Source organism: Juglans regia, chromosome 16, assembly GCF_001411555.2.
Source record: "Juglans regia cultivar Chandler chromosome 16, Walnut 2.0, whole genome shotgun sequence".
In the NCBI taxonomy this organism is placed as follows: Eukaryota; Viridiplantae; Streptophyta; class Magnoliopsida; order Fagales; family Juglandaceae; genus Juglans; species Juglans regia.
In genome coordinates, this window is record NC_049916.1 from 27,837,779 (window position 1) to 27,961,916 (window position 124,138).

The 124,138-nt window shown below is 36.4% G+C and overlaps 16 protein-coding genes and 1 pseudogene across 23 annotated transcripts; 7 read left to right on the forward strand and 10 right to left on the reverse strand.

Moving 5' to 3' along the window:
* Nucleotides 1-2,905: 2,905 nt before the first annotated feature.
* On the reverse strand, nt 2,906-5,972 carry LOC109014194. The gene is made up of 3 exons (XM_018996555.2): nt 5,235-5,972; nt 4,187-4,534; nt 2,906-4,104 (listed from the first exon to the last, which is right to left on the reverse strand). The coding sequence occupies exons 1-3, from the start codon at nt 5,697-5,699 to the stop codon at nt 3,481-3,483; spliced, it is 1,437 nt and encodes a 478-aa protein (XP_018852100.1). The 5' UTR covers nt 5,700-5,972; the 3' UTR covers nt 2,906-3,480.
* A 5,810-nt stretch (nt 5,973-11,782) lies between these two features.
* On the reverse strand, nt 11,783-15,642 carry LOC109014193 (pumilio homolog 15-like). Its single transcript, XM_018996554.2, has 5 exons — nt 14,630-15,642; nt 14,297-14,459; nt 13,634-13,797; nt 12,927-13,194; nt 11,783-12,465 (listed from the first exon to the last, which is right to left on the reverse strand). The coding sequence occupies exons 1-5, from the start codon at nt 15,436-15,438 to the stop codon at nt 12,319-12,321; spliced, it is 1,551 nt and encodes a 516-aa protein (XP_018852099.2). The 5' UTR covers nt 15,439-15,642; the 3' UTR covers nt 11,783-12,318.
* A 3,429-nt stretch (nt 15,643-19,071) lies between these two features.
* LOC109014192 (pentatricopeptide repeat-containing protein At1g08070, chloroplastic-like) lies at nt 19,072-21,619 on the reverse strand. Its single transcript, XM_018996553.2, has one exon. It carries the CDS (start codon nt 21,421-21,423, stop codon nt 19,540-19,542), a length of 1,884 nt encoding a protein of 627 aa, XP_018852098.2. The 5' UTR covers nt 21,424-21,619; the 3' UTR covers nt 19,072-19,539.
* A 268-nt stretch (nt 21,620-21,887) lies between these two features.
* On the reverse strand, nt 21,888-26,806 carry LOC109014195. Its single transcript, XM_018996556.2, has 6 exons — nt 26,370-26,806; nt 25,644-25,849; nt 25,098-25,389; nt 23,927-24,034; nt 22,419-22,663; nt 21,888-22,198 (listed from the first exon to the last, which is right to left on the reverse strand). The coding sequence occupies exons 1-6, from the start codon at nt 26,595-26,597 to the stop codon at nt 22,081-22,083; spliced, it is 1,197 nt and encodes a 398-aa protein (XP_018852101.1). The 5' UTR covers nt 26,598-26,806; the 3' UTR covers nt 21,888-22,080.
* A 5,261-nt stretch (nt 26,807-32,067) lies between these two features.
* On the forward strand, nt 32,068-41,250 carry LOC108982469 (homeobox protein HAT3.1). Of its 2 annotated transcripts, XR_001994714.2 has the most exons (10): nt 32,068-32,150; nt 32,743-34,834; nt 36,837-37,002; nt 37,154-37,277; nt 37,390-37,502; nt 37,590-38,153; nt 39,368-39,679; nt 40,214-40,303; nt 40,420-40,890; nt 40,981-41,250. XR_001994714.2 is itself a non-coding variant. In XM_018953858.2 (9 exons), exons 2-9 carry the CDS (start codon nt 33,096-33,098, stop codon nt 40,804-40,806), a joined length of 3,495 nt encoding a protein of 1,164 aa, XP_018809403.2. In that variant the 5' UTR covers nt 32,068-32,150; nt 32,743-33,095; the 3' UTR covers nt 40,807-41,250. The 2 variants fall into 2 exon arrangements, 1 of the variants encoding a protein (XP_018809403.2); XM_018953858.2 differs by having other exon boundaries at nt 40,420-41,250.
* Nucleotides 41,251-41,873: 623 nt separating this feature from the next.
* LOC108982471 (TIP41-like protein) lies at nt 41,874-50,850 on the forward strand. The gene is made up of 9 exons (XM_018953860.2): nt 41,874-42,077; nt 42,733-42,918; nt 43,441-43,528; nt 43,726-43,830; nt 43,919-43,978; nt 44,072-44,113; nt 44,523-44,651; nt 46,457-46,568; nt 50,292-50,850. The coding sequence occupies exons 1-8, from the start codon at nt 41,938-41,940 to the stop codon at nt 46,565-46,567; spliced, it is 861 nt and encodes a 286-aa protein (XP_018809405.1). The 5' UTR covers nt 41,874-41,937; the 3' UTR covers nt 46,568; nt 50,292-50,850.
* On the reverse strand, nt 48,499-50,284 carry LOC108982472 (zinc finger protein 4-like). Its single transcript, XM_018953863.2, has one exon. The coding sequence runs from the start codon at nt 49,428-49,430 to the stop codon at nt 48,852-48,854; it is 579 nt and encodes a 192-aa protein (XP_018809408.1). The 5' UTR covers nt 49,431-50,284; the 3' UTR covers nt 48,499-48,851.
* A 1,933-nt stretch (nt 50,851-52,783) lies between the features above and the next one.
* Nucleotides 52,784-55,325, reverse strand: LOC108982466. 6 transcript variants are annotated; one of them, XM_018953855.2, is made up of 3 exons: nt 54,972-55,325; nt 54,006-54,124; nt 52,784-53,271 (listed from the first exon to the last, which is right to left on the reverse strand). In XM_018953855.2, the coding sequence occupies exons 1-3, from the start codon at nt 55,127-55,129 to the stop codon at nt 53,183-53,185; spliced, it is 366 nt and encodes a 121-aa protein (XP_018809400.2). In that variant the 5' UTR covers nt 55,130-55,325; the 3' UTR covers nt 52,784-53,182. The 6 variants fall into 6 exon arrangements, with proteins under 6 accessions (XP_018809400.2, XP_018809396.2, XP_035542202.1 ...); XM_018953851.2 differs by having other exon boundaries at nt 52,784-53,275; XM_035686309.1 differs by having other exon boundaries at nt 53,222-53,271; nt 53,964-54,124.
* Nucleotides 55,326-56,072: 747 nt separating this feature from the next.
* On the forward strand, nt 56,073-56,808 carry LOC118344881 (LYR motif-containing protein At3g19508-like). Its single transcript, XM_035686720.1, has 2 exons — nt 56,073-56,405; nt 56,482-56,808. Exons 1-2 carry the CDS (start codon nt 56,211-56,213, stop codon nt 56,533-56,535), a joined length of 249 nt encoding a protein of 82 aa, XP_035542613.1. The 5' UTR covers nt 56,073-56,210; the 3' UTR covers nt 56,536-56,808.
* Nucleotides 56,809-58,433: 1,625 nt separating this feature from the next.
* On the forward strand, nt 58,434-61,072 carry LOC108982467 (transcription factor bHLH113). The gene is made up of 5 exons (XM_018953857.2): nt 58,434-59,238; nt 59,351-59,479; nt 59,675-59,737; nt 59,910-60,035; nt 60,278-61,072. Exons 1-5 carry the CDS (start codon nt 58,927-58,929, stop codon nt 60,437-60,439), a joined length of 792 nt encoding a protein of 263 aa, XP_018809402.1. The 5' UTR covers nt 58,434-58,926; the 3' UTR covers nt 60,440-61,072.
* Nucleotides 61,073-61,386: 314 nt separating this feature from the next.
* Nucleotides 61,387-62,911, reverse strand: LOC108982468 (annotated as a pseudogene).
* Nucleotides 62,912-65,845: 2,934 nt separating this feature from the next.
* Nucleotides 65,846-67,729, reverse strand: LOC108997218 (gallate 1-beta-glucosyltransferase). Its single transcript, XM_018973390.2, has one exon. It carries the CDS (start codon nt 67,598-67,600, stop codon nt 66,068-66,070), a length of 1,533 nt encoding a protein of 510 aa, XP_018828935.2. The 5' UTR covers nt 67,601-67,729; the 3' UTR covers nt 65,846-66,067.
* Nucleotides 67,730-86,445: 18,716 nt separating this feature from the next.
* On the forward strand, nt 86,446-89,396 carry LOC109019241 (cinnamyl alcohol dehydrogenase 1-like). The gene is made up of 6 exons (XM_035686811.1): nt 86,446-86,943; nt 87,047-87,177; nt 87,280-87,393; nt 87,530-87,757; nt 88,085-88,524; nt 88,911-89,396. The coding sequence occupies exons 2-6, from the start codon at nt 87,092-87,094 to the stop codon at nt 89,111-89,113; spliced, it is 1,071 nt and encodes a 356-aa protein (XP_035542704.1). The 5' UTR covers nt 86,446-86,943; nt 87,047-87,091; the 3' UTR covers nt 89,114-89,396.
* A 1,959-nt stretch (nt 89,397-91,355) lies between these two features.
* Nucleotides 91,356-98,788, reverse strand: LOC109020363 (protein unc-50 homolog). Of its 2 annotated transcripts, XM_035686739.1 has the most exons (10): nt 98,589-98,788; nt 97,695-97,762; nt 97,424-97,449; nt 96,550-96,640; nt 95,720-95,815; nt 93,928-93,999; nt 93,613-93,671; nt 93,405-93,527; nt 92,024-92,095; nt 91,356-91,941 (listed from the first exon to the last, which is right to left on the reverse strand). In XM_035686739.1, exons 1-10 carry the CDS (start codon nt 98,676-98,678, stop codon nt 91,868-91,870), a joined length of 771 nt encoding a protein of 256 aa, XP_035542632.1. In that variant the 5' UTR covers nt 98,679-98,788; the 3' UTR covers nt 91,356-91,867. The 2 variants fall into 2 exon arrangements, with proteins under 2 accessions (XP_035542632.1, XP_035542633.1); XM_035686740.1 differs by lacking the exons at nt 93,405-93,527; nt 93,613-93,671.
* Nucleotides 98,789-107,139: 8,351 nt separating this feature from the next.
* On the forward strand, nt 107,140-110,200 carry LOC109013571 (reticulon-like protein B11). The gene is made up of 6 exons (XM_018995717.2): nt 107,140-107,417; nt 107,775-107,955; nt 108,423-108,564; nt 108,658-108,727; nt 108,826-108,992; nt 109,995-110,200. The coding sequence occupies exons 1-5, from the start codon at nt 107,381-107,383 to the stop codon at nt 108,990-108,992; spliced, it is 597 nt and encodes a 198-aa protein (XP_018851262.1). The 5' UTR covers nt 107,140-107,380; the 3' UTR covers nt 109,995-110,200.
* Nucleotides 110,201-110,845: 645 nt separating this feature from the next.
* On the reverse strand, nt 110,846-113,307 carry LOC109013569 (protein TIC 21, chloroplastic-like). Its single transcript, XM_018995715.2, has 4 exons — nt 112,942-113,307; nt 112,369-112,626; nt 111,650-111,853; nt 110,846-111,182 (listed from the first exon to the last, which is right to left on the reverse strand). The coding sequence occupies exons 1-4, from the start codon at nt 113,233-113,235 to the stop codon at nt 111,069-111,071; spliced, it is 870 nt and encodes a 289-aa protein (XP_018851260.1). The 5' UTR covers nt 113,236-113,307; the 3' UTR covers nt 110,846-111,068.
* Nucleotides 113,308-115,969: 2,662 nt separating this feature from the next.
* Nucleotides 115,970-119,462, forward strand: LOC109013563 (probable LRR receptor-like serine/threonine-protein kinase At4g37250). The gene is made up of 2 exons (XM_018995708.2): nt 115,970-117,979; nt 118,592-119,462. The coding sequence occupies exons 1-2, from the start codon at nt 116,365-116,367 to the stop codon at nt 119,272-119,274; spliced, it is 2,298 nt and encodes a 765-aa protein (XP_018851253.1). The 5' UTR covers nt 115,970-116,364; the 3' UTR covers nt 119,275-119,462.
* Nucleotides 119,463-124,138: the final 4,676 nt, after the last annotated feature.

Here is a 124,138-nt window from a genome sequence, read left to right on the forward strand (position 1 = left end):
TTCAACGCCCATCAATCATGATTGTTTATTTGGCGAGTGTGACATAAGAGTGCGATCATAATCGGGTAGAAGCACATAAGTTAGCATGAAAATATGTATTTGAAGTAGAGATATGGGATTTAATTATCAGAATTGGTCGGTCATGGGTCTTAAAATTAACAAAAAAAATAAGATGCTATCCTACAGCTTGCTTTTATTATGTATAGGTTGAAACTTACAGTACCGTACGCCAATACAAACACAGTTAATTGGACTGGGATACTCTCACTCGCAGGGTATGGGTCCTAGTAAAGTATCATAAATTTTTAGTTCAGTTCTATGGCAGAGGCAAACTATCAGGAATGTGTATCCATGCTTTAGCTATACCTAGCTAGTCACTGCAATAAATTAAATTTCTGAAAAGCACCCTTTTGCCGACAATGCTCTAATATTTATTTATTTATTTATTTTTTTAGTATGAGCATATTTTCATAGTTATGAGTTCCAACTTCGTTGCTTACCTTACATTTACTTGTTTTTGAAATGCTCAACATGTCAACCAAATCACCAACACCTCCTAAAACCCTGCTGTGCTGAATTTGTAGAATAAAATATATGAAAGAAAAATCATTTTATGGGAAATTATCGGTGATTTTATATTCACACGGTTAAGGCTACATGTCATTGTCCATGTTCATGAACTACTGAAGTTAATTTTAAGTGGGTCAGTAGATCCAAGTCCCAAGCAGGATGAGAATTAAATCCTCATGACTTCCTTATCCTGAACTGAAATGTCATGCTTGTACCAATATTTAATCCGTAGCTCACAGACCCTCGTGTGAATGTTCAAAAATCAGGAAAATAGGTAAAGCAGTGGAAATCGAAACCCTACATTATGGAAGGAGAGAAGGAAAATGAGATCTCTCTTCCCAAGAAATTTCTGTAAGGTTCTCAACCCAGGAAAGGAGAAGGAAAGTAGGCCCTTCAGTGCCTTCACCACGTGCACTCAATAAATTTTGTCATTCTTTGAGAAATTTCTCACAAAAACAACTGTAACTCTCGAATATTGGATATCATCTTCAATTATTCTAAACTGTTCCAAAAATAAGATCCGTTATTGTTTAAGAGAGTTCATTTATTGTTATTCTTGTATCTTTTACTGCAAGCGCGCACAGACTTCATGACTTGCTTTTTAGACGATGATGAACTAAAATACGTTTTTAAATGAGTATTGATATATTCACAAATAAATTATATAAAAATAATTGATTTTAAATATAAGGAAGCACAAAGTCTTGTGATTCCTCCTAATTTCCATGATCCCATGAATAGAGCCCGACTTCCAAGGCAGTCAAACACCAATCTGTCAACTCAAATTTTCGACATTCAGTTGCAGTTGCCCAGAAGTGGAGGTTACTGCAATTTTATTTTTTAAAAGGAATGGAAGCTGGACAGAGGTTAGCCAGGACACGGTTTGAACAGTGTCATTTTGGGTCCGACAACTTGGGTATAAACCCAGCAAGGTAGTCAAGGAGGTTCAAGTTTTGATGGTTCAATTGTCTAATATGAACCTAGTTTTAGGACACTAGCTGAAATACAAATCTAGTTCACGAAAACAATAATTCTCCAAGCCTAATCTTCAGGTTTAGATCCTCCTCCTCCTTGCTAATCACAGAAACGGACTCATGAATTATTGTCAGTTGCAATAAAAAGTTTGTTGGATGGTCTGCATCAATGAGTTAGCAAAGGACATCTTAATAATGACTTGTAATAGTTGAGAGATGAAAGATTTCATGCTAATTATTTGGCCGATGCGATAATGGAAGACAATTAAGAGTGTTCATTCAAAAGAGTGTTTGTTAATTATATAAGATGAGTTTAATCGATTTAAGTTTTTCAAATGAAAAATAAATAAATAAATAAAAACAATTCCCTTAAGGCCTCTCGGCTCTCAGTAACCCCAAACCCATTGGCTCCACCCACCAAAAAATAAAGTTAAGGACCCTCAGCAGTCTCTGATATTGACCACTCGGGAACATCATCATGGTGCGTAACATTCCCCCAAAGAAGAACTTCAACGAATAAAATCGGAAATTACCAGGCCGGAGTGGGATAAAGAATCGAAAGTTAATGCCTTGTAAAGGCAACTAGATCTCAAGATAAAACTAAAGCAACTTACATACAGACATACAGGGGAGGAAATCACATCTTGAGGTTGAGGGGCTTTTTAAAATTTTAACCCCGGTGTGCCTAGCTGTAATCATATATCACATGATGCAACCCCTTGGCCTCAATATTCAAAATCCTTTTCCAACCTTTTTTTTTTTTTTTTGATAAGTTCAAAATCCTTTTCCAACCTAACCCCCCACATTAGTTTATATGGATCGCATTGGGTCCAGTGATCAGAGAAGAGTTCAAAAAGTAATTATACTAAAAAAGTAGTAGAGACCCCACCATGATACCTTCTCAATTTCACAGTTCTCACCCCAACTGGGAGACAGATGAAAGAAAAGGTCCAGAGAGTCGGCAGAGACAGCTACCATGGACATACAGAAAATATATACACATCTCAGAAATGGAGCACTACCAGAATAACCTCATCTTTCATGATATCGTAATTCAAGGAGACTCCACAGATGGATATTAGGAAAAAGTTGAGCAAAAGTCAAAAAAGCAAAACAAAACATTAAAAAAATAAAAAAGTGAAAAAGAAAGATTCAGCACTAGAGGTTCTTTTTCTGGCAAGCCAATATTGTAGGCCTTCACAGTGCGATACAACATAAAGATGTTCAAGCATTAAACAAGGTTAAATGTACTCCTTCAAGATAAATAGGTGAAGGAAAGATGATGATCAATACATATTCATGAGTATTCAATCACTGGGGCAGGATGTTTTCGTTTACATTTTCCTTACGAAGAGACAAAATGACATGATACAACCAGAATCCCATATCCGATATATGTTGGTTTACAGCAGCTAAAAAAAGAAACTTGAGTTTCATTCCTTTTACCAAATCCTCCTTCCCAAACCAAGATACAACTTTATATCCATCAAACAACCACATAAAGATTAGCACACATATAAAAGGTAGAACTAACAAACTAGGCATCAACAAACCCATGTTGGTTGGTGGCAGTTTCCTTACTCACCACCGAATTCATTAGATTAAGAAAATTAGTAGAATTATACGAGGCTGGTGGCTCTAACATACTAGAGCTTCACCATCTTCATGCACTGAAGGCAAATTAAAAAGTAACCTCCACTTGCTCTATCCCTATATGGAAAAACGAGCTCCAACTCCATAGTTGGATTCTGCACTGAGTATAAAGATCCAAACAGGCCCCACCTGTGAATGATTATGCTCTATTTACAGATTAATAGAGGCATGAACCAACTTCCAAAAAACCTAACTGAACTCCTACTTTGTAACTTCAAAAACGTTAGTCAATTAAAGCCCGCTGCTAGTATAAACAATTGCCCTAATTTGATCCTACCCTTTGTTAGGCTTCCATCTTCCAACTCATGTTATCACCTGAGCTGTCATGTTCTTTCTCTAGTGCTGCAACTTTGGCTCGATGCCCAGCTAGTGCAATCGCTCCTTTACCCCTTTCATCCTGTGGCAGTTCACACGTCTCACTGATGGATCCCGACCTCAAGTCTGCAGGGGGAATGAAGCAGTCCACCGACAGGCCTGGAACATTAAATGCAACCTCTTCAATTGTCCAAGCTTCTTCCATCCTTGTTTTGGTATGGCTCATTGCTATCTCACCAAACCTAAAGAGGGTCACCACGGAATGCCCAGAGTGGGCAATCATGATCCCCTCAACAGGCCTGTAATCGTCAAGGAAAGAATTGATTGTGGTTTCCCAGTAAACTGCATCGCCGCCGATAGATTGGATGCGGGTCAGATGTGAATCCTCCAAGTGAACAAGAAGCCCAGTCTTCTGGCTGAAGTAGCCAAACAAGACATGCCTAATTATCTCAGCTGGGCCTTCGCTCCTGGCCTTCAGTGTCTGAGGGTCGGCACAATGCTTGAGGATGAAGCAATCCTCACCGTTGATCTTCTTCTCCCCTATGCATCTTGCATCTGCAAACATACTTGCAGTACTTCTGGGATCGAGTCCCTGAAATATATAAAAGAAAACCACATGTAAAAATGGCCCTGACCCTATAATAAACTTGTACAAAAAACCTCACAATTTTTACCTGAAGTGCACGTCGCAGAGGCCTCACAGGCCCTTTGGCAGTGTGGGCACCAAGCCAGGGGGTATGCCTCCAAACAAGCTTGCCATTGCAGCCAGCATGAACCTTGCTGCCCCCAACTGCGAGCTCCACGTACCACATATCTGGATTCATCTGCCAAAGCACAAAGCCACCCGACTCAGCACATCTTGAGGCATTCCGGTTCTTCATGACCTTAGTGGCAGTTTCAAACTCCGAAGCTACCATCCGGACCTTTCCCATTGCATACGCATTTTTAATAGAGTTCTGCAGCTTCTGCCCACCAGAAGCCGCTGTGTATTGCTGCAATATGTACTGGGCAGACGAAGTCTCCTACAATAACACCAGTCATAGAACACGAAAATCTTAAGAGTGCTTTTCTTCACCAAATTCACAGTAATTTTTAGTAAACTGACAGAGAGGAAAGACAAAAGTGATCAAATTAATCACATCAACCCTCCATACTTGGAGAGATGTTCAGGGACCACTGCTGTGGAAAATAATATAAACACCAAAAAGTCTAAAATGCAAATTATAGTGTGCTTTAAATTTTTATTCTACTTTAAAAAAGAAGCAGAAAGAGTCGTGCCTATTTCATTCTAGAATAATTCTAAATTAAGATTTTTTTTTTTTAAGTCCTTGTGTTTTACTGTCTTCTGAATTCTGATAAAACAATCGGGAGCTTAACGAAAAAGAAAGTAAATAATTATGCGTTTTTTCTTTTTCCACCGAAGAGGCTAAAACAAAATCTCAACTTTGAAAAAGAAAATCCAAAAATATTGACTAAGAAACACTCATCTCCCATTTCCCCGAGCGGAACCACCCCAACTCTTATGCGAACTTACCCCGACGAGCGATCAAAATATAAAAAATAACAAAAAAAAAGGGTCTCTGAAAGGCACTATACTTCACTTTTTGCGTTGATAAGGAGCTATTTCTGAAAGGCCAAAAATAACCGATTATTTTTTTTTTTATAAGAATCTATCAAATGAGTGTGTATGTCTGTGCGGGCGTGAGAGAGAGAGAGAGTTACAATGGGGGTGTCCTTGATGCTAAGGTGAGGCAGAGGGTCAGTGGCGCTAACGTGCACGGGGGCGAGAGGAGCACCCATCACACCAAGCAACAGCCTCAGATCAGACCTCTTGTAAGCTGCCATGGAAGACGTCACCGAAGGAGTCCTCGTTAGCTGTCCTTTCATCCACTGGCCGAGACTCGATCCGCTCCTTTTCGAATCACCGATTTCCCCTCCGTCAGGGTCCGGACCCTCCATGAGAGGCGCCAATGCCTCTCCGAGAGGCCTCAGACTGCCGGATCTCGCGATCAACGGCTCCGGATGCGCCAAGTGGTATTGGTGCTGGCTGGCCTTCTTTCTCCGGAGAAGACCCGAAATAATGGGCGACCTAGTTCGGGCGGGGCTGTTCGCCCGAGAACGAGAAGGCGAGAGGCCCCGCACAATCTCTTCCTTGAGGGCGGAGAAGAACCCCTGCTTTCTTTCCATTCTGGAATGTACTCCCCCAACCCTCCCCCTTACGAAAAGAAATGGTGAAAACTAAAAGCCAGTGGCTGTTTGGCTGGCTAGAGGATAGAGTAAAGCGGGTTTGTGAGCGAAAAGAGCGTAGGCGAGACCTTCATAGAGAGAGAGAGGTCAGTGAGCAGGAGGAGTGTGGTGGGAAACTGGTTAGTGAGAGAAAAGCTCGGTGACTGTGACTGTGAGTTTTACCAAAAGGTGGTAGTGTGTGGGACTCGGTCCGTCTACCGTTTGGAGCGAGGTCTATTATATATGATTCTAGGGATATAAAGTTAGTTATAAACAAAGTGGTTTGTTTGGAGAGAGAGAGGGGGGGGATGGAATGACGGTATATACATTGACAAAACCAATAAAATAAATAAATAAATAAATTCACGTACAAAATGGACTTAATTTAATTAGGACTCATAATCTGATGTGGATAGATTTCTCTCTTTCAAACTGTCAGATACATAAATTACTGTAGATTTTTTTTTGAATAAGGATGTATGTCTGTAATATATCTTAAAAGTATCATTTATTCTTAAATATTACTAGTATAATCCTTAAAATGAACTCAAAGAAATTATCTTTAAAATAAAGTTACAAAAAAAAAAAGGAGGAAAACGACCTTTCTTAGCGATTATTTCCTTTCATTTTCATTGTAATCAATTACGGCCTTCTTTTTGTGTGGGTGTGATTCCTGAAAACAACAAGTTAAGCTGAATAATATATTAATAAATAAAAAAGAAATAGAAAATGAAGGTTTGGTCGCAATCAATTCAAGATGGAGTTAAAAAATAGAGCTATGGCTGAAAAAGTGATTTAAAGATATTTTTTGAATAATATATATTTTTATTTTCTTTTTTTTTATATATTATTTTAATTATCATAAATATTTAAAAAAAAATTTACAACATCATTAAAAAAATATTTCTTTAATCACTTAATAAATAAATAAATAAAAAGAACATTCGAAACTCACATTCCGAATCCAAAACATTTCTGTAAAAAATAATAATCCTTGTCTGAGTTACATGTGATCGGTGCATAAATGGAGGTGGCCGATGGGCATTATTTCATACGTTGTGTGCCTTTTCAAACGTACGCTCGGTTAGTGGATAAAAAACAGAGTTACTGACAATATGCTGGCATTTTTAGGCATGGAGAATTTTGCTCATCATCTTTCACATATATGTAAATATATATATATATATATAAATAAAAATAACAAATTATATATTATTGATAAATAGCATTTTTCGAAATTTTCAAAAACCTTGTTTTCGTCCTTCAACAACCTTTGAATCTTAGACGTCGGAGATAGCAAAACAAACTCCTAACTGCCAAGCACAATAAGTTTTGGTTATGATCATTCTCTCTTTATAAAGAAAAATAATAATAAAAAAGGATGAGATTTTAGTTCTAATTTCCATAAAACATTCATTAAAATTAGAAATTATCCGGCCGCACATTAGGAGGAGCATCTCCTCCCTCCTCTTGGCTTGGCAAATTGCCACCCCATTAAAATTTTTAATACTTTTTTAAAAAATAAATTAATGATTATTTATTCTTTAATTAATAAAAAAAATGGTGCGACGGTTTTATTTATTTATCAAAGAGTAGTTTATAGGTTGAAGTATCTTGACAAATAAGATTGGGTGCACATTAAATTAATATATATATATACAAAAAATTTACATTACATAATTTTTTATTATTTATATAATTTTTACACATCATGTTTTTTTAATTAAATATTTAATATATGAATAATAAATAAAAAAATTATATTAATTTAAAAAAAAAAACTCAGAAGGCGACGAAAAGGACGGACAAATGAATTGTGAGTGTTCAATGGGGGAGAGGGAAGAGAAGGTGGCGGTCCTGATAAGGAAAAAAAGGTGACGATCATATCATGGATGCATTAATTTGATTGATTCTCCGTTTGTTTGTATATATTTTTAATTTTCCTGGAAAGCGAATAGAGTACGTACACATCAGGCTGGCTTTTAAGGTAATGAATTAACTACGTACACATACAATCGTGAAAAAGACTTTAAAAAATTCTACGCGTTTGGGTTGGGGCTAACACAAACGCGTTTTCAAAACTTTTTTGTTTCTATTGTGCGTACAGCTAGCCTAGCCTAGCCTAGCCTATCCTCGACTTGATAAATTTTATTCAACTAGTTTGGATTTGTTTACCTTTTAGATAATCAAGTTTCAGCGTGAGACCTTACATGAGTACTTCATGTACTTTTATTTTATTATCAAGTTATTTTTTTTTAATCTCGATTAAAAATTTCATAATATAACATTTTTGTATAATTAAAAAATAAATAAATTCAAATGATTATTAAGTTATAATAATAATAATAATAATAATATAATAATAAAATATTAAATAATAAAAAATATAAATAAAATATTAAATAATAGTAAAATGATCCAAACACAGCCTAGAATCCCATGCAAACATATCTTAAACTTCAAAATGGTCAACACGCTGCATGATCATCCATCCAACCACCATATATATGCTTTCCAGTAATATTCCACATATAATCAAACACAATATCTAAGAGGGGGCCCTTAATGGATCGGAATTACAAGTACTAATTAATCATAACCGATCCAATGGCCACATTTGATTGGCCCAATTATATCTTCAAATTCTATAGCTAGATAATCTGCATATCATCATGATGATCTCACGGTCAATATTATGACATATTTTTCGATTTGATTAAACCAATAAAACAAATTGCAAAAATAAATAAATAAATAAATTCACGTACAAAATGCACTTAATTTAGTTATGGGTGCTAAATATTTTTTACCCTTTAAATTATAAAAGTAGTCATGGGCTTGAAATTATTGTTCCTTGCAGACAAAGGCATATATATAGTACTCATCAATTCCTTGCCAATCTTGGTCCAACCTTAGACGTTTACAGTCAAAAAGTCTGTATTAATCAGAACAAGCTGTAACCTGACAATATTTATTCTTAATTTCTTTTTCTGAGCTGTAATTCGCAGAATTTAATACGATCGAACAGGTGCCAAATATGATTATTAAATACTTCATGCATACACATCTAGACAGGCAATAAACTAGTTAGCTACCTAGTGTATTAATATTTGGTGAAAGATTCGTGTATGTTTGATTTCATTACAGACTTAGTAGCCCTAAGATCATATGATGCCTGGCCTCATGCAGTACAAACGTCTATATTCATTAATGAACGTTTGAGTCCTCAACTCTGCACACTGTTTGTAATCCGACGTAATTTAATTTGAAATATAAATTAATTATAGAGAGATTAATTTAGTATTATTCTTTTACAAGTGATGGGGATGGCTTGAGAATATAAAGAGATTATATATTTTATGTTTCAGCATAAATGCATAACTTAATTAATATTGTACGTAACATATATATTTGCGGTTTATATTAATATAATTTATATCTCCAAGTACTATTGATGAGTTTGAGAAGTTGCATGCATCAATTCTTCAACTATATATATATATGATCCATACGGCCTGTCAATTAATATGGATAACCTAAAACTCCTATATATTAATAATCAAAACGAACATGGGTAAAGTACGCATGCCAACGGTGTTTTTCCCCCCCTAATATTGCTAACTAAAATAAGACATCCGCATGCAGCCACAATTTTCAAACTTGGTGTGTGATTCTATATATATATATATATATAATGTTATTCAACTGCCAACATAAATTAAATATTGCATGCAGCTTTGATCAGTTTGTAATTGCATATATACTTTATTTCTGACCGGAATAGGGAACACATTCGAGTTGTGATGCGTTTCAGATTAGGGTAATTAAGCATAATAAGTAAGCAATATAAAGGTAGGTAGGTAGGTAAGTAGCTAACATTGGACCCTTCCATGCATCTGGGTCCCCAGACCATGATAGCCTCTTTTGTCTCAAGACCAACAACCTTCCTCTTTACGTTCCAAAGCACGTGCAGTAGTACTACCGGCCACTCATCTAGCAAAATATATAAGACTTTTGTAATGAACGATTCAGAGAGATAGAGAGAGAGAGCAGCTTGGCCTTGGTGGAAAAGCTTGGCTATCATGAACCCAACTTTGACGGTACTGCATGAGCAGTAGTCGTGAGCCCAGCAATATATATTGCTACTTTTTTGTTGGAGAACAACAGTACAGATCAAGATCAGTCCGTTTGTTTTTAGAAAGAGATCAGTAGTGGGAGATGCATGCTGATCAGCTTTTTTCACGTTGGGGCTGGGCGGGGGCGGGGGCGGGGGCTCTCATGTTAAATCTGGGGACGACAAGATACTAAAGAAGCATCACCCATGTCATTAGTTTCTAAACTCGTCAGCCAGACATTAATTATAGATGGAGACTGGTATAACCTTTTAACTCTTTTCCCTGCTCTGGTCAGGTTACAACTCATGTATATATGTAACATGAATCGAGCAGACTCAAAGCTCGAGACCATTGTGATATTATATATGTTTAGAGTAGTGTTACTATATCTATTCAATTTGTCCACTTGGTGTGTCTTTAGTGTAAATTATACTTTTCTTTTCTTTTTTGTTTTTTTTTTAAACATTTTTTAAACACATTTAATTTTTTTTTAAATATCAATATACTAATAGTCACTTCCTTAAAATATTAAAAAAAATTAAGTATATGAGCGGTCAAAATGAGAGGACAAATTGAAAAGAAATAGTAACATTATTCATATGTTTAATCCACCATCCCAAAGGTTTTAGTTTCATTAATTGGTGATTAGAAATTAATTGAGTTTTCTTAACTAATTATATTATAAAATTAGTTTTGTTACACATAAGCTTTATAGTAAAATTCATTATAGCTTTAAAAAAATTAAAATATCAAACATTTTTTTATCACAGTTAATGTGAAAAACTTCCACATCTGCAGTGTATTAGGTGTGTAAAAAATAAAGTTTCTAAATAGATTTTCTCTTCTAAAATTTATCCTAGAAAATCAATTTTGATAAAAAACTGTAACAAAAGAAAATAATATCTTTGGACGTTCATGAAATCTACAAGAAACTAGAAAAATATTTAGAAAGATCGATAAGCTTATTAAAGCTATGATTAAGATTATAGAATCTGCATTCAATAAAAAATGGGCTTTGAGGTGTGGATACAGTCTGGCTCAACAGTTTAGTGGACTTGTCCGGGCCCATATTCTGGGCTTGCGGTCTATTCTATCTTAAGACCAGCAGATAGAAAAGATTTAAACCCCCCGAAAACAAAATAAAAGATAAAATAAATGCCTCTCCCTCCTCCTCTTCTTCTTCTTCTTTCTTTCTTTTTTTTTTTTTTTTTTACATTTATTTTATTTGAGAGAGGGATTTTAACCAGTCTACGTACCTTTAAATGCGTCTCCCTCGAATTCATATAAATATATAAATTACGTAAGAAAAAAAGGACCGACACATTAATTACGAAATTAATATAGAAGTCTGTCATATATATATATATAATCATATATTTTGACTTTTTATTTTTTTTCGAAAAAATTAAGTGTTATAATAAAGAGAAATAATGTTGTAGTCAAAAAGCGTTCTTTTTCAGGAGTAGTGTGCGCGAAAAAGTATTGTTTGCAGCCGTGAGCTCTACCGCCAGCACAGCCATCGTTATCTCAACCTTGCAAGGAAGGCGGATTTCCTCTTTAATCTCGGTGCGTGTATGACGAGATTATAATGTTGTAGACAATATTTTCTTTACGATGCTCTATTGCTAGTTAAGTTATAATCGAAGTAGGCTTGAATAAAAACTCGAGCTTGCAAGCACTATTGGAAGGAAAACATGGACAACGAATTACGTACGTGATATATATATATATATATATATATATATGTGCATAGGAATGTAGTAAAATATATACGCGTACGACGTCGTACCATGCATCGAGATCGATATATATACCATAGATCTCTAAGTACAACTGAAGAATGTGAAACAAATTATATATATATATATATATATATTAATAAATTATTAAGAGTAGCAGATCAGGTAATATAATGTATAATAACAATATGCAACAAGTAGCTTTCTAGCTAGAAGCCCGGCCCCGGAGAATACATAACTCAAAAGGACATTATTTTCTTTGCAATCCAACTCAATTATGGCTTGTGCAGAGAAGGAATAATACCCTTCAAACATGCCATGACGATCAGTTCATCATCAGAGCATGTATAATCATGCATGTTCTCCGGCGACTCAAACTTGCAGCAAAAAGCTCCAAACAAACCGAAATCCTAAGAACAGACACGATGAACTCAGCCACCCATACATACCGGCCGACAACAACACATGACAACAAAGAAGCACGGCATCAGATGATCAGATTAGATCTCCTGCGGCTGGCCTAAACATTTGACCTAAAGCTCAAAACAAACCGACAACCTAATTAAGAACTGACAGAAAGAACATAGCCAGAGCCATACATACCCAGGCCAAAAAAAAACAAATATAATTAAGTCCTAACATAGAGGGGGAAAATGCAAAACACGACAACAAATAATTTTGTTTTCGAACTGCGTGGCCAGCTTGCTAGCTAGCTAGCACAGCGTACTAGTAATGGATGATGATCGATTGTACCCTATGGTGCTTCTTGCGGCCACTGGCTGAGGCCATCAGCACACATTTACCATGAGGATGGTTTTCCAAAAATGGCTTGTAAGAATTAATGAGTGACATAAGAGCTTCGCGGGTGAGTCCCTGCACTCAATGAATACAAAGAACAGAAGATTAGGAAAATAAAAGTCAGAGCTCGATCCATAGGGATGCAAAAATATCAGCAAAGACTACGGCACTGAAGAAGGTGTAAAAAGGCAGTCAATATATAGCATGCGCGAAGTACATGACATCCATTGGCTGGGTAGGTTTCTACGAAAAACTAAGGTTAATTTCAGTTTTCTTGAAATTTCAGTTCATAGTTCCTTATTAAACATGACTACTTATTAAGTAGATCATCTAAGAATCAGTTTACATATTTATAATTTTTAATTAATATTGCCATTGAACTGGCTAAACCTTCACGTAACTAGGCTGATCGATCGGATGTACGACTGCTTCATGATCACGACACAATTGTGCTCTTCATGGGTGCCAGCTAATTAGAATTTGAGGGGAGAAAAAACAGAAAAGTACTGATCAATATATGGGATGGATCGGCTAACCTTAGCTACCTTCTTGGCGGTCTGAGCAACATAATTCCCCCACCGATCCTGAAATAAATTCAAGGAACGTTCCGGATCACCAGAAATAAGCTCCTCAATAATCCTAGAAGAATATTTTTCTTCTTCATATCCTCGCAAGAACTTTTCCACCACATGGCTGCCATGCTTGTTCATGGAGAGCATAAGAAACCTTCCTTTAAGATTCGCCAGTAATTCTTCTGCAACTTCCGGCCTCCCCATAGATAATACGTACTGCACAACGAAGTTCCTGAAATGAAAAGAACTGATTAGTAACGTTAGTACTAGAACGTTTTTGATCGAGTAGCACGTACAGGTACGAGGTATTGAAGAACAAACGAGCAATATCTGACTTTAAAGACTAATAAAACCCTCTTGAAAGTTTGAAAGCCGGCAGTTATAATATGATGGCCTGCCGCGTTAGAGCTGTTTAAAACGACCTAGATGAAAAAATGAGTTGACGGAATTTCGCATGTTTTACTGATTTTCTCCAGCTAGCTAGCGCACTTCTTCTCCCAAAAAGATTCCCAAAACATGGTCAAAATAGATGGTCAAATTTCACCTAAGGTACTGATTGCATGTACGTAATATTGCCAGGCAGTTTATTATAAAAGAAGTATGCAATATGGTTCTTATTAATATTCAAGAGGTGAACACAAAGAAATGTGTGGAGATCAGGATCGACTAACCCATAAGAATGTTGTGAAAGGAATGGTGCATATGCTACGATTCTATTCACAAGACGTTCCCTAGTTTCTTCATCAGCATAATTGACACAGTCTTGCATTACACAACACCCAACTTTGTCTGTCGCAATCTCAAGACAGTTCTCTGCGATTTCATTCAGAATTTGCTGCAAATAGAAGGAAAACGGATTTACACTGGAAGCCCAAGTCACGGTACATAGAAAACAAAATATTTTAAGGGAGAATACATACATAGATGATATATAAACAGAAAAAGCTTATTCTAAAAGCATTGATCGAAGCTCCAAATTGGTATTATGTGTGAGAAGGGCCCCGCAATAAAATGTTCTCATATTAGAAATCCTATATATGTTCTAGCTACCACTTCCATTATATCTCAATTTCAGTGCAAAGCGTTAGCTCTTTCACATTAATGCCAAAGAGTTTCCATTAAAATGGTCATGTGTTTTAAGTGTGCGCGTGGGTGCATATGCATTTATTAGCGCAAGATATTGAAACCATACAGCTTCCAATAGAAAGAGTAGTGAGATAGATAATTAGTAACTTCAGCTATCAAAACCGCTGCCTTGGGTACGTAGTAAAGGCGATTAGATCATGATGTTCCTTATAAAGGCATATATAATACGTACGCATTTATTTAATTACCTCATTATCTTTGGCGGAGAAAAGTTGAAAGCACTTCCTAATTACAAACTGACCGCTCGGGCTCTTGGCCAGGGTAAGTGTAATATCCCTTAGAGCTGATATCGCAAAGAATATTTGCACCGGAGTTTTGAGATGCTTCAGCAACTTCTGCACTGACCGACTTCTGCACAAATGAATAAGAAATTATAAATCCCGAGAAAAATTTCCTTGTAGTTGGCTAATTATATTATATTGAAACTACTATGCCATCATACTTTTACCCAAACATAAAAAATAAAAGCATAATTTTTATATCATAATTTCGCCAAAAATTAACTAGAACTACAGTCATACCCATGGTTGTCAGTGCATGTGCGCGCTAGCTTTAGTGCATTCCTGATCAAACCGTTAAGAATTTCAGTCACTTCTTCTTCATTGCTTTCTTCCAAACGCTTCTGAACTTGATAATGGTAACTTGGGTGAACCATTAACTTGTGCAAATGATCCTCCCACTCCCCAATTCTCTGCGACAAAGGGTAACCCCGTCGGTCTTCGGTCTCCGAAATCAGTTGTTGGCGGTTCAATTCTTCCAGTAAGGAGGAAGTTGGAGGCCGTTGCGGCGGCTGAAATGAAATCCAATCGTCATTACCGAACCTTTCCCGAGTTTGGAATTTCGAATCTAATCGAATCCCTTTAGGACTTGAAGAAGACCTAAAAGGATAATCATAATTCATTGTCCCTAATGATTGCCTTCCGCATTGCCAATCGAACTCGTTGCTAATGTTATAGCTCGATAATGGTACTCCACGGGGGCTTGTACAATAACCCGTTTGTCCCCTCAGTGCAGTCTGAATTCTCATCATCTGCCAGATACGTTCTTGCATTGTCGTCCTCAGCGAATATTGCCGTTCTTGTGCATACGTTGAAGGAGCAAGCCCACTGGCCGTTATAGAATCATAAGAATTAATATTCCCTCGCATAGAATCAACTCCGGACCAGGCATCCTCTAGACCAAATTGAGACGTGGGAGGTGGATTTGATAGATTGAGCCGACTCAGTAAAGTTTCAAGGCCTTGTTCATGAGTGGTCTCGTCAAGACCAGGGTTTAGTTCCGTCCCAGTTTCCGATGATCCAAAACTTGCATGATACTCAGGCGGAATCATATCACAAAAAAGAGTAGTATCTCGGAGATGGGAAATCACATCGAAACGATAATCAGAAATAGAGTCTTGGAAAGAAACGCTCGCAGCGGCCGTGGGGGGGCTTTCACAAGAAAAGTTTTGAGTGAGATAATTTTGACTTTGGGAGGTGGGGTGGGTTTGAACTCTAGGGTTTTGGTTCTCGTAAAAGTTATTTCCAGGCCGCAGAGAAGGGTCACAGTCGGCGGGGCTTTCCCGTGAAGTAGAAGAGGGGAAAATAAGGTCTTCAAGAAAGAACCATCGGAGGTCCCCTTCTTTCTCCTCCCTGTCCATAGTGTAACGCATCAGAGACTAGAGAGAGAGAGAGAGAGAGAGAGAAAAAACTTAATTAGGCAGAGAGATCATGAAAGAGAGAATAGTTAATGTTAAGAGCGTAGAGCATTAATGCGTTTGTAGAGTTATAAATAAGGGGTTTAGGGACTTGTTTGTAATTAAATTAAACACCAAAACAGGAGAGGTTGGAAGCAAATGTTGGATTGCTCGTGGATGAAGATACATAGGATTTTGAAGTGTAATTTCGGTACAAGTATAACTCCTACCAAATTACGAATAATTATATTCACACAATATATTTTATAATATATATTATAAAATAAGAATATTTTAGTACAATCATATCATTTTTACAAGTTCATTTATAAAAATAATCTTTATTTTAAAATATTATTATATAAAATATTATAAAAAAATAATTCTACATACAATTATGAAGTGTGTAAATATCACGTGATCACTTTGAAAAAGATTAGAATTTATTATTAAGAAATTAATTTATTTCAAAACGATTACGTAATAATTACGCAATATACGATTATAAATATATTTTTTCTTTATAAAAAATGATGTATTTATCATTTTTTTTAAAATAAAATTTGTTATTGATAAGCCTCACACATCACACACTATAATTTTTTTACTCATCATTTATATATTATATATTTAAAAAAAAAATGGTGTACATGATACTTATCAATATAATTTTTCTTAAAAAATTATTGTAGAGAGAGAATGGGGGAAGAAAATGTAGCGTGAATTTCGGCGAAGTTTTAGATGCTATTCAAGTCGTACCTCTTTCCTATCTTATGGTCTAATCTATCAAAATATCTTCTCCAGCTTCGTGCATTTAAAAGTTATAGATACTTCTTTGGGTTTTCTCCACGCACTTTTTAAGCAAATATTGAAAGTTCAAACTTCAACCCCTCTCTCTCAAATTTTTATTTATTTTATTTATAATCAGCCTCCCTCAGTTGAATCCGATAAGTGAAATTAATTACACATTCTTCTTGACGCGTTAATTAAATATGCATTTTCATGATTGGGTGTATTGATGTTGTGAAAACATTCCTTAATCATTGACCTTAGGCCTGCAACCCATCCAACCCGTACTAGTTTTGAACTCGACCAGACTCTAATTTAAAAAGAACCCAACCCGTAATATGTGGGTCGAGTCGAGTCTAAAATGATTCATAATATTCACACAACAACAAATTCGAACCTCCAGAATCATCCTCTTATTTTTCTAATTCCTCAATCACAACTTTCGTTAGTCCCTCAAATCCCAGATTCCAGAAATCCCCTAAAAGCAAAACGAAAAACTAAAGTTTCTCAAATACCTAGAACCAAAACTGTATTGCAAAATTCTTTTTAAATCAAATGCCAAGCTTCAAATTCAATTAAAACAATAACCTTACTTTCCCATAGCAATGGATTCCAATAACTACGAAGCCCAAAAAACAAAACCCCAACAAAGCCACCCCTTATTTCTTAATCTATCAGAAACACCATGCAAGGACCTCTTAAGCTTGAATTGCCTCTAAATACCATGGAACTGCCAAACCCAATTAAAAAAACAAAAACAAAACAAAATCCGTCAAAATACAACCAGGAGTTTTCTAAAATCATCATAATCAAGGTTGATAGGAAAAAAACCACCTAGTAATGAGGTCTAAATGGAGTCAACTACTGGCCGAATCCCAAAGAAATCGCGAGACAATAGGCAAGCATTCATTTTTGCCCGAAAGAACAGAAAATAAAATAAAATAATCTTTAGAAAAATTCGGTGTCACAGAGCGAACAATTAACGAATTGTTGAATTTCCTACGAAAGAGAGAGAGGTTGAGCTTCACGAGATTCCTGGTGTGGATGGTGGCTACACTTGCGACGGTCATAGCATGTGAGAAAGAGTGAGAGCCAGACAATGGTACTTTTATTTTGAAGCCTTTTGAAGAAGAGGCAACAGTCGTCTGAGTTAGAGAAGGTAGGTAAACAAATATGAAAACTACGTAAACAAACGAAGGGGAAGGTTGATTTCCTTTCTGCACAATAGTCTTTAGAGCAAGAAAGAGAAGTTGGCTGTTAGGGTTTGATTAGTCTGAACACTTGAAACGTTTTAGGAATTATTAAGAGTTGGTATGCCCGTTATTTATCGGGTTCAACCCGACATTGAAGCAAAACCGTCTTTTATCGGACGGATCGAGTCGGGTCGGGCGGGCTAATCGGTTCAACGGGTTTTTTGCACAACCCTAATTGAGCTCATCTTTACAACTTCTTGTCCCACTAATTAATAATTAAGAAGAATGATGAAGAACGACAACATTAAAGAAAACAAGATATATAGTATATATTTATCTTCTTTTAATTTTCCCTCCTGTTATCTGTGTACGTACTTTGTATTAGAATGAGAGAGAGATACTGAGAAATGCATAAAAATAAATCTCAAAGTTTATTAAACAATTAATTAATAATAGACCACAAATATATTATAAGGCCAATTTTCTACATCTATCTTTCACCTATTCTTATTTAATTCTAGCGGTTAAATCGAGAAAATCTAGAATGAAAGTCTTGATTTTTTAATTATCTGATTAGACATATTAGGTAGGTCATAAAGTAACGGTTCGTATCAATGTTTCGGTCCAGTGATTGAAACCAGATGTTTTGATATCTATACCCTTTTTGAATAATATATATATATAAATAAATTATATATACAAATTATATTTTAAAATAATAATCTATATAGAAATAAATTATATATATAAATTATAAATAGTTTAGCCTGAACTAAGATCTAAAAATAGAAAGAAATGAAAAAAAAAATAAAGGTCAAAATCTAAAATATCAGCTTAAATTCAAAATATCTACCGGTAAAGTTTGATACAACTAAAATTCTTATCAGTATGAAACTTAGTCATTCTCTATACCAGCTACCTGGCCAGTACGATATATTTTAGTTGTATTGATAGGTACGAAACGAAATTAAAAACTTTGGTTCATATAGAAATTTTGTACTGAATAAGATTAAGATAAGTTTCAATTGAGAGAGGGAGATATCTTAATTTACTTCTCATGATTTTGGAATCGCACTCCATAGATAACAGTCAATATCGGTTTGCATTGCCCGCTAGCCTTTCTGTTTGAGCTGCATTATTTGATAAACAAACACTTGCTTTTTTTTCTCTCGATATATGAAGTATTTCTCGTTTGATTATGCAGTTCAAATCGGATAAAATAATGATATAAACTATTTTAGTACACGCACTTTCTCTTGTTTTAATTGGGCAAACAATTTATTTAACAAGGCAGCTTGAGAAATACAACAAAAATAGATCATGTGTCCGTCAGTCCACCAAAAATCTTCGTGACAATATTGGTACCAATCATAACATGATTAACTAGGATCCATTCCTATTGTTTCACGTTAAGATCCATCACTTGGAGTATTAATACAAATGAAGAATTGAGAGTTTATTTTCTCTCCAAAAAAAAGATCGTTCAGTTAACATATTTGGCCAAAAAGTAAATTTACAACAATTAAAACAAATCCACGAAATGTACAAAAGAATGGCACTGATACCGACAGTAAGTAGGAGACGGCCACAGGTTAAATATTGGGAAATTTTGAAGCAAAGACTGCGCTCACCATGCATGGGGCCGAAGGATCCCCAGTTCCTATCTAAGAACTCCCAGCCTTTCAGTTCTCGCCAAACAAGTAGAAAACCATATCACTTCGTAAGCGATAGATATCCCAAGTAATATTAACATGAGATCCGGGGAACTGATCTCTCACGCAGTTGCAACCTTCATTTGCTTCATCAATCCATTCAGTGTATGATATATGCTATTAATATGAGGATGTGATGGCGACCCCACAAGAAATTCATGCACGACGCCATTTATGCTGATCCAACTTCGCCCTGGCTGCTTCTTCACCCCCTTTTCCCTCATAACCAACCTCAGAGCTGAGACATCACCCCAGCGGCGATCAACTGCAAACGCGTTAGCCAACATCACATAACCTGCCGAATTACCTGGGTCCACTTCAACGAGCCTTCTGGAAACATATCGGGCCAGATCAACTTTGAAGTGGAGCAGGCAACCCCCAAGCAAAGCACACCAGACAAACTTATTTGGCTCAAAAGGCATGGAAAAAACAACCTTTAGAGCTTCTTCGACATAGCCGACTCGTGCAAGGAGATCAATATAGCAAGCATAGTGTTCTAATTGCGGGGAAATAGAAAAGCTTGAGGTCATGTCTAGGAATATTTGGCGTCCTTTCTCTACTAAACCTGAGTGACAGCATGCACATAAAACACCAAGGAAAGTTACGGCATTGGGTTGTACGCCAAACTCTTGCATCCTAAAGAAAAGCCTCAATGCCTCCTTCCCCTCACCATTTACTGCAAGGCCCATAATCATAGCGTTGAAGGAGACAACATCTTGGGAGGACATCTGGTCAAAAACCTCTTTTGCCCTCTCCAAGCTCCCACATTTAGAATACATGTCTATGAACGCCGTAGCTAGTATTTTGTTTGACCCAATGATACCTTTAGTTCCTTCAAATTTCATATACTCATGCACCCACTTACCAAGATCTAAATCACCAATTTGAGCACAAGCTGAAAGCACGCTAACCATTGTAACATGGTTCGGTTTACAACTGAAATCCTCCACCATCTTGCGGAAAATACTCAGTGCCTCCATATGGCAACCGTTCTGTACATATGCACCAATCATGGCATTCCAAGGAAGTACACTTCTCTTAGCAGTATCAACAATTTTATCAAATATTTCCCTACTCTTCTCAAGCTTCCCCCATTTCCCATACAAATACATGAGAACGGTATTGACAGCCTCACGAGCGGAATTCTTGGAATCGACCTTTTTGTCAATTTCTGTTAGAGATGACACCCATTTCTCAATTTCTACAATCTCAAGGTTTGAACATGCGGATAAAATACTGACCAAAGTATCATTTTCTGGCTGCAAGTTCAGCTGAACCATCATAAGGTAAAACCGTAAAACCTCCTCAGTCTGGCCTGACTGAGCATAGCCAGCTAACAACGAAGTCCAGCAACAGGCCACACTCTTATCCGGCATTTCATCAAACACCTTACGAGCTGCACCCAAATCTTTAATACCTTTCGCATAAACTGCAAGAAGGCCATTGCACACAAAGGGATCCCCAAGAAACCCCAACTTCACAACATGAGTATGAATTTGTTTGACATAAAGGGCATCACGGGACCAAAAGCACGCCTTGAGTAGGAAACAAAAGGTGAAGTCGTTAGGTGAAAGGGAACGCTGTATTAAGGTTTTGAAGATGGAGATGGCACTGGACAACAGACCCTCTTCAGCCAAGACTCGTATAATAGCATTGAAGGGGAAGATATTTGAATCACGGAGTTGATGAAAGATTCGGAGTGCGATATGTGATGGATATTGCCCGATGAGACGAGTGGCAATCAGATTGTCCTGATGGGCACCGACTCGAAAGACTTGGGCATGGATTTGAAGGAGGTGAAAGTGTAAGATGTGGCCCTGCAGAAGGGCGGAAAGATTGGCGAAGCTAGGGGAGGCTGGGAAAGAAGCAAAAGGGCGTAGAAGGGGAAATGCAAAGGCAAAGCGAGCTGATGAGCGGCTTTTGAACTTTCGGAGGGTGGGAAGCATTGTTACAGACTTTTAGTTGAAGCGACCCCTCGGCCTCGTACCTCATCCTCGTGAAAATCGGGTGGACGATAAGATAAAAGTCACGGTGCAGAACCCATTTCTTCAGCATCGAAGGAAACTGGGAAGTGGGAACCCCAAGTACAAGGGAATGGACTCTCCTTTATTTATGCCAGTGACCTCCATGACCCTTTCGTATCGCCCGCACGATCGGAATTTTCCATAAAATTGGAACTTCAAAAAAAAAAAAAAAGTGTTAATATCGTTGATTATGCCCAGGTGCCAGATGATCCGGACGACTTTATTTGGAAAAAAAAAAAACCCATTGGCGTGTGGAATTAATTTATTAAACATTTAAACGCCACAGATCCTGCTTCAGTTCTTGAGGCAAGGCCCCTTGCTCCCATGCAATCTTTTTTCGTATGATTTCTTTACTTATTATCTGCATTCCATACAGTCGGTGTCAATAACAAAAAGCCAAAAGGTGATGTCCTGCATTGCGTTCGTGACCAACAAAGGCAAAGTCAACGAAATCTGAAAGACACTTTCAACAAACAACCCAACACGTATCCGTTTTATACATAAATTAACTCTCTCCATTTCAAATAAGCTGGTGAAAGTCGTCTCTGTACAGATGGGAGCAGTTTAAATGAAGAACTTTCAACCAACTTTCGCGTCACTAGAGGCATCGTTTTCAGCATTGCCTGTTAAGGATAGGAGTTCCATCAGCTCCATTCGATACTCCAGTCCTCTGAGGTAGTGTCCCAACAGCATGCACCTTTTGTGTGGGGAAGAAAGATACAAAAGAAAGAACAACAAACAGTTCAGAATTAGAAAAGCAGATGGAATTCGATCATTTACTTCACTTTCACGTGGCTCATACCCAAAAAGCTCCAAGGAAATCACAGATGGCTGTGATTTAAACCAAGCTCAGTACATGCATGGATCAACTGTTTTAACTAGAAAAACTCAAGGGAGAAAGAAAGAGCTGGACTAACCAGAAGAGGAGACGTGCCAAGTAGTCCCGTGTTACAGAAATGTGGGGCTGAAATTGAAGTGAGGTATTTTCGATAAACTCTGCACAATCTTCATTCCCTAGGTTCACCGTTCCAGTTGGGGAATTCTCTGATAGAAAAGGAGCCATAGAATGCATCTTGGGAGATAGGGTAGCAAGAAGGCCATGTACAACAGAGTTTATTATTTCTTTCAATTCAGAAGACGTGGGTTCTGATAACTCAGCTACCTGTAAATAGAACTAACTGTATCAGCCACAAGACGAACTTGCATGAAAAAGTGAGAATGAAAGAAGCCAACTTCAGAGTTAGCTGCATGATGGGGGTAAATTCAATACCTGGAGGTCACAGCTCAAAAAGGGTTGCATGCAAGATGAGTGTCAAAATGGGCAATCTGGTGTGGAAATAACACATCCAGTTCCCAAAATTGAATGCAAGAAAAATAATTGTACCATTTAATAATATATTAAATCTTAAAAGAGCAGGAAACTATTAAAAGATTAGTGTAGAAGCATATTGCTATAACATGATACCTTGCACTATGCGATCCAACAGTTAAAACCAAAAGCCACACCTCATCCCTATACATCCATGGGGCATAAATTAGGCTGAAAATTAGTAGTATGAACATGCAAATTGGTAACACTCAAGGGATGGTGGAGCCGGAGCCAACAGTGAAACCAAAAGCCACACCTCATCCCTATACATCCATGGGGCATAAATTAGACTGAAAATTAGTAGTATGAACATGCAAATTAGTTAACACTCAAGGGATGGTGGAGCCGGAGCAATACGTTCAGACTCAAAATAACAAGGAATACTACTTATTAAAAAAATTATAAAAACTATCAAGGAATCGGCAATCAGGAGCTAAATGCATGATTTTAAGACTTGTCCTCCATTACAATGACGAGGTGATAGCAATGATCTCAGATAATATGAAAACAACTACAGTACTGATCATGCAAGTTAAATATTGAACCCAATAGGCTGCTTCCATACTTGCGCCTTTTCCCTTTATTGCAAGCAAAATCCTCAGAGACAATATTTTCATCTAAAAAGTAGTGTTCATTGATACAAACCAAAATGCGTTAGTCTCACTTTGGTTCTGTAGCAAAAAGAAACTGAACATGCTTAAAACTCATTATCATAAACACTGACATTCTCTTTTCTTTTTAATGTGTTCTCATGGAGAAGGGGTAGGTGGCATCAGGGTTGTTTGTTATCTCAAAAGGCTCAAATTATTATCTCACTCTCAGATTAGTTTATAATATCAAATCATCCCCTATCAAATGATGAGCTCAAAATAGCTCCCAAAAACTAACATAAAGATGTTGCAGATGGTATTGGCGTGCCAGTACTACCACAAACCAAGGCCTGCAACAACAGCATCTGATGCTATTAACCATGAAATTTTCAGCAGTTGGACAAGTATGGAAAAACCTAAAACCCAAAGGAAGTTTTACATTCCCAAACTAACTTGAGTCAAGTACCTCTTCCGGCTGTAGAGATCTCAAGTAGTCCAGCAAATCATTCTTTTCCTCCCCAACAAACTGTTGCATATGCAGTGCAGCACTTTTCCTCTTGACTTCATGAAGTTCCTATGATAAAATATAGGATTATGGGTGCATATTTCAACCACAATGACAGGCGTAATGCAAATAAGAAATAGAGAAAATTGCAAAGAACCCATGGGACTTTTAGACTTGGAAGATGGTTGAAAAAACACAGAACTTGAAAATTGCAACTTATATAGCGTGCTATCAATCAAACTGAGATGAAACTCCAGCCAACAAACTATATATCTTAAATTGATATATACCCAATTGTGCTTGTAGTTGTAGTCAAGGCATTAAAAATTATAGTGCATGTTTATATATACATGTTAATGGCACTCCTGCTATTTTGGAATATTTCTCACCATTTAGCTATTGAAATAATTTTTTGATAAGTAAAAAATATATTTTATTAATACTGAAATAGGTACAGTCCAAGTAGTATACAAGAGAATGCACCTAGTTAGGAACTAGAAATGGATACAAGTATTATGACAGCTATAGCAGTAGGATTCATATTGTGGAAGTTTAAATCCACTTTCCAAAAAAAAAAAAAACTCTCTGAATAGTATATCATCCAAAACTCTTGCATGTATACTTTTTTTTTTATAAGTAATAATCTTTATTGATGTGAATGCTCTTGCATATATACTTGAAATCATTGGATATGATATATAAAGATACTGCAAAGAAGCATCAACCTATAGTGTTCACATAATTATTTCAAACATCCCGTGGCTCAAAATAATCCATGAACTATGCATAACTTGGTACCGAATTAAGTGAATGCAGTCCCATCTAATTTGCACTAGACTAATGCATGATATCCCACATTCAAAACAAAACTCTAAATCGCTAAATCCAACTACTTGTGGAGTATCTAAAGATCCATTTCCTCTAATGAAGTCTAACAATGCTCATTTTGTCTGTTAATCAAAACTACTGCTTTCTGTCTGGCTTTGTGGTTCATTTAGTGCCAACCACACTATTTCCAAATATCAACAATTCTAGACTTGGGAGACCATTCTCTGATTTTTTTTAATCCACGATACCATTCTCTGATTCTTTTAAGCCACTGAAACAAAAATTCCTTAGTGCTACAACCTACCCTTTTGGCTGAAGATATAGAAGACTGCAAATGAAGAATATATTGCTGAGCTTCAGGGGAGATTTCACCAAGGCCTTGAATATCAACATTCTCTGATGATTCTTCAGTAAAATTTTCAAACTTGGATGACAATTCATGGTCTCCAGATAATTTTATTATACTTGCACTGTCAAGCAACAAGCCTTGTAAATCAAGTTTAGAATTTTCTGGTGTTTGTTTGTCAATACTTCCTTCGTGCATATCAAGGTTTCTTTCGAGGCAAAGTCTATATTCAGCATTCCTCAATGTATATCTGCAATAAAAGAAGAAATATCATTACAAATCTCTACCATTTTGAGCAGACATCAGTTGATAGACGATGAGAAAGGGGGAGAAACTATATATAGGTCTAACATAACATAATTTGAAGAAAAAAGAAAACAAGGATTCCAACAACCCACCCAAACGGTCAATATAACTAAAGAGTTCAATTTATCTTTCTCGTCAATCAATCGGAGAATAAAAATATGGATCAAGTAATGCACATGATGCTGAAAATGAACATACCCAGTCATCATTGAAGAAACCAATAACTTAGAGAGGGGTTCCCACAAGGCCTCAATAAGAACTTGAAACTGGTCAGATGGAAGTAAGCCCAACATGCCAGATATAGTCCGTTTCATGGCATCCACTGTCGTCGGTGGAACTTCTTTCTGAATAAGGTTCACGTCTAATGGCTCTATCTCTTGTATCAAGTTTGAGAGAACCGATTTCTGAAAAATTGAACACTAACATCAGATATGGGCATTAAAAACATAACCATTATTAAACCGAGGTACTTGCCAAAAAATAAATTAAATAAACCCAAATACCATAATGCCATTTTACCAACTCTACATCCAACATCTTCTGTAAAAACGATTAGTTTTCACTGGTACCATAAATTTCCATTAATTTTACTTATCAAAAAAACTTTCCATTAATTTTACTTTGAATTAATTCCCGAATCATTTCAGAACCGCTTCCCAGTACACAAAAATGTGGAAAAGGAAAGAAAGCTTAGCTAAAATTCATAATTTTCCTATGCTGTCCCAGCAGCATATGAGAAATCAATCCGACTAAGACACCTGTTTTCAGAGCAATTACGCACAAGCACGCCACACACGGCACAACTAGCCTACGAAATCAATCGAATATAATAAGGAATACGAAACAAAAAGGACCTAATTCGAAGAACACTCTAATCGATCGAATTCTATGAACTAAAGCGAAAAAAAAAAAAAAAAAACTGACCTTGGAGAATTTGGCAGGGCGAGAGGGGAGTTTGGAGCTAAGATCGTCGAAGAAAGCGGCTGAGGAGGAGGAGGAAGAAGAAGAAGCCACTATTAGGACCCGGAGTTTCCTAGGCTTTGCGAAGGAGCGGAGAGATAAAGAGAGAGACGGAGGCTGAGGGCGTGGGGACGAGCGGAGCGGTGGAAGATGGAGAGAATAGGAGAGGAAAGACGACGAAGAGGTTGCCATTAACAACAACAACAACCACAACCACCGCCTCTCTCTCTCTCTCTCTCTCTCCAAAGGCTCTTAACTAACTTGCAGCCACAATTTACAGCGAACGGCACAAAAAGAAAGGGAGGTCCGAGGTCGAGGAAACGTATGGGTCAAAAGTGTCCAACACGTGAACACGGGCCTCTAGCCGCTCTAGGATGACGGTCTGCACATTAAATACGAAAGAAATGAGAACACATCATAAAATTCTGGAAATGAGTCTTCAGGTAATTTCATTTTTCTCTTGCTACTACCCTTCCTAATATTTGTTTGTTTCAATAGAAATATTCACTAACTTTACTCGGAATGGAGAGACCAAAATTTTTTTAACTTGTCAAAATAATCTCACCCATCAATAATTATAACTTATAATCTCCTACCTTCTAAAACCTAATAATCGTTATCAAGGTTGTGTTTGGATATAGAAGTGAATTGAATTGAATTGAGTTGAGATGATAAAATATTATTAGAATATTATTTTTTAATATTATTATTATTTTGAGATTTGAAAAAGTTGAATTGTTTATTATATTTTGTATTAGAATTTAAAAAAGTTGTAATAATGAATTGAGATAAGTTAAGAGATATTTGGTAACCAAACGAAGCCTAACTCATTCGTTACAAAACGAAAAAATGCATTAGTTGAATACAAATGTGAATTTTTTTAACATTTATTAGATAATTTAATAAATTTTGAAACAAGAGTTCGATCAATATCATCACCGTGGCATTTAAGATAGAGCACGCATTTTAAGATTAGGCTCAGTTTGAATATCAAGATCATTTCAATACATCTTATCTTATAACGTCATTTTATCATTATAATTTTTATAAATTCTCACATAAAATATAATAAATAATTATTTCAAATCTTAAAATAATAATAATATTAAAAAAATATTTTAATAATATTTTATTTAACTTTTATCTAAAATCATATAATCTCATCTCATCTCACTATCTAAATCTATGTTGTCAGAAGTATACTTTATGAAGAGATTGAAAGTTCACTTAATGGGTATATTAATCAAAAGTTACTATCAAACAAATTAAAGTTGGGTTTTCTGGTTCATTTTATGAATAGATGTGAACTTTAAAAATAACTCATAAAAATAAATTCATAAACTGACATAATTTTATATAATAAGTTATATTTATTTCATAATAAAAATAATTTTACAATCTAACGAAGTACCACGTCAAGTCCGTCAATTTATAAATTTTTTTTATAGATTTTTTTTTGTAGTTAAAATATTTTATCTGTGATGAATAATAAAAATTTGCATCTCTATCTCATTTACCCTCTACTTATAGACCAAGAATGGTTGGGTCTGGCATGTAGATTTGGCATGTGGTTTGGACTTTACATTACAAGACTATAAGCTTAGCAAATGACATCATACTATCATAGTTAGGGGTGGGCTTCGACTTTGACAGAGTCGGAATACCTAACTCTAACCTCCGACTTCAACCAAAGTTTAAGGCTGAGTTGAACTCGGACTCCGATTGGAGTTATAGAAGTCGAAGTCAACGCGCCAAAGTCACAGAGGGACTACGATTCATTCAAAAGAAGTAATCTCCATATTAGAGCAAATATACATGGAGATAGATTTTTCAACGGTTTTTTTGGAACCAAACACAGAGAGAGAGAGAGAGAGAGAGAGAGAGAGAGAGAGAGAGAGAGAGAGAGAGAGAGAGAGAGAGAGAGAGAGAGAGAGAGCCTATTATGAGGACGCTAGGGCCATAAAGATAAGGATCTAGTCCATGTGGAGAGGCGTCCTTGCTCGAGTACATATGTGTTGTTCTTTTAGGCATTCATTTGTTGCTATTTATTTCCGAGAGTTGGAAATTTTTTTTGTTTAAAATTGTGCCATTTTACATCAAAGGAAAATGCTACTCAACATCTAAAGAGAGAGGGGGGTTGAGAAACTTACTAGTGGTGAGGAGACGCCGTTGTTCCTGTTGTCTTTGAGAAAATAGAGAAAACAAATGAAGAAAGAATAAGGGAAGAGAGAAAACAAATAAGGTGCATAGGGTTTTAGAATATATAGAAGGAGAAAATCATGTCATTTTCAATTAAACAAGTAAAAAAAATTTGCAAAACACTGTCTTAACTGTCATGCCACTCGATTGTATGTTAATTATGTTACAACCTTAAATATATAAAGTATAAATATCGGAATTGGAGTTCGGAGGTCGGAACCAATATTAACTCCGACTCGAATTTTGAATTTTCGGACTCCTCCAAAGTCGAAGTTGGAGCTATAAAAGGTTTTGCCCGGCCCTAATCATACCCATTCAGTTATTCGTGATCATCATTATCATCATCATCATTCTTGCTATTATTATATTATTCTAATTTATACTATTCATTCTTTATATATTAATCCAATTAATGAAACTTTTAAGTTCATTATCCCCATCAATCTAACTTGTTATTTTTGGCAGGAACCGATCTTTGCATGCTCGTTAATTTTTTTTCCTATTGATAAATCAAGATATTTCAAAGCAGCTCACGTCTCAATTTTAAGATTTGTAATAAGAAGGAAGAAAATATAAATATAAAATGAATTTAATAATGTCTTGAAAAATCTGTACTAACAAGTTCATTCCACTTTCCCATTAGATCGACGAGGATCAGTCTGCGAATCTTTTTTTTTTTTTTGATGGACGTCTGCGAATCTTTTATTTTGAAGTAACAAGTACGTACGGAACTCATTTCACTGCATGCGTAAACTTCCAAAACTAGAGGATTAAATGTCTCGTGCTTTGCACAGAGCCATGCAGTTTTTTCGGTAATTTTTTATTTTTGAGTAATGATATAAATTTTAAATAGATAAATTTTATACAAATATTTTATAAAATAATAAATCTTATTAATAAAGAATAATTTTTTTATACTTTTTTAATATATACTCTACTTTTTTACAAGAACTTATATAAAATTTATCTATTTAAAATTTATATAAATCATTTCTCGTTCAATAATTCATGCAAGCAAGCTTGCTTTTTTTAGCGTTTGGTCGACCTTTTTATCAGGTTTACTGCCTGATTTGCTGCAATAGCTATCTATCTACATATATAGAATAGATATTGGATGTTTCCAAAAGAATAAAGTTTTTATCTTCTACATCATGAAAGGATCAACTCATTAGACAAACCACTAATTTGAGACGTTGCATCTTTAATTTCCACAAGTTAATTGAATCAAATTACAAAACCTGACCCTGAAACGTCCTAATCCTACAAACAACATTCACTGTCTTTTGTCCTTCCACGTAACCTACTCATAAAAGAAAAAAAGAGATCAAAATGAAAGAATCAAGAATTACAAAGAGGAATCTGTGGCCATCCGATCTATTGACTTCCAATTTTGGACAGGTCTGTTATACGCAAGAGATTTAATTATCGTCTCCTTTTAGGGGTCTAGTCATGTGGCAAAGCTAGCTGTGCTAAAATGCATCGACACCAGACCACCTTGCATGGAATCCAAAAGCTCCATAATCGGAGTAAATTTCACACACCTCGGCGCACCTTATACTTGTTAATTAATAGATGCTCCTTTGAGATTGCATAATCCAAGAGCCACTCAAACGTCCCGCTTTTGACCACACGTATTTCCAGCGGCCCAATTGAGCTTCCCGCCCCTCGGAATTAATTGGTTGTGGTCTTACGACTACGGGGCCGTAGATCAACATTTGGGTGTACATGCTCCGGAACGAGTCAGTGCACAAGATGTCTCGTTGGGGCTCGTGTAGACGTTCTATAGGACATAAGAGCATCTTTATTGACTTGAATAAATGTATATTTAAAATTTAATTGATATTATATTTTTTTATATTTATCTATTTCATTTAAATTTAATCTGCATACTAGATTAATCATTTATTTTTTATATAATAATAAAATAATATTAAATTAATAATTTTTTTATTTAATTTATTTGAATCACATTTTATAATTCTACTAATTTAATATTAATAACAATTATATTATAATTAAATTAATATTAAAAAAACTATATTTTTAAAGGTCATTTAATGTTAACAACCAAAAATTAAGATGAAATTTATCTAAATTTCTTATTCACTAACTAAATATCTATCAACATATCTATTTCAATGTCAATAAAAAATCTGCATCTACATAAACACTTACAATTAGTTAGAATGAAAAATTAGTATTTTAATATTTAATGAATTAATTATAATTTTCTATTTTTAACCAATCATTATAGTAAAAATTTAAATTATTTTAAAAATATCTAATTTAATATAGAATCTTTTTAATATAAATTATCTAAATTTTAACTATCATTTGATTTTGACAAGTCAATAATGATGCTATAAAGGTCATGGGGTCGGGTCTTAAAGTGGTTGCTGTGGCCTGTTGTAGTGGGCTCGTGAGCACCGGACGAGCCAAGAGCCTGCCCGAGGTCCTGGTCTCGGATGTTGCGAATTAGATTGAAAAGTTCATTTTATATAATGACGTGACTTAATGTAATTAATCAATTAATTATAAATATAATTTATTATAAAAGAAAATGATAATATGACCATTAAAGGTGCTCTCTGGTATATTTTAATTATTTTTAATATTTTTTTAATAATTAAAGAATTAACTATTAATAAATTCATATATATTTTTTTTAAAGATGTTTATAAAATATAAAAAAAAAAATCCACTTATACTAGTGTACATATTTAGAATGCATATCAAATATGCACTTATCATTATCCTATTATAAAATAGATCTAACATATTATTTTAAGTCATATTAATGTGTAAATTTCTTTACGTAAAATTTATGTGTAGACCTAAAAATTATTTTTAATTTAAGAAAAAGTTTATTTACTATATTCTTAATTACCATTTCCTCTCTTTTCTCTTATATAATATTTAATAAGATGAAAATTAATAAATAATAAATAGTCTTTTAATCGCTTATCGCTTCTCTTGATTTTTGGGGCGCTTTTGTGTTGGGTTAGAATCAGATGATCCGAATAGAGGCCCACTTCTGTGGGCTAGCTCGAGCAACCGCCCAGATAACTCTGCGTGCTACGATAGATCTACACGCGGCAACCGCAGCACGGCGTGGCCGCGAACTCGAAAGCCCTATATGCGTAAGACGCAAAGTGCGGTGGCCCAGATTTGGAGGATGCTGAGAAGCCACCTCTCTCTCTCTCTCGCCCCTGAGAACTATCAGGAACACACATACAATCATTAAAACAAGATCGAAACCTCTCCTCTCCCTGTCTCCGTCTATTTCGAACAGTTGCGGATAATACTATGTTCATCGCGGAGAACAGGCAAGTCCTCTAAATAATTATTTGTTGATTTTCGTTTTCGTTTTTATTTTTCCAAAGCATTTGTGTGTTTCCTGAGAAACTGCTGACAAACGGTGATGAATCTCATACTTTGATGCTATTAGGTTTCCGAAATCTTTAAAATCAACACCTGGCTTGCTATTCGATCTTTGTTTTTATGGTTCCTGATAAAAGTAGAAAAACCGAGTTGCAAAGAAATAAGGTCAGCTTAATTCAGCCGGTATAGTTTGCAGCTGTTTCTATTGTTTCATTTGCCTACATTTTCTCTGCAACCAAAAGGAGGTTAAAGCTTGGGTAATGTGGATTATAAATATTATATTTCTTAATTTCATTAGCAAGATTTTACCGGCGTATACTTTAGAGCTATGCGACTCTTAAGACAAACTCTCTATCCCTTTCTCTCTAGGGTAACATTTTCTCTGTCTCTCAAAAACATGCGCTTTCCTCCCCTTTTCTCTCTACCGTAGGGTGGGGGTAGTAGATCCCGTCTCTTTATGTTCATCCCCTCACTCTCCATATAAACCTTTGTTTTCTTTCCCCCCTAGTTTCGATCCACGCGTTTGGACCTTTCCCGCTCACACGCCCTACCCTGAAACCACATGCCGCACGACAGAACAAGTAATGCTCCTGGATAACTTGCCATAAAAGAGAAATGGTTGAACCTTAATTTTATTTTAGCATCTATATTGTAATTGATTGGAAATATCTTTTTGAGTCAATTAATCTGGATAACTTACGTTGTCGGTTTTGTTGGTTAAGTTACCACTTGCCTAATCCTTTTGTGGCTCGCACAGGTTCATGGCATCATGCATTGCATATGAAGCTACATAATGAGAACTACTTATATTGGACGAGACTTTGTTGTTCACATTATCAATTTTGAGGTGAAAAATGAAAACTGTTGAAGAAGTTTTGATTTTTGAGCAGTTTTGAGATTTTGATTGTAAATATGACACGGAGGATATTGGAGTTAAATATTATCTGCTGCTAGCCACACTTGTGAACAGAACAAAAATACCATCCTTTTCTGTAAGCATTGAATTTTTTAAATAGAATTTCTCCAATTTGTTGAGGCAAGGACAAAATAGACAGGACTGGTGATATTTATCATTATTATAATATCAGTAGTGTAGCTGAAGCTGGGCCAATGGATGCTTCTTCAGCGCCAGTGAGTAGTCAGACCAGAAAATCGACTTGCCCTGAACAGAATGAATCAGGACAGATGGATGGAAGTCTATTTAGTGGACCATCAGAAAGAAGACTTCAGCTTGGCTCTGAGATTTCACAAAATGAACAAGTGGAAATCAGCTTTCCTCAAAACGTAGCCAAAAGTTCTCTTACTGAACAACTAGGACCACCTCCTGTGAGCAATAGTTTTCAGGCTGGAAAAAGCTCATACTCCCAAAAAAACATGGATAGTGTATGTGAATCCAAACTTGGAAGTCTATGTAGTGAACTGTCAGATCAAGAAAATCATGTTGTGTCTGAACTTCTACAGAGTGAACCAGAAGAAACCAGCTCTGCATTACCCACTGGTGCTGATAATAAAATTTTGCAATCATCTTCTGAAAATGCAACCAGTGGTTCCCTTACTGTACCATTGCAACTGCATTCTCAAGTTGTGGCTGAGAGTAGTGAGACTGGAAGAAGTTTATGCCCTCATCAGACTACCTTGCAAAATGAATCTGATGCTGGAGGGCTATGTGGCAAACCACTGAAAGAAAAAGATATGCCAGAGTCTGAACCAAAAGAAAAGGATATGCCAGAATCTGAACTCGAACATACTAAGACAGAAAATACAAGCCCTACAGTATCCAGCTATGTTGCTAATGAACCGTTGCATTCTAGTGAATCTGTACACTCTACCTTGGAAAATGAATCTAATTCTGGAGGGCTATGTGGCAAACCGCTGAAAGAACAAGATAAGCCAGAGTCTGAACTTGTGCACACGAGCACAGTTCAAACCAGCCCTGCAGTACTCAGCTATGTTGCTGATGAACAGTTGCAGTCTACTGAATCCTTGGGACTTCCTTCTGACAATGTGAACAAGAGCAACCAGATTGGAAAAATTTCACCCCCCCAACAGACAACACATGAAGAATTTGGTTTCACAAGTGATCTCTTAGATATGAAATGTCAGATTGGCTCAGACCTTGCACAAAATGAACCTGTAGGAACCATTACTGCAGCATCTAACTTGAACAAAAGTTCTGTTACTGAACATCTGGAATTGCTTACTGAGGATGTGAGCAGGAGTAGTCAGACAGAAAAACATTCATACCCACAGCAAACGATATCAGAACAGACTCATGAATTTGGTTCTGGAATTAGTGAACAATGCTATCATCTTGATTCTGAACTTGTACAAAATGTACCAGCTGAAACCAGCTCTATATTACCCAGTTGTATTGTTAAGAATGGTTCTGCCACTGAACATATTGGCCTGGCTCCTAAAGGCACCAGCAATAATCTTGGTTCTGAAAAACTTGGACCACCTACCGAGGATACGAGCACCAATTTTACTCTTGAACAATTAGAAAGGCCAGCTAAACATGCATTTAAGAAAAGCAGGCGGTTGGGACGTAGGGATAACAGAACTCCAAAATCATTAAGGAAAAAATATATGTTGAGGTCTTTGGCAGCAAGTGATAGAGTTCTTCGCTCACGGACACATGGGATGCCTAAAGCTACTGGATCAAGTAGTAATTTGGCAAATGTTAGCACTATGGAAGAGAAACAAAGGAAGAGCAAGAAAGGAAGAGGGAAGAGGATAGTAGCTGATGAGTTTTCAAGAATCAGGACGCATCTGAGATATTTACTGAACAGAATTAGCTACGAGCAAAACTTGATTGATGCATATTCTAGTGAAGGCTGGAAAGGAGGCAGGTGTGTGCATTGTATTATATATTTTGCTTTTGTAGTGCTAATGTGTTATATAGTTTGCTTCTTAGATGGTACTAATATTCTGGGATACTGTCATGTGGTGTCCAAGAGGTGAAGGAAAAGATAAAGGGAGAGTTAAGGAATGTTCACATTGATTACTAGTCTGAGTCTAATTCTCAAATAAACTCGTCTTTATCGTAATCACCCTTTTATGGCCAGCATATAATTTATTTGGCCTTCTCTAGGTGTTTACCTTTATGCCCTCATGTTCATGTCCAACTTATAAGAGCTAAGCAATTCCCAATAGTTGGTGGTGTGGTGGAGCTAAATGTTTAGAAGTATGACGAGCTTTGGATGGATGGGACAACTAGGGCTGCATTTGGAATGTATTTTGAAAGTAATTGTCAGAGAACAAAAGGAAAACAATACAACATCATATCGGTGTTCTTTGATAAAATGTTTTCAGGAATAATCCTTGTATCCCTGGTCTAACAACTATAGGCGTTGTTCTTGTATACACCCTATGTACTTGACTATACCTACGTTCTATCATCAATAAAATTATTATTTACCTAATGAAAAAAATTATAAGACACATTTAGTGGCTTCTTCTTGTTTCTTAAACATGAACTTTAAAGACACGATTATTTTCAAAAACCAAACAAACCCCTAACATCTAGAATTGCCTATGAAGCTAAACAATGTAATTAACTTCGACTACTTTTTGAGGTTGGGGCTCATCTCGACTCTACTTAACAAAAGACTATGCTTAAATTCTATTATAAATCTTGTTTGTGTTCTGTTCACTTTATCCATTTTTATAAATTGGGATGCAAGTCTTGATAATTCAATCGAATCTATGATGGTGTCATTGTATTTCATGAAAAAAACCCAAATTTATTGTTTTTGGTACTTATAACAAATTGTAATTTGATTTGGCATGGTAACACATGCAAACCTAAACTATATCTGGGCCTATACTCCAAAAGGGCTAGTCAAAGTTACGATTAGAGCTTCCTTGGAGTCATTATAAATTCCAAGAACTTTCCATTGAGGAATGTGGGATCTCATTCACCAACCTCGCATTCACCACCCTCCTATAATGTGGGGTGTTACAATCTCATGCACTCATATGCCTAGCATCCTTGTTAGATGACATGGCTCAAGACTTGGCACAACTCAAATCCCATATTTTTGGTTGGGATTGGTATTGATACCATTTGTAATGGCCAAAAGAAAGCCCAAACCACATGGGCTTATGCTCCTCAAAGACTAGTTAAGGTTACCATTGGAGCTTCCTTAGAATCTTTATAAATGCCAAGAACTTCTTCTTCCTGGGCATTGTGGGATCTTATTCACCAAGCTCCCATTCTCCACCCTCCCATTGTTGCGGGGGCGTTATACAAATTTTCTCCCATACTTAATTCAGAATACCATGGTTGAGAGAGCATTTTAATGAGCCCAAAGTTTCCAATTTTTTAGCAAACAATTGCGAAGTAATAATGGAAATATCTAAAATATTAAATAAAGAAATTCACAGTTGACTCGTAGAAAGTTACATTTTTGACATTGATTATAATAGCATCTATAAGCTAAAATTAAAAAAAATTGTTTTAGCCCTATAATCCTAATGTCTTGACCTTTAAAACGTCATAAGAATCATCCCCATCCAATGTTGATTTGGACCCCATAAAAATTGGAAGTTAGAAAAGGGCTTGATATTTGTTAAATTGCTTCTTTGTATTGGCTTATATTGTGTATGCAACAGATATACATAAGGGTGGTGATTAAATTGGGTCAAGCTCGATGAACCAAGGCTATAAGTCTTTACTTGATGTATGCATGCCAAAGAGAAGACTTCTGTTATCTATCCTATCTAGTCTTGGCATGTACTTAGGTTAAATGAGCCTTACCTTGTTTTAGTTTTATGTTCAGTTGTCTATTTTTTGGGCGGACGGTTTATGCATAACTGTTGCTTCTTCTGATTATTTTTGTAACTTTGCAGCCTTGAGAAGTTGAAGCCAGAGAAGGAGCTTCAACGGGCCACATCTGAAATACTTCGACGCAAATTGAAAATAAGAGACCTATTTCAACATCTTGGTTCACTATGTACTGAAGGAAGGCTTCCAGGATCTTTATTTGATTCTGAAGGAGAAATTTGCAGTGAGGATGTAGGAGAATCCTTCAATTAGACGTTGTGTCCACTAATTTAAAATCTTTTACTCCTTGGAAAATACTCAGTTCATGCCAGTTTGCTTTTCATGATTAGTAACCGGTGTTCTCTCATTGTAAATACTAAGATTTGTAATCTTTATATGGCAGATATTCTGTGCAAAATGTGGGTCAAAAGACTTGTCTGCCGACAATGATATTATACTGTGTGATGGTGCTTGTGACCGTGGGTTCCACCAGTACTGTTTAGAACCACCACTGTTAAGTGAAGACAGTAATGTCCATATAACCTATTTGATAGCATCAAAGCCGATTTTGCTTATTTGGTTGCTTGTCAATTATGCTTTCCTGACTGTTTGCGTATCCTTTTAATTTTTGGGTTGCAGTTCCCCCTGACGAGAAGGGTTGGCTATGCCCTGGATGTGATTGCAAAGTTGACTGTATTGACCTACTTAATGAGACTCAAGGAACAGATCTTTCTCTTGCTGACAGCTGGGAGGTCAATGATAAATCCCTGGTTCTTTATTCGTTGATTAGAAATATATTAATTTATTGAATCCTTATCATGGTAATATCTCGTGTACAGAAGGTTTTTCCCGAGGCTGCTGCCACAGCTGGACATAATCCAGATCACAACTTTAGTCTTCCTTCAGATGATTCTGATGATAATGATTATAATCCTGATGGACAAGATGATGAGAAGGTTCTGGGAGATGAATCAAGTTCTGATGAATCTGAATATGCTTCTGCTACTGAGGAATTGGAAACTCCACCTAATGATGATCAGTACTTGGGGCTTCCTTCTGACGACTCGGAGGATGATGACTATAATCCTGATGCTGCAGATCACAGTGAGAAGGTTAAGCAGGAAAGTTCTAGCTCTGATTTTACATCTGATTCTGAGGATCTTGCCGCTGCACTTGATGATAACAGGTCTTCCAGAGATGATGAAGACCCAATGTCGGCATCTTTGGATGGTGTTAAGCCTTTCGGAAGTTCTGGTGGAGAAAGACCGAAACCTGGTGGTAAGAAGCAGTCTTTAAATGATGAGCTCTTATCCATATTAGAGTCAGATCCTGGCCAAGCTGGTTTTCCAACTGTTTCTGGGAAGAGACACATGGAAAGGTTGGACTACAAGAAGCTACATGATGTGAGTGCACTTTTTAGTCCAGTTTGGTTAAATGATTCTAGTTTTGTTTCTGTTTAGAAGCTTGTCTTTGAAACCATGCCCTTGTTTCTTTATGTTGCCTCACTATAATCGATCATAGTGATGTCACAGTATCTCATGGTGTAACAATACAGGCAAAGTACTAGCCACATCTGTGCTATAATCCCAAAAAGACTAGTCAATTTGAATCTATTCTAGAATCAAGTATAAAGTTCAACGTAGTAAGCACGTATAAAAAAAAAATGTTCAACCTAGTAAGTAGCCAATGTGGGACTTAGCACTCATGACTACTTTTCTTACCTACCACCTCTAGGTGGGTGATTTATATTCCCAATGTGGGACTCGGGTGTTACCCATGTACCTTGTCAGATGTTCAAATTGTTAAACGAATCTCTCTCTCTCTCTCTGGGTGTTTATATGTGTGCGCATGTATGCATGTTATAAATAATTTCGACCTGTGAGAAAAGGTAGAACGGAACCTATTATGGTACATACAAATCGCTATAGATGTGTAATTATTATGCTTCCACTGTGTTATTCTATATATATATATATTCAAGTTGAAATATTGTAGTCTGGTCATCCATTTCAGTGACCAAATCAGTCATATTTTTCTCTGCAGTGTACTTGTCATTAATGTTGTATGTGATTGTTAGATTAATAGATTCACTTAATTAGATGTAGTTGTTAAAAGTAGCCCATATGATTTCATATATCGATGTTTTGACATAGCATTACAACAGTAATTCAGTACTCTGCTGACATGAAGTAGAGAAAAGCTGGATACTTTATTGGGTAATGTTCTGATCTAATTGGCTGTATTCTGGTCAAGCAAAAGTATATGTGTCAATTAACTGCTATTAGTTGTCGTACTAGTTACAGTTTGTCTGTTCAGTGGAATGTAACAATCTCAAAAGCTGTTCTGCTGTAACAAGAACTAATTTCAACTTCTCCACAACCGCAATTTGTGCCACACAAATCAATGCGAGAACTACCTTGCTCTTTATGGTCTTCTTTGATTGCCTTCAGTGGTCTTCTCAATGAAGCTTTTACTTTTGGCGCAGCAATGATTCTAGTTTTATAACTGGGTTGTTATTCTGTTACCATGTTTGCTCTCAATCTTGTGCATTTCATTGTTTGTTGTTTTCCTTTCTCCAGTTTGTTTATCTTCGTTTTCCTTGCTCTGATTTGTGAAGGAGACATATGGAAATGTTTCTACTGATTCGAGTGATGATGAAGATTATAATGGTGCTGCTGCACCACGGAAGAGGAAGAAAACTACTAGAGAAGTTGCTCCGCTGTCACCCAGTGGAAAGAATATGAGGGATATAAATCAGAATCGGAAAGTAGCTGATCATACTCCTAAGAGAAGAACCCGTCAGAATGCTAACATTGATGGCACATCAAATTCCCCCACCAAAACTCTAGATGGCTATCATAGATCTGGTTCTGGTGGTAAAAGAATTAGATCATCAACATCTAGAAGACTTGGGGAAGCTGTAACTCAGGTAATTGCAAGTTTTCATCTCTAGCTGCTGAGTTTACTTGGTTGATAAATTCAACATGTCCTTTTAAATGACTTATAAAAAACATATCCATTTAAATGAATTTGGGATACCATATACAGTAGAGGTCTTTGTTCTTTGAAAATGAACTGCTGTGCCATACAGAGGCAGCTGTTGTCTTCATATGATTCCCGTTGAAAAGTAGAACCCCAATAGCTTGTGTTTTAGAAAACACTCAAACAGGAAAGTAGAATTGATCCAAAACGAAGGACAATAATTGATAGCAACATTTATCTTGTAGCCTCTTTTTAAACAATTTATTTGTTGGGAAATTCTATTCGAGATTGAATTCCATGATGCCAATCAAGTTCTTTGGCGAGTTGATAAGCTTTATGAGGTTTTAACATAATCATTTCTGATTTGTCCATACTCTTTCCTAGAATGAAGCAAAATTGGTGCTCTCTCTCTCTCTCTCTCTCATGCACAAGAGGGCTCATCTTAAACTCGGTTAATAACTCAGTTAATTTATTATTCCAGAGACTCTACAAAGTCTTCAAGGAGAATCAGTATCCTGAGCGAGTGACTAAAGAAAGCTTGGCACAAGAGTTAGGAATCACTTTCCAGCAGGTCCTATCTTCTTAATTACTTACCCTAATGACGGAAAGAGTTACATTCTTTCTTTTGTTTAGAAATTATGTTGGGCATTTTTTTGTTCTGGTTTTCAGTATCTTTTTATTGAGCAGGTTAGCAAATGGTTTGAGAATGCTCGTTGGAGCTTTCACCATTCATCACATATGGAAGCTGGCGGAGCTGATAGCGCTTCAAAAGCGGGCACTCCCTCGTCTCAAACAAATATGGCTACCAGAGATACCACATGCAATGGAGCCCAATGTGAGGCATCACCCAGGTCGGCTACCACTGTACGGGAAAGCAGTGGGGATCTGAGGCATAGTGAATTGGAGACTCGGGAAAGCTGTAGACATAAATCCACAACCCCAAATTCTAGAAAGAGAAAAGGAAGGTCAGATCCTCAGGCATCAGATCCAAATTTTAGAATTGAGGAATTTAAAAAGGCAAATAAAGTGCAAGCAGGTGGTGGAATGAAGACTCGAAGAAGGAAATCTGTTTGACATTTCCAATTTTAATCCTAGGGGATTAATTTTGACCAGTCACCTCGCCGAGATCTTATGAGAGAGTAACCAGCAGCTCGAAAGGTTTTAGTTTCTTCCCCATTCGATAATCCAATTGCCTATGCCATTATTGATCTTTAATTAGATAATGGTTTTCTGGTCTTCCTACCTCAGGTAATTCACAAATGCCGTTCTCACAAAATAAAGCTCTTCCTTAGATTGTGGCTCTTCCTTTGGTAAAAGTCTCTTCACACGGCAGAGTGTGTCTTAGCAGTTAGCGGTGCGTTAGGATCAAGGACCCCTAATATTTATAGTTTGCTTTTATGTATTTTAAATTTTTTGGGGCTGTGTAAAATTAACTTGCCATAAAAGCAAAAACTATATAGCTCACCATCAGTCTTAAATTCCTCTAATATCAGATATCGATGCATCACTTGACAATCATGACGAGACTTGGTTATGTGAATGCTGTTCTCGCGTAACTACTTTCCATGATAGAAAAGTCGAGCTGGCTAAACTTAGCCAGGCCATCCAACCATCTGCTTTTGGAATGTTAAAATTTACCATTGAATTGGTGCTACCTAGCTCGAAATCTAAAGGAAATCTTAGTATCGTGTGCTCTTATTGAGAATTTATTATTTGTAAAGAGTATAAAAATAATTTTAATTTTTACAATAATCGCAACAAAAAATACCTTACAAAATATTATATATAATCAAATTCTCAACTATATTTACTCAATTTTAAAGGACTTATTAAACAAAAATATTTAAATCTTCTTATCTACTTTTATAAAATTTAATAACCAATATATCTCAAAAAAATCTCAAAAAAATATATTATTTTATTTGTAAAAGTAATTATTTTAAAGCACCTCATATTAATGAATAATGATTAATATCTAATTATTTGAAATGGAAGATAATGGTTGTCTTATTAGATGGGGGACTTAGGCCCATTATCTAGCCGGGTTGGATCGACGGACTTAGGCCCATTATCTAATTGGGCGGGAGATAAAGAATCTAGCAGACAGGCCCTCTAATCCCACTCTAATTTAGGACCTAATGCCTCTCCGGCTCTCCCACGCTCAAGCAGGGAGACAACCAGAAAACCGGAGGAACCATTAAGAGAATGGAGGTAGAAACAGACGAGAAGGAACTCAAAGCCGCAGGGGCCGAGCCTTTGTCCGACGGCCGGCGCGGACTGCGCATCCATGGCTGGGAGATCGAGTCTCGCAAGCGCTCTATCCTCAACTCCTCCGACCACCAGCTGTCAGTGAATCTTTGTTTAGGAAGTTTCAAGTTTGCAACTATTACTGTCGAATTTTTATGTTTTCTACATATTACGTAGTCCAGAAATTATTCTTACAACGAATTTTTTCGAAATTGAATGTGGGTATCCTTTCTCCAGCTCTTTCGCTTGCTATTGGTACCCTTCTTAGTTTGATGCTCCGTTGTTCATTAGGACTAAGGTTTATGTGAAATATCTAGTTATAAATCCTTATTAAACATTTTTTATATTAGTAAGAAAAAAAACTAAACATCTATTTCTCCTGTAGGTATAGCACTTTTTATAAAGAAGAATTCATCCAAAAGCGGGGATCTGCCAAATTTTCTTGAATGCGATTAGAATGTTAGGAGAAATAAAAGCGATTTTTTTAGAAAATCTAAGCACCTAAGGTGACGCTTAGTTCAGATGGTAAAATCGTTGGCATTGATTCAGCTGCGGTTGGAACAAAAAAGATAAATTTACGTGGAAATTGAAATAAAAGAAACTTGTATACCCAAACTAAGTTTCAATTCGTAGTTTATTTGGAGGTAATCGTTGGGGTCACCTTGTTTCCTGTGGCTTTTGAAGCCATGTAGATTAGTAGTCTCTGACTCCTAGGTTACCACATAAGATTTGATGTTTTATACTCTGATGCAGGTGGGAACAGAAGCTTCAGACTTCTCACTTGCCAGAGATGGTTTTTGGGGAAAGTTCCTTGGTTCTTAAACATGTGAAGAGTGGCATCAAAATCCATTTTAATGCATTTGACGCTCTAAATGGCTGGAAGCAGGAGGCGCTGCCACCAGTTGAAGTCCCTGCGGCAGCGAAATGGAAATTCAGAAGGTAAGCTGTGTTGACTATAAGTAATTTCTTTATAGTAGACAACTGGATCTAGTGTAATCATTGCTTTACTGCATCAACATTAGAATTTTACCGTCACAAAATGCCATCGATATAGAGGATGGGGTGATGCTTCAAGAGTTCTCAACAAGATTTTCCTTTCTAAAGTATTTTATTTTTAAGGAAGAGGACGGTACCCCAACTTTTCCTTTCTAAAGTATAATCATCTTAAAGGATGATATATTGTAATTTAACCTCTATGGATATAGCATTCTATCCACAGGAAAGGAATGTTCTCTCATTAGTAAAAATATCTCTAAATTTCCACAACTTGTCTCGCCTTTAACTTGCAGTATACATGTCAAGAGAATACTGTTTGTGAACTATTGAGTCACGTACTTTAGTGACATTGTGTCCCTGATTTTGGGTTGTTTCTTTCATTTCAACCTTATTGCCTATATAGCAGCATTTACTGACAGTTTTCTCTTGGGCCTTAATTCTTAAAACCCTCTTCTAAGTTTGCAGTAAACCACTCCAGCAGGTGATACTGGACTATGACTATACATTCACGACGCCATATTGTGGAAGTGAAACAATTGAGATAGATACAGATGTATGTGCTTGCTCTTTTATCTGGAACTGTGCAAAAGTTTTCCAAAATTAAGATTTAATGTTATTTGAGTTGTCTTGAATTTGATAATAGATTGGAATTTTTGTATGCTTTACATGGTTAATGAGTTCCCTTTCCCCATTACTTGCATAATTATCACCATGGTTTTGACTGTTATTGTTTGTGCTACTTTCGGTCAGTACGGAATCTCTCAGCGAACATGCAATCTTCATTGGGAGGACTGTGAGGAAAAAATTGATGTGGTTTCACTAACATCAAAAGAGCCTATTCTCTTCTACGATGAGGTGGGCATCTTGATACTAGAAACGGGTGTGTTCTCTTCTTGGAATATATGTTGAGGCCATGACCAAAGTAACCCTTGTAACTGAACAGGTAGTCTTGTATGAAGATGAATTGGCTGATAATGGAGTTTCTCTCTTAACTGTAAAAGTGGTAAGATTGAAATTTCTTGCGCACTATGAATCCTCTTTCTTCCCAGCATTGAGATAGTTAAGGACTAATCATGCTATTTTTTATTTTTAATAGAGAGTCATGCCAAGCTGTTGGTTTCTTCTCCTACGATTTTGGGTGAGCTGACTTTCTTGGTTCAGTATATTTTAACTTGAAATCACATCGTGTGAAGAAGAATTTAAAGATTAAAATTTTAAGCATATATTCATGTTTTCGTGTCATGCCAGTACTTTCGGCGTCGATAAATAAAAAAACTTACAAAGGGAGTACTCTGTTCTAGTAAACTCCAAAGATTATATGGGAAGATATATGCTTTACTTTCAGATATTTATGCTCCACTTTTTTTGTTGATTCGTAATTAGTTGATTTACAGAACAGGACTTGAGCCTACAACCTCACCTATCAACTCATGCTTATATTTTGGAAGTGTCAGTGTCAGTTAGGCCCATAGGGCAATGGTTTGCCTTCTCGTTCTGTTTCACCAACTATATAATTTCCGTTTTGCATGTATCTGTCTTTCTTCTAGCTTAGAGTTGATGGAGCGCTGATGAGACTAAGGGATACTCGTATGCATTGCATCTTTGATGTTAGTGCAAATCCCATCCTCCTTCGAGAAAGCTGCTGGAGAGAAGCCACATTCAAAACTTTATCTGCTGTAAGTTTTGCCTCTTCTTTTCTGTGCGCACTATTGATAAACTTGTTGATTTTTGTCTCCACTCTTTAGAGAAGTCTTGTGTATTTGTAAGACCTTGTTGCTTGGTTGATAATGTCATTTTGTCTAGTTACCAATGTTTCAAAATTTTCTTAATTTATCGGTGTTTGGGATGCCCAAGAGTAATGGGTGTTTTAGACGATAGTTTTGTTTATATATAATATAAGTTATCTAATTTTTAGAAGAAGCTTTTAATGTTTAAAAATTCCATGCACCCCTTCTAGTATGAACAGCATTTGCTTTTCAGCTGATTTGGAAAGGTCCTAACTTGTTCAGTGTAGGAGCTATTGAACTAGTAGGAACATTTGTTTATGTTTTAGAGGAACAACTGTCTGGTTCTTTTGCCTAACCAATCTTTCCAGGCAGGCATTCTGTACAGAAGTTTATCCAGGTTCTCATTGGGAGATATGAACTTTTATAATCCAGTTCTTTGTGGCATACTGGCAGGTTCTTTGAACTTCAAATTTGGTTAAACTTTAGCTTAAGGTATATGGAAAAAATTAAACGGTTCTTACTCCATGAGTACTTTTTTTTTGGTTGTTCATGGAAGTTCACTGTTTAAGTGAACAGGACAGGATTGGGATCTTCATGATAATGGCTGCTTTGCTTAAGTGGATCAACGGCGGGAGTAAGGGTTATGACAGTACAATTAAGATTTAGAATGTAAAGGAACAAAAGCTAGTTTAGGACACAATTAAGGGACTTATAAGCGTGTGGAGAATTATGAATAAGATGAGGTGGGAAAGAAAAGACGAAAAGCCTAGGCTACCGGGTATTTGATGAACTGAAAACATAAATTTCCATAATTACTGGAATTTTTGTTGAGCTTTATAAATACTTTTTCTCATATATTTTCTACCATAATCACCTAAAAAAATACAACTACAACCGATAAAAGGAAAAAATAAACCTAAAAACTTTGATCAAGCCTAATTTTAATTTTAGAAATGCCTTAAAAAAATTAAAGCTCAATGGAGGATTTCAATGAAGCTATGATTAGGTGACTGAACATAAAAGGACTGACAACTCTTTGATCAATTGCAATTTGAGTTTCTTTTCTAGACTCCTTGTGGGATGACATTGGACGATGTAGGATTTGTCTCGACGATGTCCCACTTAGGTTCTACAAATTAAATTCAATATTGCCAAAAGTGGAAGTTACATGCAAAACAGAAAGTGCAGCCCATTTCTGAGAATAAGGCTTCACTTTCATCATGTCCTAGGTTTCAGATTACGTATTGTGGGTTTTCTGAGTTCTAATTTCGGCAGATGTAATCTTTGGGTGGGCTTTATTATTTCAGTTGAGTAATGTCTGTGAAACTTTGATGTGAGTCAAATTTCATTGATTCGCTCACTGCAGAAGTGGAGTATGGTAAGTTGAACTTCTGATTGAGTGCATGCAATGTTAGATCGCATCGTTGAAACCACATTACATAATTTTCAAAAAGGTTTATTAGACTGCTTTCACTGGGTACAGATTTGGTGCTATCACTGAATCATACTAACTTGAATTCTCAGTTGGTTTTGGATTTCCTCTCCATATTGACACCTTGTTAAATATGTAAGAATTTTTTTTTTGATAAGTAAAAGAAAAAGAAGAAAAAATTAATTCACAAGAAAATTGCTCTTGGGGAGACTCAAACCGGTGCCATCCCTTTGGGTTGTGAGGCGAAGAAATAGATGCAGTTTACTTTTGTATTTGATGGTTTTGAAGTATTTTCGTTTCTTAGAGCATTGATATGGTGCAGATAGGACACCCATCTGATCCTGCTGCCTATAGTGATCCAAGCATCATCAGCCAGAGGCTTCCCATCATCAAGCACAAGACCCAAAAGCTTAAAATTCCTGATAATTTGTAAGGTGATACCTGCCTCTTCATACACAAGGGCTCAAGTTTTTTCTATGTTGTGATTGTGGAGAATTGAAACATCCTGTCTCATGCATTTTCGTGTTGCTCATTCTCTCTTGTTTGATATTTTATTATTTTCACTGCATATACACAAACATTAGCTTGAGGAATCGTACTCAATGTTCATAACCTAGCTTCAATGATGAATTTGGAGAGAAGTAAAAGTGATTGCATACGAGTTGATTATGGTTATCTGTGCTTCAACTTCTGCATGGAAATGTTCTTTGTTTCACATACAATTTGTACACCCGGGTCAATGAAACACAAATTAGTGAACACTCAGGGCCTGCACTACTAATTTGGAAATTTTGGCCAAGTATCATCTTGATCTTATATGAGGAAAGTTGCTAGAAATGAACAAATTTCAGAATTCAAGATTAAAAACAATCCTGTGTTACAGTGCATGCAAGTCTTCTATGAACCAAAACCAAGTTTTTCTATCTGGTTACTAAGGTTGTGTTTGGATGTTGAGATGAATTGAGTTCTTTATGAATAGTAATGAGTTGAGATGGTGAAGTGAGTTTTGTGGGGTCCACCTAAGATGCGTTTAGATGTGTTTGGATGTTAAGATGAATTTAGATGTATTTATGGGAAGTTGAAAAGGTTGTGGGTTCCACGTGTAAAGAGGTCTTGAGTTGAATGATGTTAAGTGATTTGGGAATTGTGTGTTTAGATGTTGGGCTAAGCTTAAATTTGAACTCAACTCAGATGAGCTCAGCTGCTTCCATATTCCAAACGTAGCCTAAATGTCGTTCCACAGAGATGTTAGTCCTAATCTTAGGTACGTTCTTCAAAAGCTTTCTTTTTTTTTTTTTTGGAAAAAAAGAGTCAGTGTCATCTTATATGAGGAAAGTTGCTAGAAATGAACAAATTTCAGAGTTCAAGATTAAAAACGATCCTGTGTTCTAGTGCATGCAAGTCTTCTATGAACCAAAACCAAGTTTTTCTATCTGGTTACTAAGGTTGTGTTTAGATGTTGAGCTAAGTTGAGATGAATTGAGTTCTTTATGAATAGTAATGAGTTGAGATGGTGAAATGAGTTTTGTGGGGTCCACCTAAGATGCGTTTAGATGTGTTTGGATGTTAAGATGAATTTAGATGTATTTATGGGAAGTTGAAAAGGTTGTGGGTCCCGCGTGTAAGGTGTTGAGTTGAAAAATGTTGTGGGTCCCACGTGTAAATAGGTTTTGAGTTGAATGATGTTAAGTGATTTGGGAATTGTGTGTTTAGATGTTGGGCTAGGCTTAAATTTGAACTCAACTCAGATGAGCTCAGCTGCTTCCATGATCTAAACGTAGCCTAAATGTCGTTCCACAGAGATGTTAGTCCTAATCTTAGGTACGTTCTTCAAAAGCTTTCTTTTTTCTTTTTTGGAAAAAAAGAGTCAGTATCATACTGTCATACAAGGGTGGTACCTAGGTTAAATGCCTGCAACTGGATAAAACCTTTATGAAATGAAAGAATCACATTATTTCTCTAAGATGGAAAATGTATACACCATATGAAGGCACTAGTTAGGGGCAGGAGTAATAAGATAGATATCTTTTCAATTGAAAAGTTGCATCTTGGGTTGGTTTTTTCTTTTTTTCCTTTTTGTTGGAAGGGGAGTGGGGTCACTGGGGTGGGGTCCTACCTTCATCATCTATTTCTCTTCTTATTGAGGCTTAAGGGTTGAGTGGTTAATACTACTGACAGTGCCTGTTTCGTTACATTTGAATAAGTCTCAGCATTTTTTTTAGGTAACCAAGAAGTTTTATTCATTAAAAGTAGGCAAAACCCAAGTACACAGGGAGTATACATGAGAAGTACCTAACTAGAGTTTGAATAATTCTCAGCATAATGTGGTTTGAACCATATATAAAGCAAAATGGAATAGAAGTAGAAAAAGAAAAAGAAAACAATAGAAGTAGATTTATAATTAGGGTAAGAAAGACTCTTTAAAAACTCTGCGACGTGTGTAGTGCACCAGGATTTATTTCAGGCATCAAAAGCAGAATAACCGAAAAGCAAGGTTAGGCTTCAACTTTGTTCATGCTCCAACATGCATAACTGGTAGGAAATATTTGGTATTTCTTCTAGTTTCATTGGGCAGAACCACCATCTAGAATGTCGAGTATTAGAACTCCAGATCCTAACTTGGTTAGTTTCTGTCCTTGTTGGATGAAGAAATCGAGAGCCATTCCAATAGAAAGAGTGGAAAATTAATTCCAAACTGAGGCTGAAGGATGGATGGGTCAGAGCCGCAGATTCAAGTCTAGCTTCTGTGGCTCTGATGATGTCTGTGGTAGTTTTGGATCCATACGAAAGCTGCCTGGCCACAGTAAATCTGTTGTGTCCTCTAGCGTGAAGGGCGTCCATGCCATTCCAAACCCTGTGTTGGCATCATTAAATCTTGTTACAATTGCAGTTAAATCTCTGCTTGGCTTGTGCACAAGTGAATGGGGCTGAACGCCTAGCGATCGGGCAATGGGAGTGTTAATGGGTAATCCCATCATCCTCATCATCCCATGAGACTGATATCTTCTGGCTGCACCTCTTTCCCTCTTGTGGGCATTTTGATGACCCCCTAATGCTTGTGAGCTGAAGAACTTTCTCTTGCAAAAGTTGCATGAGAAAACCTTGGTAGGAGCAGTTTTTTGTTGTCTATCAGGGTCTTCAGCAATTGAGAGCACATTCCTGCCTAGGCTCAGATTCAGCCACTCGCCTGGATCGTCATAATCAGTTCCTCCATCATCATCGCCACTGCTGATTTTTTTTTCACCCTGCCGTTCATCTGGTGCTGTTTCAGTTGCTTCTTCTCCCTGAAAGAACATGTCTCCTCAAATTTCAAATCAGCTGACAGTGTTAAAGGAGACTGAATGAAGAGAGAGGGCTTGTGGATTGGTTGTGATGCTCTCTTTAAAGAATTAGATCAAAGAGGAAGACAAGAAGAGAGGATTCAGTGGCAAGAGGTATCAGACTTTATGGGAAGTGAGATTGTTAAGTTCCTTTTTTTATGTAATCTTATCCCAATTCGGTGACCCCACTAAGTGATGCTCGGTGCTCTGGGGGACACTGCTTATGTCATCTTTACTGTTGCTCTGTTCAGGCTTAGGATTCCCCACTTTCAGCTTTTGCCTCTTCTTTTTCTGTCCTCAAATCACAATGACTTACATGGTTCTCTTTGGAGTAACAAGAGAAATACAAGGTTTGACAATCATACAACAAATCCTTATTAGTCAAAATCACAAGCTTACCCTTTATTTGCTCTGCCTGCCGTGAGTGCTGCTTATCCATCAAGTAAGCAATTCAATTGGTTGAACCTTTGTGACTTGGATACGATGTTTCTAAGATGGGATGTTTGTGTGTTGCATATAAAGAAGAGTGATGTTTCTGTTGATTTTGGAAATCTCTGAAACCACTTGACAAATCTAGGTGATTGAAAGATTAAAGAAAATGGAGTAGAGATATTAGTATTACTCCTGGAGAAACTTATAAAAAAAAAAGTATTACTCCCTGGAGAAGGGCTGCTTTCTCTGTTGATAGAAGCTGTTCGTTTTGAGCACTGGAAAGCCACTTTTGCAGAATATATTGGAGGAGAACCAACATCTGCTTCTGAATTTTACATTATCGGTTTATTTTGTAATTATTCTATGTAGTTCATCTATGGTAATTAGTAAAACTGTTCTCCACAGATATTCACGGACCAGCACAATTGCAGTAGTCGGTAAACTCTTTCAAGTCAAGTTGGTATGATGGAATAGTAAAGAAAATATAGATCTCCTGCAATCCTCTACCAGAATCACAGGCAATTCGGGCAGTGGTGTAGGCGAGGGGTTGTGGACCCACAACCCCGGACAGCTACACAGGTCAATTGTCTGGGACTGTGAGACCCACATTCCTCTTACACCCCTACCCGAATTGTCTGCAATGGGCAAGGGAGCTTGATTCTAGCAAAGATGGCACCCACCAGAAAAAGTGGTATGCCCTGATTGGAGAAGTCAGTGAGAGATGAACAAGAGAAAAAGGAACAGAAAGTGACACATGAGCTTCAAAATTCTGAATGGCTGCTATAGAGCAGTGACGTGTGTTTGGTGGTAAAGATTAGTTAGGTTATTAAATTGCCTTTTGATTTGATATTTTGCGGTGGGTAATGGGGCCCTGAAAATCGCCAATAATGGTGATAAAAGTAGAAAAAAAATCAGATAGATTGTTATCTTTCCATTTTAATAGTGTTTTCTCTTGACATGGATATCTATGTGGGGTGTCTTCTTGTTGGGGTTTCTTGGTGTTCGTTTTCAAACACGTAATGGGCAGTCTGTATGCACATTAGGAGAAGTAGGCCATTATAATTTTTTTAAATTTTTATAAGATATAATAAATAATTTAATTTTTTTTAAATTTTAAAATAATAATAATATTAAAAAATAATATTTTATTTAACCGCAGCAGCTAAGAGCCACATGTACTCATTTGAGCCATTTCTTTCTTTTTGTGATTAAAACTCAGAAGACGAGAAGCTCAGTTCCCCATAAAAGGGCATCTCTCACGTACACACAGTGACCCACAGAAGACATCAATAATGATGAAATTTACACTATTTTACAAGTCACTTTGTTAAAAATATTTTTAAGAAATTATTAGGATAGTTCAAAATCTATATCATCCCTCAAAAGAAATTACTCTCAACCAATGAAATCTCAGCTTTGGGAGGTACGAAATTTGGTCAAATTCTCTCGTTACCACCACCGTTTGTATAGAATTCTAAACCAGAGCTAGCTTAAACTTTCCAACGTTCTTGGGCTCTATGGAGATATAAGATGGTGAACATATGCTGATATGGCGTTTCTAAATGCAATAGAACTATTAGTTAGGGGGAAGTAATAAAGGACATGAGAAAACGAGAATTCTAGTCATCAAGAGAACAATTCATGACCAGCATTATTGCCACTGCCACTGAAGATCCGCAAATGGTACATCCCTCAGATAAAGCTTTGCATTGTTAATAATGGTTTCCAAGTGGTGAATGGTGTTAAACAACTTGTTCAATTCGCACTTACTTTTACTTCTTACACAGAACAATTCGGATAATGTGTATCGAGCACTTTGTCACTTGCAATCGTTGTTCAAATTCTTTATTGCAATTATTACGTTGAGAGAAGGGGATTTTCTCTTAATATTTGTTGAGGATCCTGTCTCGTACAAGTGGGAGACGATATTTTCCAAGTTCATTGGCCATCATGGCTTCCAGGAACCACCCGACATCTGTACTTTCTTTTTTTCATGGGGATCAGTTCTCTCCAAATATGGGCATTACACCAACCCCAAAAACACTCATTGTAGAAGGATAAACTCAAAATTCCAACCGTCCAACGTTGACTGGGTTTTCCCTATCGTGTCAACAACTAACATGCGACATTTCTATATATTGCAAAGATGCTTTTCCCCGCAAGCAATGACCCCTCCCACTTCAAAGATTCGCCCACTTCAATCATCTCCCAGAAGAAAGCCAAGGAGCACGAGAACGACGTCTACGGTTTGTCTCACTGTCGAGCATAAAAGAAGATTTGATTGGGCTTTTAGATTAAGCTAGTTCTAGTATAAACTCTAAAAGATTACACTTGAATACCGGGAAATGCCTCCAGTCACGGACAATCGCAGCAAGCAATACGCACACATGTTGATAAACTGTAGAGGGGAATGCTCTAGGATCCAAAATAAAACATATTTTGGCAGTCCTCGTGAAGCACATGGACTAGCTGCCTCCCATCATAATACCAACCACATTGGACTCTGATACAGGAACCAACTTCTCTATGTTGGAGCTTAATCAGCTCCCGCCCCCTTAAAATATAAAAGTAAAGGAACGAGAAGTATAGGTGAATGGAGTGGGACCATGCCGACTTAACAGAGTGACATACAGCATCACATGCGCTCACTATCATGAAAGCTACCAACTCCAAGACAGATACAATTGCGAACAGGACAACAAGACTTCCGTCACAAACTTCTGTGAAGTTGGATTCTTTAATGGTGCATTCCCCACTAGCATCTGTTCAAATTATATATACTCACGGATTGCTAATTATCTCTCAACTCAGAGCCAAAAAAAGAAAAAAAAGAAGATGAATAATGGGGGATCAAATATGTCATGAATCCAAGAGTACTCAACCCTGGCAACCATACTGGTATTAAGTGCCTCTCATCCATAATGAGAAAACAGTTCACTTTTATTCAAAACAATGCAGCAGTAAAAGTTAATATATGTGCTCCAGAAACTACTGCGCCATGCTTTTTTCAAAAAGAATCTTGGGTCGACAGAATTTAGATTGCCATATTGATTACAACAGAGAGGAAAAAAAAATCTACAAGTTTCTTGTTTGAAATGGCCCTAAACAGGTACTAATTTCTAAGACACAGACAGCAGTAGAGTTACCATTTCCCTGAATTTTATGCCAGAACACTACAAATGATGCTCTAGGCAACAATCACATATCAGTATGTTTCTGAAATAAAAATTACATTTTTTGATAGGTAAACAAGGGGTGCAACACAAGGACTTCCCAAGAGGTCACCAAAATGAAAATTACATAACATGGCGCCATGTCTCATAAGAGCTAGGAAAAACATATAAAATTAGGTACTCCAAAGTGTTACTGCAACACGATTGAAAAGCTACCTTGCACAATGAAAAAAAAAAAAACTAAAAGATCACAGAAAAATTAGAATTTCCAACAAACTTAACATACAAAGAAGATCCAAAACCCCAAGAATTGACTATATGTAAAATCATATAAAAGACTAGAAATAGAAAATATGCACCAGATGACTCTCAAGTCTTAATGCAGTGTTTTATCAACAAATAAAAACTGTGTTTGGAGGGTTATGCTGAGTCATGACAGCTAAATCAATTAACATAATCTTTTCCATAACTACACCCTCATCAAGTGCAAATAAAAACTCCAAAGTCCAATAATTTCTAGGGTTCTTCATTATCCATTTACTCATAAAACATCAGAAATTTTACCAGAATTATGTATCAGATAGAAAGGTTTAAAAAGATAACCCATACAGTGAAGCATCATTCTCACTGCCTTTTGGATGCTTGAAAGTCCTCTGCATAACCCGTCTTTTCCACTCCTCCCTATCAATCCCAATCCCAAAGTCCTTTTGTCAACCAAGCTTAAGATATTAAAAACTCCTACCAAGCTCTGACCCTATAAAGTATAAACCAAGCTCAAGAGTAACTAGATTTTTTATGTGCCAAAACCTTTAATGCCGCCAAGGAAATTAGTGGATATATAACAAAAAGAATCAGAAAGAATTAGTCAATTTTGGCCATGTCTCCTAGAAACAGCAAGACTCACAAAGAGACTACTAGCGATCCTGACAAGTACGTCGGAAGGTACCATGGGACAGCTCACAAAAAGCCCGCACATTGACAGAAAGGTGAGATGTGAGGCGGGTTGTAGCCAACACGTTGCCAAGCGGTAGAAGTGACTGCGTACATCCTAGTTCTCCCAAATTCCTATTGAAAAGACAAGAAACCAACTACACAAGTAAAACCCAAAAGAACTATAATTTAACATCTAATAATGTAGAAATTCTACTTTTTTTTTTCTTTTTTAAATAAGCTTTATTTGCTAGGATGATGCAAAACAAAAGGAGGTTTGTACGAATTAAAAACGAACATGCATAGAAAACAATGCACTAGGTAATTTGGCTGAAGACAGAGAAACAGGAAAGAAAGGTTTGTTTTCTTCCTTTTCTTTTTTGATGCGGAAAAACACAAAGGAAAGTAAAGATATTTCGGAGCTTATTTTCTTTCTTTAAAGACCTGACAAAATAATTATTTATAATTTAGTCCTTTTTTTTCAATTATATGGAAGAAAAATTAAAGGAAAGATAATACATGCTCATGACCATTTGTAATTCTCCTTTCAACATCTATCTATTTACACAAACCCGTGCAGAAAAATACTAAGCCCCCTTTGGATTAAGAGATAAGTTGCTGTGAGTTCAGATGATTTTAGATGAATTAAATAAAATATTATTTTTAATATTATTATTTTAAAATTTAAAAAATTTGAATTATTTATTATATTTTATATCAAAATTTAAAAAAGTTATAATGATGAAATGAAAACTATGTAATTTCTTTAACTATATGTACATGAAAAAAATAAATAATGAAACAAATGACCCACGTCATGAAATTTATGTTTCCCTTCACAGAACTTAGAATGGCTGAGATACGTAGGTTCCAGATCTCACATATCAGATATCCATAAATCTAAAGCAACAGGGATATATAAATAAGTAAACTACATGATTTCTCTCAATTTCCGCAACCAAAAGGGGTTTCAGGAGGGGACCTGGGAGCAGGACTAGCGAAGGAGAGGCGGCGGGACTGGACGCGTGGAGGGGTTAGAGGCGGCGGGCGAAGACGGGGGAGAGGCGGAGATGAACTGCGGGATGATGACCTAACGGTCGTGAGCAACGACCGAGACAGCGATCCTGAGCGCCAAGCCATTTTTCCCAAACAGAGTCGGAAACAAGGCCACAGGGTGAGGGTTTTTCGAGGGTTTATACTTTTAGAGGGAATAATAATCTACTGTTGTTTGCGTTTGTGATTGGTGGATGGGTTGATACAGTGATGCGGAGGATAAACAGCTTGGAGCTTCATAAGTCATTGTTACAACCCTATAATCGATTCATAGAAAGGAAAATGTTCCGTCTATCTACATTTTTTGAGTTACGTTACTTTTCATCTTCATATATCATTTTTTTTTAATTTTTTTTTCTTCAATTAATTAATTTTTTTTATTCTATCATTTATACACTATATATTTAATAAAAAATAAATAAAAAAATTAAATGTGATGTAAGGATGATAAATAAATTTTTTTTATTAATAAATTTTATTTCTTTTATTTATAAATTTACTTTTATATATACAGATGTTCCCTTCATTCAATAATTTAAAATAGATTTAAGATCTCATCAATTATTTGTTAAAAATAAGTCTTACAGTCATAAAAATATTTTATAAACATAAAATTTTAAATTGATATAATTTTATATAATATATTAAATTTATTTTATAATAAAAATAATTTTACAATCTAATATATTATATCAAATCGATTCAATTTGTAAATGATATTGAACTTATTTTATGTATCTATATCTCTCTTATTTTATACTCTACAATTCAAATTTCTTTTGTTTAAAAAAGTGCGAAATTATACATTTTACTATTTTGAACTATCTACATAAATAATGAAGAAATTAAAAAACGAAAAAAAAAAGGGTTTTCAAATGAAACTCACGTTGGGCCTTAATAGCCAGATGGAAAGAAACAATTGGACCACAGAACTAGGCTGGTTTTAGAAAGCTTCGAACACATTGGTAACCGAATATTTAGGCCGGAGTGCAACACCATTAGCGGCCTAGTCAGGGAACGGCTGGACCAGCTAAAATGATACGGAGTCCATTGTCCAAGGATCCAACTTTCAAACCCTTTTCTTTCCCAAATTTCGAGCACGCCCGAAAGAAAAGCGAAGCCCATTCTATTTGAGGAGGTTCTGGTTGGCTGTTGAACAGAAATTGATATGGAGAAGGCGCTGAGAGTCTATGGCGGGGTCCTGAGGCTAGTGAGGCAGTTACCGAAGGACACAAGGCCTTACTACGCCAAGTATGCGCGCGAAAACTTCGTTAACTACAGAGATGTCGATGCCAACGATCCCAAAGCCCTCGAAGAACTCTTCCACCGCGCTTACAATCACTCCCCCCCCACAGAAAAAACAGTTGCTCTTTTTTTTTTTTTCATTTGTATTGTGTTTTTACTTTTGCTGAGCCATTTCGGCTTTGTTGTTAATGCAGTATTCGGTGGATCAATCGGCCGCTGATAAGCTGAAGGATATCTGTTTTGCATAGTCGATACGAATATGTCTGCCAAATGCTTGCTTCTATTTCTCAAAGAGCAGCTGCCCAGTACTATTTTTGGATTTTCAAACTGATGTTCTCATGTTTTCTGACAAAGGGTACCATTTCTATTGCATAATGTTCTTTTGAACGTGGGTTAGAAATACTTGTGATCACTTAAACAATGGTGTTGGAGTGCTGTATCCGCTATTGAACTGTTATAGCTCTGGTTGATATGTCTAATAATCTAATGCTACAATATGGGCTTTGAATCTGCTTTGGTCATGTTCAACTGTCTTATACTAATGTTGGCTATGATCATCCACAAGATGTGTCTTTTTTATTGCTGTTGTAAATTGATATTGAGATCGGAGGCAATAGCCATATTATGGTAGATCAATTCTTTCGAACTTTCCTCTTGCGATGTACTGCCTAAACAGTTATATGTTATTTTTGTTAAGCCATTGACCAGCATTAATAGATCGGCAAAATCTTGTCATTTGGGGAGCAACTTTCTTAATTTTAAACATTGGAACTTTGTTTGGCAATTTGGGCCAAATCTGTTCTTACCAATTTTTTTCGTAGACCGGATGCATTTATATCCTATTGCACGTATGAACGTGGGAAACATTTTTCAAGATACAGTTCAAAATAATGCCGACATTAATGTAGAATAGAAAGGAAAATAAATGGACTTTTCAGAAACCCAGAGACCAAGACAGAGAAATGTGTGGACTCTCATTTTCTATTACTCTGTTTCAAATGCCCTGACCTTGTAGGCATAAGCTGCTATTACCCGTCAACTCTCTAATTTACCGAAGGAAAGAATCACAAGCTTGGTCGAGTTCCGTCACCCAGCCTGGTAATAATTTGGGGAATCGCCCTTTTGTTTTATCTCAGGCATTGAAGTCCGCAAAGGGGGAGACATTGACAATAACGGAGCCAAAGACCAACGAGGTGTCGGAAGACGCAGCTTGCGACGAAGCAAATGTCTGGAACAGCCTTGACTGTTGTGCCTCCTCATCCTTACTGTCTCACTCTCTCGTACATTTTCCCCACGTGTCTCATCGATTAAAGAAGGTTCCACGTGCCATTCTTCCTCCTGCTTGCAAGTCTGCTAGGCTCGTCATTTCGATTTCACCATCAAATAGAGTCCGTCCTTCATCATGATCATCTAAACATCGTGGGATCTATTAGTAGGTTGCTTAGCTTGTGATGGAAATATTCAAGAGTTTAAAGTGAATAATCTTAAATTTATTTTTTCATCGATAAATGGGGGAAGTTTATTCCTGGAGAATTAGGTCATAGATGTCACGTACGGTCGGTCTTATATTTAGGACGGATGGATGGCAATATCAACAATTTGTACCCTTTGTTTTTATTATTATTATTTCACTCGGAATCGGTCACACAAGTTGCCAAGCATAGTATTCCAGGCAGAGCTTCTTATTATTATACTATAAAAGTTGGTGAAGTTTCATATTGAAATTGGACGTTTGTACTACGTGATCGCTGCCCAAGAGGCCCTGATTCCGACAGCTCTCGCATTGCGATGATCCTTCTGGAATGGGACCCAACCCAAATGCTCAGTTTGTCTCTTATTTCTCGGTCACCTCAGCTACGTCCCACGCGCTTCCTACTTGGATTGTGTTTGGATATTGAAATGAGTTGAGTTAAATTGAGTTGAGATGATAAAATATTATTAGAATATTATTTTTTAATATTATTATTATTTTAAAATTAAAAAAAATAAATTATTTATTATATTTTGTATTGAAATTTAAAAAAATTTTAATGATAAATTAAGATGAATTGAAATGATTTTGGAATCCCGGCTGGGCGCAAGACTCCTTTGCATTCAAGAGTCTCATGTAGTATGTACTCGTGCAGTCCTCGTTGAAGTGCCACTCAGTACCGAGGAACAGTGCGTCGGTGGCGAGTCTGAGCATTGATCTATCCGTTTCTGGGGGTGCCAAAGCCGAAACAAATCGACCGGGTTTGGGCAAAAATGCATTGGAAGGCGAAACCACGGTTTTCTCGGGCTGCGTTGATTTGACCGAAGACGCCGAAAACCAACGCCAGCCAGCCCTGGAAAAAGAATGCTCATCACCAGCCACAGCCAGGGTTAAGCGAGCCCTCTAGTTCACATTATAACGGCTCTCACCACGAGGCACGACTCCGCCACAAGCAAACTCAACGAAGTCAGAGACCTATATATTTGCATCTCTAATAAGAAGCTTCCGCTGTTTTAAGCTTGAAACCAAACACAAAGTTTCCTCTCTCTCTGTTTTTGTTTCTTTCTTTGTGGTCTCTTTCTCTGTCTCGCTGAACATTAAACACACAAAAAAGGCTTAAATCTTGGGCTTTTGCTTAATTGGTTTGGCGGAAGATTAGAGGGTTTCGATGGCGGGGAATGAGGGATTTGGGGGGGACCATCTCACAGGGGAAATTAGTTTCTCACAGTTACTGTTGGCAGATGATGATGGCGATGTTGCTGTAGGTCTTGATGTGGACCGGTCCTTAAATTACTCTGTTTTTTCCTCTGGAAAGCCTCCCAAAATGCTCTGCTTCGGGAACTGCGATCAACAAGAAGCGGAGCTAGTATATCCTGAGACTACAAGGACTCCCAAGAAATCAGGGGTCACGTGCAGTGACTCCTCCTTAGCTTCTTCCAGCAACAACGGCAGTATAAACACTTTGTCAAAATCTTTTGTAGTGAGAATGCAAATTTCCCAAAGTTACTATTTTGGTTTCGTTTGACAGACAAAAAGAAGATCTTCTTGAATGGGTTTATTTTCAATTTTCATTTTCCTTTGTAATTCTGTAGAAAAAGCGAATTGGGTCGGGCCAGGAATCCGTGCAATGCACCAACACCATCACCCCAGCTGTGGCGACAGGTCAGAGAACATCTAAAAAGAAGAAAATGGAGAATCCCACGCCGGTCGGCCATGCAAAGGTTAGGCAAATCAAGATGGATGATAAAATTTGTCCTCTTCCTTTCGGACTCCCTCTGTCGCACACCCAAGCTTCTTTTTTTTTTATTTTTTTGCAGTATTTTGTTGAGCAAATGTGATAAACAAGGCTATTCTTCGGATATATTATTTCGCGAGTAATGGTGTTGTTTTGCTTATCGGCTCTTTTGAAATCACAGAGGAAAGAGAAGCTAGGAGAAAGAGTCGCAGCATTGCAGCAGCTTGTTTCTCCCTTCGGCAAGGTAGAATGTCAAATTCAAATACATTATCTAGAAAAATAGATTTGCATTTCAAGTCCATGCAAGTCTTTCCTTTTTCTTTTTGGTTGAAATCTATGCAAAGCTGAAGTACGATATATGAGAATGGCTTGCGGAGACCTTTGGAAATTGAAACTCTGAAATTGAAATGGTGCAGACAGATACGGCCTCAGTGCTGCACGAAGCGATGGGATATATCAGGTTTCTGCACGACCAGGTTCAGGTTCTGTGCTCCCCTTACCTTCAGCGACTGCGCTCTTCACCGGAACTCCGACCTCTACCTGTACGTAGCAAAGCGCATCCTTCTCAAATTTTTAATTTTTTCTTTTCGCCTCTTTCATCGTTGGAATAAAGTCACAACATCCTTTTATTTTCTACCAATTTGCATTTATCGGGTTTTTAATTACGCACATTACATTTCTGGAATCGTGAACAATGTGAGATTTCTCAGACCAGAAGGCACTTGTTTTGTCTTTTATAGCATTTTCCGTTAGTTTTTACTGTCATATTCTGTGGTGACGATAGGATGACGGAGAAAACGGAGAAGAAGCAAGAAAGGACTTGAGGAGCAGAGGGCTGTGCCTTGTTCCAGTGGAATGCACCGCACACGTGGCGAACAGCAACGGTGCTGATTTTTGGTCGCCTGCTGCCATGGGGAACAAAGTTACGTTGTCGACAAAGCAGTGAGAATACTCGTGTCAAACTCTGCTTTTTTGTAAATGGCGGCCCATATCTTTTTCTTTTCTTGGCAATATGGTGGCCAAATTTCACTCACAACGGTTCTGAACAAGGACAGAAATGGTGAAGAAAGGAATAGGAATCCAACACCTCACGCTTATAGCTTAGTTTTTTGCGGGTATTTTTCATTTAAGTGTGGGATGTTTTTCATAAAATGTGAGGTGTTGAACGGTGAATAATTGATTGATGGAAAAAAAAATTCTAAAAAGAAAAGAAAAAGAAAAAAGGCATTAAGGAGATAGCTAGCTAGAAGAATCAAAGCTGGCACATGGTTAGGAAGGAATTAGTAGCTGAAAAAAGAAGTTTTGTTTTGTTGTTTTCGATTCCTTTCGGCCTTTCGGGAGAAGACGTGTGGTTTTGGGTGTGGGAACTGGGAAGGCCTTTACCAGGGGCATAAACCTACAGATTTCCCAATGCGATTTTGAGAAAAGCAGGTTCTGTTCATCCCTTTCGTGCAGTAGTTCTCTCGTCTTAGCAGTTTATAGATCGCAAAGTAGGAATGATATGGTTAAAGTTAAATCTTGTTTGTAGCTGTACAATCTTTAAATAATTATGCGGAAAATGAAATTGATGTGAGGTGCAATAGCACTTAAGTTGCCATTAAAACCTCCCGAAGACTTACGGATTAAAGAAGCGGAGGATATAACACTACCATGGATTGTTTAACTTTATACGCTCGAAATAACGAAGCAAATGTGGGTGAAATAGCTAGGAATAAGACATAGATTAAAAAAAGATGAAAAAGATAGTATATAGGAACTACTCAACAAGACCAAACCTATTTCCAATGAAAAATGATAAATGCAAATAACTTTTACTTTACTAGTTTTTTTTTAAATAATGAGTATTTTTATAAAAAGTACACTCATTTTATAACATGTTTTAGCTTGCTTTTATTTAACCATGACAAGCATAATTAAATGATCTCAAACAATACAGTAGCGCTAGCCATTTTACGTTCAAAAACCCTTAACCTTATCTCCAGTTAATACATCCAAGAGCCAAACAAGACCTAAGCCTTGTTATTAATGGGTGATAGCAGCATGTCTCTTCTTAATCTCATCCACAAATGCTATAATATTCTGGTCGGAGGAGCCACCTTCTGCCACCGCCTCATTTGCAGCCCTCTTCCATTCCATGGCATTACGCTTCATTTCCTCTGCCTTGGGTCCCATCATTGCCTCCAACAAGCACTTCTCGATCTCATCTCTCAAGATCACTCTGTTTTCAGCCAGGCCACGGGATAATCTCATCCCTTCTCCAAATACATCGCCCAAGAATTTTGCATTAGTAACCTGATCACCCCACAGTGGAAATGCCACTACTGGCACGCCCAAGGTGAGGGCTTCCATGGAGGAGTTCCACCCACAGTGGGTTAGGAAACAAGCAACCGAAGGGTGAGTTAACACCTCTTCTTGTGGACTCCATTGTATTACCTTTCCTCTATTCCCAACTTTTTCCATGAAACCGTCTGGCAGAACATGGGGCTTGAGAATGGAATGTTCTTTGGGAGGTGGTTTCATTACCCCCAAAAACGAGATCTCAGAATTTAAGAGCCCGTAAGCAAGCTCATTCACTTGTTCTTGTTCGATGTAGGCAATACTGCCAAAGGAGATGTATGCGACGGATGCGGGGGGCTTTGTGTTGAGCCACTCGATGCAATCATCGGCTTTCAATAAGTCACCACGGATACTTGTTTTTGGTGCTTTGGGATTGAAGAACAAGGGGCCGACTGGCTTGACCATGCAGAAATTGGACATGTAGTCAACAATCTCGTGCTCGAGCTCCCGGAAAGTGTCCATCAGTACGCAGAATGGTATCGATAAGTTCTTGGACTGGCCTAGGATGAGCTTCCCTAACATTTGAAAGGGACTAGAAGGGGGCAAGAAGTCGGGAACTTCGTCGTATTTTAAGAGAGGCAAGCAGGGCAATTGAACATCAATCTTGGGCTCGGTTTGAGAAGGGAAAGGCAATAGGTTATGGAAATAATAAACAGAAAAGACTGCACAGGACTGAACCCAAAGGACGGCATTAGGAATGCCATGGGACAAAAGAATTGTTTATAAGACATGAAACGGGACGATCCTCATCGGCATGTTTCTTGATTATTTGGTGAAGTGCGTCCTTTCCAGCAAGCTCGAGCTGAGGCAAGAAGTCAGTCAGGTCATTCCGTCTAGGCTCGTCCTCTTCCCAACCATCTTCGAAAAACTCAAACCTTATAAAACCATCTCCCACCGCCGTGGCTTGGTCAGTGATATTGCTATTGGCTTTCCTCATGTCTTTGCCAAACTTTTCGGTGGTGGTGAAGGTGACAAGGAGACCATCGGCAGCAAGTCTCTTGCCCATTTTGAGCAAAGGGTTAATGTGGCCATGGGATGGGAAGGACACAAGGAGTACATGAGTGGGAGCCTCTGATCCCATTGTATTTCGAAATATTATATACAGAAGTCACTGTTTATTGAAGCCAATTTTGCACACATTAGGTGTCAAAATATACATCACATGTTTGAGAGGGAAAACGAGAGAGAGAGAGTAGAGAGGAGAGAGAGAGAGCAGAGATGATAGAGAGAACAAGAGAGAGAGTGAGAGTGAGAGTGGAAATGAGAGACGAGAGAGAGAGCGGAGATGAGAGAGAGAACGAGCGAGAGATGAGAGAGAGAGCGAGACAAGAGAGATGAGAGAGAGAGCAGAGATGAGAGAGAGAGAGTGACGATGAGAGAGATCGAGATGAGAGAGAGCGGAGATGAGAGAGAGAGTCGAGGAGAGAGAGAGAGCTCGAGATGAGAGAGAGAAACGATGAGAGAGAGAGTCGAGGAGAGAGAGAGCCCAAGATGAGAGAGAGAGTCGTTCTGATGAGAGAGAGGATGAGAGAGATCTGATGAGAGAGAGAGCGTCGAGATGAGAGAGAGAAACAATGAGAGAGACGATGGGAGGGATGAGAGAGACGGGAGAATCCGTCTGGTGAAAAAAAAAAAAGAAATACATAGACTATAAGCATCCATGTAGTGAGTGCATTGTGTGCACCCACTACAGTGGATGCTGTGTAGCAGCTCTCTTGTATTTCTTGGTGGTTTGTGCATGAGAAGATAAAACCAAGCTCGTGTTTAGTAGAAACTTACGAGTGTGGCTGAAACGTAGATAAGGCGAGTGTGGCTGAAAGCTGCGAGTTTTTATTAATAAAGAATAATTGTTTTACACTTTTTAAATTTATATAAAATTTGTCTATTTTTATAACTTGTACAATATATTTCTCTTTATAAATTGCCTCTTGGTAGTTAGAAGAATGATCTCATTATTGGCTGATTTGAATAATGAGATTAGGTGAAATAGATTTAAATAAAAATTAAAAATTAAATAAAATATTATTTTTTAATATTATCATTATTTTAAAATTTAAAATAATAAATTAAAATAAAAAAAATTAAGTTATTTATTATATATAATATAAAATTTTAAAAAAATTATAATAATAAAATGATATAACACTCCGAAAACAAACGTGTTTTGTAATGGGATGATATCTCCACAGCTTCACGTCTCATTCTTCCTATCACTCAAAGAGTTTAACGTTCGAAAAGTGTACTCCTTTTCTGTCATCAAGCGATGCATTGAATAGTATTGTCATAAAAGAAATATTCTAGTCACAAAAATAATATATAAGAATAATTTTATAAATTAAAATAATTTAATGTGATTTATTAAATTATTAAATTATTTTTATTATAAAATAAATTTATAAAATTAAATAAAATTACATTAATTTATAAAAAATTTGTTATAAAATTTTTTTCTGAATCTAACTCTTCTCTTATCATAAATGGTATTGTCATCTTTTCTGTCAAGCGATGCATTGAATAGTTAATTGACATTCTACTTTCGCAATCAAAGCAGCATAAATGCTTTGAATCTTAGAAAATGGTAATGATACCTTGCGACCCACTGCAACTTGTCTACTATCCAACACCACGTGGAATTTATTTTTCTCTTTCTTTTATCTACATGTCAGATCAAGGCTCTTGCATATTGAAATTCAAACGCAATCTACACCCAAATATTTTCGCACCGCGCCCCTCCTCTCCCCTGCTATTATGCCAACTTTCTTTCATCAATGCCCTGGAGCTCCTGAAGACTACTGTAAACCATGATCTCCACTTCATATTGTGGGACAATCCTCCCAAACAACAACGACTATCAGAGGATGGTAGACAATAATACCCTATTGCGAGAAAACTTGGTAGGAATGAGCCTACTCCTGAGAAGATTGATTTTGAACTTTTGGGTTGCAATGTTGATGGATTTGTGCTTGGTGGATGGTATCATCACCAATAAAATGTAAACATGATTGTTCCACAACAGATCATAGCAAACACTACTAAACTCAGGCCCGATCCAGGTGCTAAATGTAAGAAATGTAAAAATAGTGTATGTAAATCACCAAGAGCAAAACAATGGTGGAGGTTTGGAGAAGATTGTATTTCTATATTTCCTTGTATGTTTTTGTCTGTACAGAGTGTGGCTATTTATAAAATTACATGAATATCACTAGCATACAAAAGAGCACTGTTCTGTGCACTACTAACCAACTTTGTTTTTATAGAAATGAAAAAGGAGCAGATGACAGACAAAAGGATAGAGCTATGCATATAAAACAAAACGTCATGCTTCTGAATTTTCTTCTCTCATTCTCCTTTGTTCGTCCTTTTTCTCTTATCTGCTGACTTGCCATCCAGTGCTGATGTGGCTGAGAGTGACTGTGTTCTTGTCTTTCTAACTCAGCAGCTCCATTGCTCTTCAACACTAAAAGGCTCAAACGCCTCATTAATGGGTTATTGTTAGTTGAGGATTTTTATGCAAATCAATGTGCTTGATAACCATTCATGTGCGTAAAGATGTTTTAAATGGCAATTGAAAATATGATTATTTAAATAATAATTTAATTATTAATTAATATATGATTGGTAGAGATGATGTAAAGTATAGCAAAAATGAATTAGATAAAATAATAATAATGAGTATTAAATTAATAATATTTTATTATTATTTTCACTAATAAATAGATAATTTAATTTAAAAATATATTTAATTTATATATTACTAAAAAGATAAAAATAAGTAGGTAGTGTAGAGGATGATAAATTTATATATAACTAAAATCTTGTGACAATTACCCGCGTCCGAAAAAAATATGGAGTCATAATAATGCAACCATAAAAGCAATTTCAAACCCAAATAAAAGGCCAAGATATACAAAAGCAAATTCGTTTCTGACACAACATAATTATTAGGATTTAGAAGAACAAAACTCGAGCAGAGGTTACATATATAATATAGAAAAATTAAAAAGTCAACGACGACTAAAAGAAGAATAGTGCCCAGACCTAAGTTCTGACTGACCGGCCTGTTTATGCAGCAAAGCCAACTATATATAAATTAAAAAAAATTCAAAAAAGAAAAAGAAAAAGAAGATAAAATAAACAAATACCCAGATCTAAAGGTAAGATCCCAGTTATTTTATTCCACACTTAAATCAGATCCACCTTAATTTCCACCAAATTCCTTAATCTGAGAAGACTCTTATTAGGATGCAACCAGGTTCAGGCTGCCATTTGCCTTTGACTCAACCAGATCTGCAAGTCCATTGGTGGCTGCTGACTTATTGGCTAAGTCTTCAACCCCATTGGCCGTTGTTTTGCTGGTGATTGCTATGCTTCTCTTCCTCACCTCGTCCACAAAGGCTTGGATATTCCGGTCAGACGATCCACCCTCCACCACCGCGGCCTCCGCCTTGGCCTTCCACTGCAACGCGTTCTGCATCATCTCCGCCGCCTTGGCCCCCACCGTCGCCTCCAGTAAGCACCTTTCCACCTCTTCTCTAGTGATCACCTTGTTTTCAGCTTCGCCGCGGCACATTCTCACGCCGGTCTTGAACACATCCACCAAGTAAACTGCGTCCGTAACCTGGTCTCCCCATTGCGGGAACGCCACCACCGGCATGCCTGAGGTGAGCGACTCCATGGTTGAGTTCCACCCACAGTGGGTCACAAAGCATGCAACCGAAGGGTGGGCCAACACTTGCTCTTGTGGGCTCCATTGGACCACCCTGCCATTGTCCCCAGCTTTCTCCAAGAATCCATCTGGAAGAACCAGCAGTTCGTACCCGGAGTCTTTATGAGGTGGCTTCATCACCCACAAGAACGAGACCCCAGAATTCAAGATGCCGTGAGCAATCTCGTCAACCTGGGCTTGAGTCAAGTAGACTACGCTGCCGAAGGAGATATACACCACGGATTGGGGTGGCTTTGAGTCCAGCCACTCTATGCAGTCATCGGCCTTCATGAAATCACCGCGGACGTTTGCGTTCTGAGCTGTGGGGTTCTTGAAGAGAGGCCCGACCGTTTTGATTGGGCAGAACTTGGACGCGTACTCGATGACATCTTGCTCCAGTTCCTGGAACGTGTCCATCAGTACGCAGAAGGGTTTGTCCAAGTTCCTGTACTGGCCCAGAATGGCCCTCCTCAAGAATGGGTACGGAGTGGTTGGGTACAAGAAGCTAGGAACTTCGTCATACTTCAGAAGTGGCATACTTGGCAATTGAACATCAATAAAGGGCTCAGCTTCTGAGGGGAAAGGGACTAACCCGTGGCAATAGTGGTAGTACGCGGAGAAGCACGCACAAGATTGGACCCATAGCATGGCTGAAGGGAGGCCAAGACTATCAGCCACGTCCGAAACCCAAGGAATAAATGGGTTGTTGATTAGGCACGAAATGGGGCGTCCCTGTTCTGCGTTTCTCTTTATCATCTGAGGGAAGATCTCTTTGCCAACGAGCTCGAGTTGGGGCAAGTACAGGTCCAAGTCTTGGCGTCTTGGCTCGTCCTCGTCCCAGCCATCTTCGAAGAATTCGAAGCGGATGAATCCCTCACCAACCGGTGCAGGCTCGTCAGTGATGTTGCTGGCTTTTCGCATCTGCTTGCCAATGCTTTCGGGGGTGGAGAAGGTCACAAGCAAACCCTTTGAAGCAAGGCGTTTGCCAAGCCTGAGTAGAGGGTTAACATGGCCTTGGCCTGGGAAAGATACCAGAAGAACGTGGACTAGAGCTTCGGATCCCATCGTTCCTCGAGCACTTAGTTAATCAAGCCAAGGCAGAAAGGTAAAGAAAGAGAGTTGTTTAAGAAGATTAAGGGTGTTCTGAACAAGGTAGTACTGGCTAGTTAATTGTGTGGGATTGGATGGTGGAGATCATGAGGACTACAAATATATACGGTGAAGAAATGCACAAATTTTTGAATTGGTGGAAATAAGTATGACTGTTAGGTAGCTAAATAATATTATTGAAACTTGAAAGTTTGGTTAGAGTTCGCAACATCAAATGGGATTGTGATCAACTAGCTTATAGCTAGGTAGATAGATATATGGATAGATGGATAGATACGTGTTGAGGGTGCACCATCAACTCGATTGAACTATATATTATCGTCTTACTGATCAACTTTAAATTAACGTATGTTAACCCCACGTAACTTTGTTAATTTACGTAATTATTAATGAATCTCTCCCTTCGATCCCTACAAACACACACATGATATATTATTAGACAATGTTGGTTAAGACTTGAGAGTGCTTCCAGAACATATATATGATTAGTTATAACTATCTCTCATTATACGTACGATGCAACACGTTTTATACACAGGACGCGTGCCTCATGCATTGCAATTTGCATGCGCATCTATAGGTGTTTATATATATATAATATGTGTGTATTTAATTTAATTATCACGAGATCGATCCTCTAATTATTTTTATCATTGAATTCTGAACGCATGCTTAATGATCATAAACTAGGATATTCAAGACTAGCTAGCTTAATTAACCTCATGATACGAATACAGCCGGTTTAAGTCGAGAGTATGTTTATAATTAATGTACATACCCTAAGAGCATTGGCAATATCGGTCTCGTCAAATGAGTGTCATCTTTAAAATTTAATAAATTTATGTTTAAAATCACTGCATTAGATTCAACATACACTAAAATCTTCAACTTTGAGTTACAGTACATTTAAGTTCATCATCTTCAAATTTAAAGACTAACTGTTCACACTCAATAACAATTATAAAATATGAATTGTAAAATATGAAAAAAATAAATTAAAAATATTATTATTAAAAAAATTATTATATTATTATTTTGACTAATCTAATAATTAATCATAAGATTATGATTAGGGTGATTTTAATTTATAAAAAATATATACTTTTTATGAAATTCTAGAAATAAATTCGATGAAACCAAGATATATACTCTATCCATCCAATATCCACGCTCACTGGCCGCATAACAAAAAGAAAATAAAATTAGGTCAGTCTGCATGCTTCCTTTCGATCTGTAGGCTGTAGTACCATCTGCGGCGCATGGCCGGGGGTGATTCACGTTTTTCATTTTTTATTCCCGTACTTAATTAATTTTTCGGACTCTCCAAACTTTCCTCCAGTTTCAACAGTACTTCAACTGTATGTCAATTTTATTCTGAAGTGACGACTATGCTTTTAAGTTGTAAGCCACGTACGGACGTCGGATCACAATGACCTGAACTTAGGAAATCCGACGAAGGCTATGGTGTACGTAAAGCAGAAATATAAGCCCCGATATCTTGGAACATAAAAGATGAGAGCAAAGTGACAAAGAGAATATACATGAGTACTAGTCCAATACCTAACCAGTACCAGTTGCCCGCTAATTACTAAGACATGCATGATGATCTATTGAACAAGGAAAATTATCAGGCAGCCAGGAAACGATCGAGAAAATTTAGTTTTGGAAATAAAACTATACATTAGAAAAAAAGCGTTCTTTTCGGTGGGATTAATTTCTATAATATCTACCTTATGAGAAAAATATTGCGCATCTTAAAAAATTAAATGAATATATGGGACCGATAAGCTGGGAACTACGTACACTGTCCCGCATTTTGCTCTCTTTCTTACAGCGAACTTCGATAACGTAATTAAAGGAGGAAGTGACCGTTTTCTTTCTCATGTTTTGCTATACTTGACATAACTTGACAGTTTGTTGTTCTTGCTTGCCTTAATTTAAGCCATGACAATCGGTTACCACACATACGTTATAATTGGAGGTGTCAATATAAGACACGATTCATGAATCCAATACAAAAAAGATATAAAATTAATAAGTTTGAGTTTGATATTATTGTATTTGGATCAAAACGGGTTGGTCCGTTAAGATAAGATTTATTAATGAGTCAATCCGCTTAACACGAAATCAACCCGTTTTGAACCGTTTAGATTTTATTTGAAAATTATAATTTTATTATTGTTAAGTTGTAATATTGATATTTCTTAGTATACTTATATTTTTATTATTTTTATTGTTGAGATTGTAATTTTAGATCTATGTTCATATTTGTTATTATATATATGATTTATAATATTGGTTTTATTATATGTTAAAATTTAAAAAATATTGATATATATTTTTTAATATTTGTGACTACTAATAAATATAGATTTAAACTTTCATGTGAAATTATATTAATAAAATCAAATGAATTATGCATGTTAACTCAACATATTTATATGAAAGGAGTTTAAATGGATATTGTTTTAATTAATTATTGAATGAATTAAAATAAGTAATACGATATGATTCATTATCTAAATTAGTTGAATTATAATTTAAAAATTTAATAAATTTAACTTAACAGATTAAATTTAAATTAATTTATATAATCGAATATTCATACACATGACACAAACACGATCAAAAACAAAGTCAATCATCACCCATCCCAAAACAAAGAACGAACAAACAATAGATCTTCGAGTACGTACTCCGTAGGGATTCGAGCAAAGGCAAGTTGAAGGCGCGCGGTAAAAAGGACAAATACCAAGCAGTGGATTTAATAATCATGCATTACTTTTGGAATAGCGAACGACGTTATTTATTAATATATGAAATTAAGGTTTTTTTTCTTTTGAGTACGTGAAACAATTATAGTTTTAAAATTTGTTTTGTTTCGATCGATTTTTTTTGTTCTGATATATTATTCGATATATTATGCTTTCTTGTTCTATTTCACTTCAAATTCTGACTCATTCAGGTTCGTTTTGGCCATTCTGATCAAATTCTGGCCGAAATGAATTAGCATTCCGAACCCTAGCTATTTCGTTTAATTCAAACTGTTTTTATAATTTTTTATGCTTGGAAGGCATTTTTATAAATTTTAAATCTAGATAGTATTTAATTAATTCTAAAATATAAAATGAATTTATATAATTTAATTTTTTTTCTAAATTTTAAAATATGTGATCCCCTCATTCTTTTTTTTGAAATGTCATTATTTTTAATAATTTCTCTATTCTTTTATTTATTTTTTTTGTTTTTGTGTCTCAACTCAAATTTGTGATTTTTTCAATATATATATTCATTTTATAAATATTCAATTCTTCCATATATCTACACATATACATGATACATACTTATATATGAATGTATTTATTCTATTAGTTGTTATATAGTTTATATATACATAAATATTTAAATATAGTATATAGTTAATCTTAAAACGATATATCGGAATGTATCGATACAAAAATAGTTCATTCTAGTAATACTTAAACTGGAATTGGATCAGAATTTAAAACATTGGATACAATATCGATGCGCATCATCATGATCGTCTAGTCGTTGACATGTTGTTGCCTCTATTGCCTCATTGAAAAAGAAGGATTAAAAAAAATATTGTGCGCCAATATTGCAACTGTAAGCTGCAGCCTTGGAGACAATAGAAGAACAGGCATGACTCGCTGCTCCGTGCAGCTAATTTTTGAGGTCCCATCAAATTTTCCTAGCTATATACTTAGAAGTCAAATAAGGCTGTCAAACAAGTACTATTTTGTCAATACCAGATTAATTCATTTCGAATCGATCGGATAGTTAGTTACGTACAGTTATGAAGTGGGCATGCATGTGATGTGCCATGCTTGATGCAGCCTTTTCGACCTGTACTTTCCCTGGAATAATACACATCATGCATGCAATATGCAGCGACTTAACCATATATAAAAGATCAATCCTTCCCTGCATTCCGAGCTATATATATATATATATATATATAGAGAGAGAGAGAGAGAGAGAGAGAGAGAGAGAGAGGGGGGGGTGGGGGGATCGATGCCTTGTATAGAATGTTCTGAAAGAATCAAATTACGTAGAATCCCAATACATATAATTTGCAACAAAAGGTTAAATTAAATGAGAGAATAGCTGAGATCATGTCAGTGGCCGTCTGTTTTTTTGCAAGATGGTACAACCATCGGTCCAAAGATGATTTGTATTAAAGCTGACTGAATTATGAATATTACTTGGAAAGTTTAGTACCATATATATATATATATAGTTAGTTGACATGCTCTTGAGAGTGGTGGTGTCCACCAGATTATTAGATAGTTAGTTGACATGATCTTGAAGATTGGTATAAAAGGAAGTCTAAAAGAATATGCATGGGAATTAATTATTTGTGCTAGCTAGCTATAGATGATCTTAATTAGCTGGGTGCCTCCGCCTCGTTTTAGAATTTTGGTGGGGATTTAGACCTCCTGATTTGTTCGCATGAACTAGGTTGGGTTTGGATAGACACTTCAGATGAGATGAGATGAGATGTATTAAATAGTAGTTGAATAAAATATTGTTAGATATAATTTTTTAATATAATTTTTATTTTGATATTTGAAAATGTTGAATTATTTATTATATTTTTGTATGAAAATTTAAAAAAATTGTATTAATGATATGAGATAAGATGAGATGAGATAAGAAGTTTTATGTATCCAAACCCAGACTCTCAGCTCCCGGATACCTTCCTTCATGCACGCCTTTCAAAGAATATATGAGTTTGTGAAGTATTTATGAAAGAAAAATATAAACACACATAATTTTTTACAACACTTTATACTAATATTTTAAAATGAGAGGTATTTTTATAAAATATCTTATAAAACTAACATCATTTTATAAAAATACCCTTATTTTATAACATGTATTGTAAAATATGATGTAAAATATGTTGTGTAGATATCATTATTCTAAAAAGAATGGGATTAGCAATATTTGCCAGTCTAGATAGAATATTGTTAAATTTTTGTTTCAATTTGAGGGTTTTAAATAAATGAGAAATAAATACATAAAATTAGTTGTATAGTATATATAATTTATTATTGGTCATGGTAATTTTTAAAATAATCTTAAATACTCAATTAATAAATATTATAAACGATTTCATGTATTTATTTTCCTCACTTAAAATGTTTAAATTTGCTTAAGAGGTCTTGATTCACAAAGAAATATTACATGATCTCACTTTTTCATTTTTACTGTTGCAATCGCTTTTCTTCATCAGTCAAAAACTATATCCCGGTCTCACAAGAATGTTTGTTGCAACCGAACATCATGTGTATGTACTGCACGTTACTTGATGTTTTTGTTCACATATGTATAAAATAATAAATGATTAGACCCAAGCATGAGCTGACTGCATTAATAACCACGGGTCACGTACATTTTGCCGTCTGGCATGCAGTTGAAAATAGACAATATTAATGTCTACAAATATTAAAATATATGTCTTAAGATGTCGTGAGTAATTAATTAATCTGGTTGGTTATCAAGCGGCAAGAACGTGCATGATGATGCATGCTTGAAGAATAACAAAAATTAAATGTTTTGAGAAGGAAGGATTAAAAAAAGAGAAATAATATTTACAATCGTGAGTATGTAAGTATTATATAATTATTTTAAAAAAAATAAATATAAAATTTAAATGATAATAAATTAATTTTTTATAAATAATTTTTTTTTAAATAATTATATAATATTTATATATTTTATGATTATATATAATATTATTTTTTAAAAAATAAAGTGGAAAGATGGTTGGAGAGAAGATGGTTGTGTAGCAGTTGTATTTGTCCAGAAGCAGAGAGACGTGGCCTGCGGGTGAGGGGAAAAGTAGCTATTCAATATCCGAACAGATCATGACATGGACTTGGGAAGTGAAAATCGATCCTTTTGGTTCAGATAAGTATCATCCCTAGCTAGTTAGGAGAGACGTGTGTGCCATGTGGCTCCAACTACCGTTGGCGTTGGGGGCTTCAACGTTCACCAGACTCGTGCATGGATAGATCTAGTCATCAAGAGGGAAGGCAGTAGTGTGTGCCTTTTAAAATAAAATAATGTTATTTATCATTTTTATTTTTATTTTTATTTTTATTATTTTATGATGTAATATTAAATAATTAATTTATAAATAAAATATAATAAATATTATTCAATTATCTAATATCACATAATGAAATGATACGAAAATGATGAATAAATTTGTTGTTTAAAATATTTCACTCATTTATCTACGTGCCAACAAAATAAATGAGTATATATGTATGACAGTACTATATTAATTTAAAAGTCATAGATTTAGATTTATGCTGAAATTTAAAAGTAAAACTCCAAATCTTGTATAAGCACAAAATTTTTCTTTAGATTTTAAAAGCCAAGTTTTTTTTTTTTTTTTTTAATTTCCTTAAAAAAAACTACATATTATTTTTCAGATTTTCGTAGGAGAACCAAGAATTTGAGTTGGATTAATAAGATGTTTTTCATATTTTTTTAGGAAGGTTTAGAGGTTTTTCCAAATTTTTATTTTTATTTATTTGGGATTCAAAGTGGGCTTTTTTATTACAATGGCCCGCGCCAATTAGATCTCCAAGCGGACTAAATTGAGAGGATATATATGTTTGATTGTTGAATTAAATTTACTTATTTTAAATTAATTATTGATGATTGATGAGATATTTTTAATTTTCTATAAAAAAAAATTAAACCCATTTCAACCTACTTTATACATTTCAACTTAAAAAATTAAATTCATCTCAACTTAAAATAATTACACTCATTTCAATGAAATTCATAAAATATTACTATTTATAACTCATCTCAACATCCAAACGCAACTCTTTGATTTGTCTCCATGTACGTACTAGTACCAGTAGCCAAGATTGGTCTTACGGTCATAAGGCATGCTTATATATAGGCCATGATCAGAGAAAATTAGTAGTTACATTCTTCATACTGGAGTTGTTGAGGAGGGAATTAAGAAGACAAATGCTTATAGCTTACTGAAATATTCAGTGACGGTTTGGTGTAGTGCATAGGTTATAATATTGATACATCATACACGTATGTATGCATGTGCACGTGTGTATATATATATATATATATATATAGAGAGAGAGAGAGAGAGAGAGAGAGAGAGTTTTCATTTGTGCTCCGACGAAGCACAATTTCATTCTTAATTATATATTAATTATTATGGACATCTTTTTGGGCCCGGGGGAGGGGTTTATGGTAAGATTTGAATGAAAACAACATGATCCAGTAGTCTAGTGGCCCGGAAGGCCTGTTTCAACTAACTCCTCCTGGACCAATTTTCCCGATCGAGTTAACAAACAAGGACATAATAACAACAGCATAATGAACATGGATATTATTATGTAAGACGCGTGCTTGGCACCATATATTAGGATGTGACCACAATTCAGTCCGTCCATAATTAAAATCTATCAAACTTTTATAGAAAGAATTAGTTGAAAATCACCCTGTAATTAACTCTAACGCGTAGTATGGTCGGCTTTTTTTTTTTTTTAGACGCAGGGTGGGTATAGTTCAAGGCAAATACACCCATATATATACATATATATATATATATATGTATATATGTATATATCTGCTCATTCATGAAAAATTTATATAAAATAAAAATATGTATTATTTTATATAATCCTAGCTAGCTAACTCGAGTCTTTCTTAGCCTTTTTTAATCTCATGACGCCGTATGCCCTAAACTCTTTTTCTAATTCGATGCCTTAATTAATTCGTACCATAAGCTAGCTAGCTCCAATTAATGTCTCGTTTCTTCGTCTCTTGATCTTCAGTATCTCCTGCGCCACAATCATTCCAATTTTTTTTCTTCTTCTCTTCTTTTTTTTTTCATCTTCTCATGCCTTACATATACTTACACTCTCACCTAGCTCTCTAGTATTTAATTTCGTTTTCTTCAGTCATTTTTTGTTTGTCACATTTTTTCAATTTTTAATTTGATCATTGGTTTTATTTATTTATTAGTATATAGATTTGATTTTTATTTTTGAAAATAACCAAACGAGGAGCTTGTCCTAACGCCGTTGCCGGCAGCGGGATTTCATCTTATCTGTAATGGGAAGCGCGCCGGGGTGGGGGGAACCCAAAGGGGCGGGAAGCACCATTAGTCATGGAAGGCTCAATAATTATTTTCCAAACCTCAAACCTTTTTTAATAAAAAAAGGAAAAAGTATTACATTCACGACATGACTTAGCTTACAACAAGAGAACTCAATTAAGGGTACTGATTTATTGGACTCTAATTAAACTTCACAACCACATGTTACAGATATATCTCATTACCAAAACAAGTTTGGCCACGTAACATGACGAAGATACGGAGAATGTAAACACATCTATAACTACCTGCAGTGCATTTTATGTAGTTCCAACAATATGCAGTTAGCAGCATATATCTATATATATATATATATATATATATGTTGGAATAATATTAAGCATATACGTGTGTGTGTGTGTGTATAAGGCAGGCCTTTTATTTGGAACGACAATAATGGAGGATTACTGGTAATTGCTAGGAACATTCTTATGCCCCTCACCGGGACTTGGACCAGAGCGGTCAATTGCCCCCGAAGTTGGAGGGTATTTATATTTATGTTCTCCAACACCCGCGCTTAACCCTGTACTAGTCAGTTGCACCACCCCCTTAGATAATTCTTCAAAGACAGTACCGTCAGTCTCTGCAGCATGATCACCTGCAGGAAACTCTCCTCCATTCAGTACTGACCGTACTGGTTCTGCAACATAAATGATGCAGCTCAACCAAAGGAGAACAAGCAGAATAAAGGGCAAGCTGGTGGTAGGTAGTTTGAATGCTTTAGCCATGCTTAGCTAGCTAGAGATGGATGTTAATTTGGAGCTACTCAGGCGTAGGAAATTGATATTATTCTGAGTGTGTATGTGCGCTGGGCTGCCTTGGAAAAGAATGCCAAGTTGGTGCTCTATTTATACTATTTTGATCAGGAGGAGGTAGCTTGTTTCTGAAATATTGCAACGTCGCTTAAAGATATGTGTGAATATACTTGTGTATTTGGAACTCATGAGATGTCTCCACCTGTAGTTCATGCTGGGCTACCAAAAAAGGTAAGACTCATCGCAAAAATGGAACTTGAAGGTGGATACACACGTAAAAGACTATTTTCGAAAACGACAGCTCTATTAGTCGTTAGAGTCAGGCAAGGTCTTTCTTGCTGCGTAAATCAGCTCTATACACACATATATTTGCCGCTACTAATTGTAGTCCGATCTGCCTCAAATCAAAGAAGAAATAAACCATAAAAACGATTGTACCTATACTCGGTTCAATCCATCGATCCAAACTCGGTTATCTAAGTTAATATATAAAAAAGGAGAAAAAAGCGTGAAGGTAATTAATTTAATTACCCAGGTAACGTTGGAACGACAGCTAGCATTAGATCATAATATATGGTTTAGATGAAGTCCAAAAATTGTCTTTGAAGTTGCCCGACAAGAAGGTTAAATTCTCAATCTATCAGCATGCATGCACCATGTTACAGTGTAAATCCAGCACAGAAATAGACGCCACTAATTAAGACTCTGCAGTCAACCACAGTGGAATGTGGCGTACCAAGAAATTGCTTAATTGAATTGGTTCGTGCATGCATGTGACGTTGTGATCGAGCTAGGTTGTGACTAAATGGGGTGACCCCAAACCATATACATATGTAAGCAATTGATCAGCTGGTGGATTTTTCAAGAATAATAGAGAATATTCATTGATCAATAATCAATAATCAGGGATTAGATCAACATGAGCTAGTATAATTAATATAAATGGCAAAACCAGAGAAAAAGGATGCATGGAATTAAGGCTTTTGGGTTATATATAATGGAACTGTACGAGGGGAGAAATTTCGAAGATCTTCGGAGCATACAGTATTGTTATAGATCATTTAACAATTCTATAGACTGGTGGACTTCTTGGAAAAATAAATTAATGGGAAAGAAAAGAGGCTAAATCACGTTAGTGAGCCAACAAATTAATGTTAGTACTGTGCGTAAGGGGTAGTACTGCTCCAAGCAACTATGACAATTTGGATCTTTAACAAATTTAGAAGGTGGTGGATAGAACATTTACATTGCGTATAAGCTAGCTATAGATCAGCCTAACAAATTGTGACTACTTTAATTTCTTCCCATCTTCAAATTACATTAATGAATTAGTACTGTGATTAGCAACTTGGCAGTCAACAAAAAGTTGCATAAAATTTTCTTTTCGAATTCGAATGGTGCATTTGAGAATGATGCCATTGAATGGATATATTTTTGTGTAGTTTCTAGAAATATTCATTAATGGGCATCTAATATTGTCCTAAAAATTAACGTAAATATATATATATAGTAATAAAAATAGTACTGCTCCACTTGAGGTAAATTAATGATCTCTCTCGCTCTCTGTGCATAATCCTAATGTTCTTTAACAGACCTGTGCACTAGGTTATTCATCTTTTATTTGAGACGATGATCATGGAGCTAGCCAACTCGGGAGCTTCCAGGTTCACCATAGAAACCTCAGGCCCAGATCCCAAGCACATTAATTATAAGATCAAATGTGATCTTATTTTCATGAACAGGGTTTTGTTCATTTCTTTTTCTTGGATCGATCAGGCCGTTTTGTTTGGAATGTGTTGCTTGGAAGTGGCATGGATAATGTGGGCGGGCCAGAGAAGCGACGTATTGGTTGCAAAAGTACTTAATCCGCTTCTAATTTTTGACGTATGGTTTTGATATTGAGAAGTCGTAGATTGGGAGGCTGAGCTTTGATAAAGATCATAACTCTCAATCCGGATAAGTCATCGGCATGGTTGTCTTTGAAGCTGTTTAATTAGCGATGGACCGATGGTGGAAATGAGAGAGCCCTAGCTACAGAGCATGTCTTTCTCCTTTCGTGGGATAGACTATTTCTGGAAGAAAGATGAAAATTGTGAGGTTTTTTGCAGGCAGGAGGTTACATGATTCAGATTAAGGCCCTCCAAGGAGGCCGGCCGGGGCATGGGTTCTTCGTAACAATCTAGGTCATTTTATGATTTAGCAAATGCTTGGATTATCACATATGTCATGACAGTGAAACGCCAATTAATTCTTTTTTAAAATTTGAGAATCATGTATTGACCACTATAACATTAACACGCATTAGCTTGCGTTGGTTTTGCATGTTTTTATTTTGTGGAGTTCATGAATAACTGTTGGGATTTAGCAATGACAAAACCGAAGACATGCACACATATTTACTGGGCTTACACTTTTTAGCTTTCCAATTAGTCCAGAGACGTCTCGGTCCATTAGCTTTCACAAACACAGGCGGCATACTCATGCTTACCCTTATATATGTATGTTGCTTTTGGGCCAGACCTTCCTTCAAAGTTTTCTTAGCCATCTTTGTAACGGGCTTAGCTATTCTCTCAACTAAAATTTGACTAAAAAATACATTTTTTCTAATTTAGTTAACTATTTTTCAATAATGTAAAATAATAAATTCTCTAAATTTATCATTATTCTATTTAAAGATCTATTTATAATTTTCATATATACAAATAGATAACAAATTCAACCCAACCAGAGGGTTATCCTAGTTAATAAATTTAAACAATCCCAAATTGGAAACTATAAACTCATAGTTTTTAATTTTATGCTAGTATTGACATTCGATTCTAAATTGAAAAACATGACTGCTGCCCATTTGAATATTTATCAATAAGTCACAAACTTGTTTTTTCCAAAATAAAAATTAATATTGCAAGGTCTCTCAAAATATATATATATATATATATATATTTTTTTTACCTGCAAGAATTGAAATGGCTCAAACTGTAAGAAATGAGAGAGGCGGAAGGAAATAGTGGGAAAAATAAAATAATAAAAAAAAATGTTTGGCCAGCCAGTTTCACTGGCTATGTTTGGCCAGCCAAAAAGTTGCAAGCTAAATTTACTATAATTTTGTTGAATTTGTACGTTATGCGATATGTTTTGTGCTGGCTATTCAAGTTTTGGCATAAAGAAATTACATGAAAATAAATCTATAAATTGATATAGTTCATTGTGATACGTCAGATTATAAAATTATTTTTATTATAAAATAGATCTAACGAATCCTATAAAATCACGTCAATTTGTATGTTTATTTTTATATAATATCTTTATATTTGTAATAATTCTCTTTATCTATGGCTAGATCACAACAAGTGCTCCGAGGATTGTTTACACTTTCCATTATTAATTTATTTTTCCCTCGAGTGGGTTCGCAGCCCCCTCTAAGGACGTGGATATAAAGTATATAAATATGCATATAAACAAATATATATTTGCTAATAGACAGATGGAGAAGGCAATAGTGGTGAAAGATGAGTTAAGATAAATAAATTAAGGGGAGAGAGAGAGAGAGAGAAGAGACGACTATAGGTACATTGCGGGAAGACAATGAGGTACATATATGGATAAGCTAGCAAATGCGTCTACGTTAATGGAATTACAGTGACACGAAATGTATCTCGCTCTCCCCAAAAGAGAACACAAATGGATCCGAGAAAAAGGACTATTTAAAATGGAGTTGTCATCTGTTGTTGCCTGCAATCGCAGAACTAGGAGAAGAGTTGTGAGTCCTTCCCAGAGATTGAAGGTTTTTAGGTCTGTGTCCTCCACCACCCGAACTTGGCCCTGAGTTACTCGCTGCCTTGTAAAAGAAGCTACGTGACCTTGAGCTACTCAACGGCCGGGCTTCTGTTGCAGAACGCATAGAGCTCAGTAAGAGGTACAGAAAAAGAATATGAAAGAGGGTAATATTCTTCAGACCTCTACCCATGTTAGATATAAAGTATTGCAGTCGAGCTTAAGCTTAAAGGATCGAACACGACTTTTTTTGGGTGTATTTTTTTCTATGTTCTGTGTGCTTGAGGAAAGAGTGAGGCTTTGGAGTTCTACTTATAGTGTTTCAGACCTTGAGGCAAGGAAGTTAGCTGGCTATCAAGGGAAGGTTAGGACCTTTTGACAAATGTACACACTACTGTTTAAAGGCATGCAGGAATTTAGAATTGTTGAGGTGCCGCCACCTTTAATTTGGTTCATGAGATATAGTCACGTACCATTATCATGGAATCAACACATTGCAGGTTCTTGGGAGAGTGAAAGTTTGAGTGCAAACTCGAAGTTTGGTTGTTTCTAATAGTCAAATCGGGTTTTCTTTCAATAATGCTTCTGTAATAGGAATTGCTTGCTCCTAACGTCAAGTTAGAGGTCCAAATTAAGATTTAAATCAAAGAAAAAATATTTTTAAGGAAAAAAAAGGAGAAATGTATGACTTAAGAAATCATGCATGTGTCATTGAAAACGATTTATTGGATTTCAACCGATGAATTAAGGGAAAATCAATCGTCCTGAAATTGGTTTTGAACCTAACCACAAAAAGCCATTTCCCTGTCTTTACATCATGTTGGCCTGCCAAATCGCACAGGGTGCAGGGGATCTACGACTTGTAGCAACCATTGAGGCGGCACGAAAGATAGTGACATCCACATTAATTACATCTTTTTTTGGAAAGAATGAACATGGTTCATTTAATTTGTTCATGCAAATTAATAAGGGTGGACCACAACATCAACATGGTACCAATGACTATGAGCCATCGCCGTGAATAAATAGTATAACCTCCCTGTCCAGGCATGATTTTTTATTCATAAATTCTTTTGGAACATTATGTTGAGGAATAATCTCACATTACTTATAGATAATGTCTTAGACATATTTATAAAGAATAAATAATCATCTCTTGTAAAACCGATTTTATAAGATGAGTTAGGGCAGGTTTGGTAACAAAAACAAAACACAAAATTCTCATATTATCTCATCTCATCATTACACATTTTTCAAATGCTCATACAAAATATAATAAACAATTCAACTTTTTCAAATTTCAATATACTTTTTTCAAATCTCAAAACAATAATAATATTAAAATATAATATTTTAAACTTCAAAACAAAACACAAAATTTTTATCTCACCCCCCAAACTTGCTTAAGCTTATGAATTTTTTCTTGCTATCAAAACTTGCTACAGGAAGAATGAGGACCTATACTATTTACTCCGTAACAAGGATCAAGAAAAATACTAACCTACATATGTGGGAGGGTGCTGATGAATAATCTCATATTACTTGTGGATAAGGCCGTCTTGGGTATGTTTATAAGAAATGAATAATTTTCTCTTATAGAACCGATTTTATGAAATGAGTTAAGCCCTTAAATTTCTTCACCCAGAATTGGTTCATGCATGAACTTCTGGTCAACAGAACTGGTTGATATTTTTGGGTTTAGATTTTCCTCATGTTGTTAGTCCTCTTAAGGTCAGAGGGTTGGACCTACATGCATGTTCCGGTCATCGATGAAACGACGAACATTATTCTCTTATATATCAATTCCTCTTCTAGATTCACTGAAAATTGTTGTGGATACGTTAAAAGAAAGTTATTCACCAATGAGATTCCTCATAATCTCTCATCAAAATTAGGTCGATATAAATTGCAGAGTAGGACTAATTATATAGTTCGTCGACAACCATTTCTTTAGCCATCTCAATTCACTGAAAGTGTCGCGCGCAGGTGGCCCAAAAGCATTTCAAGTTAAAAGCCACGACCAAGCATGATATAGGAACTTGCGTCGTAAGTGGCTTTCGAGGTCCAAAATGTGAGAGGGTCACAATTCACAACAACTTGTGGACGGAACAATTCTGCATTGGCTGATTTCTTTAATTTTGCTATCAAGAGTTCAACAGCCTTGATATATGTTCCCAATGACCCAAGACACGGCATAATCTCCGTTTTTTGGTAGCTACGATCAGTCCAGAAACTCAAGAAATTAAAATATGCCCTGATGCATGAACCATGCATGATATTATAAGTAATTAATCTTATGATTCATGCATAATATATTATATATACAACTACAACGAATTTAGGGTAGACTATAGTTTATTCCCTCGGGTTATACACTCATGATCATTTTTTAATTAAATGCGCCAATAAACTTCAAATCATTACAATTTTATGAAACCTATTGAATTTAAAAAAATAAGTTAAGAACGGCCTGTAGGGTTAACATCACCCTTAATGGCTTAAATTAGTCTCTCTCTCAGCTCCACTCAAATCCATACATCTCGTGGCCGGCCTGCGACTAGTCGTCCCTAAAATGAAGATCGTTCCAAAGCAAATTGGTGACAAGAAAACCGATTCTACGTACCATTTCTACCTTCAATGCATTGCCTCCCCAATCCGCAACCTCTTTGCTGTCATCGGTAAAGGCAGATCATATGCGGCAAAATGAAAAAACGTGGAAAAAATAAAGAAAGAAAGATACGTCCCTCACATATCACACAGTCAAAGTAACAAGCTTAGAGTATCTCCCAGTACATTACAGCTTGTATATAAAAGGACTCCCAGTGATCGTGAATAACCTCTGTAATGCATTTTACCAGTTGTTGCACTGATCTACAAAATAAAATGGCTGGAAAATTTGGGTCTTTATGTACTGTTGCTCTGATTCTTGTCTTCTGCAGCGTTGTCGTGTTTGGGAGACAACTTCATCCATCAATGAACAGTACTACTACTTGGAAATTGGCTAGCTCGTTTAGAGCTGGGAGGGATCAGGGTGTTGTGGACAGATTGTCTCTTCGGATGATTAAGCATTCAGGACCAAGCCAAAGAGGTGGAGGACACAAATCTCGTCATGCTCGAAGATTAGTACGGACTGAAGACTCTGGTCCAAGCCCTGGTGAAGGACACAAGAATATCAGTCGCATCCACCAATAAACCTTTGCTAGTATTGAACGTTTTAACTTTCCTTCCTTTTCTTTCTCTCAGCGTCGTTTCTTTCCAACTAAATATTCGTGTAATAATGTTTGTTTTGCATTACTTGGATCTTCTGATGTGATGAGAATTCCTTGCTTGCTGTATAATCTGGAAACAATATTCTGGAGTCCGGACTAAAGCAGGCAACTTATATATGGAACGAAATCCAGTATCATCGTTCAACACCAAAATAATGATCTGCATGGATTATACTCTTTTTTCTTTTCCGATCGATCCTGATAGATTTTATTTTGAAACCACAATGATTCAGGGAAGAAAAACGAGGAAAACGTTTTAGCAACAAAATGTTCATACTTTACATTTGGAGATAGAGGCTCTATGATTGTCAGTAAACAGAACAGCAAGAAATTTGAAAGATTGATGAGACGTTCTATATTCATATACACAGTTCAGTAATTAACAGATAAAAAGATAATCAGTACTGTACAAAGATAAATTCTATTTCATTTGCTGGGCTTTGACAGACGACGACAAGCCCACCTTAAGTCAATAAGCTCGTAAGAACTCCCAACTTCAGCAGCCCATCCCGATCATCCAAAAAAAGAGTCCAAGACCTTTTTCCCAAGGCCTAAACGCCCAACTTCACCAGACCTTCCCGACCATTAAAAAAACAAAAATCACGTAGAGAAGATCTCGGTTCAATTCTACCCAAATTAATAAGCTAGTAATGGTGGTGAACCCCCATCATCCTCCAAAAGAGTCAGCCCCCTATTGACCGCCACCGTCCAACACTACTGCACCCAACAACTTTGGACCCTACATCTTGCGTCTTACTCAACTTGTGCTCAAAATTCGCCATAGCTAGCAAAAGACCATAACAACTGCGACAAGTCATGTACTTTATAACCTCCGTTCACCCCGATCGTAAACGGCGCCGCATTAGGAAAGAAAATCTCCTACAGCCTTGCTCTCAATAAAAGCCAATGCCATTTGTTCCTGGGTGCATGCAGAGTGTGTCGTTTTGACCTGAATTTTACTAGACTTGTTAGGTGAGATGTGAACGGCCGGAACCCTTTTTCTATTATATATAGATCACCTCAAGAGTTGAAGCCTAATTAATTAGATTCCAGATCGTCCTAATTACAATATTTCACTTCAGAAAGTATTAATCAACGGTAAATTAGAATTAGTACAGTACAGCTTTCACCATATAATTGACAAAATTAGCACTATATATATTTTGGAACGCAGGCTTTTTATTAATCGAAACACCAATTAATTTCACAAAACTATATATAGAAGTATATTATTGCTGTTAAAAAATCCCCCTTAATTGCCTTTTTTTTTTTTTTTTTTTTTTTTAAAAGCAAGTCTTCATTAACCGAAAAGGGAAACATACATAATAGTCTTAAGAAAACAGGAAATTATAAAATACAAACTATTTAGGAGGATCCTTCCCACTGTGAAATTGTAACAATGATGGAGGAATTTTGATTAGGGGGATATTTCCAAAGGCTTGCACTTCTGCTGCCCATTGCGCTAGATTATGCGCACATCGATTTTGGGATCGATGAATTTTTCTGGCCTTCCAATCTTTGAATGACTCGAGTTTGTGCCTGATGTCATTGATAAGAGGGCTCATGATCCAATCTTGTGTTTCTGATGCATTGGAGATTGCTTGAATAGTGACTTTGGAATCTCCTTCTAAGATTATTTTTTCCAACTGCAACTTTTCTGCTTCCTTAACAGCCATTAAAGCTGCTGATGCTTCTCCAACATTTGAACTAACCTTGCTTATTTTATCAGTTAATGCAAAGAGCAGCTCACCATTTTCTGCCCAACAGAGTGCAGCAAGAATAGAACCTTCATTTCTTGTGGCGACATCAAAATTGATGAGATGATAATCTGCTGCTTGTCTTTCTTCATTTTCCTCAGTCTGTTGTTTTCTTTCTGACCATGCTCTTAAATGTTGTTGAGAGATTTTAAGAACAGTATGCATGTATTCTGAAACTGAAGGAAAGACCTTTTCATGTTCTAACTTATTCCTTGTGAACCAAAGTTGATCCATTGCTACAGAGGCAAAAATCTGGAATTCATGTTCCTCATCTGCGGGAATTTTTAGGCTGGACACTGGATTAATAATTGTACTAATCCAGTTAGAAATTGGATGATTTGCAAACATGGATGAGTCAATTGGCCATTTAGAATGTCTCCACATTATTCTAGAGAAAGAGCAATTAAGAAACAGATGGGAAATGTTCTCAGGTTCAGTTTTACAGAGAGGGCAACAAATTTGATCTTCATCAAGTGGAATGACATTGTTAATCTTGACTTTTGTGGGGAGGATGTCATGACTGATTTTCTAAAGAAAAAGTTTTAATCGATCTTGAATCTGCATTTTTCAGAGAGATTTCCAATTGATGGACTGAGAGCTGTTAGAAGGGAGATTAGTCTGATTAACCAAGGCTGCATACGCAGATTTAACTGAGAATTTTCCAGAGGCATGATGGATCCAGATGATCTTGTCAGGGAAAACGTTTGTTAGGGAAAAAAACCAATGAGGCACGTACAGAAAACGGAAAAGTCGCCGGCCAAGTTGCTCTCGGTCTCGGCTAATGTGTCTTGAGCTCTTTATTATTCATGAGACGTGTCGAGGTACGTGTCCTTTTCTTCTTGCTACGTCCAATAAAGACGCACCACCTATTTTTCTTTTTCTTTGGAGGAGATCAGACAATGTGACGTCACTCTTATCATGATTTTGATTGCGTGCTCCATCGTCGTTTGAAAAAACTTCCAAATATCTAAAATCTTAAAAAAAAAAAAAAAACTTAGGTTGGGGGCTTGGCTCACAATTACCCTCATCACGGGATGGATATACTACCGTATGATGGTGGCTGAGCCTCCACAGGGGGTTTTGCATGCATGGCCACGTACGGCACAACCCTAGCTAGCTTCTAATTGGGATGGCAAATTCACCCGCGCGCCCGTCTACCACTAGTGCGTGAGTTGCATGCAGCGTTGTTATTGTTGTGTGTCTACGTTTGTGTGCCACCAAACCTTCAATTATCTGTCTTATTTTTACCATATGATTTGTTAATATTTTTCCTAAATTCGTAAGAAATGGATCGATCCTGAAAATCCCATTGCAAGAGCTATATATAATAATCAATTATACAATGCCCCTTCACTGGCTGGTAGACTGGTAGTCCCAATTATGATAGCTTAACCTATTTTATGGACTACAACAACTTGTTTCTCTTTACTTCATGTGCTGTTAGAATTTTGTTTTGAGACATCCAATCCTCTTGAAAGATGCGTTGATCGCTTTGACGGAGATCACGGAGTTGTAGTGCGGTAGAGGATCGAAGTAGTGGATCCCATTCACCTACGACATCATCCGTCAGGTTGCTGAGAATTCATACCTAGCTACTTTAATTTCTCATCTTTTGCTTTCACTTTTCGTTTTGTCCAATCTCACTCCTCAATATATACACATACGCTGTTCAGGTTCCCCCTACTCTCTCTCTCTCTCTCTCGTGTTGTCCTAGGAAAATGGCCCTTGAACCAGAGAGAACAACAAGAGGATGGGCAGCCAGAGACGCTTCTGGGATTCTCTCACCTTATACTTACAGTCTAAGGTAATCTTAATCCCCTCTTTGATTTTCTTTTCCACAAATTTTACGGCACGTTCCTTTGATTGACCTCATTGGGGTTTCTTCCTAAAACGAAAATTCTGGCAGAAACACAGGCCCAGAAGATGTTTACGTCAAAGTACTCTGCTGCGGAGTTTGCCACACTGATATTCATCAGATCAAGAATGATCTTGGCATGTCCAACTATCCCATGGTTCCTGGGTAAACTACATATATCTATGCACCCCAACTTCTACCGTTTAGACTTTTGACTGCTAGTCACAATTATCTGTCAGCTCTCTCTCTCTCTCTAATATTTCTTTTCTTTACTTTAAATGTAACCATTATTATGAAATAGGCACGAAGTGGTTGGTGAGGTGGTGGAGGTGGGATCAGCTGTGACCAAGTTCAAAGTAGGAGACACCGTGGGAGTCGGAGCGATCGTTGGATGCTGCAGAAACTGCCGCCCATGCAAAGCGGATATCGAGCAATACTGCAACAAGAAAATTTGGTCCTACAACGATGTTTACACCGATGGCAAACCCACCCAAGGTGGCTTTGCTGGCGCCATGGTGGTCGACCAAAAGTAACAACAAAATCAGAACTCTTCTAATTCTTTAACATGCTAGCTCTATGTCATATCCTGATCATATATCCTACAACATAAAATGGAATCCTTGAAAAGCCGAAGTTTACACTTCAACACCATCATTTAAAAATATTCTATGACTGAGATTTCATCATCAATCTAATACATCCACACTTGAGCTTCGAAATGAGCGATTCTATGGCTAAAATGTGTTCAAAACCGTTTTTTTTTCCTCGCAAGTTGCAATGCAAGACAAGAGTAAATATCTAAGCTTTTGCCTGTTTTGATAGAATTCTAATTAAGACTCTTTCTGTTTGTTTATAGATTTGTGGTCAAGATACCGGAGGGGATGGCCCCAGAACAGGCAGCGCCGCTATTGTGCGCAGGGGTGACAGTATACAGTCCGCTGAGTCACTTCGGGTTGACCCAGAGGGGATTGAGGGGAGGGATATTGGGGATTGGAGGAGTAGGACACATGGGGGTGAAGATAGCTAAGGCCATGGGGCACCATGTGACTGTAATAAGCTCTTCAGAGAAGAAGAGAGAAGAGGCTATGGAGCATCTTGGGGCTGACGAGTACGTGGTCAGCTCGGACTCGACTCGGATGCAGGAAGCGGCTGACTCACTGGATTATATCATTGATACTGTGCCTGTGTTTCACCCTCTCGAGCCTTACCTTTCTTTGTTGAAGCTGGATGGCAAGCTAATCTTGATGGGTGTTATAAATACTCCTCTGCAGTTTCTCACCCCCGTCGTTATGCTTGGTGACTCTCTCTCTATCTTTCTCGACTGCTCTATAAGTTTTGGTTTTTCTTTTATTTGGTTTCCCTGGTTTTAACTCCATAATGTTATCTTTTATCTTCCAAGAGTACTTTCTGTTTGTTTACATGAGTAGGATAGGTTTGCTGGCTATCTCCTTCGGCTTTTATATTATTTAGTCGGTTCTTATTTTCCAAACAATCAAATGCTACCTTTGGTTGGTAAAACCATTTGTCAAGGGTTAAATCTCTTCTGCTTTAATTAATGTTTTTGGAGGTGGGTCCTCTATTCTCTCTATCTCTCTAAAGTCTGACTGAAAATTCTTCTCTGGTGTTTGGTTTCTCCGAATCTTCTGCTAATTGCGGGTGCTCTGCTTCTTCTGTTTCAATAGGGAGGAAGTCAATTACAGGGAGCTTCATAGGAAGCATGAAGGAAACGGAGGAGATGCTTGAGTTCTGCAAAGAGAAGGGCCTAAGTTCCATGATTGAAGTGGTGAAGATGGATTACGTTAACAAAGCTCTTGAAAGGTTGGAGAAGAATGACGTTCGATACAGATTCGTTGTGGATGTTGCCGGAAGCAAACTTGATCAGTGAAAAACCAGGGCACTCATGAAAGGCCAAATCCTATATTCCTATACTACTGTTTAAGATACATGCAGCTAAATGTCACTATTCGCTCCGAGTAGTGTTCAATGTTTTTCTCAAATGATAACAATCTGAGGTGGTGTTTAATTTCTTAAAGATATTGATGTTTTGTGTTCCGAATCTAATTCAGCAATAGTAAACGTGTTGCAATATGTTTGTTGTGCCGTGTGGCTTAAATGTTGGATCATGGGTTAGCAGCGACAATGAAAGCTTTAAATTTTATTATTTAATATTCGTATTTGTTATAGGATATATTTTAACTTAAATAGGAAGTCCTATAATTTAAAACGCTTGTTTGGATGCTAAGGTGATCATATAGTTTGTTGGCTGAATGGGCTCTGCTATAGTCTTTAGAACTTTAGAGATACGGCTCTCTTTTGATATAAAGATGAAATTCTCTTTTTTATAATTTTTTTAAATTTTTACATAAAATATAATAAATAATTTAATTTTTTAAAATTTTAAAATAATAATAATATTAAAAAATAATTTTTTATTTAATTTTAATTTAAAATCATCTCATTTCAATTTACTGTTCAAACGGGCCGTATTTGATCAAATAATCGATTAGGTTTGTAGAGCATCTTAGCCACAAGTGTAGGTAAAGGTCGTTCGTGTATTGAAGACAGAGAGGGGAAGAAGTCTTCGCTTGAAAGAAAAGCAGTTTGACGACTGTGTAATTGACCAATAAATCATCTGCCCGTCATCAAACGTTGGCCCCACTTCTATAATTCCTAGCCTTCTACGTTAAAGGGAAGGAAAATTCTCCTACTTTTTAACGAGGATGGACTTCCTTGCCTATGCCTATAACAACGTCGAGACACGATTTTGTTCAAAAAATAAGCCTTTTTCAACCACCACAGTTTTTTTTAGGATACATACGAGAAAATTAGCTTTGATCGTAAAAGTTCAATCACCTTTGCTATTAGCACCTAGTCCACGAGGTTGGTCTTTTATGGCCTTGAAAACGGGATATGATTTGGCTGATTAAACTCATCCCACCAACCTCATTTGAAAAATCACTAAACAATTACATAAAAGTCTAGCCACTTTCTTGACTAAGCTTAAAAGGTTTTGTTCTTTAGTGTATGCTACCATGCTCGTGGGTTTAAAATTCAAACCGAGCACTAGAAGTGGAATCAACCTAGTTAAATTGTTGCATAAAAATTAATTATAATAGACTCAATATATCTATAATATTTTTAACCAAAGTTATTTTTACCGGCCAAATCTGACCAGTTCAAGTTGCTGATTAAATCTTATTTTGGACATAAAAAATTACTCTTCCCAATCATGCCTGTTATTCTGATTTCGTTTTTACTTATTTTCTTTAACTGGGTTAATGGTGATACTCTAAGTGGGAAGTGAGTTGGTTTCGATCATCTTCAATGGGTTTTTGGATTTCGATCATCTTGGTCTAGATATATCTTTTTATCTTATAGTTTTCTCAAATTCTCTACCTATCTATATATTTTATTACTATGAGGCTCCATAAGTGGTAAATCTCAGTTGTGCTGAGATTGATAAAAAGTTTTGGTAATTGGTATGTTTGAGGAATCATCATGTGAAGACCCATACAATGTGATCCATGTATTAAGAAATTGATAGATATTCCAATTACAATTAGAATTAAAATAAATAAAAATGTTAAAATCAATATTTTACTAAAATAGTGATAGATTTAGAAAGTTTATTATTTGGTGTTTTTGAAAAATAACTAGCGAAATTTATAAAAATAAATTTTCTAATCAAATTTTGACCAAACTTTGGCTAAGCCACTACAAATACTCTTAATACAAATAATTTTTAGAAGCCACATCCCAATGGTGAAAAACTGACGATTTATCAGATCCACCGTCCACGTTATATGAACCTGTTATATGTATTTGGAATTTAATCGGTTGAAAAATATGTTGTATTTACACGCTCTTCGAGTTCCTCCGTATCGATATTTTTTTCTTTGCCTCTTTCTTCGTTCATACATCATTCAATACATTGAGATTATAGGGGCGTCAGACGACGTAAACAAAGCATGGAGAGATGCAGATTTTCAACGAAGTTACTAACGATGAAAGTAACGGATCAATTAAGGCTCAGGATGCATGGTTATGAATAATGTCGGGGCACCTACTGGGTTGTTTGCTAATGCACAAGTAATCTTTTCAGAGCTTGGTTTCAACACTTTTTCAACTAGCTTGAATTGGCTAACTCTCATACTTCCCAAACCACCTACAATGGGTTACAAAGAGAGTCATTGGCTTCTAATCAAATCTGAGCAACTCCAGATTCTTAAGAAAAACGAAATAAGCAGCTACCTTGAACATGATTTCCAAACACTAGATCGAGGAAGACACTTCTAAGCATGGGTAAAGTGAACTTTTGAATTTTTGAACCTATTATGATGGTAAACACGGGACAATATGGGAAAAAAATCAATACATTCAACAGATCCATTGATCAATGTCCCCAATCACTAGATATACACTTAGCTGCCCTCCCTTCACTTGGTTCCAACTTGCATGTCGCAGCTGCAGCAGAAAGATTCCCAGAAATAAAGCTACAACAGTTGCTCCATGCGGTGCAACTGCTTTTCCTTTCACGTTTTCGTGAAACAGTCATAGCACTCATCGAACCCTTCCATGTGCTGCTGCGGTCCCTGAACTAGTCCTCAAACCTCATTATGTCTGTACCTAAGTGTTAACCTTACTGAATCATAAAACGTTGACTGAAGTACAAGTTCATAAAATATCTCGAAGGATTGAAGCCACTCAAAATCACTGCAAATTAAAACAATTTGAATTAGCTGCAATATAATCCACGGGAAAACACAATCAGGCAGGCGTCACATTCAACACTTACAAATAGGAGAAAGGACAATGACAGCACCAATGGGATATAGAAAGAAAGTGGTCCTCTCCAGAAAGGGCAACACTGCAAAAGGACACCATATTAAGTTAATGAAGACAATTAACTCACCATATCTGAAACTGAAAGCCATATCCAGTCAAACAATTTACGGAAATCAAAAGGTCCAAATAAACTGGTTTGGGAAAATTGTACTTCACCCCCTCAAGCTACCAATTCTTTTGCAGTACGGCCACCAAACTACCATTTTTTTAGAAGCAAAGACACCAACATTATTAAAAGAGCGTTGTGGCCCTATGGGTGCAACCCATGTAATCAGAAAGTATACAAAGGAAAACACCTAGCTACAGTGAGAAGCAGAACAAGAATTCATAAAATCTACAACAAAGAGAAGCAAGTGTTATTTGGGTGATTGTCCGCTCATACAGGGATTTGAGCATGGAGAAATTCAGTTCTATCAAATCTTTTTCAAGGAAGAAGCGTCTGGGAGCCAGCACCCCTTGTCCTTCTCCATTACGCAGACGAGACAAAGGGTAAGCGGCGACATATCAAAGTCTTTCAATAGCAAGACCACGTTTGACCACTAAGCACCACTTTATTCACCAAATACAATAAGACCTGATGGTTCACAAAGAAAAGAAATTTACACCCAGTCTCCACTTTTTGACTAAATAGATCATGGCCAACAACACCAGTAACCAAGGCACCAGGAACCCTCCCATGATGGGACAAAGAAGAGTCCACTGGCTCTAACCACCAGCTGAATGATTGCTTCCATTACTGACCCGAAGGACACCAAATTCACCTTTTATCACACAATCTTCAAAATTGTAGGAGTTCTTTTCCTTCTATATACTCCACGTCAAGCACAATGGAGTCATTGTTATACATCTGCATTCTATTTACTTCCTATTATAACTCCCCGAGCCACCAATAACTCAACCCCCTTTTGTGGCATCACCCAATTAATCTCGACGAGGTGGAAGATCATTGAAGCAGTAAGTGGTTGATAACTTACTTTCTGATTAATAAACTACATGCACAGAAAAATGCATAAATTGTCATCTATACCACATAATAATAAATTTTGATCGACAAACCGATCTGCTTTACATTTTTTGCATGGAAAATTTTTCATTTCACTCATAAAAACTTGTTCGATTTGAGATCCAAGCCATACAGCCACAAGACCTGTTTTCACTGTGTTCAAAAGAGAAAAGAACAAAGTCCTGGGTTTCACTTAAATTGCTATTAATAATATTTTTACTTATCAAAGAACAATATGGACCTGGATTCACTCCCACCCAAACCCTCTTCTCCTTGCAAAAAAAAGAATGCTTAAAGCATACCGGTAAGAACAAAGAAGTTAGCTTACCATCATAACCTAAAAAGTTCAGATAATGGTAGTAAGAAGCCGCCGCCATGAAAAGCAAGTTTGACAGCAACATGGGAATGAAACCATGGGCTACCAAAAGTGGTGACAAAAAGTAATGTATGACTGCCACGAATAAAACGCATGAGTACGTGCCATTAATCAAGGTTAAATCTAAAAATAAAAACACATACGGTAAAAGAGCAGTTACCATAAAGTAGAACAAAGATTGGGAAGAAAGAGTTGCAATGAACATCAAAAGCGTACAGCCTTCAAACGAAAAAAGTCAGCATGCTGAGTTATTTAGATGGTAAATACATAATAAAAGCAAAAATAGATCGCATTTATAAAGAAATTGAAAGACTAAAATTGGGAAAGCAACAAATACAATATTAGAAAAACACAACAATGAACACAGATGAATATATAAAAATTTGATAAACTTTGTTCCAACTAAAACTTTTGGTTAAACTATAATAAGAATTCAACTTGTAATGAAGTGGGAAACAAAATTTTCCAGACTTGCCATTCAACTCGTTGCTCAACCACATGACTGTTGAAGGGAGCCTCTTCCCGAAGGTAAGAATTAGTCAGGAACCTGAATGGACAATAAGAAATGCAAATTGTAATTACAATAATATACTGAACAACATCAGGTCAATCTATAGGGTGAAATAGAACATTGGTGGAGACACTAGAGTAAAAGCATTTCAGCCAGATCAAAAAAACAAATTTAAAACATCCATGTGGGCTCATTTTCATTGCAAACCATAAAATTACTTGAGATCTTAATTTTTTTTTGATAAGTAATAAGTTATTTCATTAATAAAAGTAGGCATAGCCCAAGTACACTAGAAGTATACATGTGATTACACCTATTTAAGCACTAGGAACAGTTACAAGGAAATCATGGAAGCTGCGACCATTCCAATCAATAGCAATGGCCCACAAAAACAAAGTCTTCCAGAAAAAATTCCTAAACTCTTCCAAGGAACGTTCATGGTCCTCAAAGAGTCTCTCGTTTCTTTCATTCCAAATACACCAGAAAATACATATAGGAACCATCTTCCACACGGCTGCAATCTGTAGTGTCCCTGTGATCCCTCTCCAGCTTGCTAACAAATCAACCACCCTACCCGGCATCACCCATGCTATACCCATTCTACTAAGAAAATAAGTCCAAATATCTTGGGCAAACTCACAATGTAGTAGTAAATGGTCCACCGATTCACCACTATTTCTGCACAAACAACACCAGTTCGTAATAATAAGGCCGCGTCTTCTAAGATTCTCAATGGTCAAGATACTTGAGATCTTAATTTAGAGTTCAAATAATGTACAGATGGAGTGAAATGGGTTACATAAAATAAGGAGCTGATAGTATTTTTATTTTTGTTTTTCTTATAGTATTTTGAGATAGAACAATAAAACGGAATACACATAACTGACCCCAATTAGTGGATAAGGATCCAAGCAGCTGACCCAGTTTAAGTGGGATAAAGACATGATTGAATTGAGAATTATCTTAAATTCCATATTTTTTTAGAAATCATGGATGAAAGAAAGCCATTTGTCTGACTGCAAGTTGGGTTTGAATAACTATATCATGGGAAATAGAGCGTTTTGTGCCAATAATTTTCTTTTTCTTTTCAAGAAAACTAAAATTCAACATAGATTTCAAAACATCCTAGAGCTATTGCCCCCACAATTAGTGTTTAGCCTGCAAACAGTAATCCATTTTATTATTTTCTTAGGCTAACAAACAATCTCACAATAGGAGTTGCATAAAAGAGAGCTGTTCAGACTATGGATTTCGTCAACGTCCAAGGATCATAGTCTTTGCAATTGAAGCAGGAGCTGGACAGTTAATGCTATAGGTCCCATGAAAGACCTGTGGCAACCCATGCCATCCTCTGCAACAATTGCAAGGAATATCAGCGCAATAGCTAGTCCAGCCTTGCAGCAATGTCCATTCCAGATTTGTACCTTCCATGACTTATTGAACAATTTAATGGCAAAGCAGGTGCTCATACTGTTGGTCCCCAAGCAGGTGACTTCAAATTTCAAACTTAGTTCAGATAATAAAGTCATAAACCGCCGACATTGTTCTTGTTGGTAAAGATGCAAAAAATACAACTCGCAGCAAATTTAGAAGCACCAGCTACTCCCACAGTTGTCCATTGTGCATGAGAAATTATAAAGCTCAGAAAGGCTGGCATGGTAGGCAATTTTACAGATATCGGTATTACAATAAAGTACCCCAACAAAGAGACAATAAGGCAAGCATGATTTCATAGTTAGCAGGAAGTTGCTCTTACCAACAACTTGTAGCTATAACTACTCCAGTTATCAAAAAATGGAAAAGCAATACTGAGATAACTACATAAACAGCATGTCCAGCACTATGGCCGTACCTGAAATAAAATAAAGATAAGAAAACGAGAATCAATACAGATTTTTTTTATAAGTAGAATCAATACAGATTAAGGCTAGGCTTGGATACAAAAAGCATTTCATCTCATCTTATCTAATCATTACAACTTTTCCAAATTCCCAAACAAAATACAATAAACAATTTAACTTTTTCAAATCTCAAAACAATAATAATATTAAAAAATAATATTCTAACAATATTTTATTCAACTTTCACATCAACTCATCTCATCTCAACTCACTATCCAAACCTATCCTAAAGAACTCATGATGCACGACTTGAACAATCAAAAGTAATATATAAGGCAAATAAAATATTTAAATAGATATTGTGAGATGATAAATTCCTATCTGAGAGAGTAAAACAATAACTGAAATGTGTGCTTGCAGCTATTCAGCACCGGGATGAAATAAGAGTATCAAATCTATATTAAAGGATCTCTCTCAGCTAGTTTTCATAATTTGCTTGTATCTATCTCTAGTGCCTAGTGGTTGCTAGGTGTATTCCGCGTATACTTCATCTGTACTTGGGCTATTTTCTATTAATAAAATCTTATTCTTACTTATATATATATATATATATATATAAGTATCTCACTCAGCTGAGCATTGAGTAAACCAAACTTTTTGACACTGGTTTTGAAAATGGTACAACTATCACTATTTAGTAGTATTATAGCAGTAGCCATCAAGAGCGAGTATCTTAGAGACTTACGCAGCACAATAAGCCAAAGTTGCAACCATCAAAAGAATGCTGCAGATTACAACAAAAGCAGGATCGTCACGTGCCCATTGATTCTTAGTTTCTGAGACCAAAAACAAAGTAAAGCTTTCAAGTTTCATCTACAATTAGCAGCAAAATTTCATATTACCATACGTTTAATGAGTCTAGACTCCATGGCACTAACAACTAAGAAAGTAAGAGACTGCAAAAAATGATTAATGTTTCTCCTTTTCTATTAGATTTTTTTAATAAGTAATCAGAACTTTAATTGAATAGCACAAAGGCTTAGCCAAAGTACTCAGGATGTAAACAAAAGAAACACCCAATTAGGAACAGAAAAAGATACAAGGAAATCATGAAACCCCATCCCCTTAAAATCTATAGCACCTGCTCAAAGAAAGAGAGTGTTGAAGAAGAAGGTTTTAAGCTCTTCCATTGTCCTTTCATGGTCCTCAAGATTTTATAATATTTTCCCTCCAAATACACCACAATAAGCATATAGGAGGTATCTTCCAAGGAAAAAAGTTGCTATCTTGGGGTATGAGTACCTAGAATGAATGCCAAAGGGTCTTATCTACACTTCTGAGACTTAATTTCGGACCTTCTAGAGATGATAATTTGAAACTTATAGGAAACACTATAACAATAAATTAAAATTACTCTTGGCCTTGGCTTATCTTCATACTTAGCCTGCTGATGGCTACGCCTTATTACAATCATTACAAACTGTTAGTGCGGTTAAAAGTTTTGTTAGTCAGAAAAAACAACAGCTACATGTGATAATCTAATTGTAACACCAGACAACAAATCAACAGCACCAATTACATAACAGTAGCAAATGATATCCAATGGAAAGTGGACTTACGCTTGTGATACTTGGTGTGCTGATAGCTACATCCATTTGAAAGTTCAACATGCAAAATACCTAATCAGTAATTAGCAAGTTTCCATATCTAAACTTGACAAATCTTGTCCGTGGTAAGAAAATATAATTAAAATGAAATGAAAAGGTCTCCTCTTACAAGAGTGGGTAACTACTTTTTGTAGTAAGAATATTAATATCAGTAGGAAAACAAATAACAAAAACAAAAATATCTTTCTTGTTCACAAAAATTCAAAGGGTTGTGGATACTTACACAACTTTTGGCGAGGTGCATAGGTGAAGCATTTGCCAAAAGGTATATTCAACATCCATTTGTTGCCACTACAATGAACCAGCCACGAGCAGAAATGAATACACGAGAAAAAGTTTTTTTTTTTTTTTTAAGTATAGGGCAAGTTGAGTGTGGGTTCAATCATATTTCAAATTTCCTAAAAAAATTGGCCCAAGTACACGGGACATGTACAAGAGCAACCAATGGAATCTATTACAATCAACCAATGGAATAAACAGGAGTAATTTTTTACCATTACGAAGGGAATGTCCAATATAGCAACGGCCAGAACCGCAAATAGTAAATGAGAGAGCGAGAAAATTGCAAAATCATATCAATAGACCACTTTACGCAATTTTATACCTTAGTACTGTTGCATTAGCATACAACATTATCGATAAGAGACAGATTACTCTTTTTCTCGGATTTTTTTTCCAGGGCAATAAGTCCGATACAGAATGTAAGAAAAAATAGTTAGACAAGAAGTTCACCTAATCAAGATTACTAGCACATAGATAGCTAACATGTTTATGCTGATTTAGCAGTGGATGAACTGCTTGATCATCATCAACATCCATCGGGGACTTTTTACACGAATCGAGCAAATAAGCCAACAATCAAAATTTACCGAGAGTAGAAATTAACACTCAGTAAACTTCTAATTCTAGAACAATAAACCATACAGCATTTCAAAGAACCAAATGTTCAGGTCATGATTGAATATAGAGATGGCTCGCCAGAGTGTTTACAATAATAAAATTCGTATATCGAGCTCGTGAACATGATGCATATTCAGATGAGAATTGTGCTAAGTTGGAAATTCGATTGGGATGGAAATCAGATCCACTGAAGAAAAAAAACTTGAGAGAGAGGAACCTTGACTATTCGGCGGAGGTACTGAAAGAACATTGGGTTAGATCGAGATGTAGAGGACGACGAGCGCCCTTTCGATACTGTGGGCAACATCTCCTTCTTCCCTTTCGACTTCGCAGATTCTTCTTCGATCGAGGAGCTCTGAATTTTCCACAGCCCTCGCTCTCAGATGGGAAGAAAACGTAAAAACGACGCCGGCTGGTGAGCCAGTTAGGCCGATAGATGGATTCTATCTTGGGCTTTGGGAGGGACCAAATTTTGGTTCGGTCAAGTCGATGCGCCTAGCGCCAACAGATGGATTCTGTGTTGGGCTTCCCGTAGGGCCAGGTTTTACTGCTTGAACTGCTTCTGTACTCATGCAACCGTCGAAGGCCGACTGTAATCTCTCGCAATCATCCCCTGGTTGAAATAAGGGTGTCATATCGTGTTAACAGGTCATGTTCGTATCGTGTTAATATATATATTATACTATATGGGTCAACTTTAACCTAATCCGTTAAACTTATTGTATCAAAATTTCAAATCCTAATATGACCCATTAACATAACGGATCGTGTCGTATCAATCCGTTTTGATCCGTTAATGTAAATGGGTTGAACAGACCTTGGTTGAAAGTGTAAGCATTTGGTCCGGAATATTTGTTAAATTTACATAGTGATATGGTTTTATATAATACATTAAATCTATTTTATAATTTAACATACCACATCAAGTCATGTCAGTCTGTGAGTTTTATTTTATTGGATTTCTTTATACTTAAAAGCATCTTTCTTTATTCTACATCGTTCTTGTAAAGATTTATCCTTTTATTTTACTTGTAAGAGTATTGGCATTGACTTCATCAAAGTCATCTTCAAAATTTAATGAAAAATATATATTTTCTATAAATCTAAAACCTTTCTATCCGTAACCCCACATTGAATTATCTATTATATTCATCAAAATAATAATAAAATATCATTTTTTAATAATAATACTTTTAATTTTTTTTTTATATTTCACAATTACACTAATCATATGTACATTAATAATATAATTTGATATTTAAATTATTGTTTCCAAACTAATGTATGTATATATATTAAAACCAGGTATGCTCAACTAGATTTATCAATACAAGTTGCTGTCATTCGTAAAATACAATTCCAAGCATCAGCCCACGATCATTCCATAACAATCCAACATGCAGATTTATCAATACAATGTGCTGCCATTCACAAAATACAATAACACAAGTTATAGATCAGCCCACAAAAGGTTAATCTTTCCAAAATTAAGTCACGATTCCAAAATACAATCTGCCCACAAAAAATTAATCTTTCCAACAAGTCACAATTCCAAAATACTTTCAAAACAAATATTCACCATTCATAGTGACTGCCCAGCCCCATGCTTTATAAGGAAGTCTTGTGGCTGGGCAGCCACTAAAAGCTGGAATCCATTAGTTTGGTTTACACGACAAAAATCCCTAACAAATTCCGTATAGAATAATACTTTAAAACATGTTTGCGTAGGAAAATCCACTAGTTTGGTTCGTTCCTTTACTGAGTCAAGAACAAATTAATTTTAAAGGGGAAAAAAAAGACAAGAACCCATAAAACCCACCCTAATATTCAATAAATGCAAAACACAGAGAATGAAACTCAGAGAAGGGATTTATTATCGAGCCTCTCTAGGTACAAGCGATTTGGCGTACCAAATCGCGTACCAACGCTGACATGACTTTTTTTATTGAAAAGAAAAACAAAAGAAGAAAAAATTTGAGAGAAGAAGAATATCCTATATCTCACGAAAATCATTTTCGTCTTCAATTCGTATCGTTTCATTAAACGGATGTTTTACATGTCAGCATCGGTGTACGACTTGGTACGCGAACTCGCTTGTAATAAAACTTTTCCTTTATCATCATTGTTTAGTGCGAAAGCCCCGAATGAGCTTGAAGTTCTATTTATTAATTTAGGAGAGAGAGAGAGAGAGAGAGAGAGAGAGAAGGTCACGCGACCCAAGCTAGAGCACAATTCATGAAGCCCAATTATGCACTGCGAAAATGAGAGGAAGAGAGAAAGGGAAGCCCGATTCTGTCACTGTGAAAACGAGAGGAAGAGAGAAAACACGCGGGTAGGAAAAAAAAATGTTCATTGGGAGATTAAACCATGAATAAAAAATACATTTGCTTGGTGAACAGTAACCCTTCATATTTGAAGGAACCCATCCATTTACTATAACTCAAAATTTTCAACTCATCCTTTTAGCTAATCCAATACAGCTGTGTTTTGATGAAATTCATCATATTTTATATTGAAAAAATCTAATTGTAAACAATTTTACGCACTAATAAGTGCATCCAATTCAATATGATTGGTCAGAAATTAGATTTTATTTAAAACAGTACTAATTTAAATTTAGAATATGAAGACAACAATATTAATACGCAGATTAGTATGTAAACTTGCTTGTACATAGTAAAACTTTTTTATATTTAATTAGACTTTTGATAAAACCAATGCCAATACTCTAATATATTCAACGACGAGCTTGTCTATTTCTGAAAGAGAGTCCAGGATGAGGGAGTTTTCCACCCATTTCTTCCTACCTCATATAGAATCAAGACAACCCAAGTGAAGTAATAGTCTTTTTTTTATTTATTCTATGTTTTATATATATATATATATATATATATATATATATATTTAAAAAAAAGTAATGCTCTTTCACCCTTTTTAAAAAATTAGCAAATCTTGTTTTCTTTGAAATAACAAAAATGATGGATACAGTCGGTGTGTAAACGATGTTGATGTGGAAAAAACAAAACGTATCGTTTCGTTTAACAAAAACACCAAAACCATTTACCAAAACCGCACTGTTTGAGACATCTCCTTAGTTTCCCTCTCTGCATTTCTTCTCTCTTTTACAGATTTTGAAACCAGGTGATTGTTGTAGGAGGAGAATAAAAACATCTGGAAGAAAACAAAAATTAAGAACAAATCAAAGGAGAATGAATAAACATTGAAAAGGAAAGCGTGATCACTATCTGTAAGAACTTTAAAAAAAAATTACTATATGTAGGATACCCAAAACTAATTCCGACAAGGTAGTGCAGTGCCCATTAAATATAACTAAGTCCAAAGAAGCCAAAAGATTGAAGACTCACCAACTAACCAACCCACCACACTCAGAGACTATGGAGGTGATGGAATACTAAAACAAAGTCATTCTACACGTGAATCAAATCATAACAAAGAAAAATGGACGCTATAATAGGATGGGTGGCAAAGAACTTGAGTAGAGATTAAAAGGGGAACCAAAAGCTTACTACATATAAAAGATGGGTTTTGGTGGAGGATTCACATACTAGAGATAGAGAGAGAAAGAAAGAGGTGATGATGATAAATGAATCTTTATACACGCATGCAAGTGCTTTTGGTGTTTTCTTTATCACGTGTAAAAGGCTTGTGAGGACCCTGACCCCTCCCCCCACCCTAGTGACAGTAGCTTCAGATAGAAAGATCAAACGGCGTAAGGACATTCAAAGAAGCAGAAATGCCTAACAGATGGGAGATTTCGAAGTCCAAAAATGCTAATTTGAAGTCCAGAAATGGCATCTTGTTGATTTGAAGCCGAAGACCCACACGAGGAAGATGACAATGTCAAATGGGTGAGCACAGATTCACTTGAAGATCACAACGCAAGAAGCCAAATACCACAACACCATGCCAGTAAACGATTTGAGAGGAACAACACCATGAAGCAAGCCGAATACGAGATTGATGGAAGCTTTTGACCAGAGCACCAAAGTGGGAATCCATTTCCTTAGAGTTCTGTTATGTGTTTATTTTTTATTTTTATAATAATATCAGTTGGCTGTTTACGCACCATTTGAATGTGTCGACTGTACGTAGCAATTTTGGTTAAAAAAATTGTAAAATTTATTTTTTAAAACATGATTTTTTTTATATGTATTTCATATTTATTTTTAATTAAATGCATTAGATTTATATATCCGCTGACTATAAATATCATTTTTTTCATATGAAATATTGTGATTATTCCTTAAAAAAATAATTATGATATTCATATTTTATGATCCGTTTTAAAATCAATTATAGTGTTAATCCCATTCATAAAATTATTATACACGTATAAGATTAAGAGTCACACTAGAGCCACCGCTAGGGGCTCTCGCTAAGAGCTCCTGTTAGTATATTTTATCTGTTTTTTTGTTCTTTACTTACATACATTTTTTAACACTTTTTAGTATTTTTTTTTTTAAATCACAACTTCTTTAAAAAACACTTATTTAATCACCAAGTAAACAAAACAAAACAAAAACAAAAAATCTCAATGGGAAGACTAGTATTGTTCATAGATTAATATAAAGGATAAAGCTAAGTTGTCTAATACCTATGCCCCAATGTCACTGATTAATATAGAGGATAAAACTTTAAAAAATAGTAATTCTACTCATTATCTTAATTCTCATAATCCTCTCATCATTTCATGATGTGACATTAGATAATTTGAGACTATTTATTATATTTTACTTGTAGACCTATCATCTATTACCACATCATGAGATGATGAGAAAATAAATGATGAATAGATATTTTCTTAAAAAAACAAATACACTTATCATCAGACTGGAGGCATGAGTATCGGTCACCCTAACAACACCCTAATATCAAACATGAACACCTCCAAATTAACAAAACCTATCGAATCCATACATACGGTTGCAAATAGGATTAGATAATTTGATTTTAGTACCCAACTTACTCAGAATACTTAAAAATCCCCTTACATATATAATATGATAAGTGATAATCATGATACGTGACATAATCTTGTTGTTCTCGATCGTAATTTGTATCCCAAATTTCTTGTAACTATTATATATGACAATAATAGTTATCACTTATCATATTCTTGTTGTTCTCGATCATAATCTTGTTGGTCCAAGACTATGTTTAGTTCTTATTTTCAGTTCTTGTTATTTTCTTTTATATGGGCCAGGCCGGTTGTTGCATTTCTCTTTTATGCCGATTGTTCAAGTAGACATAGGGCCTGTTTGGGAACTATTCTCTGATATTCTCATACTATTTAACTACTATTCGTAAATTATTTCACTACTATTAATTGATTATCTGAGATATTTTTAGTATCCAAACGAGCCCTTAATGGCCCATTATTCAGGGTACGTAGGATTTTCTTAGGGTATATGTACCCAAGCACGATGCATTGTAAGCCATTTTGGAACTTAATAGAACTTTTTTTTCCAATCACTCTCAAATGAGACGGAAAGAACAAGATCGGCTTGCTAGGATGGATGTTGACTAACAGAGAAGGAAAGAATTGGCTGAATGCCACACGAGAAGGGAGGAAAGAATGAAAGCTGCCAAGGAACGGACAACGAAGAAGCGTTTGAAACGGATAAAACTTGAGATGGACAAAATCTCTTATTGCAAAGTCGCTGTCGATGTGGGTGAGTAGAGGAGTTTGATGTCTCGAGCACATCAAATGGAGAAAATATGGTATAGGCTTGTCAGAACACATGGCACTGGGAACAAGGGTGAAGAAGACCCGCCTATGGCTTTGATTGTAATAACTTTGCACATCCACATCCCCCCTGTCACAACCCTAGATCTAGGGTCTGTGTGAATGAAGAAAGGGGGTTCAGGACAGAGGAAGTTTCGAGCAACTAGAAGAGAACTCGCTTGGCTTTCTGTCAAACACTTGAGTTTAACTGAAGTGAATGAGTTGAAGCTAGGCTGGGCTCATGGGCCAATGGGCTTATATGGTCCAAGACTATGTTTAGTTCTTATTTTCAGTTCTTATTATTTTCTTTTATATGGGCCAGGCCGAATGTAGGCCGGTTGTTGCATTTCTCTTTTATGTCGATTGTTCAAGTAGACTTAGGGCTGTTCGGGAACTGTTCTCTGATATTCTTATACTATTTCACTACTATTCATTGATCATTTGCAATACTTTTAGTATCCAAACGGGCCCTTAATGGCCCATTATTCAGGGTACGTAGGATTTTCTTAGGGTATATGTACCCAAGCACGATGCGTTGTAAGCTATTTTGGAACTTAATAGAACTTTCTTTTCCAATCACTTTTCTCTCTATTTCCTTTCCCCGTTTCACAAGGAGGAGCTCCTCTCGAAGAGAACAGTCCCATTCTTGCATTTTGTCAAACATTCACACCCCCACCCCCCAACTCTCTATTTTATGTGTGGAACTGAAATGGCTGTAGATTGGTATTCATTTTCTTGCTTGAACCATCTAGCTTACATTGGACCTAGCTACATGCTGACCTCATAGATTATGGAAATTGTGACCCACTCTAATTTTCTGCATCCTTTGTTCTTTCAAGTATAACCACATACATAAATGTAAATACATGCACAAGTTATGGGAAAAACCACATACATAAATGTAAATACATGCACAAGTTATGGGAAAGTGGGAAGAGCTGTAAAGTGTTAAGCTTTTAACGGAAATCTGATGTTCAATATGATTTTTAATGCCTGACATAACCTATTGGCCGAAAAAGGAAAACACCATTGGCTGATGGAATTTTTACAAAATTATTAAACAATTTATTGTGTTTTAAAAATTAGCAATTTAGCACACAATCTAGAGCCTTCATCGCCCCTGCATTGATGAAGGCTCCAGTTAGAGTACGTTAAGTTTCACATTCCCCCTTCCCCCCTCCCCTCTTTCTCTCTCTCTCTCTCAGGCTAAAAGTTTCGCATTCTCTTTGTTGCAATAACTCTCTCCCCTCTCAAATACCACATCAACTATGAATTAGAGTCTTTGTTTACCTATCAAAATAAAATGAATTAGGGTCTCTGTTACGTGGAGAAACCTTCTTAGATCAACTTGATGAAAGAATGGATATGCTTAGGAAAAAATAATATGGAGCTTTATTCTTTTCATCATTACTTTTAGTCCAATGATGAATTAATTCAAAACATGTTGATATCATGCCTCATAAGACATTGTTATCTTCTTGGACGTTGACTGTTTGCATGACATGTGGATATATGAGTGGTTATGACTAGTTGGAGAAGCTTGCTGACATATTGTATTTTCATATATCATATTTTATTCTTCCTTGAATTGCTGGTACAACAGTATCGCCAAATGAGATGGAAAGAACAAGATCGGCTTGCTAGGATGGATGTTGACTAATAGAGAATGAAAGAATTGGCTGAATGACACACGAGAAGGGAGGAAAGAATGAAAGCTGCCAAGGAACGGACAACGAAGACGCGTTTGAAACGTCAAAAGAAAAGGCAAAGAAAAAAGGAGAAGAAAAGCAAATTGAATGGTGGAGAAGAGCATCATAGAGACGTTTCTTCAGACGATGAAGGGAACTCTGATGATGGTGAGGATGCAGCAAAATGAATGAACAAGCTCCTACCAAAGTCTTGTTTTCCAGGCTTGGTCCAAAGATTTTACCTAAGCAGCATCTTCAAGTGAGGGACTACGGCGCTCGCCTTAATTGGGATTTCGGTTCCTGTATTCTACTTTTTATCATTAGTGTGAGCTGAAGTCTCCTACAAAGTAATTTTATATACAATTATAAAGTACGTAAACATCGTGTAATTACTTTGAAAAAAAGTAGGATTCATTATTAATTTTTTTTTTTTTTATGTAGATTTCATATTTTATTCACTTTTTTCAAAGCGATTATATAACGGTTGCATAATTCACACTGACAAATATCTTTTCTCTTATTTTATTAAACAAATTTTTGTTGTCCTTCTTGCTTATGTACCATTTCTCTTCATTGCACACCTCAATGTCGATTCCTAATGGTTCACATTACATTCACTTTGCTGCTCTAATTGGCATAGTCCGAATCAGTATGAAGTTGTTAATTTCACCATCACGAAAGGGAAACCCAAAAAAAAAAAAAATGAAGAAGAAGAAGAAACGTTCATGTTCTCAAGATCTGAATATTGCTCCAAATAGTATGTTCTGAGGATTGAGTAATGATATACAGTACATTTTTATCTTATTTTGATCATATTAAATAATATGTGGCATATTCACCACATAAAGAAGCATGCAATAAATGATCATTTAATGGTAATAAATATATCATATCATACTTAGTGGAATGATGGGAGTATGGTGTAAAAAATTTTCCTTACTCCAATTAAACTAATTTTTTGTTTTGATAAGTAATAAGGATTTTATTCATATAAATGAAATAGGCATCATCCGTATACATACGAAGTATACAAAAGAAAAACACATAATTATATTCTAACTAAGGAAAGAAAGTCATATGCATTGTTTCTATAAAGTACAATAGCTGAAGACCAAAGCATTAAAGTGCGCATAAAAAAATTCTGCAACTCTTCCTCAAGTACAATGGCTGAAAACCATTGCATTAATTCTGCAATTAAACTAATTTATAACATCCTTATCAGTTAATGCCTTTCCAAAATTACATAGAGATGAAGTTTTAATATTAATTGCAGTAACGCCATCACCACGAGGGAAAAATAAAGAAGGCATGCGGTAACAATAAATCATAATCATTTTTGCGGCATGCGGAAGCAAGATTTTGGTCGCTGCAATAACGATTGAGACTATAAAACGGTTAGCATTTACAAGTGGCTCAATGCGCAAACGGGAAACTCACCTGGAAGTCTGAAGCCCCTTCCCTTTGTACGTTTCTATTTCTCGTCTGCCCGTTCCCTCTTGTATCTTCACACTCTCCCTCCCTACTCTCCTCTTTCTCTCTGTCTTGTTCTCTGTGTGAATCCCTAAGATTAGCGTCATGGTCGACGTTCATCGGGCTCTCGGCGGTGGTTCAGGTTCTCTTCCGCCCCTCTCTCTCTACGTACATATATTCATACATATTCGTCGTTCTAGTATTCGCATTCATACACGTATATATACATATATACATATCTATATGCCCGCTATTTGCTCATCCGTCGATCGGGATCCTCATATGTTGCATTGCTCTCTTAGTGATAGTTGGCGGAATTCCTTATTTGGCATCAATTCCGTAACCTCCGTCCATTGAGCGATTCTCGTTTCTCCTTTTTGATACAAAATTTTGGAGTAATTTCATTTGTATAATGATTAATGAACCAATCAACCAATTAGGTATTGAGTTAGCTAATTACTTAATTAATTATATGCATTTGGGTTTTTCATTATGATAGTTGCCGATGTGCTGTTGTGGAAGAAATGTCATGGAGGGGTTGTGGTGCTAATCTCTGCCACAATATTCTGGTGCCTCTTTGAATTAGCTGGCTATAACCTTCTATCATTCGTGGCAAATGTTCTTTTGCTTCTGGTTGTCATTCTCTTTTTTTGGGGAAAATCTGCTTCTCTTCTCAACAGGTATTTTCCTTTTTGTATATATTTATGGTGCGTGTATGTTACTTTGGTTATCTCTGATATCTTGGTAACTTTGCAAGGTTCTCGTTGCATTAATGGAAGATGTCTTACTGAGAAAAATATTTCAAGGAAAATGATGACTCTAGACTATGAAGGGATTATTTATCGATATGTCCTGAAACCTCTTTGACTTAAAGAGATTAGTATCACAGATTCATGGGAACCATCCTGAAAGATAATATTTTGGTTGAACCAGATACAGAGGCATGTGAAAGATTAAAATTTCTGCTGAATGATTCTACTAAAGTAACTACAAGGATAAATGGAGCAATGGAAAGAAAATGGAGTTATGGTTCCCATGGAACAGTTTATTGTGATGCATGATGCTATCTTAGGCCTTGGATTAGTGAACAAAAATTTACCCTTTTGCTTGGTTTTTGTTTTTCAAAAATAAATCCTATGTGATTCAGGCCTCTGCCTCCCCTTCCTGATATGGAGATTTCTGAGGAATCTGTTGTGAAGGCTTCTGAAGCACTCCAAGTGTGGATCAATCCTGCGTTGTCAATTGCACATGACATTGCGCACGGGCGGAACTTAAAACTTTTTCTTCAGGTTGAGTGCTGTTGACTCCAAGACGCCATTTTTTCTACTTTGCCTAATTACAAATGGTTTGCATTTCTGTTAAGTTGGGGTTTGGGGTTTCAGGTTGCTATTGGCTTGTGGATAGTATCTTTTATTGGTAGTCTCTTCAACTTCCTCACTCTGGTCTATATTGGTGAGCTGCTTTGTTGCCCATCATTATGATTTTTAATTATTGTTAATAAATGTGTACTTCTTAAAAGAGGTCCTCGACCGTCAATTTAATTTCTGCAGGGGTTCTTCTTAGTCTTTCAGTTCCTTTGGCGTATGACAAGTACCAGGACAGCATTAATCCAAAGCTGTTGAGGATGCATGAAATCTTGCAGAAGCCATATAGGAAAATTAATGATAATCTTCTAAAAAAGATTCCAATTTTAAACAAGGAAAAAAAGATAGACTAGGTAAACCTAATCTCTCTCTCTCTCTCTGTGTGTGACACTCAGTTGTGTAAATAGTGCATTCTGCATTGTAATATGCATACTACTCCAAGAAATTCCTTCATGGTTTCCTAATGAACGTAATTTTAATCCGCATGGAGTTCATGATTTAGTCGCAATGATTATAGGAAAATCCTGCAAAGATGAGAGTTACAGCAGAATGGATTAAAAAACCATATAATGTTTTATACTGTCATCTTTTTTTATTTTCTTGATTTTAAAATTTAAAATTCATTTATCTAGACAGGAAATATGTTGTTGAGGATTTCTAGATTAGATGATATAGATGGTTGCTGCTAAAATGGCAATCCATGATCTAACTAGTTTGTGTTCCCTTGTAATGAATACTAGCATATCAATTCCAATTAGTATATGAATAACTTTTTGCCAGTGTTGATATAGTTTTTTTTCTCCACTGTTGGTTGATATTATAATTAAGGAAGATAAGTGCAATGAGGTCCAGTAGAGGTGGCTTTATCCATTTGAAATCGAAAGTACATCAGTGATGGAAAATTATGTCATAGATTAGGACCCCTATTTCTGTCGGAGATAATTATATCGCTAGAACTTTTAGCAAATTGCCCTTCGTTTTGAATTGTATCCTATCTGATTAGAAACTTTGCGTTTCCTGGCCTTTCTCAAATGACACTTATATTTTTTTAAGGAGCCAGCTAGGATGTTTCATTACCTCTTCTTTCTCAAATCTCACTTTTCTGTGAATACTATTCAGCACAGCATCAAAAGGTAAAATCACTCGGGTGTTTCGTAGAGTACAAGGACTAGCATACTGTGTTATTGCTATCTTGTGGCATCCGTCTTGTAGTGTTATATCAAATGAAGACCTCTTATCTTTCCCACAATTTGTCATTACCATTTTTTTTCGAGTTGGTACTTCGGAGTTATATTTTTGTACTTCATTAGAAATCTTGTGTAATTTGGGTTTTTTTTTTTTTTTGGTTGGTGCAGGATATCGAGGAGTTCAGCAAAGATTCATTAGGAGCGTAGAAATGGGTTTTGCAGGGATCCTGTCAATTCGTAGCAAGTGCTGGCATGATTCAAAATCTTCTAACTTCTAGTTATCATAACAATCAACCAGGAACAAGGGTGACACCAATAGATTTGGTAGTGTTCAAAACAAAATTTTTCCATAGTTGATCATTTTTGGAGTACGGTTATTTGAACTTTTTGATTTTGCCTTTTGTGTTGATCTGCTCTGTATGAATTGCCCCATATGGCGAGGGGAAAACTTCCGCTTGTTAATGGAAGGTAGAATTTTTAGGTTCCCTGTCATGCTTCGTGCATTCTATTTTCTCAATAGCTTGTCTTCCTGTTGATCGAGACCTATTACTTGTATCATCAAATACCAGCGTCCAGGGATCTTTTAATTATGGTGGGTTGGGGGGGTTCTCGACTGACCAGCTAACTTTGTACAATTTTGTTCTGTATTCCTTGTGAGGTGGGTTAGGGTTTTCATTTATGAGTTTCATCCACTTAGCTTCTTCTTAATTACGTCTTAACACTACGTATTAGTAAACGGGAATTGAATCGATGCAATTTAGATAAAGTAAATGGGATTTTGGGTTAAGGGTGTTGAATTTAATCGAATGGGAACAAAGAAAATGATCGAGAGGGTGCTACTTTATTCTAGTTTACTTGCAATTTAGTGAACGCAAGCAAACCAGTTGGACGATTTCTCGGGGAACATGTTGAGGGTTGTAGCAACTTCATAAGTTGCATTGCATGTGTCTTTTCCCTGGGAGAGCCCTTCATACAGATATTGGAAATAGGCCATCAACTTTATGTAACGACGTACCCCATCACTTAGAAGCTCTAAATTCTTCCCACGAATTGGAATTACAGGTTTTTTGTGAATAATTATTTGTAATTTAAAGGTGGTTGCAAGATCTTGGAATGGAAATGCATATAACTTTTGAGTTACCACACAGAAAAGTGAATATCTAGCATGAATATCCATGGCTCCAAAAACACGATGTCGCTTCCAACTTTAAAATACCTTGTGTCGGCTACCTAAACGACAGCTCATGTGACCCTAGGAACTGGAATGCTTTCAGAAGGTGGTAATGTCACCGATCGCAACAACTCTAATGAGAAAACAAGCCCCAAGAAATGAGAAAGGATGGTGTTTGCTGATGCCTGCAAAAGGAATAAACGGTTGAGGATGGTAAAAAATGCATTCAATACTAACCTAAATGTCTCCAAACTATTCAAATGAGTAGCTTGACATGTTAATATCCTCCAATCAAATATGAGATTTTACTGATCCAAAGCGCCAATGAAATTCTATATGGGGAAAGTTGAATGAAAACCTTTTAACTTGACAAGTTAAAAATGCAATTTCAGGATTTCAAAACTCATCATTACAGAGTAGAAAATAGGCAACTCATGTTGCAGGCATCGGCAAACACCATCCATACACGCTTATGTGAATTTTTATTTGAATGTTTCATTTTCTCCATGGTGTTAAAGTCTGTTGCTGTTCTACTTCTTTCTGAAATCAGGAAGAACATTGTCTGACAAGCCAACAGCAGCAGAAAGAGCTACTTCTTTCAAAACATCATTGGTTTTTTTATTGGAAACTTATAATTAAGTCAAACGAGTACCTGCACCAGGAATACGTCCAATGCCAGAACAGGACTGTATCCAGGAGCAACTCCTTGGGAGTAAGGGTTCACTGAGGATGTAAGAGCTTTGGCAACCAGCAATCCGACTGTGGCTTGCATACCAAGAATGGCAGCACCCAATCCAAGTAAGTTTACTACTATGCCATTTTTTAAGCTTTTGATGACATCTGCACGAGGAGGAGCCTGATAATCACAAGCAATTAATAGAACACAGAAACTTAGAAGGTCTCATGAGCAAAATACTAAAACATACGTTCCATGGAAGCAAGCCTAGGCAACAATCATTGATCCAAGCTAGGTCAAGCTTTTAACTTGGTAGATATAATAAAACGAAGAATCAAAAAACATGAGCAATCTGTCCATGGCTATTGGAACAAAACTTCAGCAGAATTTAAGCCACAAAAGAAAAGATTAAATGTGTAATTTGTCATTGGACATGATAAACTCGGATTCTACAAAATTACATCGTCTTATGCAAATGTATTATTAAAACACGAATGTCTAATCAATTTTAATCAATTTGAAGAAGGTAGAATTGATCCAAAAACAGCGCTATCACCATCGAAAAACAAAGTCCAACGAGGCTTATACAATTTAGTTAGAAATCCATTCATTTTCACAACTGATGTCATATGCACTACAATAACTTCAAGTATCACAGCGAAATCACAGCTAAAACTAAAATTATCAAGCCTTACCTTTGAAGGCTCATTGGCAGTTCTTCGAAGATTATCTGAAAGCCGAACATAACCAAATGACCAAAATACTGAAATGAACGCCGCGGCAATGCCAGCAGCAGTAGCATAAAAAGTAGCCGGCGAGGTTATCTTCCCAGTAACGACGACTGAAAACGAAAGAATCACAGCGGCCACAACGGTGCACACAAGCTGTGCCCAAAATCCAATACTACCAAATCTCTTGAACTGCCTTGAAGTGTTCCCTAATCTTTTTGCCACCTACAACATCATCAAAATTTCTTATCTTCGGCGCCTATCAAACGCAATCTAAATATGGGTGAGGAAACCCTAATGCTCCGAAACGGCAGCAACTTCTATACACATCCTATATTACAATTATCGACTTCGATTTAGAAACATTTCCAAAAACCTAGTTGGTCAAAAGAAAAAAGAAAGTGCAAATGACATAAACTGAGTAATTAAAAGGAAATTTTTCTTTCAATTTGTTTCGCTACATCTTATCAGTAACCAAACAGCGCATATTTGAAGTTTAAAGAAGGTTAAAAAGAAAACTAAGGGAGAAAGAAAGAGAACCTGAGCGAGCTTTTCCTTTTCGGCCTCAACGTTTGGGGAAGAGAAAGGTGGGGAGGAGCTTTCAGAAGCCCTTACATTGAAGGAGAGCTTCGGCCGAATGCGATTCGGAGCAGAGTAAGAAGGCGAAGGAAAAGAAAAGGGCGGTTGGAAGGTTTTGGAGGAAGCAGAGTGAGAATTTACAAGTGGGTGAGAAAAATAAGAGACGTGGAAGGCCGGGGTTGGCCGTCTGGTGAGGAGAGAAGTGAAGGAAGATCCCGCTGACACCGCCGTCGCCGGCAGTAGTAGCGTTTGCATAGTTGGAAGAGTCCGAGTACGGAGAAGAGAGGCCGGGCGAGTCGATAACTGAGCGGGACTCTTTAAACTTTTCACGTGGCTGGCTACCATATCAAATACAAATCCTTTTTTTTTTTTTTTTTTTTAAACTGAGAAGAATAAAAAGTTAAAGAATAATGCTACTCTCACCACTTCGGTCCCGCTCCCGGTCCCGTTACATTTTTTTTATTTTTTTAATATATTTTTTTTTACTTAATGATTAAATAAGTGTTTTTTAATGATATTATAATTTTTTTATTTTTTTAAAAAATATTTTATAGTGTTAAAAAAATACATGTATAAAAAAGTAAAATAAAAAAACACTACATTTTACACTGAGCGGGACTGAGAGAGGGAGAGGGAGCGGGGGCTGTAGCACGGTTCAAAGTTAAAATTAGAAACTCAACAGATGTCAGAAATCAAGGAAATAATTTATTCACAATCTTATTTTTTAATATACTTGATACATCATTTAAGGTTGTGTTTGAATCTTGAAGTGAGTTGAGTTGAGTTGAGTTGAGATGATAAAATATTGTTAGAATATTATTTTTTAATATTATTATTATTTTGAGATTTGAAAAAATTGAATTGTTTATTATATTTTATATTGAGATTTGAAAAAGTTGTAATGATGAATTGAGAGTATTTGAAGAATCAAACGAAGCCTAAGTGGATTTTGTGTTGACCCACCAAAGTTGATACAAAAACACCACAAACTAGTACAAAAATTTAAAATAAAAAAAGAAAAATTGAGTTACGTTTGGACGTTGAAGTGAGTTAAGTTGACTTGAGTTGAATTGAGATGATAAAATATTAGTAGAATATTATTTTTTAATAATATTATTTTTTTAAAATTTAAAAAAATTAAATTATTTATTATATTTTATATTAAAATTTAAAAAAATTATAATAATAAGTTGAGATTTATCCCAAAGTTCCACAACTTCAATTGCTTCCAGGAAAGAAACGCCTAAATGGAGAAGGCATCACAATGCGACCAGGGGTCCAGGAAGTGAAGGAAAGAAAGGGCATCCCAAAAAGGCAAAGAGACCTTCTCTAGGACTTCTCTTACCATTCTGCAGATAAAGATGCACCAAAGGTGGTGCACATTCTGTTGGAATCTTGGACCTCTATTGTACAGCGACCGTACCATTGAAGTTATATAAACATTAGTGTCTGGAAATTTTAATTGTATTGCTTGGACATCAGGGCAGCAGAGCCACTTGTTTGTGCTTGGCAAATTTTTCCCATTTCCGAAACATGTCCCATCTTCAGATGAAGCTATCCTTGGGTCCTGTTCTGACTTCCCCCAAGTTCTTCATCAGACTTGGTAACTACCCACTCTATTAACATATGTTTATTTGATGCATATGCAAAAGATTTTTCCAACATCTCAATCTCCATCTTCTCATGGATGACAGACTTCTCCAGCGAGTCTACGATGTAACTCTTGAGCTTTTATTGCTGTCACAGACCACTTCAATATATAGATAAAACCATAGAAGATTCCCAATTACATGACCCAAAAAAAAAGGGAAATTGGTGCAACTCCAATGCTGAAAGTGAAAGCTCCTTCCTTTTTCTTCGAAGTTTTGTCTCGTTCCTTGTATATTTGATTATATTCAACAAATGTGCATCACATTTGAATAACCAATACATGAACTCGTGACTATGATCAAAAGTACACGTCCTTTACTCCTTTATGAACTGAATTATTTATTGAGCTGAAGTGAATTTTTTATAAATAGCAGTGAGTTGAGTAGGTAGAGTAAGTTATGTGGAGTCCATATAAAATGAATTGAAAAATATGTGTTTAGATGTTAATATGAGTTAAATACTATTTATGAGAAATTGAAAAAGGTTATGAGTCTCACGTATAAATATATGTTGAGTTGAAAAAGGTAGTGGGTCTCACGTATAATGAGGTTTTGAGTTGAAATGAGTTTAATAATTTGAGAATTGAGTGTTTAGATGTTAGACTCAATCTAAAATTAAATTAAATTGAATTAATTTCAATTGAGTCTTGCAATCAAATAGAACTTAATCTTCCCATTTGTCTACTGATGTGGGTTTTTTTTTTACCATGCTCTGTTTTACAGTCAAGTCTATTTTATCCCTTATCAAATACAATTTAGAAAAATATGATACTGAGTACATCATGCTAGCACCAGTAATAAAATGGGGAATGAGATCCACTTAGAAAGTTGAGAGAAACTAAAGTACAGGGGCTTTATTGGTTTGTGGCCCCTTTAATGAGATGTTGGTCATTCATTTGTTACATGTAACCAAAAAGAGAGCAGAATATAGAAGGTAATTGTGAAGGAATTGCTAAATGCAGTGCATTCTGCCTAATGAAAGGAAAAATTGGAAACTATTTATAAATCCGAGAGAGAGAGAGAGAATTGAGAAGTATTAACGACAGATAAATTTAAAAATTAATATAATTTTATATGATAGATCGATCAAAATACTTTTATAATCGAAAACAGTAAATTTATAAATTTATTTTCGTAATTTATAAACTTATTTTCGTGGGAGAATTAAAAATTTCGGGTCAATACTCCATAGCACAGTAGACTTCGTTCTTGGAAACATGATATGGGTTCCAACTCACTTGGTCGTCTTGTAGCAGAGATGAGATTCCACACTGTTTTACCTGCCTGGCTCGTGAGTACACAGATAGTAAACGGAGAGGGTTTGCAGAGGCAGTACAACTGTCCCCATTAAAATTATATTTCCCATGTTAGGAAAGTTCTCCGTTCATTGTTATTCACGTAGTTACTTTTACACCGCCCATTTTTGCTCTCTGCTACTACTCACTCCATCTTTCTGCAACTCAACAACTTTTCCTCCATTCTCTTGGTACTAATCTTATACAAATTACTAACTGCCATTTTTCTCTCTACAGTCTACACTTGACTTCAGAGTTGGTGTCTTTTAGCATATCACACCTAGTTTTCCTCCATTTTCACTCGCTTATTCTCCCAATTAAAGATTTGGTCACCAAAACAACTTAACCATAGTTGGTCACCATATCCCTCCTTCTCTGTCTCTGACTCTATTTCTTCACCATGGACTTGGAGCTACGGTGCTGAACTAGTTCAACAAATCATGAGCTGCAACACCAAGAACCTCCATTTCTGGTGGAGAATCACTGCCTCTGTTCTCCTTCTACTTCCCTCATTCGCTCTCAACTCGGATGGGATCCTCTTGCTTTCCTTGAGATACTCAATCCTCAGTGACCCACTATCAGTCTTGGACAGCTGGAATTACAAAGACGAAACACCATGCTCATGGACCGGAGTCGCCTGCACGCCGGATACGTTTAGGGTCACCAGCTTAGTCCTCCCCAACATGCAGCTTCTGGGTTCGGTCCCCGCCGACCTCGGCATGATCCAACACCTTCGCCATCTCGATCTCTCCAGCAATTTCTTCAATGGGTCTCTGCCCAGTTCAATCTTCAATGCCTCAGAGCTTCAGGTGCTTTCCCTTTCAAACAATGTCATCACCGGTGAGCTACCAGCTGAGCTTTTAGGTGGGTTAAGAAGCTTACAGTTGCTGAATCTTTCTGATAATGCACTTGCCGGAAAGATACCTCAAAGTCTCACTCCTTTGCAGAATCTGACTGTTGTTTCTTTGAGGAGTAATTACTTTTCCGGTAGTGTTCCAAGTGGTTTCAACTCGGTTGAAGTTTTAGATTTGTCTTCGAATCTGCTCAATGGCTCTTTGCCTCTTGGTTTTGGTGGAGGTAATTTGCGCTACTTGAACCTCTCTTACAATAAGATTTCAGGAAAAATCCCACCAGAGTTTTCAGAACAAATGCCGCAAAATTCTACAATCGATCTCTCATTCAACAACCTAACCGGACCTATTCCGGATTCTCTGGCTTCGCTCAACCAGAAAAACGAGTTCTTTGCAGGGAACACGGACCTATGTGGCAAACCTCTGAAGAAACTTTGCTCGATTCCTTCCACTTTGTCTAATCCTCCCAATGCCACATCCACTTCTCCAGCAATTGCAGTCATACCCAAAGTCGTTGGCTCAACCGCAGTAACAGGCTCACCTAACACACCAAATGGGGCCGATCAGAACTCAGCACAAGGAGGTCTAAAGCCCGGGACGATAGCTGGAATAGCTCTCGGAGACTTGGCCGGTATAGGCCTCCTTGCAATGCTCGTTTTCTACGTCTACCATCTGAGAAAGAAAAACAGCATTCTCAAACCAAAAAATGAGGTAACGAAGTCAGAAGAGAAAGTAGAAGCGAGCATCAAACACGACACGGTTCACAGAAACCCCATGGCTTGGTCCTGCCTAGGCGAAGAGACTTCAGAAGCAACCAATTCTGATAGCGACCCTGATATTAAACACAAAGTCGGAAACGTCCATCCAAGCGGGGATCATGATCAGAAAGGTGAGCTTGTGACAGTGGACGGAGAGACAGAGCTGGAGCTGGAGACTTTACTCAAGGCGTCGGCATACATGCTGGGAGCCAGTGGGGCGAGCATTGTTTACAAGGCGGTACTTGAGGATGGGACTGTGTTGGCCGTGAGAAGGATAGGAGAGAGCGGGGTTGAGAGGATGAGGGACTTTGAGAACCAGGTCAGGGCCATAGCTAAGCTGCGCCACCCTAACTTGGTACGGATTCGTGGGTTCTATTGGAGAGAGGATGAGAAACTCGTTATCTATGACTATGTTTCCAATGGCAGCCTTGCGAGCACCAGCTACAGTAAGCTCCCTCTTCAATATCGTTTTTGAATGTATATTGGCAATTCTCCGTTTTATTTTCCAATGGTGGCACACATACTTAAACCAAATTACTCTGAATCTTAGCTCAGACTTTAATATCGGCCCTCGCAATTGACTCGATGTTCTGGGCAGAGTTAGCATGGTGCTCCTCTCTACTGTGCCCAAGTTAATGATGGATATCAAAAAGTTAAAATATACACCAACTACTTGTTAAAAACCTGTGTACAACTCTGATTTAAAATAATATATTTTTTAAAATTTTAATTCAACTTTTATTTTGATGTAATATTTTAAAAATTATTATATCACATCCCTATCACTACTCATAAAAAAATAGAGAGGAGGAAAGAAATTGATCTAGTAAAAATTGGGTTTAGCCCTATATCTATTTATGTAAATAGAAAAATTAAATAAACCATTGATCTATTTATTACTAATGTCTCTGAGCTAGTATTTTCGTGCTTAATTTTCTCGAGCCATTTGGAATGGGATTTCGTATATTCAACTCACATTTTCTGCATGAATGGCTGCAATTACAGCTAAACAAAACAAATTTTCACGTTCTTCTTTGTTTTAATTTCCTGATATTCAGGAAAATCAGGCTCATCACCAAGTACTCATCTCTCTCTTGAGGTCCGGCTGAAGATTGCAAGAGGAGTAGCCCGGGGACTGGCCTACATCCACGAGAAGAAACACGTGCATGGCAACATTAAACCCAGCAACATCCTCTTGAACTCTAACATGGAGCCGATAATCGGAGACTTTGGGCTGGAGCGCCTCGTCTTGGGCAACAGCAGTCACAAAGCGATCGGTTCAGCCCGGTTTTTTGGAAGCCATGGCCAAAGACCCGCAACAACCATTCGCGAGGGCATGCCAGACCTCCCCATCACTGGTGCCAGCCCCCACACACCTGCGGGAACGTCAGTGGGAAGCAGTGCATCGCCTTATCAAGCCCCTGAGTCCCTCGAGAACCTGAAACCCCACCCCAAGTGGGACGTGTACTCATTTGGGTTAGTCTTGCTTGAACTTTTGACTGGGAGGGTGTTCTCAGAGGGGGAACTGGGACAGTGGACCGCGGCCGGTTCAGTTGTAGAGGAAAAAAACCGGGTTTCGAGAATGGCTGATGCGTCAATCAGGAATGAAGTGGAGGGCAGGGAGGATGTCATGTTCACGTGCTTCAAACTATGTTTTAGCTGCCTTTCTCCTGTCCCCCATAAGAGACCCACCATGAAAGAAGCCCTTCAAGTCCTGGAGAGGACCCCATACTATGCTTAATTAGTGATGTATTTAGGTCCCTCGAAAGGTTGCTTGGGTTGTTTTGTGTGTTCGTATTTTGTTGAGTTGGAGGTTGGACAAAGAGCTAACATATGTGAGTAATATTAATTAGAATTTAAGTGTTGCATGTTTGGCTGATTAATATTAATTAGAATTTTCTACGTATAAGATACATCTTGTGATGATTATAGCATGGCTTTTAATATATATATTAATTCACATTGATTTGTAAAGAAATTGATTTTTATAATTCTCTTTATAGATCAAAACATCTCAACAAAATTTAAAAACTACATGGATTCACAGACAAACTGTAGACTGAATATACATTGACATGATTTAAAAACCAGCTCTGCTACAGGCAACCGGGGGTGGGAATCCCCAGGGAATCGATATGCCACGTAGCAGGTATAATAATAAAATTAAAAAAAATTAAAAGAAAAATATATTGAAACATAAGAAATTTTGTGAAACAACAGACTAAATTTTCTTTCTTTTCGGTTTTACAAGCTAAGCTCACCCTCGTTCCAACAACTCCATTTCTTCTACAACCTCCTAGTGAGGTAAAACGAAAGCCCCCAACCCTTGCTTAGGGCTCCCAAGCTTATTGTTGGCTCGCCTGTGCTTTGTCTATGCTTTCGTGGAGAAGCTTATTTTCTTCTATAAAATGATGGGTAAGGTAAAACGAAGAGAGGCAGAGGACGGAGGTACAGGCGTCCCTCCTTTCCATGACAAGCTTTGAGTTTGTCTAATAGGAGCTTGCATTTATCAATCTGAAAGGGAAACAATGAGAACATTTATAACTTGTAATAGTTAAGAATCAATACTTAGAAGAAGATGCAAATAGCACCTGAAGGTTGTTGGGATGATATGAGTTGCTATAACGAAAACTAACATATTATTTCCTTTACTGCCAGAAAATATAGAATTTGTGGATTTTTTTTTGGTCGATTTTTTTTTTTAATATATCTCAGCTTTTGGGAATTTGAATTCACTCATTTTTCACCTAAATCACATAAATAATAAAACTGTTGTTTCTTTCTGCAATAAAACTATGTGAAATCTTTTTCTCTCTCTATGTTTCTTTCTTCTTTTTTGTTTCTTTCTGGGTTTCTTGCAAGCTTACGTTTGCCTTATGCTTAAATACCATAGCCCCTTGTTCTGAAATCATGGTGATCAAATCTAAGAAATAGAAATCAATTGGCCTTCAAACAACCCACAGTAATGTCCCCGTTGAGATGGAGAGTGATGGATTTAAGGTTAAGATATGAAGAGTAAGAGGAAGGAGAAAACAAAATGGAGAGGGAGAGGGAGAGAGAGAGAGAGAGAGAGAGAGAGAGAGAGAGAGAGAGAGAGAGAGAGAGAGAGAGGGGGGGAAATGAAATTTCTAGAGAGAGAAAGGAGGGAACAAAATTGAGAGGAGAGGAAGAAGAAAATAATATAGATGAAAAACACATTGTTTTATTAAATGACATAGACATACCGATTATGTAAGGCGGTTGTATCTATCATTTTTCTTTAAAAAATTTCCTACCATTGTGTCAAGCAAAAGACTTCACTCACATCCCATACAAAATCTTCTTGTAATATTTATTATTAGTGTAGCAAGTATGTCAACATCTATCACATCCATTATAAAAATGATTAGTTAAGTTGGTATTAAGATTGTTGGCTTGGCCTCAATGCGTGTGTACATTTGGATTATTTCAAATTTTTGTGAATAGAAATGAAATTATACATTAATAATAATAAAATAGTTTGAGTTAAAATATCTTTTACGTTTTGAAAAATGAAAGAAAAAAAAAATTGAATAAAAATATTATAAAATTAAAAAATTATTTGAATATTATTTTTGAATGATATTTTTATTTTGAAGGTTGAAAAATTATATTTATTAATTTTATTAAGTTTTGAAGTTTGTAAAAGTTGTAATGATTATAAAATAATTATAAAAAATGAATATTTAAAATTAAAAAAATATTTTGTATTCACTTGATGGTTGAAAATGAAGTTATGATAAATTTTGAAATTTTTTTATTTCATCTCATCATAATTGGGCTTGTTTGGAAATAAATTTTATCCCAAAATTCATATATCACTCATCTCCTTCTTAAATATAATTTAAATACAAATTTTTTTAAACTAATCATTACAACTAACAAAAAATAAAAAATAATTCAACTTTTTCAAATAATCAAACAAAAAAAATATTATAAAATTCTATTCTAACAATATTTTAACTCTATAATATTTTTTATTCAATTCTTTCTCTTTCCTTTCCCAAAACTCAAAAAAATATTCAACTCAAACTATCTTACTATTATTCACACATTATCTTACTATTATTCACAAAATTCTCATATCATCTCACTACCTAAACATTGTTGGGGTGCATGTGGAGACTAGTTTTGGAGCTGAAAATCGAGAAACAAAATGTTTGCTTGATGTGCGCTCGACATACGCTAGAGCAAAGCTTAACTCGTGAGTTTGTTCGAGTCCCGCGCAATAGTGAACTCGAGCGAGACACAAACTCTAGTGTTCGCTTGAATCCCGCTTGACACCCTGCTAAAGTCAATGTTGATTTGATCATTCGCTCGATACATACTCGACATTCCGGTTGAGCGAATAAGTAGATTTTTCTAGATTAGGGTTTCTAGCGCTGTTTGATATATATATGTCATATTTAACTTATTTTGTACGACTTTCAGCATATTTTGAGAGAGAATAATTGTCTAGTGAATGCATATTGTGTGAGAGAGCAAAAAGCTTTAGAGAATGTGAGTTGAGATTGAGTAATTGTAACCTCCTCTGGTTAATAAGATTTTTGCAGATTTGTAGATGTAGGCAATTTGCCAAACCACATATATTGTGCGTTGTGTACTTGATTGTGATTGATTTTACTTTATTTGTTATCGTTGGTGTGTGTGTTTTGCATAACATTACACAACAATTGGTATCAAGAGGCAATGTCAGATTTGAAGGAGAATGATAGCTAGAGATAAAGTGAACGCACTCGAGATCGAGAAGTTTAACGACACTGATTTTAGGTACTAGAAGATGCAGATCGAGAACTATCTCTATGGGAAGAAGCTCCACCTTCCACTATTGGGAAAGAAGCCGGAGAGCATGGATGATGCTGAGTGGACCCTGTTAGATCGACATGTTCTAGGACTTGTTCGGCTGACCTTAACCAAACAATGGCACATAATGTCAGTAAGGAGAGACCATAGTGGATTTCATGACGATTTTGTCAGGTATGTATTAAAAGCCACGACAAACAATAAGGTGCACTTGATAAAAAATTGTTCAATCTGAAAATGTCGGAAGGTAGTTTTGTAGCCCAGCACTTGAATGAATTCAATGCGATCACAAATCAACTGTCTTCTGTAGAGATTGAGTTTGATGATGAGATCAGAGTGTTGATTTTGCTGGCATCGGAGCCAAATAGTTGGGAGGTCATGAGAATGGTTGTGAGTAGTTCAGTCGGTAAGATGAAATTGAACTACGATGACATACGTGACATGATCATTGCTGAAAAGGTACGTAAGAGAGACTCAGGTGAGTTCTCGGGTTTAGGATCTGCCCTGAATGTTGACAATCGGGGTAGAGGACATGACAGGTCAAGCTCCAAGAGTAGGGGAAGAGCAAGATGAGATCTGGGTAGCAGATCACGTGCTGAAGTTGTGGCAAGCCAGGCCACATCAAGAAAAACTGCAGGAATCAAGAAAGTGCTAAGGATGATGCTGTGAATGTAGTGGTAGAAGAAATTCGTTATGCCTTACTTCTTGCAATGCACAGTCCAATTGATGATTAGGTGTTGGATTCAGAAGCTTTGTTCCATAGTATCTCATATCGAGAAATCATGCAGAATTATGTTGTTGATGATTTTGGGAAGATGTATGCTGCTGATGGAGAGACACTGAATGTAGTGTGAGTGAGTGATGTGCGCATTACACTTCCAACCAGGAGTGTGTGGACTTTACAGCAAGTCAGACAAATTTCAGATCTGAAGAAAAACATGATTTCTGTGGGACAGCTTGATGACAGTGGTTATGCAGTAGCGTTCTTTGGAGGAGCATGGAAGATCATTAAGGGTGCACTGATCTTATCGCATGGTAAGAGATCTAACTCGTTGTATTTAACATCAGGATTCAGTGATGTGCAGGAAAATACAAGAGTGCAAAAAGGTAGGTTTGATTGCGCGAAACATGTGAGGAAGCCAAAGGGAGTCAGCTTTGTCGTTCCTTATGAAAGTCTGAGAAAGTTGATTAAGGTTGTCAAGATCGGTTCGAGACTGGATACTCCAAGTGTAGTGTATGTGGAGTCTGGTTTTGGAGCTAAAAATCGAGAAACAGAGTATTTGCTTGATGTGCGCTCGAACGAAACTCAACCCGTGAGTTCGCTCAAGTCTCACGTGACAGTGAGTTCAAGCAAGACACAAACTCTAGTGTTCGCTCGAGCCAATATTCATTTGGTTGTTCGCTCGATGCGCGCTTAACACTCCGCTCGAGCGAATAACACAGATTTTACCAGATTAGGATTTCCAACGCCGTTTGATATATATGTCGTATTTTACTTGTTTTGTACGACTTTTAGTATATTTTGAGAGATATCAATTGTCTAGTGAGTACATATTGTGTGAGAGAGCAAAAAGTCCTAGAGAGTGTGAGTTGAGATTGAGTGATTGTAATCTCCTCTGGTTAATGAGATTTCTACAACTCTGTGGATATAGGCAATTTGCCGAATCATATATATTGTGCATCGTGTGCTTGATTGTGATTGTTTTTATTTTATTTGTCATCGTTAGTGTGTGTGTTTTTGTTTTGCACAACATTACACAACAAATGCAACCTCCAAATGAGTC

Coding starts and splice junctions, on each gene's coding strand:
- LOC109014194 (XM_018996555.2), bottom strand. CDS start 5,699: ATGGAAAGAAAGCAGGGGTTCTTCTCCGCCCTCAAGGAAGAGATTGTG. Junction 4,535..5,234: donor GCATCAAGGACACCCCCATT/GTAACTCTCTCT, acceptor GTGTTATTGTAG/GAGACTTCGTCTGCCCAGTA. Junction 4,105..4,186: donor CTCTGCGACGTGCACTTCAG/GTAAAAATTGTG, acceptor TATATATTTCAG/GGACTCGATCCCAGAAGTAC.
- LOC109014193 (XM_018996554.2), bottom strand. CDS start 15,438: ATGATTCCGCCTGAGTATCATGCAAGTTTTGGATCATCGGAAACTGGG. Junction 13,798..14,296: donor TCTCCGCCAAAGATAATGAG/GTAATTAAATAA, acceptor TTCTATTTGCAG/CAAATTCTGAATGAAATCGC. Junction 12,466..12,926: donor CCGCCAAGAAGGTAGCTAAG/GTTAGCCGATCC, acceptor CATTGAGTGCAG/GGACTCACCCGCGAAGCTCT.
- LOC109014192 (XM_018996553.2), bottom strand. CDS start 21,423: ATGCTTCCCACCCTCCGAAAGTTCAAAAGCCGCTCATCAGCTCGCTTT.
- LOC109014195 (XM_018996556.2), bottom strand. CDS start 26,597: ATGGCAACCTCTTCGTCGTCTTTCCTCTCCTATTCTCTCCATCTTCCA. Junction 25,390..25,643: donor GTTTCTTCAATGATGACTGG/GTATGTTCATTT, acceptor CTTTTATTGCAG/ATATACATTGAGGAATGCTG. Junction 24,035..25,097: donor CTATATCTTCAGCCAAAAGG/GTAGGTTGTAGC, acceptor ATTTTATCATAG/GAACTTCATGAAGTCAAGAG.
- LOC108982469 (XM_018953858.2), top strand. CDS start 33,096: ATGGATGCTTCTTCAGCGCCAGTGAGTAGTCAGACCAGAAAATCGACT. Junction 38,154..39,367: donor ACTACAAGAAGCTACATGAT/GTGAGTGCACTT, acceptor TGATTTGTGAAG/GAGACATATGGAAATGTTTC. Junction 39,680..40,213: donor TTGGGGAAGCTGTAACTCAG/GTAATTGCAAGT, acceptor TTATTATTCCAG/AGACTCTACAAAGTCTTCAA.
- LOC108982471 (XM_018953860.2), top strand. CDS start 41,938: ATGGAGGTAGAAACAGACGAGAAGGAACTCAAAGCCGCAGGGGCCGAG. Junction 43,529..43,725: donor CAATTGAGATAGATACAGAT/GTATGTGCTTGC, acceptor ACTTTCGGTCAG/TACGGAATCTCTCAGCGAAC. Junction 44,114..44,522: donor TTCTTCTCCTACGATTTTGG/GTGAGCTGACTT, acceptor TCTTTCTTCTAG/CTTAGAGTTGATGGAGCGCT.
- LOC108982472 (XM_018953863.2), bottom strand. CDS start 49,430: ATGTTCTTTCAGGGAGAAGAAGCAACTGAAACAGCACCAGATGAACGG.
- LOC108982466 (XM_035686307.1), bottom strand. CDS start 55,129: ATGGCTTGGCGCTCAGGATCGCTGTCTCGGTCGTTGCTCACGACCGTT. Junction 54,125..54,971: donor TTCGCTAGTCCTGCTCCCAG/GTCCCCTCCTGA, acceptor TCTTTTCAATAG/GAATTTGGGAGAACTAGGAT. Junction 53,741..54,005: donor TTTTTGTGAGCTGTCCCATG/GTACCTTCCGAC, acceptor TGGGATTGATAG/GGAGGAGTGGAAAAGACGGG.
- LOC118344881 (XM_035686720.1), top strand. CDS start 56,211: ATGGAGAAGGCGCTGAGAGTCTATGGCGGGGTCCTGAGGCTAGTGAGG. Junction 56,406..56,481: donor CCCCCCCCACAGAAAAAACA/GTTGCTCTTTTT, acceptor TTGTTAATGCAG/TATTCGGTGGATCAATCGGC.
- LOC108982467 (XM_018953857.2), top strand. CDS start 58,927: ATGGCGGGGAATGAGGGATTTGGGGGGGACCATCTCACAGGGGAAATT. Junction 59,480..59,674: donor CGCCGGTCGGCCATGCAAAG/GTTAGGCAAATC, acceptor TTGAAATCACAG/AGGAAAGAGAAGCTAGGAGA. Junction 59,738..59,909: donor TTGTTTCTCCCTTCGGCAAG/GTAGAATGTCAA, acceptor GAAATGGTGCAG/ACAGATACGGCCTCAGTGCT.
- LOC108997218 (XM_018973390.2), bottom strand. CDS start 67,600: ATGGGATCCGAAGCTCTAGTCCACGTTCTTCTGGTATCTTTCCCAGGC.
- LOC109019241 (XM_035686811.1), top strand. CDS start 87,092: ATGGCCCTTGAACCAGAGAGAACAACAAGAGGATGGGCAGCCAGAGAC. Junction 87,178..87,279: donor CCTTATACTTACAGTCTAAG/GTAATCTTAATC, acceptor AAATTCTGGCAG/AAACACAGGCCCAGAAGATG. Junction 87,394..87,529: donor AACTATCCCATGGTTCCTGG/GTAAACTACATA, acceptor ATTATGAAATAG/GCACGAAGTGGTTGGTGAGG.
- LOC109020363 (XM_035686739.1), bottom strand. CDS start 98,678: ATGTTGCCCACAGTATCGAAAGGGCGCTCGTCGTCCTCTACATCTCGA. Junction 97,450..97,694: donor TGCACCTCGCCAAAAGTTGT/GTAAGTATCCAC, acceptor AAATGGATGTAG/CTATCAGCACACCAAGTATC. Junction 92,096..93,404: donor GAACTTTTTAGGTTATGATG/GTAAGCTAACTT, acceptor GTCCTTTTGCAG/TGTTGCCCTTTCTGGAGAGG.
- LOC109013571 (XM_018995717.2), top strand. CDS start 107,381: ATGGTCGACGTTCATCGGGCTCTCGGCGGTGGTTCAG. Junction 107,956..108,422: donor TCTGCTTCTCTTCTCAACAG/GTATTTTCCTTT, acceptor TATGTGATTCAG/GCCTCTGCCTCCCCTTCCTG. Junction 108,565..108,657: donor ACTTAAAACTTTTTCTTCAG/GTTGAGTGCTGT, acceptor TTGGGGTTTCAG/GTTGCTATTGGCTTGTGGAT.
- LOC109013569 (XM_018995715.2), bottom strand. CDS start 113,235: ATGCAAACGCTACTACTGCCGGCGACGGCGGTGTCAGCGGGATCTTCC. Junction 112,627..112,941: donor AAAAGGAAAAGCTCGCTCAG/GTTCTCTTTCTT, acceptor ATGATGTTGTAG/GTGGCAAAAAGATTAGGGAA. Junction 111,854..112,368: donor CTGCCAATGAGCCTTCAAAG/GTAAGGCTTGAT, acceptor TGTGATTATCAG/GCTCCTCCTCGTGCAGATGT.
- LOC109013563 (XM_018995708.2), top strand. CDS start 116,365: ATGAGCTGCAACACCAAGAACCTCCATTTCTGGTGGAGAATCACTGCC. Junction 117,980..118,591: donor CCTTGCGAGCACCAGCTACA/GTAAGCTCCCTC, acceptor CCTGATATTCAG/GAAAATCAGGCTCATCACCA.